Genomic DNA, 144,179 nt, shown 5'->3' with positions numbered 1-144,179 from the left:
AAAGAAGAATATCCACTGGCATTTGTTGATCTAGCTCGTATCGAATTGAGACACCTTTTAGAATCCTGCAAGTAATTATCCTCAGGATCAAATCCAAACTGCTGAGAGCAAACTTCCTTTTAAAACCGGCAACAACGCAGGTTGAATATGGAAAGGGCATAAGTCAGACTTCGCACTTCAGTTTTGCAAAATTCAACTCATTGGTTCATAGGTTGGATTCACAAAAGACAAAAGGGTTGAAATTCCTTGGAATGTGATCCCAGTAATTAGGCTGGGATCCTGCCCATTGATGCTTTCAGTGCTGCCCTTGCCAGGGTGTGTAGATTCAGTGTGAAGGCTTTTTGTTAGCATGGGGCCCACCTGGTGCCCACAAGCCCAGCACCTGCCTACGTCATTTGGTAGGAACTGCCATGGGGAGGGGTCACGAGGCTCTCACCCAGTCATGTTCCCCTCAGTTTCCTGAGCAGGGTGGTGGGATGGGGGGGAAGGGGTGCATTCTTGAGAAATTTACAAAAACACTCACTATTTTCAGGGGCTCAGGCCAGTTCCTAGGTCCACCAGATGGGGTCCTTATCTGCCCAGGTGGAAACTGATTTCCCTCACCTCACTTGGTGTGCCATTCCCCACTGAGCCACTGGAGTGGGGACTCCTAGTATAGAAAGCTTCCATCCCTGTTTCCTCCCCCTTGCTGTTATGTGCCTAGTAAGGGACAGACATAGGTTCTGCCTCTTACAAGGCAAACTGAAAGCTCCCAGGTATGGAGGAGAGACCTGCTACCTTTTCGGTCTTTGACCTGTGTTACATTAGGTGACTGGCGGAACTCTTATAGGTTTGCAACCTCTCAGAAATCTGAACATGGTAAATGAAAAGTGAGGAAAAATACACCAATGAAAAATAGGAATAGAATCAATTAAATGCTCAAAATATTCTTTCTCACCTATTTTTTCTTTACCCAGACAACGATCACAATAAAATTAAGGCTTATTTTATAAAACAGATCATTAAAAATTAACCTAATTAATAATAGTATGATTAAACTTACTACAAAATTGTCTTTTGTATCTGAGTACTTTTTTGTTAACATTTTTACCCAGAGACCTTGACCTATCAGAAAAGCTTAGTGTTTGATACTCCAGAACTACCACTCTTTCACCTGAAAGAAGTGACACCTGTGTTTGTAATTCCTAAAATGCTATAACCTTACCACATGAATCTGAAGAATCTTGTGGCATGTGTTACAGAGATGAGGGTGTTTAATTTAAAACAGCCCTAATTTCTCCTCTCGTCACCATCTATATTTAGAAAGGTGTCTTTGATTTTTGATTTCCCCAATTGGTATATTTTCCCCAACCCCTCATTTCTAAAGGGATCCAATCCTCTGTTAATAATCCCACAGAAAACTTGAGACAGAGTAAAATCAGAGGGTTAGTTTATTTTATACACACTCAAAAAAACACAGGAAGGGGGTTCGCATGTAATCTCCGGTACAGTCACACAATGAATGAGGGAGAAGGGAAAGAAAGAGGTACCGGGAAAGGACCACAGGCAAAATTAGAATTATTGTTTCATGTGAGTCCAGAATCAAAAGTCCAATGGTGTATTCCTTCAGAGAGGTTAGCAGGCTGAAACTGATACAGTGTGATTCACTTTTCCAGTAGCATTGACATCCATGATGGGAGAAACACGCACAGATGAATCAGTCTTACAGTAGGCATCATGGGTACATAAGTTCAGATGTTCCAGTGGAAAATAATGCAGATGAGGGCCAGGCAATTGAAACCTGGACAGAGCTCTGTTCCTGCTGCTGCTTTCATGGAAGATGGCAAACTGCCTGGATTCAGCTCCACGAGGCAATATTACAGGTTCTTGCAGCTGAGGGGAGGGTGGGACGCATGTGGCATAACTGCCACTTCTTCTCCTTGGTTTGGACAAAGCGTATATATTTCTGGTCTGGATTCTTGAGATGGTTCATGTTTCATCCATTAATAAGTTTAACAGAAATTCCAGGGCCTCTTTGTCCTTGGAGGCGTATCGTCTCCGTTGACCAGAGCTCTGCTTCAAAAATGTAAAGGGTCTTTGTGCATTTCCTTAGAATTTGTTTTCTGCAGTTACAGGGGGCATTAGCACCTCTTTAGAAATAACGAGATCCTTGCTGTTTTCTGAAGGCTAGAAATTCCTTTTATGTGAGTCATAGCTAGTCAGGCTTCAGTCAGGGTAAAGCTTTTGTCCATTTAAAGAAAAAGATAATTTTATAAAGTAGCCAGGATGTTACAGATATATATTTTCCTTCCTGTATTTTGGACTTGCACATGCATAAAATCTCCAAATATCGTTCTATGAGCTAACTTGCATTTTTAGAGCTATATTTAATGCTGCACAAAATGAGAAAAATGCCCATTTTATAATCAAATTGAACACACCAATGAAGAATCCTGCTTTGGACACCACAAAGAATGCCTCGCAGTCTTGAGCATATTAACAGTAAGCCTTTATTAACAACTCATAACTATATACATACATACAGTAGAGAGTACAGATATGGAGCTGACTCCACCCTTGGCCTTTACATTTTCTCTGTCCATCTTTAGACTGACCCAGGCTCTGGTTCATGTGCCTTCTTACATCACTGTATTCAGTCCCACATTAACTCTGCATGTACCAGACCCTACTACCACACCTCCCCCCATGTATTTATCCCATGGATATAGAGTTACTTTAGTTTACTTCAAGTCTTACATTGTTATAAGTCTTGTGCATTTTTATCTTATTGTTACAGCCTTAATGCTATTCCAACATTATTGCCATTACAGTTTTAACATTAATAACATTCTTACTACCCCGTCTCCCCATTTCAAGTCCTTGAAGTTAGAGATTCAGGGGGTCTGAAAGCCTTATTAACCTATGTCATTTGTCATTCTGTTGGGATAGTGGTAGGCTCCGGTGGTTCTGGTTCTTGTTGTTGGCTTGGAGGTTGGACTGGCATCATGGTATGGTTTTATCTGTTTCTCCCATTGCTTGAAGTTAAACCAAGCCTGATTGGTCTGGCTGGTTTGGCGGTGCATGTTTGCTATCACACTTGATCGTTTCTTGTAGGGTGGATGAAAATGGTATTTGTTTGCTTGGCGGTGCCTTTTCTTCGCTTTCTGTTTGGGCCACTGGGAAGCTCTCTGTGGCTGAGGAAGAGCATTCCTGTGGCAAGAAGAAGATTGAGCAGTATGCTCCCCTCTGTTTTTTGTTGTTTATAATGCGAGACTGCGATGAGGTTCCAGCATCCCTTGTGGTTCTGGCAAGCTGGTTGGAAGTTGCTGTGTGTGCACAGTGGCTGGTGTGTCTCCCAACTGTACCATCATTGTATTTGGAGGTAAAGGGTCCACAGATTGTTGATCCTTCTCTGGTACCACTTCCACCAGAGATGCTGTGATAAGCTATAGGTAAGTTGGTCTGGCCATTGGGGACTTTCCACAGCCTGGAATGATGATGGTCAAGCCTGCTCCACAAAAAGAGAAGAGAGATCACAAGTGAAATCAGAGTTTAAATACTCTTTAGTGTTTGTGGGCTCAGGACCGTGCCATTCTGGCTGGCCAATTATTGTGGTTGTCTTGACATCTTCTGCCATCTGGAGGAGATTTGGCGAAGTATAATTCCTCTATGCTATCTTTCAAGGTCACAATCTGTAAATGTGCTTTGACCAATTGTTTTTGAAAGACTTCTCACTCTTTAGTGAGAACTTCTACTTTTGCTTGTCATTCCATGTTCTGGATTTTCATCCCTTCATATACCTTTTTGGAAATGGAATATTTTTCCAAGGTTCCTTCCAAATGTGCAACTGTTTCCTTCAGCGTTGCCGTCTCAGTCTTATATCTCAGCTTCCGCCCAGAATAGTGAAAATTCCTGGCCTTCTCTGAAAATTGAGTCGTCAGTTTTTTCAGGATGGCATTAAATTCATTTTGTTTCACTCTGTAACGTTTCTGAAGGATGAACTCGGACCCAAGGGATCTTTGTAACAACATGTGAAGGTCCTTCAACTGGTTTTCCTTTTATGCTGTGAAGCTCAAGTACTTTGTCTTGAGTTTTCTTGTAATTTAGCAGAGTCTCATTGAATTTTTTCTGTTGTTCTGCCATTCTGCTGCTCAAGGTATTCTTTATTCCACGTTGCTGAAGTGCAATGGATTGTTTTTTGAATCCGATCCTGAAGGACGCTTAACTGCTCTTCAAAGTGTTTATTTTCTTGTTCATCTCTTGTCTTCTGAATCTGTGTTGCTGTATAACTTTGTCATTGCTGATGGCTCCAATGCAGCTTCTCCTGAAGTAGCATTCATCATCTTTTCCAACTCTTCACATTTTTCCAGCAGCATGTATTGATTTGTCAAAGAGTCTTTCAAGGTAATAAGCTCTGAGTGCCTTTCTTGTTGGCTATCATGCCTGGTTATACTTGAAGCTGAGTTCGTCCAACTCTGCTTTGAAGCGAACGTTTTCTGAGCGAATCTCTGATTGTTCTTGGTCTGCCTCACGCAGCGCTTTTTCCTTGTCAATTACTGTCTGTCGCTAGTACAGTTCTGGAAAGGTGTCCACATCTTTGAAAAGAAAATCATTTGGGACTTCTCTCTTGGGCTCCCCATAAAGATATATCAATGGGGCTTCTGGAAAGTTCTGTGTCTCTCTGGCACCCTCGTATGGTTTGTTCAGGTGCTGTCTTTTGCCTTTCCATCATTTTGATGGGGGTTTCCTATGCATTTTTTTAAGCTCCGAACTCTCCTCAGCTGGAAGGTTAAATTATTCATCAAAGGCTGGTAACAGTTCCATGAGGCTGGTTTCAGATTCATCAATGCCTTGCATCAGGACAATGTGGCTCACAAGGTCACCAAACCAGTAAAAAAAAAGCATTAAACTGCTGTTCCTCTGATTTTTTTTTTACTGAGACCTGATGTAGTCAATTAATGTGAAAAATCGTTATCAAGGACGCCAAATGTCCTATTGGGTTTGGCCCTTGGGTTGGCCCAAATTGGTCCGGTGAGTTGGATTCATTTTGAAGGTTTTAAAAGTAGGGGGTACATCTTTAAGGGATTACAGGCTTCCAGGATGGCATTGCTGTTCACTGCTGAACAATGGATCTTCCCATGCTTGCAAGTTTTTGGTGGGATTTCCAAAACGTCGGCAGCACGCTTCTGCCTGAACAAGAAGGTTCCACAATGGCTGTGTGGGTTAGTCAGCGGCCAACTTAATTTAATCAGCGGTATAGTGTTGCGAGTTGAGATGAGTAGAAAAGAACCACAGGCTTGCCGTTTAGGAAATAGAATGATCGCAAGGTACCTGAAGTAGACAAAGTTAATTGTTAATTTTTTTTCCCTTTGCTGAACTCAGGACCCATATGATGAAACTCGGGCTTGGGATTGGTGATGGGTTTCTTTTTCAGACGGTACTTCTGACTGAATGAATGAAAAGAGCTTTCTTAGGACTGGCGGGCCTGGAATTTTAAAACTTTTATCTTACCTTTGCAAGCTATGAGCTCCGCTTGCTGAAGCTGGACTTCCAGGGGAAATTCAATGGAGTCTTATGATGGAGTAAAGCTTTTCACTTCCAGACTCTCTTCTCTCTGGAGCTTTTTCGCTCTAGTGAATTTTCTATCCGTCTGTAACTTTAGTTGGGAGATTGCTTCAGTTCAGAATCTGTTGAAGGTGTCCTTTTTCTTAGTTTTTCTGCATTCTTGTGAGGATAAGGGTTTCTGATCTGGATGCTGCCACCATGAAGAATCCTGTTTCAGACATCATGATGTAGGCTTCATAGTCTTGAGTATATTAACAGCAGGTTTTTATTAGCAACTCATAACCATATACATATATACAGTAGAGGGTACAGATATGGAGCTGACGCCATCCTAGGTCTTTGCATTTCTCTGTCCATCTCTAGACTGATCCTGGCTCTGTCATGTGCTGCCTTACATCACTGTGTGGGCAGTACTCATCCCACATTAATCCTGTATGTACCAGACCCTACTACTACACTTAACACAAGTAAATCACAACACAAAAACAAATATGTGAGCAAAGCTTATTAAACAGAGACATTTCTGGTATTGGAAAACTCAATCAGAATCAATTAACATTTAAAACATTTTGCAAAGTGACATCCTTTCATTGTGCAGAAAATAGATGTCAGAAGTTCGAAAGGATTTGATTCCTGAGATGTCCCCTGTCTGTTTCTGGAAAATCCACATGGCATAAAAGCCGAGTCAGTGGTTGTAGTTTTGATAAGCTGACTGCAATTGAAATCAGTCATGGCTTCTGTGCTGAACTCAAGTCACCTTCTGCATTCCTCTCTCATGCTTAAATAGCTGAATCTTCTGCCTGTTGCAAAATCATTCACAGAAGGTTCTGTGTATCATTCAGCCCTGTACTCACCATGCTGCATGTCTCACTTATGGCCAGGAAAACTGACTTCATGGGTGGAATCTTCTGGACTGGCTTTATTGAGGCTCTTTTCCAGATAATGGAATTAGCATCTTGCCGCCGGGTTCCCCAACCAATCAAGGAGGATGCGTGGGATGACATGTCCATTTTGCCCAGGGTAGAATTTTTAATGGAAAGAACCATGGCATGTTTCAGAAAAGCTCATCAGCACATGGATATTTTTTTGAGGCTGCAGCAACCACAGGAATGGAGAGGTGACCTGGGTAGGTTGCTCCTGGATGTCACAATCTCACTGGAGGCTCTGCTGTGGGAGCTGAGAGGCTGCAGTGAGTTGAGCTCTCCCAAGGAAGGAAAGAAGAGAACAACCTCTCCAACCAGCCAGGCCTGAATGGAAGTGAACAGCAAGATTGTGTCCCTCCATCCTGGTGACAGTGGACCAAGAGGATCCAGGACCCCAGGAGGGCAGTTAAGATGAATGACATAACACTTTCAGGTATCAGCTTGCACACTATGACTTGCCCATCATTTTCCTGTACAGCACCTTGCAGGTTAACATCTTGCAGCTCCACTTTTTCCCCCTCTAATGGTAACTCACATTCCCACTCACCCTCACCCTTTAGCTTATTGCCCTCTTGCATCCATTCCTCACAGCTACTATCCACAAATGCTGTCCTTGCTTCCTTAGTATACAGGCCACTACAAGCGCTCACACTTCTCTGCTTTCTCTCCTTACAGGTGAAGGGGGCACAGAACTTGGCAATAGGCAGAGACCCATGGGGTTGGGGTGGTCCTCCAGTAACAGACACCTTATAAGTCACTGTCGATGTGTTTGCTCCTTCTCCATTGGGAAGGAGATCTTGTTCCAGGAGGCTACAGATGTCAGCAGCGACCCTGTGGCATGAGCCAGATCTTCCTGAGGCACTGGCATTCAAACATGTCAAGAGGGCTGATCCTTTGCTTGTAGACCTTGTGTGGGGATCTTGCCTCCTTCCAACTGGATGTTTGCGACCATCCCCTCAGTCCTGAGGAGAAAGCAGCTAGTGCTGCTGCTAGTGTTGCTCCTACTGCTGCTGGAGCTGTTGGCAGTAGTGTGGCTTCTGCTCTTGCCCCGCATCAGAGTGCAAGGTGGAGCTACATAAGCTGCTTCCATGCTATGGTGAAGCAGGGATGTGAGGGTGAGTGAAGAGCTAGACAGGTGAAGTGCCTTCCAACAAGTTGTTGAAAAAAGCAGTGATAGCACTCTCCAAGAGAAGTGCCATGCACAGCGGCCTTGTTCAGTTTCGCTGATCAAAGCCTTCCCAGCTTGTCAGTTTCATCAAAGAAGCTCTTCCCATGGTGCATTCACCTTCTGCAACCTGGCGAGGTGCAGACACCACATGGAACCCATCTGCTGGGTGGGGAAGAAGGAATCCAGGGTTAAAGAGACTCTTATTTGCCTTTTTAATTGGCTTCCTGCCAGACCCAAGGGGCTCCCCATCTGGACTCTGAAATGATCCCAGGGAAAACTGGAAGTTGGCAAGGTCCTGACCCAATGTCAATTTCAGGGGATTTAACTCCCCACATACAATGAAACCCACCTCATCCTGGCTGGGAATTTTTTTTTTGTTATTTACTCTTTCATGGGATGTGGGTGTTGCTAGCAATGTCAGCATTTGTTGCCCATCCCGAATTGCCCTTGAACCGAGTGGATTGCTAAGCCATTTCAGAGGACAGTTAAGAGTCAACTGCATCGCTGTGGATCTGGAGTCACATGTAGGCCAGACCAGAGGATGGCAGACTTCCTTCCCTAAAAGAGCATTAATAAACCAGATAGACTTTTACAACAAAGGTTTCCATTACTGAGACCAGCTTTTAATTCCAGATTATTAATTGAATTTAAATTCCACCAGCTTCCGTGGTGTGATTTGAACCCATGACTGCAGAGCATTAGCCTGGGTCTCTGGATTACTAGCCCAGTGACATAACCACTATGTCACCGCCTTCCCAAATACTCCCAAGATCTTCATCCTCAAATCCTTTCACAGCCTCACCCACATTACTTGGGGAGTCCTTTCCAGTCATATACCCTAGCCTACATCAATCATTCTTTCAACTTTGCATCTGCTCCATAACTGTATAGTAATCTCTCAGCTTTTATACCTATTCCTTTGGAATTTCCACATGTTTATTACTGCTAATTGTATTAACCTTTGGCCCTCTGCCCTTTTTCTAGATCCATCTCACAAGCGGGGGCCCTCCTAACAAAGCAGTACTCTCACCTTCGGGAACAGCAGTCGGAAGGCAGAGCTGCAGGAGATACATGGAGCGGGGAGAGAATAAATATAGCCTGGGGAGCGCGGCCTACATCACTCACCTTCGGGAAGAGCGGTCTGAGAGGCGGACCTGTCAGCTGCTCGGAACCGGCCCGCGCTGAGTTCGAAAGGAGTGTGAAAAAATACATTGTGATATCACAGGGAAAAAGCAATTTGATTGGTTGAAGAAGAAGCTAGCTGTTTGGTGAGTATCTGGTGAGTATCTAGTACGTGTTTAAGGTTTATTCTATTCCTAAGCTTTAGAATAAAGTAGGAACTGTACTTTTTGGTAAGGTTTATTAAGTAGGATTTAAAAGTTTAAGTGTTTTAAAAGTTTAAGGTTAAGGCGTGGCAGGACAGCTCAGCCAAGTGGGATGCCCGTCCAGTGGCATGTGGGGAGTCATGGACACTTCTCGTGACCCAGGTGATCCCATGAGCAGGAAGTGTCACCGGCTGCACAAGCTTGAGCTCCACGTTTCAGAGCTTGAGCAGAGGGTAGAATCACTGAGGTGTATCCGTGAGGCAGAGAACTACATGGATAGCACGTTCAAAGAGGTGGTCACACTGCAACTTAGGGGCAAGCAACCAGATAGGGAATGAGTGACCGCCAGGCAGTCCAAGAGAAACAGGCAGGTAGTGCAGGAATCCCCAGAGGTCCTCCTCACCAACTGGTTTTCCATTCGGGATATTGGTAAGGATGACAGATACTTGGAGGAGTGTAGTGAGCCAAGCCCATGGCACCACAGGTGACACAGCTGTACAGGAGTGATGGAAGAAGAGTGGAAGGGCAGTACTGTTAGGGGATTCTTTAGCTAGGGTAGCAGACAGGTGTTTCTCTGGCCGTCAACGTGACTCCAGGATGGCTAGATGACTCCCTGGTGCGAGAGTTAAGGATGTCACAGAATGACTGCAGGATATTCCTGTGGGGGACAGCAAACAACCAGAGGTTGTGGTCCACATTGGTACTAGCAACATAAGTAGGAGAGGGGATGTTGGCCTGTAATCGGAATTTAGGGAGCTAGGTAGAAAATTATCAAGCAGGACCACTAAAGTAGTAATCGCCATGTTACTCCCAGTGCCACATGCAAGTGAGTACAGAAATATGAAGATAAGACAGATGAATGTGTGGCTGGAAAGATGGTGCAGGATGAAGAGCTTTAGATTCCTGAGACACTGGGACTGGCTCTAGGGGAGATGGCACCTTTACAGGCCGGACAGATTGCATCTGAACAGAGCTGGGACTGAGTTCCTTGTGGGTCGTTTTGCTGGTGCTGTTGGGGAGGGTTTAAACCAACTCAGCAGGGTTGTTGGAACCAGGAGAGAATATTAGAAAGTAATACTAGGATGAACAGAATGTTGGTAAAAGCAAAATACTGTGGATGCTGGAAATCTTGAAACAAAAATAGCTGGAAAAATTCAGCAGGCCTGACAGCATCTGTGGAGAGGAAGACAGATTTAATGTTTTGAGTCTGTATGATTCTTCATCAGAACTAAGGAAAAATAGAAATGAGATGAAATATAAGCTGTTAGAGGGGGTGGGACAGGTGGAGCTGGATAGAGGGCCAATGATAGGTGAAGGCAAAGAAGAGATTGCCAAAGATGTCATAGACAAAAGGTCAAAGGGGTGTTGACGGTGGTGATATTAGCTAAAGGATGTGCTAATGGTGATAGTAAGGGTAGAAAGCAGGATGAGCAAGGTTCAGATGCCCTAGTGGGGTGGGGTGGGGGGAAGAGATCGAAATAGGCTAAAAGGTGGAGATAAAACAATGGATGGAAATAAATTTTAAAATAATAATAGATATAGGTGGGAAAAGAAAAATATATTAAAAAATATATAAATTATTAGAAAAAAGGGGGATCGGAAAGGGGGTGGGGATGGAGGAAAGAGTTCATGATCTGAAGTTGTTGAACTCAATGTTAATTCTGGAAGGCTGTAAAGTGCCTAATCGGAATATGAGGTGCTGTTCCTCCAGTTTGCATTGAGTTTCACTGGAACATTGCAGCAGGCCAAGGACAGACATATGGGCATGAGAGCAGGGTGGTGTGTTGAAATGGCAAGCGACAGGGAGGTCTGGGTCATGCTTGCAGACAGACCGAAGGTGTTCTGCAAAGCAGTCACCCAGTCTGCATTTGGTCTCTCTAATGTAGAGGACACCGCATTGGGAGCAGTGAATGCAGTAGACTAAATTGAGGGAAGTGCAAGTGAAATACTGCTTCACTTGAAAGGAGTGTTTGGGCCCTTGGACGGTGAGGAGAGGGGAAGTAAAGGGGCAGGTGTTGCACCTTCTGCGGTTGCATGGGAAGGTGCCGTGGGAGGGGGTTGAGGTGTAGGGCGTGATGGAGGAGTGGACCAGGGTGTCCCGGAGAGAACGATCCCTACGGAATGCTGATGAGAGGTGAAGGGAATGTCCTCCTCACAGATTACTATTTTCCCAAGTTTTGTGTTGTCCACAAATTTTGAAATTGTCTCCTGCACACCAAGATCTAGATCGTTTATATATATATATGTATATATATATCAATACCAACGCCTGGGGAACTCCACTACAAACCTTCTTCCAGCCTGAAAAATACCCATTAACCATTACTCTGTTTCATATCCTTCAGTTTTGTATCCACATTGCTACTGCCCCTTTTATTCCATGACTTATAACTTTCCTCACAAGTCAATTGTGTGGCACTGTATCGAACACCTTTTTGAAGTCCATATACACCATATCAATGGCCTTGCCCTCATCAACATCTCTGATCTCTCTTCAAAAAACTCCAGCAAATTAATTAGACATGATTTTCCTTTAACAAATTCATGCTGACTCGTCTGAATCAATCCAAATTTTTCCATATGACTACTAATTCTATCCCGAATAATTGTTTCTAGAAGTTTCCCCACCAGTGAGCTAAACTGATTGCTTTTTGTAATTGGAGGGCAGATATTTACAACCTTTTTTGAACAAGGGCATAATATTTGCCATTCTCCAGTCCTCTGGCACCTCCCCCGAATCCAGGAACATTGAAAGATTATTGCCGGTGCCTCTGCAATTTCCACTTTCACTTCCTTCAATATTTTTGGATGCATCTCATCCAGTGCCAGTGCCTCATCAACTTTAAGTACTGACAGCTTATCCAATATCTCCTCCTTGTCAATTTTAAACTCTTCTACTGACTGAGTTTCCGCCTCTGTCACAATGGCCTGGGCAGCATCTACTTCGTAGGTAAAGACAGATGAAAAGTATTCATTTAACACCTCAGCCATGCCTCTTGCCTCTATGTGTAAATCTCCTTTTTGGTCCCTAATTAGCCCTACTCCTCCTTTTACTACCCTTTTACTATGGATGTACTTATAGAATACTTCGAGATTTCTTTTTATGTTAGCTGCCAGTCTTTTTTCATAATCCCTCTTTGCTTCTCATATTGGCTTTTTCACATCCCCTCTGAACCTTCTGTATTCAGCTTGGTTCTCAATTGTATTTGCTACCTGACACATGTTGTGAGCATATTTTTTCTTCTTCAACTTAATTTCTATCTCCTTTGTCATCCAGGGAGCTCTGGATTTGCTTGTCCTATCCTTCCCTTTTGAGGGAACATACCTTGACTGTGCCCAAACCATCTCCTCTTTGAAGGTAGCCCATTGTTCAGCTACTATTTTTCTCACCAGTCTATCCAGCCCAGCTCCGTTCTTGCCTCATTGAAGTCTGCTCTGTGCCAGTTGATCATTCCTACTCTGGATTGACCAATATCCTTTTCCACCGTAATCCTAAACCTTATGATACAATGGTCACTGTCCCCTCAATGATGCCCTACTGTCATGTGATCTACTTGGTCCACTTCATTCCCAAGAACCAGGTCTATCAGTGCCTCCTTTCTTGTTGGACTGGACACATACTGCTGTAGGAAATTTTTCTGAGCACAATCTTGGAACGTTTGTCCCTTACTACCCCTTACACTACCACTATCCCAGTCTATATACGGGTAATTAAAGTCCCCCATATAACTACTCTACGATGTTTACACCTTTCTGTAATTTCCTTGCAGATTTGTTCCTCCATATCCTTCTCACTAGCTGCTGGTGTATATAGCACACCAACTAATGTAATCGCATTCTTATTACTCCTTAGCTCAGCCAAATTGATTCTGTCCTTGAATCCTCTGACACATCCTTTTTCTCCAGTCCTGCAATACTCTCCTGAACCAAAAACGCCACACCACCTCCTCCTTTTCCCTTTCCTATCCTTTCTGAAAACCTTGTAACCAGGAATATTTAACACCCAGATCTGCCCTTCCTTAAATCAAGTCTCCATTATTGCCACAACATCATAATCCCACAAGGTAATCTGTGCCTGTAACTGCCCAATTTTATTACCTATACTCCGTGCATTCACATACATGCAGTGTAACCCTGATTTAGACTTCATTTCTTGCTCCTTTACACCGACTCCATCTATTAACTTACTTTTCTTTATTTTAATGCTATCTGCCTGTCCCGACATTCCATTCATCTCCGTTCATCTCATCTCCTCCGGAGATCTTCCCTGCACAGCTTCCAACCTCATAGTCTCCCAATCTCAGATGGCCTGCTTCTACCTCCTACCCAAAATCCACAAACAGGACTATCCCAGCAGACCGATTGGGTCAGCCTGTTCCTGCCCCACGGAACTCATTTCTTGCTATCTTGACTCCATTCTCTCTCCCTTATCCAGTCTCTTACCACCTACATCCGCGATTCCTCTGACGCCTACATCATATCAACAATTTCCAGTTCCCTGGCCCCAACCACCACCTCTTCACCATGGACGTCCAATCCCTCTACACCTCCATCCCTCAGGGGGATGGTCTCCGCCTCTTCCTTGAACAAAGGCCCGAACAATCCCCATCCACCACCACTCTCCTCCGTCTGGCTCAACTTGTTCTCTCGCTGAACAATTTGTCCTTAAACTTGTCTCATTTCCTCATTTCCTGGCTATGGGTACCTGCATGGGTCCCAGATATGCCTGTCTCTTTGTGGGGTATGTGGAACATTCCTTGTTCCAGTCCTACTCAGGCCCCCTGCCCCCAACAGCTCTTTTTTTCGGTACATTGATGACTGTTTCGGTGCCGCTCTAGTTCTTTTGCCACCCAGCTTAAATTTGTGCCCTTTGGTTATCGATTCTTCAGTCATTGGAAACACTTCCTCTTATTTTACTCCATCTAAACCATTCTTGACTTTGAACGTCTCCAACAAATTTCCCCTCAGCCTTATTTGCTCTAAGGAGAAAAACCCCAACTTTGCCAGTCTGCCCATGTAATTGTAATCACTCACCTCTGGGGCCATTCTAATTATTCTCTTCATCACCCTCGCCAAAGCCTGTATATTCTTCCTAAAGTTTGATTCCCAGAATTTGATTCAATACTCCAGCTGGGCCAAACTAATGTTTTATTTAGGTTTAGCACCACTTCTTTTGTTCTCGATGGGCTGTATTTTGATTGCCCCCCCCATCGGGTGTGTTTTGGGCAAGGGGCACACAAAATAGAGAAGGTGCTCACCTTCCTGCCGACCTCTAAGATTATCCCCATAATACGGGGGGGAGGAGGTGTGGGGTCAGAATTGGCACTATATTCAAATAAGTAATAAGGGCCAATTAGGCTTTATTATAATATGCTGCCCATGCCATAAGACGTTTGGTGTGAGCAGTTGGGTGGGAGTGGGCAGCCTGAATTTAAAGTTCTTCAAAGCGCAAGAAGGAAGGGGGGTTCATTATTTGGGGGCTGCCCTTTGCCAATTAGTGGGCAGCCCCTCTAAGATCGAAACCCTCCCCCCTTCCTAACCGCCTGTTGCCTTAAACTCATCCCCTCACCTGCCCACTGCCCTCCTCCCTGACCTAGCCAAACCCTCCCTGCCCAAGATCCTAGACTTGCCTGCTCCGGGATTCCATGTGCCTTCTTCCTTCTTCCCCTGCAGTCCCGGCAGTGACCACTGATGTGCTCTTGGCGCTGCTGGGACTGATGGAGTTGTTGGCCAATCAGATTGGCTAATAGCTCCAGGGGTGGGGTACTTCCTCCCCAGTGAGGGGCAGATCCTCATTTAGCTGCCCCATGGCAATTTATGGCTGTGGGGCGGTTCAGCATTAAGCGTGTCACCTCCACACCGGCTTTGCTTCCAGGGTGGTGAGTTGCTCTCACCATCCCCAATCCCATGTGTTATCCAGCCCTATGTCTCTACTTATATAGATCAGGATCCCATATGCTTCATGAACTGTTTTGTTAACCAGTCCTACCACGTTCAAAGATTTGTGCACAAATATCCTCTGGTCTCATTCTCCCCGTGCCTCCTTTAAAATTGTACCATTTAACGTATATTGTCTTTCCTCAATCTTCTTACCAAAATGTTCCACCTCACGATTTTCTGTGTTGAATTTCAAGCCTGTTGTAGGTAACAGCTGGGCCCTCTCTTGTCTGGAGGTACATTAAGCCATACAAAATTTCCATAACAGTGAGCAGATGCACAACATCATTACAATATTGTATTTTATTGTGGAGTTTGCTTGGACGCAGCAGGCATAGAAGGTTATTCCATTCAATACACTCCTGACAAATAAAAGTCCTCCCTGCAGCTACAGGATGCAGCTAGAGTTCCCTTGAGCCCATGATAGGAAAGTCTGCGGGGATTATGAGACAAACTGCAGTTTTTGTTTGTAGCTACAGCACCAGCAATCAGGACAGGATCCTATGAAAAATCCTTCAAGGAGTTTCCATAATGTAAGGCGAAAAATAATGTTGTTGGTATTAACGCAGAAATATGACATTCCTCTCTTTGCTATTTTAACTTGTGCTGCAACATGTTTGCTTTAAATGGGCTAATTCTTTGAGTGAAATAGTGGACAGAGTGTAATGAACAGAATTATCATGTTTGCCCACCATATCCAGCTGAACTGCTTACTATAATGCAACACTGTCATGATGTAGTGTATCTGCTCTGCATTATGGAAATTTTATATGACTTCATGCGCATTGTCCTATTGCCATACATTCTTGCTGTGCTGTATGAATTATTAACTCCCTGTTATCTAAAATAATCATATCATTAAGAAATGTCATTGATACATAAACTATAGATGTGCAGATTAAGTCTTTGTTCAATAATATTAACAATAGCAATGTCAAGGCTTTAGTCTTTTGCTGAACATCTGTCTGTTAGAAATCTGATTGCTGCTTGTATAGAGTTACTGGTTTAAATCATCCAGTTTAGCAGGAAGGCCAACCAGAGAAACAGCTTGTTGGAGTAACTGAGAATAAAGGCAAGCTCTAGAGATCAATTTAGTCTTCTCAATAATCCCCAGTTAGGTGCACCAGCTGAAAGACAAACCAATTAACATTGCTTCAAAACAGTATTCCCACAGATGGAACCTAAAACTGCCATGAAAATGTTTGTTGTACTGTTAGCTAGATAGTTCAGTACATGATCTAATAGCCATCCTAACATTTCCATGGGACTCTGTCTATCCAATAGATGATTGATTTACACTATATCACATATTTAAACAGAAACTATCTGGTTTCTGCACATTCAGTCAATACTTAATAATCTAGCCTTGGTTTTCTTGGACTCTGCACAGGTCATGGAGCCTCGCAGTAGCAGTGGTGAAAGTTAAAAAAACAAGGGCCTATATAACTTCACTCACCACTGTGGTCCTGCAATTTTTTTTGATGAGCATTTTTACAGGCAGAAGTGGGACTCCATGTGGGTCTGCAAAAGCCTTTGTTTGCTCTATTACATAACTCAGGTCCCACATTATTGCTGTTCCAACAGTGAGCTGTGAGCTGCTTGCCTGTGTAGAATGGGTACACCTTTTTTAAAAGGGAGCTTCTCTTGAACTTGTCTGAAAGCTGACTTACTGCAGTTTCACTTTCCAACATTATCATGGTGATTTCTGCCTGAACATTTTTGCCGACCTGTTTTTTTTTGCAACTGAAGGGAGAAATGCTGCAAGTAGGGTTGTCAACTGTGATTAAATGTATTCCTGGAGGTTTCATGACATGACTTTTCCCCAAGCCTCTGCCATTAATTGTCCAATGCAACCATCCTTGTGACACACTACACCAATTGGAAAGCAGAAAGATTCATTACCCAATTGGATGATGCTTGACTGTCAGCCAAAACCACATTTTTTAACCCATTTTCAATATTTTTGTATATCAGTAAAGAGAAATGTTCAAAGAAAATGACAAAAGACCCAATCTTTTTAATGTCCTGATGATTTTTCTGAAGGGTTGCACACAGCATTGTTCAGGAGATTGACTTTTAATTCCTGGAAACTCCAGGCCAATGCTGGAGATTTGACAACCCTAGTTGCAAGTCACTTGAAGTTACTTGAAGTCCTTGTTAATATTGAAAACCAAGAAAATGGGAGATTGGAAACCATCTGACAATTCAATTTGAGTTTCATGACCTGCGTGAAGACTGCAAATTTATGAAGGCTTACCAACTTCAGTTCAGTCTTGCAAATATTATGGGAACCATACAGACCAGAGCAGTAATACCTAGGTATTTCTGAGCACACCTGTTTTCAGTTCTTCCAATTTACCAGAGAGCTTGTGACTGAGTTGGATCACCTCCTGCAGTCTTCTCTGCAGATCATCTCCAGTGCTACGACATTGCCCTTTGTGAAGATGGCATAAATTTAATACCACAAGATTCTTTCAGGCCACAGTGGGAAACTTCAGCTGGTCAGTCATGTAAAGATTCACCAAACAAATCACAGGTGTCAATATTTGCCAGGATGATCTTTCTCATTATTTTCTACGGGAAAAAGACAAACATCTTGAAAAGGCTCAGAAGTTTGCAGACTGGAAGGGTTTCCACGAGCACACGTTACCATCGATGGAATACACGTGCATTGAGAGAATTGAATGAAAACCTTGAAAAGTTATTCAAAAGGATGACTTCCAGCTTAAAATATGCAGCTGTTTAATCCTTCACACCTAAACCTGTTTCTGAGGAGTACCTATGATCTACAAGTACTTATTCTGCAGGAGTCCATTGTGCTGTAAATATTTGATTGTTGAGATCCTGCTGGCTGCTCATTTTTCCTAACAGTTGCCAACCAGCCCAAGCCCCATGTCAATTCCTTCTGGCAGACGTAGCATAACTTGCCTTCTGTCCACCTGATTTATGCTATAGATTAAAATAATTCCCCGCTTATTGGAAAAAAGTGTTGACAGAAACCCAGACAGCCTCTATATCCATGTGAAATAGAAATTGGGGCACAAAGGAAATAAAGCATGTTACAGAACACTCCAGAAACTCAAAGTTGGACGAAGTGCCATCTCAGGTCATTTTAATTTCTTGCTAATTCCAAAGTGGCACTGATTGCAAGCATTATTACCTGTCACTTTGAAGATCTAAGTCTTAAACAGGTTTGCACACATGTATACTTTCTCAAATGTGTTGTTAACACCATGATACTTGAATCATTTAGATTTTCAATTCAATTTTCACTTCATCCCAAGAAGGAACGATTCGAAGGTATTGTGCATCGTTTTCTCACCAGGAGTGAACTGACCTTGTCCTGTACTGTGAACTCAGCTCATTGTAATATTTCAATGTTTCTCCCAATGTATTGTTAGGGATGTGTTGGCAGGTGTGTAGAGGGAGAACTTCTGGAGTCAGCAAATTTGCAAATTTTTGAAACGCAGGCCCACGAAAGGACAAGCAAACCAAATAAGCTGGAAGAGAAAATTAATCATGTTCTTTGGGGTGCCTCAGATTTCCAAAAATATTTGGCCTTAATGAGCCATCTGCACAGTTTGTACACAGGCTATGAGCAGGCTGTGTGCTGGCTAACTGCATTTTAAGTATGACACTTGTCTCAGATGCTTAAAGGTCTGTGCCCAATGCCCTACATGATGATGAGGGGATGGCGCTGTAGCCAATGTCCAGCAACTAGTAAATCTGTGAAGGTTAAAAAATATTGCCTGTTGTAGAGTGTTGGATACTGTTCAGTAAGTCTTAATGAAGTCTCCATAGTCTTAAGTAGGTTAACTGTATGTATTAATTAAGTACAAGAACTACGTGCAAAGTACATTAAAGGGTTCAAGCTAGGATCTGTCTCCATGCTTGCTTGAGCACACAGCTCTGTCCAACAGTAGACTGACCCCCAGGTGCAAGTCATGTGTTCTTTTACATCGCTGTGTGAGGGGGTACTGTACTCAGTCCTATCTTAACCCTATATGTGCCAGACCCTTATAATATACCTCCCCCAAGTCTTTATCCAATGTATTTCAAGTAATTCTGGTTTACCCCTTTTTATTTACATTGTTATTACTACCCCATCTCCCCCTTTCAAGTCTCTGAATTCATAGGTTCAGGTGGTCTCAAGGCTTTATAACTCTTCCAAGTCTTGTTCGGACTGCCATTGGAGGAGTGGTAGGCTCTATTGTTGCAGGTAAATTCTGTTGATTTGGAGGTTGTTCTGGCATCTAGGTATCTCTTCATCCTCTTTTTCCATTCCTTGGCTTGCACTGCTCTTTGTTAGTTCGGCAGTTGCGGTGATAGGTGGTTGTTGTTGATTTATCCCATTTTTACCAGGGTGGATGAACACTGTGCTCACCCCCATAGCATTTTTTCCCTTTTCTTTCATCATGTGGGTTGTTGCAATGCCCTCTCTGATGGAAGATGGCCTTTCCTATTATGAGGATGTTGTTTTTAAGTAAGCTCACCTTTGTGTTTGGCTGTGTGGTGTGCAGTCTGACGACTGCTACTTGGCTCCAGCAGCGCCTATGGCGCTGTAATGCTGCTTGGGAGTTATAGTGTTTGCTCTGTGGCCGCAGTGATGATCTCATCATCTGAGCCAGAGGTTGAGGCTCTTCTGATTGTTGGTTGTTCTCTTGACTATCCTCCTCTGGAAGTGTCATGGTAACCATCTGAGTGGTCAGCTGGTCTGACCACTGAGAACTTTCTGGCACCTGTAACAAAAATGGGCAAACCCGCTCTGTGAAGAGAAGACAGTTCAGATCTGAAGTCTCAGTTAGGATACTCTTTCATGTTGGGGCTCTCAGGCAGTTGCAGTTCTGTATAATTTACGGCTGTGGTTGTCTTGACATTTTCTGCTGTTTTAATTCAGACTACACTGAAATCTCTGTTCAAGAGAGAAAATAACTGATTATGGATGATGTACATCAGGTTGAAGATTTGTTTGCCACCATACCTTATTGGCTCCAGAATCATGTCTATGACCGGAAGTCAGATTTCTCTGGGCCTATAATGGTGTGTCTGCTGTTCAAAGTCAGATGGGTCTCAATCACAGTTCTTTGTCCAATAGGAACGTAGCACTGTCTTCCATGTCCAATTTAAAGTTTGTGATGGCCGTTAACTGAAAATATCCGGAGTCCAGTATGGAAATCGAAGATCTTTGACCTCACCCAAGAAGCATCACTGTGTGTCCTTTTGGTGTGCAGTCTCGACCTTATGAATCGTCATTGGGTCTTCTGTGTGTTTAGATGTGTTGCTCTTGCACAGTTTGCTGAACTGTCCAATTCTGTTACATTGAAAGCATTTGGCTGAAATTGCAGGATATTGATCCTGCCTTTTGGGCCGCTCTGCTGGTCAGTTAGGATATTACTTCCTTTGGCATGGAGTGTCCTTGTTTCTGTTTTAACTAACTGGACTCTGGGGTTTTCTTTGTACCGCAGTTTATTTTCTCCTCTTAAAATGGACCTAAGCTGCACATGGAGTTCAGACTGCTTAACAATCTGGATAGCTTCCTCTATGGTTTGATCTTCCTTTGCTTGCAGTATGTCTGAGAGTACATTGTCCACTACTCCTACAACTATTCTATCCCTAATAGGTTCAGATTTTAGGTTACCGTATTCGTAGCCTTCAGCCATCCTGTACAGATCATTAGAGAATGAGTCAATAGGTTCTCCTGCCTTCTGGAAATGCTTTTTAAATTTAGCCCTTTTGAGGATTTTTTTTTTTACTTCTTAGGTTAAAATAAACATGAATGATTTTAGGACTTCAAGTTTAGCAGATGATTCATTGTTTCCTTGTCTAGCAATAATATCATCCACTTTTGGGCCTACTGAATAAAGCAGTGTGTTAACTTGTTCAGCTTCTGTCTTTTTATCCAGACCTGAAGCAATTATATATCTAAGGATTTTTTTTCTCCAAGGTCCCCAATTATGCAATTGATCTGGGTTTTGTGTTGATCTGAAAGAATGGATTTCTGATTCATGGTTGAAAAATTTTAAACTGTAGGTTCGGCTTTAAGAAGTTGCTGAAATTCAAAATAGTGCCACCATTAGATTGAAGGCAAAGGGTTTACCTATGCTTGCTGGTTTTGGTGAGCTCCCGCTGCAATGGGGCTTGTGCTCAGCTTTGAAAAAATTTTAAACATTGGCTGGTTGTATCAACTAGCTGTAGACTTCTCCATTTCCGCGCTATGCTTTAGGTTCACAAAAGCGGGCGTCGGCTCCGGATTCTGGTTTCTCTGACAGAGTTTTTTAAATGGCAGTTCCTGGTTACAACTTTTTAAAAGTTTCTCAGGACATGCTTTATCCTGGAATGTAAAACTTTTAGCTAACCCCTGCTAGGTCCACTGACTCAGCACTCTGGGCATCGAAGCTGTACTTTTAAGAAATTCCAAGGAGTCTTCTGCAGCAGTGAGGAATTTTAAACACCTGCCTTCAGCTTCCAAGGCTTTCTTTGACAATTTTTCTGACGATATTCCTTTGCACACATGCTTCTCGAGCTTTTCTTCAGGTCAGAATGCTGCTTTGAATTTTTCTTTAGTCTTGCTGGATTTTAGTTTTTCTCTGGATTTTTTGTGACATTTTGAAATTTTCCATTTGCTGCTGCCATGCTGTAGGGTGTTGGATACCATTTGGTAAGTCTTAATGAAGTCTTTGTAGTCATAAGTAGGTTAACTGCATGTACTTATTAAATACAAGAACTGTGTACATATATACAATAAATGGTTCATGTTTGCTTGTGCACACGGCTCTGTCCAAGACTATTCTGACCGTTAGGTGCAGGTCGTGTTCTCTTACATCACTTTGTTAGCGGTACTGTACTCAGTCCCATGTTAGCCCTATATGTGCCAGACCCTTATATTACAGTGCTCACATGAGGCAGCAATGGCAGATTTTATGACTATATGTTCCCAAACAAGCCCTGTGCCAGCAGCCCTAATCTATAAAATTATTCTAACCCATTGTTTTCCATATGCTAGTAGCAGTAAAATGGCTACTTCAAGCCTCAGAGAAAGAACCCAATTACCAAGATGGCAGTGAGGGTAACATGGTGAGTTTTAATGACCCGTTGTCCCATTCCCTCTTGTTGCTATAAGCAATGTCAGAAAAAGATAGAGGAGATTGAATCTGGTCTTAATCTCCATGTCGCTCAACCACTCTCTCTTCATGCGCCCGCCCCCCCTCCCCCCCAACTTCCCTAGGTTCCAACAACAATTGCTATCATCAGGAGATGTCGGCTAAGTTATCAAGGACTTTAGATAAGGATATATAAAATTAGTTCTTCATTCAGACTGTCAAATATAATTTTGAGGCATATCTTTAGATCAATGCAAGTTTTCTCAGTATTGGCTAACAACTTTGGTTTCTGCACCACTAATACTCTACTGACAGGACATTAACAGTCTAATTTGCTAAAAATGGGCTCCAATCATTCTAAGAGTCTCGACATCTCTAACTTAATATGACCTTTAGAACCAAGCTATCTCAAAGTCCTATCTTGGCGTTGTTACGGTCCTTATGTCAACAGGACACTGAATGCTTAGTAAAACAGTCAAAGAAATAAAATGTGGAGTGGCAATATTAACTTACCCTTTAATTTACTTTCAATACTTTTATCAATTAAGCAATGATATTTTGTGTTAAGATTTTAGTTTGCTTCATCTGTAATTATTTAAAATATTGCATTGATGAAGTTAATTCAAATGGAAAATAGATTATTAGAAGTCAACATCATAAAATACTTAGCTCATAAGTTAACATTATTTTAGCACAAGCATCAATTTTTGCGATCAGCAGTTACCTAAACGTTTGGCTCAAAAGAAATTGTTTTGGCTAGAAATCATGAAACTGGACATTGTCTTGCTCATTTTACAGGTACAAAACAAAGGCAAAGGTCTAATTTTGTGAATCTCTGTCCTGAAGGGCACCTTATGACTGATTTAAGATGGAGATGAGGAAAATTTTTTTTCTCTCTCAGGTGGCCATGAGTCTGTGGAACTCTCATCCATAGAATAGTAGAGGCAGAGCCATTGAATATTTTTAAGGCAGAGGTTGATTCACTCCCTTGTTAGTTAAGAATCTAAGGATATTATGTATAGGCAGAAAAGTGTTGCTGAGGCCACAGTCAGATCAGCCATGATCTTATTGAATGACTGAGCAGGCTTGAGGGGCTAAATGGTCTACTCCTGCTCCTAATTCATATGTTCATATGTTAAATACATCCATCACTATATTGGCTTGAAAAAATTCAGGCCTCCTTGCTGGTCACTTGAAATAGGCACTAGACCCTGGGTTTATGCTAATGAGGAGCTTAACTCCTGCTTAATGACCCCCTCTTCAATATTGGTCTGAAATTGAGTGGAGCATGCATCAAGCATGCTCTGCTCAGTTTTTTCCCAATTTTGTTCTGAACACTGACCAAAGATCTTAAGGGCCAATACAAAAGCAAAATCCTGAATGCTGGAAATCTGAAATAAAAAGATAAGGTGCTGGTGATAGTCATCAGGTCTACCAGCATCATGGAGAGAAACAGAGTTAAAGTTTCAGGTCCACGATTTATCATCAGTGGCATTGAGGGCTCCATTTTCAAATAAATTATCTAAATCTTGCATTCTTACAGAAATATAAATGCTTTGTACTTTTTGTTAAATTGATTTCATTCAACTTAAATGATTAATCTTATCTTTGTCATTCTTTGCAAAATGCATAGTAACAAAACCCAGGGCAATATTTTCCTCCCGTTGGGGGGATGTGCGGGAATGGGCGCGGGTGGGTGGGTTCCCGCTTGGCGCCCCCGATTGGGGGCGCGCCGCCATTTTATGTGGGCGGGCCAATTAAAGCCTGCCCAAAATGACATCAGCTACGAAGTGCTATGTTCCCCCTGTGTGGGTGGGGGGGTGGTGATTCCCTGTGCTGGGCGCACACTCTTTCGCGCATGCATGCAGAAGTGTGCGCTGATCTCCGTGAGGCAAAGTGCTGCCTCAGGGAGATCGGCTCCGGTTTGAATAAAGATGAGAAAAGATTTTCACTGCCATGTCCCCTCATGTGACACTGTCACATGAGTTGGGACATGGCCATAACTTTTATTTTAAAATATTCTGAAATTTTTAAATCCCTCATGAAACCTCATCCCACCTGTGGAAGAGGTTTCATGTTTTTTCAGAAGCCTGCCAGGGCTCCTGGCCTGCCCACCAACCTTAAAGTTGGACGGGCAAATCCATTAATGATTTCAATTACTTTTTTAATGGCCGTTGACAGGTCGGCTGCAAACCTGCTGAACTGAGAATGTAAATGACGCTGGGTGACCTTGGGATGCCCGCCCGACCTCACCCCGCGTCTTTTTAAGCATCGGCGAGTGGGCCCTGCCTCCCGCTCGCCGGCTGGAAGATGCAGCCACCAAACATATTTCCCATGTATTACTCTCATCTTAATTCATAGCTTCACCTTGGGTCTCAGGAACAACTACCATTGTTTGGAGTTTGTTTTGCCAGAGGAATCTGGAAGCACTAGTGAATCAAATTACTGATTGCATTGTAAAAGCATAGATTCAGCAATGTTGACCCACAATTTTTTGTCTGGGGTTACTTGGTGATGACATTTATTGGTGTACTGATGCATTGCGCCCCCATGTGTTAGGACTCTGCTTTACCACCACACTTGTGTTCACAAATCTTGATCAGGCTCAGCTTGCAGAGGAACACATTTCAAATAGTGCAGTGGGATCTAAAATGTAAGGGAAGAAATTAAAAATGAAATAAACAATGGGAAATAAAAAATGTAATCTCAAAGCTAAGTAATTCATTATATTGGGGGAAAGTGTTGTAAAATAACACTTTTATTTAGAAAATTAACTTGGATTTCCCTCTTCCAACTCATTTTTAGTTTTCATTAAGATGGAAGAGATGGAACAGGGTTATGCCAGATCTTTGCCTACCTTTTTCTGATTGTATTCAAATGAGATGGCGATGATGGGGTGGCTATTTTCTGTCATTTCCATCTCATTTGGACTCTGAGATCATCATAACAAGGGTTGCTAAGGCACAGGGGAATTGGTGGAAGTTAAAGAACTAAGCACAGATGTTTAAAAGCTTTGCAGAATCTTTTGCCTACCACACAATTTAGCAATGTCATGTATGAATTTCAGTGCCAGTGCAATGCCAGGTACATAGGCTGTGAGTCCTAAAAGTTGGCTGATTGAATCAAACGTGTTCCTTCAAACGTGTGCATACCCAAATTATTCAAATATTTCATGACTGCTTTCTTATGGTCAATTGAGGATTCACCCACAGTACTCTCCTCACCTATTTTAAAATGGATGCCTCTCTGGAAAATAGGCATCTGAACTTTTCTTAAAGCTAGGTTGTTAGATTTGCATCGATGATTGACAATCGATTGTGCCCTGTTCTGAAGAGCAGTGGGGTGGGGTGGGTGTTTACATTTCTTATTTCCTATTTTTGTTTCATGTTCATAATAAGCAGAATACAGACCATATTCAACTAGTCTGTATTTGCAAAATCCAAAACAAAATGTCTAGTGCTTGATGTGATTTCACAATTAGGCAGCACTTGCTGAACAATCCTGAGTATGCTAATAGCTAAACAAATAACCAACTTAAGTTAATCAGTCCAACTCATACCATGGCTCATTTAAGCTTGCTAGATGTGACAGACATTCATACGCTGGGACTCACACTCTGCAAGCAAAAATATGTTCAAGCCTTGCAACTTTTTTGAATTATCCAAAGCTTGGGGAGCCTATTCTCCCTGTACTTTTCCATGGCAATGTCTCGGACAATCAGAGCTGATTTGCCAAACCATCAGTACCCCTTTGGAGTAGAAATTGCTATGATCGTTTGAAATGCGGCATTTTTGTGTTTGTCCCGATGAGTGTAAGACGAAAAGCTTCAGAAATGTGTCTCTCTTTTCAGCAATATTCAAGTTGTTCTTCTGTTTGTTTTGCTCCTGAAAATTGCTTTAGAGCTGCCTTTTCACCTTTTGCTGTGGGGGTTACTTCCCCCCACCCCACCCTGCTCCTCTTCAGAATGAGGCACAACAGATTTTCATTCATCAATGCAAATCTAACAACCTAACTTTAAGAAAAAGAAGAGGAACCCATTTTAAATAGATGAGGAGAGCACTGTGGGTGAAGCCTCAAATGACCATAAGAAATTTGTTTTGCGGCATTGAACAATTTGTGTACGTAAAGCATGGTTTCCCATAGCTACAGCAAGGCCTACATTTAAACAGCATTGGGAGATAAGGTGATGTGTGAATGTACCAAGATCAGAGACCTGATTTCCTGACATGTAATCCCACCAGATCAATGGTGAACAACCAGACCTACTCCAGCCAAATGTTGGCCAGACTAAAGAATGCTCAAGCTTGATTTTTAGAAAACGTTGGTCACAATTGATGATTTTAAAAGGGGCAGGCACATCACCTGAGGAGAACGATATATTTACAATGTCAGATAGCACGGGGGAAAAAAGGAACTTGAGTGATCAACATGGGCAATAAATATCCAGATAAAATAATGGAGGCAAAAACCCTGAAAGCATTCAGAGAAAAAAACTGGACAGTACACTGTGGGGATTTAGGGATCCCACTGGAGGGATGGACTAATTAAGAGAGGTATTATCTGTATTAATGTTGCGATCTGGATGCTAACATGGTACCAATGGGAAAACCTTTTTTTCGCACCACTTAGAACTCCTGATGAGAGGAAAGGATCATGGTGCAGCTGCCAAGCAAACTGCAGCTGTCCACTCCAATGGCAGTTCAGTTTACAAAGGCCTGGCCATAGATCAGCAGAATAAAGGTGCAGTGAGAGAGCGCCTCCCATCAATCAGCCTGTACTAGCTCAACAGCCCGCACCGCGCGCCATAAACACTGCACAAAATGTATCAGTTTTCTGACAGCTGCCACGCGCCGCCTTGATCTCCTCTCCTGATTGGCTGCTCGCTGAGCCGTGCGACACGTTGGGGGAGGTGGGGGGGGCAGGGCTAAGGTCGGCGTCGGCCCCCAGCTTTGTGAGTGACGGCCGCTGGCGAGTGTCGCGCCTGCGCGCCCGTGGTGAGGAAAGGGGCGGGGCCGCTGGCGGGTGCCGCGCCTGCGCGCCGCTGTATGGGCCTGGACTGGTCTGGCGTGGAATCCGAAGCCCCGCCTCTTAAACCGGGGGAGGGGGGGGGGGGGTGAATATAGCGTGAGGCGCGCATGCGCGCGGACGGTGCAGCTTCTCCGGCGGCGGCGGCTTTTCCCTGTCGGTCGCCCCCTTCCCCCCCATCCCCCTCCCCCCCTCGATGTTGGTCGTCGCCCTCCGGCTGTAGGCAGGAACTGTGGAAACCAGGACAACAGAAAAAAAAGGTAAAGCAAAAATAAAAATGAAACACAAGGGAGCAGGAATTGCATCTTTCAGTTAGTCAGGAGAACTCCTGCGGCTGGGCCCTGCTGCTCAGGAGCCGCATGTTTCTGGGGCTTTCTTAGCTCGGTAACCTGCAAGTATAATTTCAGCTGGAATACGGGGCATGGGCACGAATGACTCCTGTAATCTCTCTCTCCCATAAAATATTTATTTCTCGACTCACATCTTTCCTGGGGGAAGGTACGGGGGTAGGATTGAGGCCTACAGCTGTTGATCGTGGATGACAGATCCATAACTCATTCCTCCATTGCATGAATTCCTTTGTTTTCACTATTTTATATGTGCCTGATTTATCTGGTAAGTTTTGATTTTTTAAAATTTGTGAGTCGTTATTTTTAAATATAAAGTCTGCAAATCAAATATTTTTCTTTGTAGGGGACAGTGCAGCTGGGCAAACTTTTTTTTCTCCCCTAAAGATCACAATTGTTAAGGAAACGAATGAGCAGATCTGTCAACTTGGCTTTTATAAACCAAGTATTATTGGTATAGGAGGCCTGTTCATGCATGGTGCAATCTTGGATGCAGAGTTACAGTTCGATTCGAGAGGAGATGTACAGGCATTTTTTAAATATATCCTGAAATGTGTAAGTAGTGTAAAAGTAGATCATTATAGGCATAAAATAAATGTCCTTTCAAACAAAACAGTTGATCAGCTTGTTTTTGTCACTAAATATCAGCATCAGGCGGGATTAATTGAATTATTTGCTTGTGGGTTTTGAACAAATTATTTGTTTTTTAATTTTAACTTTTAAAGTGATCTGCTTGCGGACAGCATAGCAATGTTAGTTTCTTGCAAATTGTGATGAACACTGATTATTTTTGACCTCATCAAATATGACTGGTTAAGAAGTGCCTCTTTTTACAATAGGAATTCCTGTTGTGTGTAAAACTATTTGCTTATTCTTTAGTACACAGTACTGTTGTCCAGTAGGTGTGGTCAAAGCAAGTCTCCTTAGCTGATGACAAATCAATAGCTAACCAATTGGCACCATTCTGTAAAATTATGGCAATAGGAGTATAGTGTTCTCTATCATACTAATAGTTTTACCTCCCTTTAGCAGGAATAGGTATCATATTACTATTCAAAATTTTGTTAATTGAAAACTTTTTGGCATAACACAACCCAGATGCAAAGCAGAGTTTGCTCCAACAGTCTACCGATCCATTACTACACCAGAATTTTTAGTTTCTACAGCAGCTATGCTTGTGGGCTGTCTGGAAAAAGTGCTAATTTGTGGCTCTTTACCTGTGGCCTCACTGTGTTGAGTCTGCTAAGTTTGTTTTATGTAGGACCTTTTCAGCTGGTAGAAGAGACATTCATCCTATTGATCTAAGGTGAATGTGAACCCGAGTCGTGGCAGCAGATTTGGATCTTAACGAAGCGTGTATTAAAGTCACCAATACAGTTAGCAACTTTGATCTTCAAGTCAGCAAGTACCAGAATGAAGCATTTATAATTGTCATTCTTTGTGAATTAACCTGCAACAGTTTTGGAATTTGTGAAATAAAACAGAATGGCAATTGAAGAGCACATTGTATTCAGGATAGAGTTGGCATGTAGTGTAAATTATAAATGTAGTGCATTTTATAAATATAATTATATCATGGTTAAACAGAAGTTTATAGCTGTGTGAAGTGTGGTCACACATGTATTGTTTGTGTTTCCATGCTTTGGTCTTATGAATTGTACATGGGCATGATTTATTAAGGAAAGAAATTACATTTATAAAACATCTTCCCCATCTTCAAAACATCCTAAAGTCCTTCACGGTCAATGATTTTTTTTGAAGTGCGGTTGCCATTGTTATATAGGCAACTAAGCTAGTTTAGCCAACTTGAATACAATGTGTCACAATTCATACAACACCAAAAACATGATCTGAATGCATAGTTAAGATTGCTGGCAAAATAAAAACCTTACAGACGTATTTTCTTATGAGACTGCACCAGACTTCACAGAGTAGGTATCCTATTGATTCACTTGGGCTTCTGACCCCGTACTACCTCCTTCCACCTCTATAACATTGCTTATCTTCCTCCTTGCTTCAGCTCATCTGCTGAAACCTTCAACCATGCCTTTATTACCTCAGGATATCCTCTTCCAACTCCTCTCTGTTGTCTAGATAGGTGGGAATGCCTTTGCCTTATTCCATTCTTAATTATCCAGCCATAGCTAGAGAATCACCTGCAGTGACTACTCTTTCCGCTTCCACACCATTCCCTCTGGAGTCTCCGAAGGATCTATCATTGGCCTATTGTACATCTATGTGTGCCCCTCACGACATCATCTGAAAACATGTCAGGTTCTACATGTATACTGTTGATACCCAGCTCTACCTCACCGTCACTGCTGTCAATCTCTCTATTATCTCTGATTTGCCAAGCTGCTTGCCTAGCGTCCAGTCCTGAATGAGTGGAAAATTCTTCCAATTAAATATTGGAAAGACCAAAGCCGTTGTATTTGGTCCTGTCCTGAACTCTGTTTACTAGCCACCAAAGCCATTCCTTTCCCTGGCAACTGTGTGAGGCTGAACCAGACAGTTTGCAACCTTGGAACCCTATTTAACCCTGAGATGAGTTTCTGACCACATATTGGCTCTATCATCAAGGCGGCCTTCTTGCACTTTGATAATGTGCCTTGTCTCTGATCCTACCTCAGTTTATCTTTTGCTGAAACCCTTGACCATGCATATGTTACCTCTGTATTTGGCAATTCAATATTCTTCCATTTTTTACCTCCATAAACTTTGCTGTACCAGGTCTCCATTCACCCATCACTCCTCTGCTTGCTGGCGTACATCAACTCCCGCTTTGGCAAAGCCTTGATTTTAAAATTCTTCTCCTTGTTTTCAGATCGCTCAATGGCCTTTGTCCCTTCCCAACTCTGTAATCACCAGTCCTACAGCCCTGTAAGATCTCTGTGTTCATCCAATTCTAGCCTCTTGCACATCCTCAGTTTTAATATCTCTAAACTTGTTAGCCGTACCTACAGCTGGAAGTGATTCCACGCGCATGCTGCCCTTGAACTTCTAGGTGGCAGAAGCCGTAGGTTTGGAAGGTGCCTTTGAAGGAGGCTTGATGAGTTGCTGCAGTGCATCTTATATATGGTACACATTGCTGCCACTGTGTGTGGTGGTGGAGGGAGTGAATGTTTAAGTTGATGAATGGTGTGCCAATTAAGTTTCTTTTGTTCTGGATAGTGTTGAGCTTTTTGAGTGTTGTTACAGCTGTACTCATCCAGGTTGTGGAGCTGTCTGGAAGCTTGCAACATCTTTCTCCCAATCTATTTCCACCACCATTATATAGAAAATACATATGCAAAGAAGTGTGATGCATTATAATTGGATTTAAAACCTTCTTTCACACACAAACTAAAATCCACTGAGCACTGCATGCAGGTTCTGTTTCCCTCATCGTGGAAGCCAGCTGTCAGGATGTACTTGTATTTGCTGTCGAGCAATATTGGTTGACACTGTGAACAACACCCATTTCCCTATAGTTTGTTCAAGATCAAGAGAATTGGGAGAAGATGGAAAATTCACAAATCACCCCTCCCCACATCAAATAAATTTCAAATTTATTTATTAGTGATGTTCCAATTTAAGACAAACATATATCGTTTATAATTAAAGCATTTCTTTTTCACCAAACGAATTTTACAATTGTAAAATGTATTTTCAGCTTTCACACTTTTAAGCTAAAAGCTGAGGCTATTTTGAAAAGGCACAAAATCTTTAGGTGGGGGGGACAAGTAGAGCTGAATAAAGGCCCAGTGATAGGTGGAGATAACCAAAAGATGTCACAGACAAAAGGACAAAGAGGTGTTGAAGGTGGTGATATTATCTAAGGACCGTGCTAACTAAGGGTAGAAAGCAGGACAAGCAAGGTACAGATAGCCCTAGTGGGGGTGGGGTGAAGGAATCAAAAAAGTCCAAAAGGTAGAGATAAAACAATGGATGGAAATACATTTAAAAATAATGGAAATAGGTGGGAAAAAAGATCTGTATGTTTTCTACCACCTTCAACACCTCTTTGCCCTTTTGTCTGTGACATCTTTTGGTTATCTCCACCTATCACTGGCCCTCTATCCAGCTATAATTGTGTGGGGCCCCCCCCCCCACCATCTTATATTTCACCTCTTTTCTATTTTTACTTAGTTCTGTTGAAGCATCATTCGGACTTGAAACGTTAACTGTGCTCCTCTCTGCAGATGCTGCCAGACCTGCTGAGTATTTCCAAGTATTTTTGTTTTTGTTTTGGATTTCCAGCATCCGCAGTTTTTTGCTTTTATCAGATTGGATGGACTCGAAATGCATAGTTAGCTGGCATGGTGTCTTTAAAGACCTGGGGTTGGGGGGGGTGGGTGGGGTTAAGAAATTGAGAGTGTTTGTTTTTGGGAAAGAATGAATATCTGAAGATGTTGAGAAGTTGATAGCTTAAGTGAACATGGGCCCAAAGAAGAGAAGTTGGGCGGTCAGGGCCTGAGTTTGAATGGATTGGAGGAAATAAGTTTAAAGGCTTTTCATGGGAGAAGGAAGATCAGAGGCAGGGAATTCTGTAGAGAGTAACTCACCTGACTCCCCAAAGCCTGTCCATCATCTACAAAGCACAAGTCAGAAATGTGATGGAATACTGTCCAGTTACCTTGATGAGTGCATCTCCAACAGCACTCAAGAAGCTTGACACCATCCAGGACAAAGCAGCCTGATTGATTGGCAGCCCTTCCACCACCTTCAACATCAATCCCCTCCACCACTGATACACAGTGGCAGCAGTGTGCACCATCTACAAGATACATTGCAGCAACTCATCAAGGTTCCTTCAACAGCACCTTCCAAACCTTTGACTTCAACCACCTAGAAGGATGAGGGCAGCAGATGCATGGGAACACCATCACCTGCAAGTTCCCCTCAAAGCCACACACCACCTGACTTGGAACTATATTGCCGTTCCTTCACTGTCGCTGGAACAAGATCCTGGAGAGCACTTTGGATGTACCTATACCACATAGACTGCAGCAGTCCAAGAAGATAGCTCACCACCACCTTCTCAAAGGCAATAAAGGATGGGCAATAAATGCTGGTCTAGCCAGCATTTTTGTTCTCTGAAAGAATAAAGAAAACTGTCAGTGGGTGGTGGGGGCTATTTTTCTTTGTTGATACTGCTTCTTCCTTAGAGTTGCAGTGAATTAATCCTCTTCAGATGTTGACATTGGACTCTGCCATGTCATCTATCTGAGCTCCTCCGGAGGTGACCCTCACGCGTTTCCATATGAGTGTGATGCTCATTCAGTATCCTTTTAAGAGCAAGAAAGCAAGATCTCTGAGATCTTATCTATAGACTCTGGGGCTAGGGGCTAACTTCAGCAGTGTTTCTGATACCCACTGAGACCCCACTTTCACCTCTGATTCAACAGCAACTTTCATTTATTTAATGCATTTAACATGGAAAAAGCCAAGTACTCCACAGATTCAGAAAATTGTTACTGAACCAAATAAGGTATTAGGAGGGATGCCCAAAACTTGGTCAAAAAGCAGTTTTGAAGGAGGACTATGAAGGAGAAGAGTTTAGGGAGGGAGTTCAGAAGTGTGGGGCATTGGTGGTTGAAGCATGACTGTTATTGGTGGGATAGGATTAAAGAACGATTCACATGAGGCTACAGTTGGAGCAATAGAAAATTTGTGGTTGAGGTTCTAGGGCTGGAGGAGGTTAGAGATTGGGAAGATTGCGGCTATGAAGAGGTATAAATACAAAGAGAATTTTAAATTTGTGTTGCGGGATCAGGAGGCTTTTTGGGTCTGTGGGCCCTGAAATTTGGTGTGGGATAAGACAGCAGTATTAGTTGTATAAGTTGAAGTTTACAGACATAGAGAATGGGTAGCTGATCAGGCGAACACTAAAGTAGTTAATCTGGAGATGGCAAATGCATGCGTTTAGCAGGAGATGGGGTAATATAGGGTGGCAGTGGTGGTAGGTTCTCTTTGTAATGTAGACAACATGGGGTCAGAAACTTAGGTTGGGACGAAAAATGACATAATTTGGTTCAACATGAAATGATGGCCAGGGAGCCGATGGAATCAGTGACAAGGATATGGAGTTTATGTACATGATGGATCCGACCTGAAGTTTGAAGATGGTGTTGCGAAGGGTGAGTGTGGAGATGAGGAAGGTGGGGGCCATAGATAGAGTATTTGGGGATTCTAGAGGTATTGCAGTGGGACAGGGAATCAAAGCCTATCTGGTTGATTCTCTGGCTTCAATCAGATAGACAAGAGTGGTTGAGCAAATCAATGGCTGCAAAAGTATTGTGGCTAATGGATGTCCAAAGGAAGGAATTTCAAGTGTGGTTTTAAGTGACAGTGCAGAGTTCTTTTCTGGGTTGGGGAAAGATGATAGGTTTGGAAGGCATTGGGTGATGTGGGACACAAGGAAGTAGCCAGAGATGATCTTGTCAGTAACTGATTATTAAGTAGCCATTATGCTATGACGATAAAGAGTTTTAGTCTGATCAGACTTTTGTGTTTTCCCCCCAAACCCCATCACTGACTTCACCCATCATTGGCGATCTTCAGCAGTCTAAGGCTCAGACTTTGGAGCTCCTCATCTCCTCTGCCTGCCCACCTCCCTGTCCTCCTTTAACCCAAGCTTTTGGTCACCCCTCTTAATATTTCCTCCTCTGTCTTGTCATGTGGTTTTGTTTTGACACCTCCTTGGGGCTGGATTTTAAGTTGGAGGCTATACAAATACATGTATTTTTTGTGTTTCTGTGTCTTGAGAATTTGTTTGCAATTTTTAAACGCTGTCTTATGACAGTCCATTCAAACAATTCATTGTTGAATATTGTTTGTGCATTGTCTTATGATTTTAAGTGTAAGTAACCAAAAAAGTGCAATATCTCTTAACAAAAACAGAATTACCTGGAAAAACTCAGCAGGTCTGGCAGCATCGGCGGAGAAGAAAAGATTGAAGTTTCGAGTCCTCATGACCCTTCAACAGAAGTTCTGTTGAAGGGTCATGAGGACTCGAAATGTCAACTCTTTTCTTCTCCGCCGATGCTGCCAGACCTGCTGAGTTTTTCCAGGTAATCCTATCTTTGTTTTGGATTTCCAGCATCTGCAGTTTTTTGTTTTTATCAATATCTCTTAAAGTTATGTGAGAAGGTACTGATCTCTTACCTTCTTAATTCCACTTATTTTAAATCCAGTGGCTAAAGGTGAGTTATAGTGTCATACTGCCACGGCCACCCCATTTTACCCCATGTTACTGTTATAGTGTCAGCTATTTAAACTTTGATTCTGTAAAATTATTAGGAAAATAAAATACCTTAATCCTATGTAGACCTAATGGTAGAGTTCCTGCTTCTTTGCATTGGTAAAGTCAGTGAATTCTAACACGATATGGCAGAACCAGTGCAAAAAATTGGGAAATTTGAAACATGAGTTAAACCCGAAATCCATGCGTTTCTTTTTCCATGATTTTTGATACTGTTTCACACAAACCAGCTGATGCAGCTATCTCTCCCCACCTCCTCTCTCCTCCTCCTTTCCACCCCCCCCCCCCCCAACACCCCCAGTCAAGATTGAGATTTTGCCGATCACGTTGCAATGGCAAAGCTCTTCAAATTGCACTTGTTTTCTTTGGCACATGGGCATCTGTAGGCATGTTTGAAAAGTTTTTTTCACAAATATTTTTTAAGAAATTGACTAGTGTGCTGCACCACTTAAATTATTAAATAATTCAGTGTAATTTTGTAAATATAATTTTTAGTGATTATTTTAAATCTGGTTACTTACAAGTAGAGGACCTTATTAAGGATACTTATTTTTATTGATAAGCCCATCTTGAGCTATATTAATAAAAATGCACCAGATTACCACGTCGAGGAACGCTCCTTAATGAAAGGAAACAGTTGCATTCTATGACGATGCCCAGTTTCCCAGAAGATTTTACCTTTGTGATTATGCAAGTTGATTTTAGTGGAATCTTAGACTGTAACATAACCAGTGCTGTCTCATGCAATCAGGTAGTTTCCTATTGCACCCACAGTGAAAATTCCACTCTCTTCTCTTCAGATTCTTTACTGTCCTTAACGTGCTGTATGTTCGAAGAAACATCTAATGTCAATGCTTTGGCTGAACAACAAAGAAACTAGTTTAATGAAATACTAAGTTTTGTGCCTTCAGGAACAAAACTCCATTATTCAAAATTAATTGTGTGTAGGAAATATTAATTTGGGTTTTGTATCCAAAGTTAAAAATTTTATGAAAAATCTTTGACTGGAAGTAGTTGTAACATTAAAGTGACTTGGGTGATGGATCAGTCAACCATTAATATGCAACATGGTACTATTAAGTGTGAATTTCCACCAGGTTTAACATCACTAGAAAGTAATTTTCACTTTGGATAGATGTTGACTTGCACTGTAAACTGATCTGGAAGTGCTAGTTTGGCATTACTTTAATTTGGACATCAAATGGATGCAAATTCAATGTGATATCATAACTGGTATGCAAAGAGCTTCGTGGGGGCCATTGGTTAGTACTCAGATGGATACTTTTTAAACCTACTTCTTAAATCTTGAAATGTTTAAAGATTAGGAATCCTTTTGTTGAAAGCAAAATACTGCAGATGCTGTAAATCTGAAATAAAAACAAAAAATGCTTTAAAAACTCAGCAGGTCTGGCAGCATCTGTGGAGAGAGAAACAGTTATCGGGACTCGTTAACTCTGTTTCTCTCCACCAATGCTGCCAGATCTGCTGAGTTTTTCCAGCATTTTCTGTTTTTATGTAGGAATTCTGTCCCTGGTTCTTTAGAAATGTAAAAGTCTAATTATTGGGCCATAGTTTTCCACATGAGTGTGCCTAGGTATACACAGAATTCTTCCGTTAGGGAAGTTAGTCAGGATTCCAGTAGGCAAGAGCTAAACAAAGTAAATTATGTTTTGCCTGGCCGGAATCTGAACAGCAGTTACTTGTCTCGGAACAGCAGCTGAGGTGTAAATGCACCTTAATTGTAGGAAATCAAGGGCATGACACGACACACCACTTACTATTGTACTAAGTTAATTTAGTTGATATTTGCTCCAGGGCTGTAATGTTGGCAAAACAAAGGCTTCTTATGGCTTTCACAGGGACTTGGCTGCCTCTGGTGCTGATTCCAATGGAACTCCATAGTTGCAAACTCAGGCTAAGACTGGCCGTGCATAGTTCCCTTCAACCTTGTATGTACTCTCTTTCTATGTCTATGTCCATGTCCAGTCTGTTGCAGAGATTGGCTTCTTCCAACTCCAGAGCATTACCTGTTTATACTCACTACTCTAGAAACCCCGCCTATACCCACCTTATATCATGGATCTATTTCTCCAATGTTGGTCAGCCTTCCTGCATCCAACGTTCACAAATATCAGATAATCTAGAAAACTACAGCCTAAGTTCCCTCCCTTGTAAAGTCAGGTACATCCAATACTTTTGGCCTTATGAGCTTCAGTGCCCCTTTGTCCCACTGTGAATCAACTTCAGGATCATTTACAAGCCTTGTCCTGCCTTGTATGGGAAATCTCCGATAGAATGCCTATTCCTTTGCCGCTGGATCAATAACTGCACTTTTTCCATTTTTTTGTCATGTTGTGATCTTACAACCATTAAGTCTTTGTGACTCTCCTTCAAAACCCCGAACTCTGGATCTCTTCTGGAACAGTTTTGTGGCTATTTCTTGCACTATAGCCAGCACTCTAATGTCTCCCTTGTGCCTCTGACTAGAATGAGATGCAGTTTGATTATGACTTATTTCGACTTGTGCCTTGGCTGTATAGCTCAGCATTCTATTGGCTTTGCTGCTCTACATTAGTTGGACATATTCAGAGTTGAGTCTAAGACTCCTCGATCTCATTCCAATTTGTGCATGTGTTGTCTGTTTTTCCTTAACTACGCACATTTTGTCCTTTTGTATTAATTTGTATCTGCCATTGTTCTCCTTTAAAGCAGATGTCTTAATAAGATTATTTTGATTTGGAACTTAATTTTTACAATGTAGCTACTTTAAAATGAAAAATTGTTCTTGCTTAATATTTCTCTAATGCACTTTTCTTTTTTAGTTGCCCAAGATGAATCATTCATTGGAGAATTCAATTCCCTATGAGGAATATTTACGAATGAAAGCACGGACAATACCACAGCATCGTATGAAGGAATTTTTGGATTCCATGAATGGTAAAGGGTCTGAAGAAGTCCAGCAGTTCGTTCAAACTCCTGTTACAATGTACCAACAAAGAGGACACTACATATACATGGACAGTGCTGATGTTGCTGGATCATTGCTTGAGTTAGCTAGACCTATTAGTTCTCCAATTCAGCAACATACGTCCCAGGGGTCACCACTAGGACAGCAGCAGATGCAGACGCACCATGTACAGGCACAACAGGTCCACCAGTTGGAAATTCAAACAAATCACCAGTCCTTGCAAGCAAAGCAGATGCAAGCCCAACTGCAGTCGCAGACTTCTGAGGAACCACAATCTGGCAGTCAAGCTGTCAACTCTATAGCACAAGAAAGAAGGCCAAGCTCTTCAGGTGTTCCACAGCCTGTGAAGAAAAGGAAAGTTGATTTACCAACTGAAGAAAGTTATACCATGAGCCAACCTTCAGTGCAAAATACAGTGACCACTGTGCTTACTCTGTCTTCTCAGGCCCAACAGCAAGGTTACATTCCTGTTCGTCAGGAACTGCTTACAGTGGACAGCAGTCAGTTGTATGGTGTTGTTCCAGCTACCACCTCAGCTACTGGCCCATTATCCAATACTGAATCATGGACAATATATACTACCCCTGCACCTTGCTCAGAAGGTCAAACTGTACTCCATTCTGCCATTCCCCATGATAGTTGTAATTTAGTCCAAATTGATGAAATCCCAATGAGTATGACTGGGATTAAAATAGAAGAGGACAAGGATAAGACTCAAGTCCTATCAGATGGGGGTAAAAACCTACAGGATAAAATGATGCATCCATCTGTGACAGCTGCGTTCTCAACACAGTTTGTGAATCTGAATGGAAATCTTCATATTCCTGTTACAATACAAGCTGGTGGGAGAGCCTATCAGTCTCTGAAATACTGGGATCCACAGCAAATACAGGTATTCCATATACTGTAACCTTTTATGCACATGGTTGTTTTGGGAATTAATTTTCAATTCAAGTGTTCCTGAATTGGTTGTAAATTAAATCAATGAGGGAACATCATTGAGGTCTTTCATTCTCTGCCTGTTATCTTGAACAACAGAATGATTATTTGAAACTTAGGCCCTGCTCTACACTTATACATTGTGGGATTGGGGTAAACTTCCTCAGTTTAAGAAATTAGATTTGTATCAGGGCGGAGTAGCTATCTCAGCTGTGGAAAACCTTCAATTAAATCTTTAGTTTCAAATGCCATTCAAATGACAAAGGATTTGCAAAGCTCCAGGCATTCCAGCACCCTGAGTAAATGACATGAAAGCTAAAATATTACAAAGAATTTCAGTGCATGTAAATACCCTAATTGCCATTTACCTGGTGCACCAGGCCAATTTGTTTTGACTGTTTAGTATATGAACAACTCTGGAGCACAGTGCAAGAGCTAGAGAGTGAGTTTTTGTGCTTCTAGATTCTTTGGTACAGCCACAAGAAACAATGGCAAAAAAACACTCGATTAAAAATTTTGCCATCACCAACTTTCTCGCTAACTTGCACTTTGATGCCAAGGACATTATCACATTGGAGGAAAGAAAGTGAACTTTCTAAAAATCAATTTAAGAAAGCACAATACTTTTTGAGCCACAAACTGTAGAGTATTCTTTGGTCGTGGCAGTCAGGTGTTACTTGGGTCAATGGATACAGCTCCTGTCTGTGAAATTGGTTTGGCCTTTGGTACAAAGTTTCTCAGGGGATTCAGTGATGCCAAACAAGAGTATTCTTCAGCCTTGAATTATTTTCACTTTCTGTTAGATCTTTGTATCTGCACCTCAATATACTTTCCTTGATACTCTTAACCAACAAAATTGTTTGGGTCTCAGACTTGAAAACATCAGTTGACCCAACATGTATAGTCTTTTGGAGGAGCAAGTTCCAGATTTCCAATACCCTTTCTGTGCAGAAAGACTTCCTGATTTCACTCCTAAATGGTCTAGCTCGCATTTCAAAATTATGCCCCCTTTTGTGGATTCCCCCATTGGAAAAAATAGTTATTTTGCATTTACTCTATCAAATTCCTTTATCAATTTAAATACTTCAATTAGACCAACCTTCAACCATCTAAACTTAAGGGAATACAAGCCAAGTTCATGCAATCTGTCCTCATAATTTAATCTTTTGAACCTTGGTATGGTTCCATGAATCTGCATTGTACTCCAAGGCAAATATATCTTTCCTGAGATTTAGTGCCCAAAACAGAGCACAGTACTCCAAATGAGGACTAGCAATCTGAATCATCACCATCTAATTTTTGAATTCTATCTCCCTTGAAATAAAGGCTGACAGAGAAGAGGAAGTAAATTGTGAAGTAATGATGTAAGTGTTATGATTTAGTTAGGAACCAGTAACTTTTTGCCTAAAGTAGACAATGTTTGAAGTCCCAGTTACTCACTAAGCAAATAAAGCCATAAGATTCCACAATTTTGAACAAACAAAATAAACTTAACTTTACAAAGTCAGAAAAGTGAAACAATCTACGATATCTATCTTGTACTCTAACATTCAGAACTAACATGAGGTAAATATGAATGAACAGGCACACTGTGGTCATACTGCACATTAAACGGCAGATGCGACCGAGACAGATCCCACGGATTCTTGGCAACCCACCCGATTTCAGTGACCAGAGTCAAAATATCTCATTAAAATTCTGTCTCCCTCATGAGGGATTCAGCCCTTAACTTTTGAAGATTCAGCCCTCGAATTCTCTCAAAAGCCATTCTGACTCAGGCTGCCTCTACGACTGCTCACCTCCCAATGGTTCAATCTCTCCTCCTGAAACTGTGTTCCATGAGATTCACAAAGCTGCCTCTCGCCTCTAATTACTGGCACACTTTCAACTCTTTCACAAACTGCTAGCTTCACTAAGTTGGCATTGCCCCTAGGTTTCTCCAAACTCCAGTTTCCTGGCTGCACTGAGCTCTAAGTGGCTCCATGGCTTCTTTGAGCCCTAACTGCCTGGCACAGAACTAATGACCCACAGCTGCCTTTTGAGCTCCCCAGGACTACTTCAGAGCCCTATCTTCACTGAACAGCTCCCAGGGCTTCTCTGTGAGCAGCAGACTGCACGAGGTCCAAACTGCCTCTAACCTCCTCTCCTTGCAGACACACACATAAATTGAAACCAGAGAACCTGCTGAAGCTCCACCCATCTTCATGACATTGTAGCCTTTCAGGGTTTACTGAATGCTTTTAAGCTAATTTAGCTCTAACTCAAGAAACAAAACATCTCTCTGGACTGCACTTTGCAAGCATTGTAGACATCACCTCTCCAGTTCTCCAACTAAGTAAGCCCACTTGCTGTTTTATGGCTCCATTTCTTCCACTCTGACTCTATTAAAACATACGGTAACCTTCTGAACTACCATTTTCTTTTACGTGTTCTGGCAATATCTGAAGCTCAACGTTTTAGTTACCTTACCTTCACAACAATAATCTTCCCAGAACTAAACATTACCTCGAAAATATTGACATGAACTATATATTCTTAACGTAAGTGATACTCAACTTACATATTCAGAAAATTTAGATGGTAGAATAAGGATTTCTGCAGTATGAAAGCTTGAGAAAGAATGAATTGGAGTGACAGGAACATAGCTACTTTGAGGAAAAAGTATATTTGGACACTCTATTTAAAGACATTTAAGATTGTGAAGGAAGTTCAGAGGAGCAATGCTCATTGGTATTAACGTAAATAGATCAGGATCATTGCAGTGGAGAGAAAAGATTGAAGGCTACGGTGAACAGGATCCTCTCCATGATCCGTGTTCTCTTGCAAAGTAAGCTGTATGATGTAACCTCAGTTACTATTGCCATAGAAAATTTGTTTTTGAGAGTTGGGCTAGCAGAAGTTACATTTATTTAGTATTGCATTTCAGGGCTGTCCTTTTAACCAAGGGTCAAGAACACAAGAAATATGAGCAGGAGTAGACTATACAGCCACTTGAGGCTGCTCTGCCATTCAGTATGATCATGGCTGCTTGTGGGTTTCAGCTTTACTTTTCCGCCCACTCCCCGTACTCCTTGATCCTCTTAAGACACCAAAAACCTGTCTATGATATCCTTAAATGTATTCAGCGATGGAGTTTTTAAAAAAAAAAGTGAGACTTTAAAATGTGCCTGAAAGTTACACAGTTATGTTACAAAGACTGGATACATGGGGATGAATATGTGTTACTATTTCTCACTTCTTTCACTGCTGAAATATATCAGGCTGCGGGGAAGCTAAGAACATATCATTTTAGGCACTGATGCATTGGAGAAAGCACAAAAGTGGAAGAAGTAATCCCAGGACATGTTAAGTCATGCAAAATTAAGTATTGAAAAATTGAATAGAGACAAGAGTTTTTAAAATTCTAAGAGTGGATAACGTGGATGCAGACAGGCTATTGATCTTCCACTGACATGAGTGCTTATACAAAAAAGACATTGAGATTCTGAAAATTTAACTTTTCTCCCTCAGATAGGGTCACCCACGGTTGCATGAATTGCAGAGAACAATGACCAGCTGCAAATCTTATATTGGCTTATGCAGTGAATTTACACACATACTCTGCTGTATCTTCACTTCAGTAAACTATTGCAGTGTCCAGCGTGTGTTGCTCAGCGTGTGTTGCTCATTGTGCGCCTAGTGGAAACACCATGCCTCAATATGTAAGCATTTGAGTTATAATCACTGGGTAATGCTAACTCCACTTAGTCCAAGATCCCGGGCTTAATCTTTGTTGACAGCTTGCTGCTGGCCTTTCACACATCCCAGTCCTATCTAGCTGTAGATCTTTCTAGCTTTTTCTTGGTCAAAGTCTCATGGACACCGTTGCTGATGGCCCACTAAGTAATTCACCGTTGCTTCTCTTTTTCCCTACCCCTGACCACCGCCCCACTCCCCTCCATGGTTACAACATAGAAGGAGGCCGTTTGGCCAGCTGTGTCTGTGTTGGTTCTCTTTAAGAGCAACTCAGCTAGTCCCATTCCCCTGCCCCTTCCTTATAACCCTGCAATTTTTTTTTCTCTTCAGGTGCTTACCCAGTTCCCTTTTGAAAGCCGCAATTGAATCTGCCTCCGGCACACTCGGGCAGTGCCTTCCAAATCCAAACACTTGTTGCATTAAAGTTTTCCCTCATGTCACTGATGGTTTTTTTTTGTCATTCACCTTAAATTGGTGTACCCTGGTTCTTTACCCTTCTGTCAACGGGAACAATTTCTTCCTATCTACCCTGCCTAGACCTCTCATGAAATAGAACAGCTCCACCAAATCTCCTCTCAACCTCCGCTTCTCTAAGGAGAGGTTGCCTCTCATCCACACAGCCATTCTCATAAACTTTCTGCACCCTCTCTAAAGACTTCACATCCTCCCTAAAGTATAGTATCCATAATTGGACACAATACTGCAGTTGAGTTTGAATCGGTGTTTCATAAAGGTTCATCATAACTTCCTTGTTTTTGTACTCTATGTCTCTATTGATAAAGCCCAGGATTCTGCATGCCTTTTTAACTACTTTCTCAACCTGCTGTGGTGTCTTCAATGATTTGTGTACATAAACCCCAGGTCACTTTGTTCCTGCGCCCTTTTTAGAATTAAACCCTTTATTTTATATTGCCTCTCCACATTCTTCTTACCAAAATAAATCACTTCTCATTTCTCTGTGCTAAATTTCATCCACTACGTGTCTGCCTATTCCATCCATCAGCTTGTTGATGTCCCCTTGAGGTCTATCACCTCACAGTTCACAATATTTCCAGGTTTTGTGTCATCTGCAAATTTTGAAACTGTGCCCTGTACACCAAAGTCTAGGTCTTTACTATATATCAAGAAAAGCAGCTATCGTAATACTGACCCATGGGGAACCCTGCAGTACCTTTCTGTAATCTGAAAAACAACTGTTCACCACTAATCTTTTTGAAGATGAATGATGACACTTCATCAAATGCCTTTTGCAAGTCCATGTACATTTCAACAACCTCATAGCCCTCAGCAAAATACTCAATCAGGGTTGTTAAATATGTTTTGTCTTTAACAAATCTGTAGTGGCTTCCCTTAATTAATCCACGTTTGTCCAAGTGGCTGTTAATTTGTCCTCGATTATCATTTCTGAAAGATTTCTCAGCACTGAGGTTAAACTGATTGCCTGTAGTTGCTGTGTTTACCCTTGCACTTTTTTTTTGAACAAGGGTGCAACATTTGCAATCCTTCAGTCCTCTGGCACCACCTGGTATCTAAAGAGGATTGGAAGATTATGGCCAGTTCCTTTGCAATTTGCACTCTTTCTTCCAACCGTATCCTGTGATGCATCTGCCCCCGGTGGCCTATCAATAAGCCTTTCTAATACCTCCTCTGTATCAATTCTTAGCCTATTCGATGTCTTAACTACCTTTTCTTCTATTATAACTTGGGCAGCCTCTTCTTGGTAAAGACGGATGCAAAGAACTCATTTACTATCTCAGCCATGTCCTTTGCCTCCAGTTGTAGATTCTCTTTTTGGTTCCTAATCAGCTCCACCTCTCCTACTATTTATATGTCTATCAAAAACTTTTGGACTCTTTTTATGTTATCTGCCAGTCTCTTCTCATACTCTCTCTTTGCCACTCTTATTTCCCTTTTTATTTCTCCTCTGAACTTGAATGTGCAAACTGGTCACTTAATCAAGGTACCAAGGGTAACAGCTGAGCAAACAGTCAATGTCTTGAAGAGTGCAGAAAACTGACTAGAGTAGTGTGGGTGGGGGGCTAAATGTGTCAGCAGAAATTGAATTGGGGCTTATTCACTTCTACGGTTATTCTTGCACTGTGTGTTAAATAGCACATCAACTTGGAAAATCTGCACAGAATTTATTAGGATGCATGGATAAATCGGTGAGATCTCAGAATATTTGGCGAGGGTAAGCTGTTCATTTGCTATAATATGATGCCACTAAAGGCTAACAATTTGTACAGTATGCAAGCAAATGTTGATTTTTTTTTTGGTGTACTGTGCCTGTTCTGTGACTTAAAGTTCAATGTCCTCCAATGCTATAGAAATGTTACCTATTTTAAATGTGAGAGGAAGCCTTTTGAAATAAATTATTTACTATTCAAAAATAATTAAAGTTTATATTCACCAAATGCCCAAGAAAATAAATGTATGGATTTGTATACCATGTATTTGCACAAATATTGTGTTTTTTGTTTTGCTTGTAGGTCCAAGCTATGCAGACGCATTCAGCGGAACAGCAAATTGAGGTGCAGGCTGATTTAATGCTTCCCGAGTCTCTAAAACCAGAAGAAGGAGCTAGTGTCTGGCAAAACTGGGCTCAAGTTAAGAATGCAGAAATAATGAAGGAAGCTGAAAATAAACCACCTTTGCCAGGAAGTAATGATTTGCTTTGTATCTTAAAACAATTTTTACAAGGAGAATAATTTTCCTATTTTGCATATTGCTCTTTATAACTTTTAAGAAATACTTTGTTCAATTATAAAGGCAAAATTTACCAGTTTATTAGCATAAATTTAAACTTTTGGGTTATAAAGCTGTTTGACTTTAAATAAAAAACCCAACTGGGAAAAGGAGGATTTGAAAAGGAGAAAATGGAACAATTTGATACAGGAGGCAAAGATTTATCTTGTAACAATATTAGTGAAACACTGAGCTATTTAAACAAAAAAACATGACAAACATAGCAGCAACTCGCAAATACCTAATCCTCTGCCATGTGAATTTTAGTTTACACTAATAAAAATGCTTAATAGAACAGTTTTTTTTAATCTGCCAGCTTAATAAGGTATAGAATTGATTGATCAATGACCTTACCCATCTGCAGGTCGCTGTAAATGGACAGCTGTATGAAAGCTGGCTGAGCAGTACTAGACTTCAACTTTTAACAGGGCTGGTGTTAAGGTTGGGCATGTGTCAACTTAATGTTCCTTTGTGTTTGTGTTAAATTTTTTGTGAAACCTACAAGGCAAACTCTAATTCAAATGTTTTTCCTATAACTGCATTTTTTGACACTAATTATGTAACAGCAGTTCAGCAGATTGGCTAGTTGTAGAATATGTACTGTGGTTCTGAGTTTTGAGCAGTTTTATGAAGCTGCTTTATGACTTTGAAATCAAAACCTATTAATGTAGTCCAACAGGTGAATATCTTTGTCCTAAAGCTGACAGTTGAAACTTTACTGACAAGGATTTTAATAAAGCCTTTGACAAAGTACCACATAAGAGGCTGCTTAACAAAACTGAAGCTCCTTGGAATAGAAGGGTTTGTGTCCATATTGGCTTAAAGATAGAAAACAGCAAAATGAGAAAACAGCAAGATGTGGTAAATGATTTTTTTTCCCAGACTGGAGGATGATAGACCAAGGGTCAGTGTGAGGGCCACTGCTTTTTTGATATATAAATGACTATGTAATATAAATGACTAGGATAATGGGATACAGTAAATTTCACTGTTTGTTTTTCACTGTTTAAAAATAAGGGGTTGCCCATTTAAGAGATTAAGAGAATTTTTTTTAAGGGTCTTGAGTCTTTGGAACTCTCTTCCTCAAGGTGGTGGAAGCAGAGTTTTTGAATATTTTTAAAGCAGAGCTAGATAGATTCTTGAAAAGCAAGGGGTTGGAAGGCTATTGGGGGTAGGTGAGAATGTGGGGTTGAGGTTACAATCAGATCAGCCATGATCTTATTGAAAGGCGGAGCAGGCTCGAGGTGCCGAATGGTCTACTCCTACTCCTGATTCGTAAAACAGATGAAAAGAAGTAATTGGGTTCCTGAGTCAACTTTTTGATTAATTATTATTCAATTCCTTTGCACCATCAGACTCTGTGACTTCATCAAGTCAGTATCCTTGGCGTGATCAGTACTGATCAGATATCTTGTAAGAAGATTTAAAATTAAACAAAAATTTTAAATACGATTTGTCAAAATGGTGATATTTATAAAAACTGGAGAATCTCCTGAATCATGAGATTTTTGACAATTGTACTTTCTATATTCACCTTGTCTAGACTCTTTTGCAATGTTTTAATATTCCCTTTTCTCATTTAATATTGGCTCAAAACTCAGAGTAAAATATGAGCTAGTGTGGATGAATGAACAAAACTCTTGCGTTTTTTAGTTACTATAATAGGCTTTCTTTTCTTTTTAAATGTTAGGACGGCAGCCAATGAAATTTAGAGAAGATGCTCTTTGTGCAACATTAGTAGAACTCAATTATGGACTTTGTTTGATGACCAAAGAAGCAAGATATTCTGATGGTTCCCCCTATGAAGCAGACTTGCTGTATTATTTCTTTCTTTGTATTCAGAAGGTAGTCTTTGCATTTTTTCCTTTTGGGTGGTGGGGGAACATACTTATGCTCATACTTCCATGTTTCTTTTAAATGTTTTTGTAATTAAATGAATGGAATTTTGTTGCTGGATGAGCATGATTTTTTCACTTTTCTGTCTGTTTCATATGTTTTACAGTATATGTTTGAAAATGGAAGAATAGATAATATTTTTGCAGATCTCTACTATTCTAAATTTACTGAAAGATTACATGAAGTGCTAAAAGAATGGCATCCTAAAATAAGCCCACTTGGTGAGTTGTAATTTATTTCTATCCTAACCACAGTGTTTACTTTGAGGTTTATGGGGCTGGAAACAGTTCATAAGAGTTTGTTGTGATGTCAATCTTTTATAATTTCAAGGTTGTCGCCTTTAAACTTTCGGTCTTAGATGGATGCCTCGGTGCATAATGTTCGGTTTGGCACCTGTATGATTGTTCCAGAATGATCAAATCACAACACTGCACCTTGGTCTCTTCCCTGTACTCATCTGGCATTACCTCCTTTGAGTACCTCACCTTGTTCCAACTACCTAGCCTCCTTTTAAAATCTTTGTTCTTTACCAGGGATGAGAATGGCCGAAGACAAAAAGGTCTGAAATTTTTAGTGACAAGGAATCATGGAATCATAGCACTTTTTATAGTCTGTAATGCAAATGCTTCTAGGACATTTCAAAGGGGTGGAATTATTAGACTTTAGACTTATAGAAATATTAGTTTTCTCTTTGTTTGCCTTCTATCACCATCAATACTGTGGACCAATGCTTTTATATCAAATCATCAAAGTGACCTCAGCATTTCAGCATTCAGTACAGTTAGTACATGTAATACAGGATCAAATCCATACTATCAACAGAACATGACCTTGCTGGATTATATACATGCAAAGCTAAGTAAAGGGCTATGGAAGTGCTTTGCAAACTATTTTCCAATGTGAACCCATTTTAATTTACTAGCACTTTCTCAAGGGCCGTTAGGGAAGGGCAACAAATGCTGGCCTTGCCAGCAATACCTACGTCCCATGAAAGAATACATCTTTAAAAAAAAATCTCTTGAGAATTAACACGCTCCCGGATGCCAGAAAAGACAAAACAGCAATAAACCAGCATAGTAACATTCAGTATATAATTAACTTTTTTTTACATTAAAAATCAACATATAATAATACATCACATAAATATGAAAATCTGTGTTTTTAAAGTTTTTGTAAAAGTGTTATTTTATATACTCGTCAGTTTCAGCAAGTTCCCCATATTCTCTGGTGACAGAAGACTAAGTGAAGTCCCTCTCTTTGTTCCCCCATTACTCACATTGTAATCGGCCCTTCACCACCACACATGCCCCTCTTCCCAACCCCCTGTTCTCCCTGTAAGTTTTAGGGCTCAGGAGTCACTGATTATCCAGAATAGGCATTCGACAACCCATAAGCGATTTGAAGGTAGTTTATTAGGAAGCAACAATTTATACAGGATGTATAAACTAAATATAGACAAGTCTGTGACCCTGACACATGAGAGCAGTTTACCGATCCCAAAGAGCAAATGGGCAAATGGCGCAGAATGAGCGTTGGTCTCTGTAGCTTCTGCCCTATCCTTGAACTCACATCTTTCTTTAGCTTCTCTCCTATCTCCATACATGCCCTCCAAGCCCATTTTGTCTGTGAAACCCACCCCCTGCTCTCCATACACCCAACATCCATTCCTGGCACTTAGGGTTAGCTGACATTGTAAATGGTTCCCTTTCTTCAAGTATTGCCCTTTTCTGCTACTATCACAAAAGCCTACCCCTGAACTTTTATGCCCTTACACCTATTGACGTAACCTCTAAACTTTTTATCTCCAAAGTCCTTGATCAAGTTTCCTCCCAAATCCATGTCCATCTTTCTAGCGGCTGTTATGTTTGAACCTCCCCAGTCAGGTTTCCACTCTTGCTACAGTTCTCATTGAAGTCACTAAAAACATCCTATATAACTGACCAGGGTGCACTATTCCTCTTCATTCTTTGTGACCTGTCGGCGTCTTTTGACATGTTCAACTACACCATTCTTCCCTAATGTCTCTCCTCCATTGCACAGTTGTTTTACTGTCCCTCGCCTGATTTCACTTTTAACTAACCAGTCTTGAGAATCTCCTGCAGTTGCTTCTCTTCCTGCCCCTTGCACTGTTACCTCTGGAGTTCTAGACAACTTTTCATTTCTTACCTACATGCTGCTCCTCGCTGGCATCATCTGAAACTATGGTATCAAGTAATGCTAACAATACCCAGTTCTACCTCATCACCACCCCTTGACCGCCTCCACTGTCTCTATCGTTGCCAGCCTGCTTGCTGAATTGCAGTCTTGGACAAACTGCAGTTTCCTTCAACTATAGATTGGGCACCAAGTTTGTTCACCCATCATAACCTGTGCTTCATAATCTGCTACCATGGTCATGGTTCATCAAGGCCTTAAATTTAAAATTGCCATTCCTATCTCTATAACTTCCTACAACCTTGTAGGCAACTATGCTTTCTCCAACTTTGGCCTATTGCGCAATCTCCATTCCCTATGCCTCCCCATTGGAGGCCATGCCATCGTTCTAAACTTAAACTGTGGAATTACCTCCCTAAATCTGCCCGCTTCACCACCTCTCTTTTCCCCTTTTAAGACCCTCCTTAAAACCTGGCTGTTTGGACAAGCTTTTTGTTATCTTCCTAACTTCTTTGATTCAATGTTGATTTTTGTCCAATTATGCTTCCACCAAGTGCTTACGTTAAAGATGCAAGCTATTGTTTAGTTGCTGTCTTTAGGAGAGGCAGACTATTGGGAGAAAACTGTCAGAGAGAAGGTATTTTGATTATATACTGAATGATTTAGTGGTTACAATACTGCCTTTTCTCATCTTGCAAGCTGGATTTTGATTTATTTGAAATGAGTATGTTAAAAGGAGATTCACGAGAATGATTCCAGGGGTGGAGAGCTGTAGCTATGAAGATAGATTAGAGAGCAGTTGACTGTTTTCCTTGCAAAAAGAAGGCTGAGAGGAGACTTCATAAAGGTATTCAAGATCCTGAGGGGTATGTACAGAGTAAATAGTGAGAAACTGTTCCCACTTGAGGGACATAAAGAATTAGAGGGCAGATTCAAAATAATTGGCAGAAGGAGTAAAAGTGATGTGAGGAAATTTTTTTCACCCAGAGGGTGGTTGGAGTCTGGAATGAACTTCCTGAGAGGGTTGTGGAAGCAGGTTCGATCAAGGTATTCAAAAGGGAATTGGATTGCTATCTGAAAAGAATGAATGTGCAAGGTTACAGGGAAGTGGGACTCGATGGGCTGAACAGCCTCTTGATCTGTAAATATTCTGTGATTTTACAGGGTGCATGCTAAAACTTGAATGATTTTGGGTTGTTCCTGGTGGGTATATACATACCTTCAGCAGAAATTGTTTGTAACTTGCTGCAAATTGGCTATTTCTCTCATACATCAAATTTTTAAAAATTCACTAATTAGAAAGTGCTTTTTTCTGAAATTGAGAATGATGTATATTATTAGGACAGTGACTCTGGGTGGTGTTTGAGTGAGTGGCTTTATTTTTGTTGCACACCTTGTTAAAGCATTGACTCACTTTTAGGAGATATTGGGGCTGTCATACAAATCTGAAGTTTCCCTACAATATTGAGGACTTTTGAGGCTCATAAGTGAAGTGACTGCACTTTGCTAACAAGGCAAGGGAATTTGGTGGGACTTAGCTGCCTCCTACCACTGGTATGTTTTGGGACTGTATTCTGATTGATGCCAACTGCAAAATAATCTGAAAACATCCTGTTAATGGTAAACCGATGTGAACAATGGGGGTTTCCTTAATTGATGCAATTTGAGCACTCTTGATTTGCAGCTTCACTGAGCAGGTGGATTATGATGGCTTCATGGAGGAGCACTTAATTTGTGAGGGAACGTATCTCCCCATCTGTATAGAAAGATAGTGAGCCACTTATAATTTAAAATAAACATTCCACTGTATTTTTGAACAAGTGGATTATATCTAAGGATTCTGCTTCAGTGTTTACTGGAAGCCAACATGCCAGTCTGCCTTGGAATTATTTATGAATTCAATGTGTTCAACATGTCAAAATTGTATATAAGATGTAAATGAGATTTGGCCTTTACATATTGGTTTTCTATCCATTTAACTATTAATTCTTTTAAAGATGGCTTGATGTGATTTAATAATGTTGTATGACTTAGCTTAAGGACACCAATCTTTACATGTCTCGAACTCTTATATATTTATATAACAAAATCTTAGGTTTCTACTTCAAATTTGTTTCAGCTAATTGGAATACAGTAGCAGTGTAACATTTACTCCCCTGCATACAGAGTTTGTACGTGCAATTCTATAAAACTTTTCAAAATGTGTTATTACAGGTTTACATTTTCCATTTTTTTTAATAGTAGGCCACTCAAACAAGCTTTGTATTTTTTTAAATTGTGAAAACGAGTTGTTTTAAAAAAATCTTTTCTTTTTTGACAGGTTATGTCATTCCTAGTCGTATTACTGAGGAGATGTTATGGGATTGTAAGCAACTGGGAGCACACTCTCCAGCTACTCTTTTGTACACGCTGATGTACTTCAACACCAAGTATGACTTGCTATTATATTATTAATCTGAAAATACTCATTTAAGGATTAATGAGGAATAATTAACTTGTGCATTTGATGGACTAGATCAGGAGTCGCTAATCTTTTTTATGAGAGCTACTTCTGATTAATGAAAAATATCCCGACCTATTAAAACATATATTAAAAATATACGGATTGGTAAGGGTACATATTAAGCCAGTGATCTCCAGCTCTGCTCCTGGAGAGTCCCAGTCCAACAAGTTTTATAGGTCACCATTAAATCACCAATTTAAGACTTGGATCAATTTCATTGTGATCAATTAAGCAGATGATTTGTTAAATTAAGTAATTTAATGAGCATTTGGGACCAAATCTGATTGGGGACTCCAGTAAGTTCAGCCATCAAGGACCAGTTCTCTTAATTGAATAGACTACATGCTTCATTGGTCAATAACTGAAAGGTGTTCATGGTCTTTAGAAATAGGTGGCCAATAAGACTAACTGGATTGGGGCTATGGGGATTTAGACCAGAGTTGGAGACCCCTGCATTAAGCTATTGCAGTCAAATTACAAAAATAAATATTTAAAATGAAGAAGATTGATTCTTTATTTCAATGTGAAATTTGACTGCATGGTGTCCGCCAATGCTGTGTAATCTGGTGTGTATCCTGAGAGAGCAACTCTGATAGAGTCATTCAGATGCTCGTCAGTCAGACATGTTCGAAATTTGGATTTGGTGAAGTTCATGTCGGAAAAGGTAGATTCGAAAAGATAGGAACCAAACAGGAAAACCACTTTCATTGCTGCTGTGCAGATGTTGCTGTACTTCAGTATCCATGACACTCCAGAAATTAGTGGCAGATTGCCTTGATTTCAACTGTGTCATTTTGAAGGCTGACAATCTCCATTTCCATAGTGACACAATCAAGGTTAAACAGCACACAGATTCGTTCAGAAATGTCACTTACATCTACTTCCATGAAGGGGTTTGAAGGAAACATCACGCAGGGCTCCAGCTGCTCAAAATCATTAAATCTGTCATTGAACTCTTGGCCAAGCCTGGTCAGGAGATCACTGTACTCGTCAATGTCCAGGAGCCCAGCAGCAGCTTCATTTTCTGCCAGCATTTGGGGCACAGAAGGAAAATGTTGTATTTTCTTCTTCTGCATTTGCTGTACCAAAAGGTTACGTTTTGACTTGAAAGCTTTCACTGCTCTAATCATGTTGGCAGTTGTCTTCTCTTTCCCTTGCAATTCACAGTTCAGGGTGTTCAATTTCTCTGTCACATCTGTTAGAAATGCCAAATCAAGCAGCCATGCAATGTTTGATAACTGGACGGTCATTTTGTTTCTTGACTCCATGAAAGCTTTGATTTCTGGCAAAAGTGAAAGAAATCGATGTGGTATTTTTCCTCTGCTAAGCCACTGGATTTCAATGTGCAGCAAAAGATTGCCATACTCGGCTGACAGTTTGTCGAGAAATGACTTGAATCTTTGGTACTGTTTGGCCTTTGCACAAACCGGTTTAATAATTCTAACAACAGGAGACATAACGTGATTAAATTCCATTACTATGGCACAAATTGCCTGTTGGTGGATCATGCAGTGGTAGTTCAAGAAACGAGGGAAATCAGGATCTGCTTTACAACTTGCAATGAAATCGGCATGACGCCCAGTCATTGCTGGCGCGTCATAGGTTGTTATTGCCACTAACTTCTCCAATGGCACATTTTTTTGGGAAATAATACTTGACCTCATTGTAGATATCAATTCTCCTGGTTGTGGATTTCAGAGGCAACAATGTCAAGAATTCCTGTTTAATGGTGAAGTCTTCAAACACCATTCGAATGAATACTGCCAATTAGCAGTATTGCTAATTTCAGCCAATTCATCACATTGAATCGAAAACCACTTGCACGTACTTAAATCCCTCTCTAGCTGCTCCATCAGTTGGCTGATAATGCAGATACCCTTCTTGCCATGGTGTTTGCTCCGAACTGCACGTCTGAAATGGCAGACATAATTTCAGGGCTGTTTTTGAAATCTTTGAATAAGGACTCGATCATCAGTCATCGCGCCCTTCACAATTGCACCGTCTGTAAATGTTGCCTTGTTCTTGGTCAAAATGAGCAATTTTGAAAGATGCCTCTATTGCTGCATTAGCATTCTTGGTTGGTTTTGTTAAAGAAAAGATTGCTGTCTCTGCACTGCAGCTTTTAGTTCACCTACTTCTTGTGACCACAGACTGCTTCCTGTAGGAAAATCCCTCAAAATGCTTGTGCATTATTGCAAAATGCCCCTCGACTTTGCTCTTTTTTCCTACTGCAACTCTGACATCCTAGATTAAACAGACGCACTTGTCTTTAATGCTTCAAAACAAAAAATCGTTCTCCCATTCTTGATGGAAATAGTGTCTTTTGCCTTTTTCGGATGGACCTGCCTCTGCATCCGTGATGTCAACAAGGGTAGATTATTTTTCCTGCCACTTGTTAGCTAGCAGAGTTGTGCCAGTACTGATGGTCCTTGATCTATGTCTTTCCTTACTTATGGCAGGTTGTAAATGCCACCCATGTTATTACTTACAGCATGACGCTGACTCAGGCACAGGTGTCATTTGCAAAAGTTGGCAAACTAGTTAGCTTGCGGTGGAAAAATAATTATATGACTTGAATCCTGTAATACTATTGGTTATTTTTTCCAAATCTTAATGCGAGCTACTCATTGGCAAACTGCGAGCTACCAGTCGCTTACAATCGACATGTTGGTGACCCCTGAATTTGATGTACTGTAGAAATTGCTGTTTGTACAACAAGTGGCTGGTTGTTTTGTGTATTGCATTTTATTTTAATACAGCTTAAGAAAATAAGCAAAGTAAAGCTATATTTTCTATTAGCCCCTTAATATGGAATAATTCTACAGATTATTTAACTAGGAGGTAAATTTGAAAGGAACAAGATTTTTAGTTCAGTGAGATTATGTTTAAACTTTGACTGTGAAATGTTTTCACAGGTATTTTATGCTGAAAACGGTTGAACAACACTCTAAGTTAGCTTTCTCCAAAGTATTAAAGCAGATGAAGAAGAATCCAGGCAATTCAAAGGATAAGTGCTCTAGTATACGATATTTACGATTATATGGACAACTTCAAGCTGGGCAGAAAGGTACTACACGTTTTAAAGAACTTATTTTGAACATAGCAGTTTGCACGCAAATTGGCTGCCGTTTCCTACATTACAATCGTGACTACACAAAGTACTTTGGGATGTCAGTGGTCATAAAAGTTGCTATATAAATGCAAGTCTTTATTATATTTACAATAAAAGACTGTGGCAAGAAGGCTTATTTATAGCAGCAGATAAATAGCATTGGTTTTGATACCCAATATGTAAGTCCATGTTCAAATGCAGCAAGACCTGGACAATATCCAGGCTTGGGCTGACAAGTGGCAAGGAACATTCGTGCCACACAAGTGACAGAGTGACAGGTAATGACCATATCCAACAAGAGAGAATCTAACCATCACCCCATCACATTCAATGGCATTACCATTGCTGAATTCCCCACTATCAACATCCTGGGTGTTACCATTAACCAGAAACTGAAATAGACTAGCCATATAAATACTGAGGCTGCAAGAGCAGGTCCACCATCTACAAGGCACCATCAGGAGTGTGATGGATACTCCCCACTTGCCTGGATGAGTGCAGCTCCAACAACACTTAAGAAGCTTGACACCATCCAGGACAAAGCAGTCCTCCTGATTGGCACCCCTTCCACAAAAATTCACTCCCACCACCACCAACGAACAGTGGCAGCAGTTTGTACCATTTACAAGATGCATTGCAGAAACTCACCAAGGCTCCTTAGGCAGCACCTTCCAAACCCATGACCACTAACATCTCGAAGGACAAGAGCAGCAGACTCATGGGAACACCATCACCGGGGAGTTCCCTTCCAAGCCACACATCATCCTGACTTGGAAATATATTGCCGTTCCTTTGCTGTTGCTGGGTCAAAATTCTGGAACTCCCTCCATAACAGCACTGTTGGTGTGCCTACATCACAGGGACTGCAGTGGTTCAAGAAGGCAGCTGACTGCCATCCTCTTGAGCAATTAGGGATGGGCAATGAATGCTGGCCTAGCCACATCTCGTAAATGAATAAAAATAAATAGAGAATATTGATATACTTTCATGCCCAAAAATGAAGTTTCGAGTTGATTTCCAAGCTTGTTACCAATAAGGAAATGCTTAAACTTTCAGTGGTCATTGTCCGTTATCTGACTTTATTTGTAAGATAAGCTTGAAGTTTTTGGTTTGAAACATTATATGTAGGTATTCAGTACTCTCCTCTTTCATGACCATGCCTCTGTTGGTGTTGCATATAACTTACCAGTAATAGATTAACTTAGCAAATTTAAGTACCTATGTCGGTCGGTTATAGAATTTGTTACATATAAATTAAATCTTTCTCCTTCCTCAAATCTCCCACTGGCAAATCTTGATTGAGCCTGGATTTTGGTCCATGAGTTAGGTATGCAGAAAATTCCCAGCTCCATGAACTCTACTTTAAAAATTGCTGATGGGACATCAGATTTTCAGTCCGGGCTTGTGGGCTTTATTAGAAGTCAGGGTGGATGACCCTGGAAGTAGTGAGGAGGTTGCCAGCTGCAGAGGTGGGCTGGGTGGAAAGCCTGCCTCTTTGTTCTCTGGCACTGTGTCCAAAATTTAAAAAGTATAAAAGATGAAACATCGCTTCAACCCTCAACCCCCCTCCCCCGCCCCCACACACACAATCCTCATGCCCTATTCCCACCTTCCATAACCCTTCACACTGTCCATGCCATCCTGTGCCCCTGTACCCTCTCTTCATGGCCCTTTAGAGCCCATATGCCAACTTAGTGCCAATTCATGTTAATCCATGCCCCCCCCCCCACCCACTATCCTTTGTCGTTATACCTACCATGCCAATTCACCCAGCATACATAATGGGCAGACCTCTGAACCCATGCAGAGATAAAATAAAGTTCTACATGTCTATTGCAGTCTTCACAATACTGAGAAAAACACCCACTCATAATAACCCATTTACTACATTTACGTTCCTTCAATGATATAAAGCCGTACAATAAAAAATATTTCATTTATGTGCATGGTTCCTTTTTCATCAAGCACTGGAATTCATAGACCCACTTCAAAGAGTCTATAACCACTTGTAGCTGTTATTCAAACTGTGAAATGAGAGGCACCCTACTATGATAATAGATGGTTATGAAGTTAGTCATGCAGCGCCAATCCAGAAATGGAAACACTCAAGCTTATGTCAACAGATGGAGTGAAATAGCAAGCAATGATTTTTTATTAACACTCCAGACATTTTTTTCAAAGATTTAAAGGATAGGACTTTTAAATGCCTTGACAACTCCCTTTGACAGGTCTGTTGACAGTTCCAATGAGCTTGACACTTAATACATTTTTTATGCACATTTATGTCTACTTTTAACAATTCCAAAGGTCACCTTACCTCCCCCAATGGGTAGCTCTTGCTCTCCCAAAGAAATGCACAAAGTTCAGACCTGATTTTACCAATTATACTCTGCACACTTTGGTTTCACATTCCTGGGCTGACAAAATCCAACTTGGCCAGTTGTCTCAGTGAAGTCGTGGCAAAAAACCGGGCTACTGTGTAATGAGGGTGATAATTGCGTTAAGCATCCTTGTGGTCTGTCATGAATGAGACTGTCTGTGTTTAAGTGCAGTATTTGGAAACCTTATGCTTTAGGCTCCTGCCTGCTCTGCTGTAAATTGAAGAGTGACTATGTGAAATAATTTCAGCTGGTACCCTTGTAAGGTGGAATGGATTTGGATTCAAGCCCGAGTTGGAAGGGGCACATTTGAAGATACTGCATCAATTCATCAGGACTTGCTGTTTTTAACTTTGTTTCGAAGCTTGTCATTACCATTTAGTTTAAAAGCTCAAGTATAATTTTTGTTGAATCAGTCATTAGAGGCAAGTTATGGATTTAATGCTTGATGTTTCTCATTTTTGTTTTAGTCACAGAAGATATGTATGTTGAACAACTTGAAAATTCAGAGAATCCCTTGAGGTGTCCCATAAAACTCTATGACTTCTACCTCTTCAAATGGTAAGGCATACCAGATTTCTTCTGTCCAGTTTTCAGTAATTGTGATATTACATTGCACAGTTCACTACTCTTGAAGTTTCTTATTACAGCATCATCTTAAAGGTTTTATTTTCATCCAGATACCATACCAGTAAATCCAGAATGATGACGGGAATAAGTTATGCAGATAGTCTTAAGTTAAATGTTCATGTGACTTTTTACTTTATGCTGTGAAAGCATCTTCCCATGGTAAAAGACCAGAGAATGCACATAATACAAAATATCCAGATGGAACTCACCAGCACTAAATGCACATTGCCTGCTTTGCTCAGTGTTGATTGTATACCACCAATAAGTTGCATTTTTTTAAAAAAACTTCCTTTAGTTGATTAGATCTCTCATTTGTCAACAAGCTGGCTGCTTTCCAGTTAACCTTGCATTTCAAAAACATCCAAACTCTTTTCTACCAGCTTGTTTGAAAGCTTGACTTTTTTGCCTTTTTCTTGTGGTATTTTTAGTAGAGCCATTTAAAATCAGTTAAATTAAACATAAAATGAGGCATGGTCATTCAACCCATTATCCATATTACAATTTGTTTGATCATGGTTTTACTGAACCTAAGAAAAGACTCTGCAATGTTTTGACCTACAATTCCTCCTCTCTTTCTCTCTCCTCCCCCCGCCGAAGTACAAAAGCAAATCAAGCAAGATTGTTTTAAAACCACGTGTGATCCTGGCTTGTGCTCAGAGTATTCATTACTCTTAATTCTTTGCATATGCTCACCAGTAATCATATATTTGCATGTAATCATTACTTTTCTATGTTTTATAAACTTTTACATAAAACATGCAAATGATTTTAAGCCTCTTACACAGTGAATGGCGTTGAGAAAAAATGTAACCTGTATAACATGGATGATCAGATAAGCTAATGGCTTTCAAACCTGTATATATGATTCAGCTACTACAGATGCACACACACCCAAGTCTAAAACTGGATCTTTTTGCATATTATTTATTTTATGTTGGTGCAAAATTCAGTGAGTAGCTGGCAGGAGAATACAAAATTGATGCTTTTATGTACATGGTCTTTAATTCCATCTAATTGATGGAATTAAAGCCTACTGCTCAACTCTATGAGACAATTTGAATTCCAGGTCTCTTATTGGTGCTATTAGATCTTGCTTGTAAACCTTAGGAATTGCTTCATTTAATTTTTCTGTATCACCATATGAATAACAAAGTAATAATGGCATTTTTTTCTAGTCCACAGAGTGCTAAAGGGCGTAATGATGCCTTCTACTTGAATGCTGAACCAGTGGTTGCGCCAAATAGCCCAATCTGGTATTCAACACAACCAGTCAGTAATGAGGCAATGGAACAAATGTTGACCAGAATCCTTATGATAAGGGAGGTTCAAGAAGCTTATGTAACTACGCAGATTCCTCCCTTCTAGTGAGAAGTTCCCCAAACAGGGTGCTGGTGGGGGAACTGCCAGTCTATAGCAAGTCATAGGAAGATTATTTTGTGGAAGAGGAGCATCTTTCTCTCTTCCTGCTCCCTCAGACAATGTTCATGCACAGTGTGCTTGAGGACTTGTGTATTATAAATATGGATGTTAATTTGTAAACCCCGTGAATTTGTGGGTGATTTGTATTCCAGTTCTAAAAGCCTGACCGGTTCTATTCTTTCCTTAAACTATACTGAAAAATGTAACTGTCTAACTGAACAAACTGTAAATAAGAGGAAAGTTTAAAAACTATTTCTTCCAGTTGGTAGTAAAGTTTGCTACTTCATCTATAAATTCTTTAATGGAGCTTTGAAATTAAATATAAATTATGTGCATTCCAATTTGTGGCAACACAGATCATTGTGATCATTGTATAACTTAACTTCATATTTGAATCTAGACTCCAGTTCTGTCTCTACCTTTATTACAGATGCTTCCATGAACAGTCTTTTTAGCAGACTGACATGTTCTTTAAGTGTCTTTTTTTTGTATGTAATGTACCTGGTGTACTTCTGTGCCTAATGTGGATATTCCACTACTGATTTTGAGAAGAAACTTTATAAAAATATAAAAATTGCATTTGCATGAACAGAAATTAAATTGGGTTAAAAAAATGTTGGCTTTAGGTTTTAAACCGGATCAACTTTACCTCACAGACCTGTGATATTGTGCCTTGGTATTAGACAGGCACAGGATAATTTCTTATGGACTATAGTGTACTAGAAAGCTTTTTGAATAGTTAGGTTTGGTGGTTTTTACTTTTATGGGGACAATTATATATTTTTTTCACTTTAATTTGTTTTGAATCACTGATTAAAATAAAATCAATACTGTTATACTCATGTAGTGCATACCAGGGATATCATGTTATCTTTGTAATTTTTTTATACAAATCATTCACTAATTTCATTCGTCTAGGTAGAAACAATAAATTTTGCCTATGAAAGTAAAACGCACCATTAGTTTGTTTTGTACTTGGAAGCTTTCTTTTAAAATCTTTAAGGAAATCCTCCCAAATTAGTATAAATATATGCCCATCATTAAATTTGAAAAAAACACAAACTGACTGAAATCAGTTTGGCTAAAGTTCATTCAAACATATGCATTTAGAATACAAGTGGAAGGAGTTAGAAATGTATATTTGATCAATCTCCCCAAATCATGCATTTTTTCCCTAAAATTTCCCCTTCTGGTTGTTTTGTATCAAAAGTATTCTTAATTCAGAATGGGTAAGTCCATCTGATTGCAGAAAGCTGTAATTTAACTACGTATCAAAACGACTCAAAATAGTTTGGGATACCATATTGTGCCATTGGTGCAACATGCTCCTAATAATGATTTGTTTTGCCTTACCTCCAATCCTATGCTGCTGCTTATGGCTGTAAATTTAATAATTTTAACTTGTTTTTATTATATTGTAGGCTCTTAATTTAAGCAAGATGGCACAGATCTTATCACTTCTATTGGCCACCTGTTTTAAGATGCATATGGGTATGTCTCTCAAGCTGTTAGCTTCCAAACTCCAAGCCATGACCAATTTCACAGAAGCATCCCACTTTAATATAGAACCCTTTAGTACCTTTGCAATTATATTTTTTTCTTTAAAAAGGGAATTGGCCCATCCATTTACTGAGGGTAATTTTCTTTTCAAAGTATGTACAGCAAAAGAGAAACCTTACCCATGTAGCCATACTTGGTTCAGTTTTTTATCTGTTCATTTATTGTGTGTCATGATCTTGTGCTTTAGAATCCTTGATCAGAAGCATTTTGGAACCAGTTATTTTGTGCAGTGCTGTTTGGTGTAATGAATGAAAATACCACATACCATCCTCATAAATTAAGTCTCTTTAAGTGTAATTTTATAATGTCTTATTGTGAATGCTGCGCATTTTGCCTCTTCATAGCTGCCTCTTGACCAGGCATTCAAAGCATAAAGAACAATAATCAGGGAAATAAGATCTGCTGGTAAGTGTAGTTATTTTGTTTTGCCTGAAGATAAGTTTTTAAAAAATGTATTTGGGTTGCCTTTTCACAGTTCTGATCACAAAGGGTATGAAAACTCTATTACAGGTTTTTCAGAGGGAAAATTATGTTCGGTCCATAAAGAGGAATAATGTCTACTTAAGAGTCAGTTTTGAGGCTATATGACAGACTGAGTTCAGTAGTTCTAAGCTCTGATAGAACAGTTTTCTCTGTTACAATTATACATAAAATGGTTACTGAAAAAATTCTAGATTGAAAATTACCAAATGTAATGCCACTATTCAAGAGGGAGAGAAAACATGGAACTATAGACTAATTAGCCTGACATCGGTTTTTGGGAAAATACTGGAATCAATAAGTCTTAACATTGCATTTAGAAAATCACAGTGATCAAACAAAGTCAAGATTGTTTTCTGAAAAAGTAGTGTTTGACAAATGAGTATTTTTAAGTGTGTAGGTAGGGTAAATAAATAGGAACGAGCACACTTGGGTTTTCAAAAAACTCTTAATAAGGTGCTTGACTAAAGGTTAATATGCCAGCTATGGGCTCATGAAGGTGGGAGTAATATATCAGCATGGATAGAGGATTGGTTAATGGACAGGAAGTAGAGATCAGGGATAAATGGAGCATTTACAAGTTAACAGGCTAAAGTGCAGCTCTTTGTTTTGCCTGATTTCTAAAGACCATGATGGGACTGGAGGGACATGGGTGGTGAAGGATGGCCGCGCAGCTTTAATCAACATTCTGCAAGTAGAGAGGGATGCCAGATTGAAGGTATATCTAAATCTAGGTTAGAGTGTTCATATGGAGGAAGGGGGGGGGTGAAAAAGAGAAGCTGAAATGGAGACTGAAATCAGAGGATCAGGAGTTGATCAACATAAAGGTCGAGGAGAGAAGACCGTCTTAGAGATTCAGAAAAAGGAATATATGCCATGAGGATTTTAAAGTAGCAGTGAGAAATCTGGAACAAGGTGAGATGTTCAGAGGAGAAAAGTGCTTAGACTGGAAAATAGTTGTAGGGAGGGAGTGGATGCGAGGATAAAAACAACTTGGTTCTGTTTTTCTCTCTTCATGATGCAGTCAGACCTGTTGTGAGTATTTTTAGAATTTTGCTTTTGTGTTAATGAATTCAGGAGCTGTTTAGGGCACAAAGTTTGTGTGCACATATTGAGATAGGCATCCAGTGGAATAACAGCCAGGACAAGTGGAGAGTGAGGCAGTAGAATTGTTCTTAGTGCATGCTGACCTGGGATGTTAGGAGTGTACACTGAAAAAAAAATTCTAACTCTCTCTTTTGACAACCTTTAATTTATAGTTTGACTGATTCATGTATGGAAATGGTATTCACTTTAACAAATCATATTCATACTCCAGCTGAGATAACACAAACACATTGCAGAAGTTTAATATTTGTGCCTTTTTAAAATAAAACTTCACGGGTGGCACACTGTACATTTTGATAAGCTCCAGGTCATACACAAACCTTAAATTCTGATTTTCCTGAACGACTTATAAAGTTCGAACAAAATACTGTTGCTTCCTTTCATCATTTACACAAACTAAGGTGGCAATAATTACCTGAATTTTCAAATCTTATTGGTCCACAAGTATTAACAAAAAAAAATGTCCTTTTTAAGAATTATAAAGAGGTCAGGGTGCAATAATAATTGTACAATGAAAAAAAGTAATGGGAGAACAGTAGTTTATTGTAGTTTCTGGATGTTGCACTCGTTAAGGATAACTCTAGATTACACCAGGTGAGATTTCGATTAAGGAATAAAACAGACTGTTTCCCATTAGCTTGCAATAATGTATACACGTTTGACTGTTTTGACCATTCAAGATATATTTTAGAATGTATCTGTACAGATATTTTTGATCCGTTGTTAAAGGGGAGCAGATCAGCTAAGAGCCACCGCATCAGATTGATGATGAACAATCATGTATTGAGCATTTCCATCCATTGTCGATGGAGCACACCTGATTCATTAAAAAGGTTTGCAAGTTGCAGGTTTCCTCATAACTACTGTCAATATAGCTGCAGGACTAGTTGGTGATACAGTTGTAGTGTATTTTGCACTCCCACATTTCTCCTATCCTTCCCCTTAGCAATGAGATATAGCATTCTGACTTGCATTAGTACTCCACCTTGTGGCCCAGTTTTGAGTTAAGAAACAGCTTTGTGAAGAAAATGTGCATGAGTCTTCAGATGTACCCATGATAGAAACCTCAACCAGAGCAATGTTGCTGCAGACAGTTCATGAACAATTAACCCATTGCTGAATATATTCATTTATACACACCTCTGATGTAAAACTAATTTGAGTTAACCAAATTCAAATTTTAATATTCTTCTAGAAATGGGTTAAAGGACCATTAGCTTCAACCGATCAGTTTAAAACTTTAGAAACAGCAAAAAAAGTGATGGCAACACATTCCTCTGAAGAGGTATTTCTCTTTTAAAAAATGAAGCAACTTCCAAAACAAAACAATATTTTAGCAGGTCTTCCTGGATACAGATGCATCAGATCTGCAAATAACAAAAAAGAAAAAATGAGAAAAAGCTTAATTGATATTTAAGCAATTTTTGCATGTACATTCTATAATTGGAACTCTTTCAATAACCTGGCACAGGGACAATGGGTTTTGTCTGTGGTACGATTCCATATTTCAATGAAGTTGAGATTAAGTGATAACTAAATGCTTAAAAAATTGAGACAGTTAATACACAAATTGGCCCCACAATTTGTTCAATGACTATGCATAGAGTCAATGACTGGCTCAGACCCCAGTGTTTCTTGAATTATCAAAATCCCTGCAGATGCTGTTCAAGTGATGCTGCTCTGCTGTTAGTTTGGTACAAATACCATTTAGCTGTCTGTGTTATACTGATATGATGTGAAGTTGCTGGGAGATAAAAGTAATAGCCCCTGAAAAAGAGCACAGGGATTACAATGCAAACTACATACTGCCTGCTATTTGGCATGATTGCTGCCTGCGGCCAGGGATAAATTCATTTAGTGGCAGAGGAGGAAAATCTCTGAAGTTAGCCCCATTTAAAACCAGTCTGCACCCCAAAGGGAGATGCTTTCTGGCTGGAGCAGGAGCTGGAAATGTTTATGGAAGAGAGTCTATGCAGGAAGAGGAGTGAATTATGGTGCAAAAGGGGAGTGTGTGTGCTCTAAGATTTTCTTATCTGTACTGGGTGCCTTAGAGGTGGTGCTGGACAAAAGGGAGAGAGACCATCCATGCAGAGGGGACCAGGAGCAGATAGCCATGGCAGTCAAAGCTAGTAGTCAAGCCCCAAGGACCTGGATACAGTGCTGAAGAAATCCAATGACCTCATGAATGGTCAGGGTCAGTGAATTAATCTTCAAATACCATATCCAACCAACTGGAAGACTAGGCTCAAACACTGTTCAATGCACTTCAATCCATCACTCATCCACCAATCTATTAATCACAGCTCATGCCCATTCCTATTTGCTGAGAAAGTGGTAGTGTGCCTTCTTGTGGTAATGGTGCAGGCAGGGAATTCTGGGTACTTAGTGACAACGGCACAACAGCAATACATCTCAAAGGGAGGATGACTTGGGACCTGAAGGGGAGCATGGAGTTGACACAGTTTTTGTCTATGGTGGTAGAAAATAGAAGAGGAGAGGGAGATGTTGCTGAAATAACATTGGTGAATTGAAGTACATTCTATAGTCAATACTACAGCCACAAGTACAGTAGTGGCCAAAGACATTGACGTAATTATCACCGAGCTGATCAAGTGAACTGCTTTGTCCTGGTGCGGATGCTAAGTGTTGTTGCAGCCGCACCAATTTAGAGAGAGGTGAATATTTCATCATGCTCTTGATTGAGCCTTTGGAAACGCTTTGAGGGTTCAGGTGGTGAGTCACTTGCCAATGTGTACCTGGCCTCTGCTTTTCTGGTGACAGTGTAGATAATTAAGTTCCTGGTCAATCATGACCCACGAGATGTTGATGGTAGCAATTCTGCAATGGTGGCACTGTTGGTTATGGCTGGGCTCTTGCTTGTTCAAACTGGCAATTACTTATCACCCCAAGCCTGAATGTTATCCATATTCTGTGAAACCTGGCATAGCTGCTTTAGCAGAGGAGTCATGAATGGAGATGAACAAGGTGACATCAGCAGACTTCCCCACTCCTAACTGGATAATGACAGGAAGCTCATTGACAAATGGAGCTGAAGATGGTTGGGCTAAGAGCACTTTCCCGAGCAACCCTGTAATATGTCTGGGTTGTAATGATTGACCACCATAATCAGAAACATATTTTTTGATCAATATGACTTCAACAACAGGTTTGGCCTCAGTTTTGACCAATTGCCTTGATGGTGAGGAAAATAAACTCCCAATTGTCTGACATTGAACTCTTGTATCTACTTTTGGGCCAAGGCTGTGAAAAGTGCTGGAAAAGAATAGTTCTAGCAGAACCTGAACTGAGCACTGATAAGCAGGCTATTGGCAAGTGGGTGCCCTTTAGTGGGTTCCTTTCCACCTTTTCACTGAAGATTGGGAGAATAGTGATGGTGCTGTAATTGGCTGGATTAAATTTATCCTTTTTTTTGTTGGAAAAGACATAACTCTGCACATTGTTAGATTGATGCCAACATCATAGCTATACTGGAATAGCTTGGCTATGGGATTGTCTGGCTTTAGTGTAGTGTCAGTTTGATATTGTCAAAATCCCTTGGCCATTACTGTATATAGGTCATCCAGCCACTTTTGAGTGTCGAGTGCACCAAATTGCTGGACGTTGGCATCTATGATGGTGGGAACCTCGGGGGAAGTAGAGTATGGATTGTCCATTTAACACTTGGCTGAAGGCCTGCAAACATTTTGGGTCTTGCACCCACCCACATTAGTGAAAGGGAATCTGCAGGAGCAAGTCTGTCTTGATTAATGCCCGAGTTGTTTACAATGGCTCCATCTGACTTTTTTTCTTTGTAGTGATTTGTTAGGTCACTTCAGAGGATAAGAAGTGTTTACCAGTGGCCAACGTGTGATCATCCAAAGGGATCTGGACAGACTAGTCAATGGATGGAGAGGTAACAAGAGAGTTCAATACAGAGAAGTGAAAATTTATTAAATTAAGCAGAAGCATCAAGAATGTGAACTGTATGCTGAATGACAACATGCTTAAGAAAACAACTAGAAGTTTTGGTTCCTAGATTATTCAAATTCAAGTGGTGTGAGAAGCAAAAATGAAACTGTATCTTGCCTTGTGAGGTCAAATCTAAAGCAGTGTGTTCGGTCTTAGTCGCCACATTACAAGAAGGGTGTAGAAATATTTGAGAGAGTGCAGAGAAGGGCTGAACCATGAGACACTTTATACTTCAGAGGAGGAGGATGATGAAGGACTTAATGCTTTTGAAAATCTTCAAATAAATTAAGAATTTGGAGTTAAAAGAAAACATTTGAGGCATCAGTGCTTATAAATTTGAATGGTGGGAAGAACATTGGGGTGATTGTAGGATTTGGAATAGATCCGGGAAGGGCAGACGAAGAGAAAAACATACCTCTTCTATGGCACATCTGAATCAATTGAAAAACTACATAACCAACTGCAACACAAAGAACATAGGAACAGGAGAAGTCTGTTCAGTGCGTTGTGCCTACTCTGCCATTCAATACGATCATGGCTGATCAAACACGCCTTTTACCCACACTATCCCCATAACTCTTTACGTTATTGTTAATCAGAAAACTATCAATCTCTACCTTAAACATATTTAATGACCTGAGCTTCCACAGCCATCTGGGATAGAGAATTCCAAAGATTCACAACCCTTTCCTTTATCAATTTTCTTAGTAACATCCTCAAAAAAACTCCAAGTTCATCAAACATTCGCAAATCCATGCTGACTATGCCCAATCAGATCATGATTATCAAGTATCTGAATAAAGAAATTTCTCCTCATCTCAGTCCTAAGTGGCTTTCCCCTTATTTTGAAATTGTGTTCCCTGGTTCTAGACTCCCCAGCCAGGGGAAACATCTTACCTGCATCTACCCTGTCTATTCCTTTAAGTATTTTGTAGGTTTCAATGAGACCATCCCTCATTCTTTGAAACTCGAGAATACAGGCCCAATTTCCCCAATCTCTCTTCGTATGACGGTCCCATCATCCCCGAAACAAGTATGGTGAACCTTTGTTGCACTCCCTCTATGGCAACAATATCCTTTGAGATAAAGAGACCAAAACTGCACACTATTCCAGGTGCAGTCTAACCAAGTTCTATACAATTGAAATATGACTTCACTACTCCTGCACGCAAATCCTCTTGCGATAAAGGCTAATATTCCATTAGCCTTCCTAATTGCCTGCTGCACCCGCATGTTAGCTTTCAGTGACTTATGGACAAGGACACCCAGGTCCCTTTGTAAATCTACACTTTCTAATCTCTTACTATTTAGGAAATACTCTGGTAGAAGGGACAGATGTGCAAAGTGGATAACTTCACATTTTTCCACATTATATTCCATCTGCCTTGTTCTTGCCCACTCAATAAGTTTATCCAAATCTTCCTGTAGCTGCTTTACATCTTCCTCACAACACATATTCCCGCCTGGCTTTGTCTCATCCGCAAACTTGGAAACATTACATTTGGTCCCCACATCCAAATCATTGATAAATATTGTGAACAGCTGGGGTCCAAGTAATGATCCTTGCTGTACCCCACTAGTCACAGCCTGCCAAGCAATCCGTTTATTCCTACTCTCTGTTTTCTGCCTGATAGCCAATCCTTAATCCATGCCAGTATACTGCCTCCTATCCCATGTGCTTTTATTTTGCTAATCAACCTGCTGTGAGGGACTTTTTCAAAAGCCTTCTGAAAATCCAAGTGTACCACGTACATTGACTCTCCTTTATCAATTTTCTTAATGTCCTCAAAAAACTCCAACAAATTCATCAAACATTTGCAAATCCATGCTATGTCCAGTCAGATCATGATTATCCAAGTATCTATTTATCAAATCCTTTATAATAGATTCTAATATTTTCCCCACTCCTGATGCAAGACTAATAGATCTGTAGTTCCCGGTTTTCTCTCTCCCTTCTTCAATAATGGGGTGACATTTGCTACCTTCCAATCTTCAGTCCTTACACTCCTCAATCGATCATTTTCAGTTTCTGCCTTGTATCCTGTCAAAGTGCAGGATGGACTTGTTTCAGAATAGCAATTGTCGTAGGTGATGCCAGGTCACACAAACACAAAGTAAAGAATACAAACCATACAGCATAGGAAGCAGCCATTCAGCACATTGTGCCTCTGCTGGCTCTTTGAAAGAGCTTTGCAATTTCCTGCTCTTTCCCCATAAGCTCAGTAAATATTTTCTTTTTAAGCAGATTCATTACTATCCAACGGCTGTTGAGAAGCAGTCAGATACGGAGCTGGGGTTTCCAGATGGCAGGATTTCACAGTCTTGCGTGTGTTTCTTCACACACAACTGTTATCTTAATGAATCATAAAAAATACCACTCTATCAATGTCCCAATGGTGTGATGATCCTGTACTTCTGTGTCTGCCTTCCTAGCAGCTGCCATGACACCTCTATATTACATCAGTTAAGCATTCCCATACTGTTTGCCTTCTACACCAAGTTAAAAACTAGCTGCTTGTTTGTAACCTGCAAATATGGTCCATAGCACCTCTTTGGAACCCATGCTCAGCAGTAGAACTCAACTAAAAATAGATCCATGTCAACTGAAGCCCTCACTGTGTAGACCATTGGAATCCTGAAATAATGTTTCAGACATCTGGACAGGTCAGGAGACTTCCACCAAAACAGCCTACAGAGTGCATTTTGCAATTCTGCATAACTTATTTTACAGCATGGACCACACATACAGCCACCATTGAAGCACAGCTTTCAGATGAGTGGGGGCACCAATGACATGGAGGACAGCAACAAAATGCAACGAGTTCAGTGGTCCACTGACAAGACTGTTTAGCAACACCGAATGGAAGAGAATGTCACCTGCACAATCTGTGCTTCTTTGAATTAATAGTCACGTCAACATCTGTCTCAGTTTTTCCCCATACAATCAGCAGCAGCTGCCCAAATACCAAAAGTACTATTTATGTTACTTAATACTGCAAGATCCCAGGCCATTACAGAAACACACTGCAGACAAGTAACTCCAATAGTGTTCTTGTTCGTAGCTAATGTGGATAAGACCACAGAATTATCTGGTAGAATACTGAGTTTTTGCAAAAGGAATAACATATAAAGAGGACACAGCTGAGAAGACAACTGTGTGCATTTACACAGAACCCTTGACATCGAGACAGGTCACAAGGCACTTCAAAGATGTAATATTAAAAAAATGGATGCTGAGCCCAGGAAGAATAGCAGGAGAGGGAACTAAAAGCTTGGTCAAAAAAGGTATTGAAGATCTTAAAAGGAGGAAAAAGTGAAGAGGTTTGGGCAGGCAATGTCACAGCAGGAGGCCTCAGTGACTGAAGGCCTGGTTGTCAACAGTGGGTAAAGGGAAACGATGGATAAGATGCCAGAGAAATGGAGAGTTTTTTGCGGAGGATGCAGGGAGGCATTAGAGCTGGAGGGGGTTACAGAAACAGGGAGGAGTGAGACCAAAAATGAATTTAAACAAAAAGGATGAGAATTTAAGAGAGACATATTGGTGATTGGCAACCAAAGTAGGTTGTTTTTCTTCTACCAGCGTCTTGGGTTACTGGAACCTGCTCTATTTTGCCTCCTATATACCTACCCATCACATACTTAGTTATCCCCTTTCGCTATTTACCCAAATTGTCAACTCTTATTCTCTTCACAGATGCTGCCTGAGCTTCCTGTTTTAGCTTAACTATTAACTTAGGTTAGCCCACCTCACTGAAGAGGAGCTGGGACAGTGGATTGACAGCAATTTGAAAACAAACTTACCCCTGCTGAACTAAGAATTCGTGTGGGAGATTGCAACCAACATATGCATCATTTACAACACAGTATTCCAGAAATGCACCCCAACATGGATCCTGTAATGAGTAGACATTTTTAAGCAGTCTTATTATAATCTATGTCCCAATATTTTCACTGTGGTACCATTTAATCGAAAAATGATATTCCTTCATTGAGATAATTTTAATAAATTATTACAACCAATTTTCATGCACTATTCTGTTTTTATGGCAGTTTAAAGTTAACCTGCTAAGACATACACAGATCTTTTTACAAATAACAACTTTTTACAAATCAAGTAAACCAAGATGTTAAAGCACAATCAAGACTCAAAGACAGAAATTCTATTTAAGGAAGAATTTCACCCACCTTGAGGAGAATATGTGGATTTCCAACCACAATCAATAATGCCTTTGCTCTTGTGATGGCCACATTAAATCTTTTGGGGTTGGAAAGGAACCCTAAAACATAACGAGTATCCTCACACAGATTTTCTTCACTGGACCGCACCTGAACAAAAGGTTGGTAAAGCCATTTCAACATTATTTTCTTATTTTGTTTGTCAGTTTTCACACAAAGAAGTAAATAAAAAAATGCACCAAACAACATATAACTATAAAGCAACAGCTTAAAACTATGTATGTTTTTATTTGCTGTACACTTAATATTCTGCCTGAAAATCTGCTGTGAAATACTTTAAGAAAAGGAGCTTACAATATTACAGAACAAGAGTGAAAAATAGTGAATAGGAGCAGGATTACTACTTGTGGTTTGATTCATCTCTAATTAGGATTTGTACATAGGTATTAAACTATATTGCTGGTTTACAATTTAACCAGTATCAGAACTTTTAAAACACATCTCACATGATCAATGAAGGAATGATTTTATCTTGTAACCTTCCTGTTCCAAAAGGTGTAGCTTTTTAACACATTTAAGAATAGATGCTTAGAAAAATAGCACTTTCTACTAAAATTTTGCTTCAAAACATCTTCAACAATTCTTGAAGAGTACAACCTGTCACATAACAAGTCTGGCAAGTCTTCTTTGAAAGATGACCACAATTTAAATAATTTGGTGCTCAAAGAGAGTGAAGGGAAGATTTTTCTAAAAGCAAAACAGAATATTCTTCAGGAGGCAAACAGTAAACGTCTCGTGCCACAACCTATCCAATGATTCATGTCCGAGATTCTGGCACTTCTTTACTTGGCGTTTCCATGGCATTTGCCTGATCTACTGTCGACTTTGGTGGAAGATTGACAGAAACCCAAAGAAATGGTTCAAATGTCTAACGACAGTTCCCACCACTTCTCCAGCAGTTTTACTCATCTCCTGCTAAAGTTACAGCAGAGGATTGGGAAAACCTGGCAGAAAGTCTCCCTTCCATGTTACTAACATTTTCTTTTAACCAGCCACCACTTTGGAATCATCCACTATTTACTAAATTTGTTTTATGATCAAAATTTTATTTTAAAGGAAAGCAGACACACAAGCTATTTAGGTTTCTGTTTCATTTGTGGGCCTAATGTTGCCAAGCATACCGCTCCTCCCCTTAAACATTACAACTTAAGTTCTAGCTTTAAACAATTATCATTTAAAAATGTATTTTCTGTTCTTGGAAGTAGAAAAGCCTCTAGTTTATCACGCATTTTCCTGCACAACTGTTATTTTATCTAAATGTTATCCACCAATACCAGTATTAATACCTATATAAAGTTTATAAATTACAAGTCAAACATTTGTGTTCGCCATTTTAGAAAAAGTAGATTTGCAAATGTACCTTTTAAATATGAATAGAGAATATAGATGGGTGGAAAAGACAAAAAAAAATTAAAAGCACGTTGTAAACCACAACAGTGATTTACAATCGAGAAAAATAAAATATGAATAGGTGCTTTTGGTCCGAAATAAAATTAGTAAATGCTGGAAACTCAGAGCAGGTTGGTCACTATTAGAGCGAAAGTATGAGGGATTTTACCTGAATATTGGCTCCTCTTTATTCAGGCACGGTCTGATCTGTTCATATTTTGCTTTTTAATTTTTATAAGTATTATTGATTAATTTAGTCTGCCGATTGCAGGGTGAATAATCCTGTAAATTTTGTGTTACATTATGAATGCTGCAATAATTGCATAATTATGCAATTTTTAGTGCTAGCAGTAAAAATACAATGTATGCATTACCATATTTAAATTAATATCCATTGTGAGAACCCTGACTGTGCAACTCTTTTCTATTGTAACTGCATATATTATTGAGTATAACATTTATCAAGTGGTCAAACATTAGATCAAATTTGCCTGATATCTAGGGACAACAAAGTTATATGGATAAAAAATTTCATTTAATAAAGTTAAACAAGGATAGAAGTGTAGACTGCAGTGTTCTGGCTGTAATGTTAACCTTAAATGTTAACTCTTTTTCTCCGCAGATGTTGCCTGGCCTGCAGCATTTTGTGTTTTTAATGCACAGGACAGTTTCTATATTAACACTATCCCCAAATGCAACTGAACTATTATAAGTGACTTAAAGGTTTCAAATTAATGCAAGTGGTAATGCAGCTTACTGTTGACACAATTATGACTAGTTTCTCCTGGCCTTGAAATTCTTCAACAGATCCAACCTTTATGTCAGAGAGGTAACCACTTCGGAGAAGAATTCTGATTTTTTGTACCTGTATGCACAAAACAAAAACACATTCACTTGTATATTTGTGCATACTATGATCAAGGTCTGGGGAAACTGATCATATTTTTAACCTATACCTTTATGCTTCCATCTCACAGGGCTATCTCATCATATTTTCTCATGCCAATTATTTCTATGGACTTTACAACATATAGAAAAAAACAAACAATATCCAACTTAACCCCCTCAGTGTTTTGAATCCTTGTCTTGCTATAGTATAGCATACTATACTAGTATACATAGTATGCTCTCTGTAGGAGCAAGTCAGCTAGTCCGCCTTTCCCACTCTTTTCTCACAGCACTTCATATTCTCTCTGCAGGTACTTATCCAATTTCCTTTTGAAAACCACAATTAAATCTGCCTCCACCATGATCTCAGGCAGTGCATTCCAGATCCTAACCACTTGCTGCATTAAAGGTTTAATAGGGCAACAAGTTGAAAGTGGGCAACAAACATGATTGCAAGTTGGGAGTGTGCAGGTTAACGAGTACCCGAAATGTCACCTACTTCCACTTTGAGTGGAAATGGAAGAACAGTAGTTAGTGAAGAGGCCCTACAACCGGGAAGGGTTATAATGGATATCTCTATGTACCTACTTGTTTTTGGTAAGGTGTAATGACCCCAATGTCAGAAGGCTGTACTGGGTTCGTGCAGTGTTTTGCCAGGAGACAGCAATAACGCATTACTTGAACTGCCTCTTTAGGGTTGAACCATGATGGATTGCTACCTTCCCTCATTTCATTTCCCTGAAATTTTAGCAAATTAATTTCAATTAACAATGATTACAAAATTAGAATCAGATATGGCTACAAGAATGAATTGTTGTACAGCTTTTCCTGTAAATGTTTCTCTCAATTATTAGTGATCAAAGTGACCATTTGTAAAAAACATTTGAAAGTGAATGAAAATGCACATGGTGCACCGCGTTAACCAGATGTAATGTACCTTTAATAAATCTAGAGTTTATTTTACTTCTCGTGTCGTTCCATTCAAGGGAAATAGGTTGTATTTCACAACGCAAGTAACAATTACAAGGTATATGAATTACTAATTACCATACACACATGATTTCATAGAATCAGAAATGGAGGAGGCTATTCAGCCCATTGCACCTGTGCCGACTCTCTGTAGGAGCAAGTCAGCTAGTCCGCCTTTCCCACTCTTTTCCCACAGTCCTTCATATTCTCTCTGCAGGTACTTATTCAATTTCCTTTTGGAACCACAGTTAAATCTGCCTCCACCATGATCTCAAGCAGTGCATTCCAGATCCTAACCAGTTGCTGCATTAAAAGGTTTTTTCTCTCGTCACCATTGCTTCTTTTGCCAAACACCTTAAATCGGTGTCCTCTGGTTCTCATTAATCAAGGACAGTCAGCATGATTTTGTTAAGGGGAGGTCATGTCTGACCATGTTAATTGAATTTTTCAAAGAGGTGACCAGGTGTGTAGATGAGGGCAATGCATTTGGCGTAGTCTACTTGGACTTCAGCAAGGCTTTTGATAAGGCCTCCCGCATGGAGACTGATAACGAAGGTAAGGGCCCATGGGATCCAAGGCAATTTGGCAAATTGGATCCAGAATTGGCTGAGTGGCAGGAAGCAGAAGGTGATGGTCGAGGGGTGTTTTTGTCACTGGATAACTGTGTCCAGTGGCGTTCCATAGGGATCAGTGTTGGGTCCCTTGCTGTTTGTGGTATACATAAACGATTTAAACTTGAATTTAGGAGGGTTGATCAGTAAGTTCATGGATGACATGAAAATTGGTGGGGTGGTAAATAGTGAGGAGGATAGCCTTAGATTACAGGAGGATATAGATGGGCTGATCAGTGGCAAATGGAATTTAATCCGGATAAGTGTGAGGTGATGCACTTGGGCAGGACAAACAAGGCACGGGAATACACAATAAATGGTAGGACCTTGGGAAGCACCGAGGATCCGAGGGACCATGGTGTGCATGTCCACCAGTCCCTTAAGGTAGCGGGACAGGTAGGTAAGGTGGTTAAAAAGGCATATGGGATACTTGCCTTTATTAGCCGAGGCATAGGATATAAGATCAGGGAGGTTATATTGGAACTGTATAAAACGTTGGTTAGGCCACAGCTACAGAATTGCGTGCAGTTCTGGAATCCATACTTTAGGAAGGATGTGATTGCACTAGAGAGTGAGTGCAGAGGAGATTTACCAGGATGTTGCCTGAAGAGTTTTAATCATGAGGAGAGATTGGATAGACTGGGGTTATTTTCCCTGGAGCAGAGGAGATTGAGGGAGGACATAATTAAGGTGTATAAAATTGAGGGGCATAGATAGGGTAGACAGGTAGGAACTTTTCCCCTTGGTGGAGGGATCAATAACCAGGGAGCATAGATTTAAGGTAAAGGTTTAGAGGGGATGTGAGGAAGAATTTTTTCTCCCAGAGGGTGGTGGGAACCTGGAACTCACTGCCTGAAAGGGTAGTAGAGGCAGAAACCCTCATAACATTTAAGAAGTATTTGGATGTGCATTTGTGATGCCATGGCATACAAGGCTATGGGCCTCGTACTGGAAAAAGGGATTAGAATAGTCAGGTATTTGTTTGACTGGTGCAGACTTGATGGGCCGATGGACCTTTTTCTGGGTTGTAGACCTCTATGACTCTTCCGCCAATGGGAACAATTTCTCCCTATCTACTCTGTTGAGACCTCCATGATTTGAAACACTTCTGTCAAATCTCCTCTCAATCTTCAAGGAAAATAACCCCAGCTTCTCCAATCTATCCACATCATAACTGAACTCCCTCATCTCTGGAAACATTCTCATTAATCTTTTGAGTACCCCCTCTAAAGCCTTCACACTCTCCTAAAGCGCAGTTGCCAGAATTGGGCACCGTACTCCAGGCAGAACCACTTTTTTTTTAAAATAAAAGTTCCTCAAAACTTCCTTGCTTTTGTACTCTATGCTCCTTTCTATAAAGCCCTACAATCCCATACTTCTTTTTAACCATTTTCTCAATCTGACTGGTCCCTTCACCCTGACAAAATGCATCCCTTCACTGTATTGAATTTCATCTGTCACATGTTCGATTCCATCAGCCTGTCGTCTTGAAATCTATCACTATCCTCTTCTTCATTCACAATGCTTCCAAGCTTTATGTCATCTGCAAATTTTGAAATTGTGCCCTGTGCAACCAATTTTGGGTTATTAATATACCTCCAGAAAAATCAGTGGTCCTAGTACCAACCCCTGAGGAACTCCATTGCATACCATCCTCCAGTCTGATATACTCAGCCAACTTTGCATCCATGCTACCACTTTCCCGTTTATACCAGGAGCTTGAACTTTGCTGGCAAATCTGGTAAGTGGCACTTCATCAGATGCCTTTTGGAAGTCCACATGCACATCAACCACATTAACCTCACCAACCCTCTCTGTTACTTTAATCAAAAAAACTCAAGTTATTTGAACAGTATTTGTCTTTAACAAATCTGTGCTGGGCTTCTTTAATTACTCCACACTGGTCCGTGTCACTTAATTTTGTCCCAGATTATCCTTTCTAAAAGCTTTCCCACCATCAAGGTCAATCTGACTGGCCTGTAGCTACTGGGTTTGCCCTTGCATCTTTTTTTGAACAAAGGTGCAACAATTGTAATTCTTCTTTTTGAAGGAGGATTGGAAGATTATGGCCAGTGCCTCTAAAATTTCCATGCTTACTTCCCTTCAGCATCCTTCGATGCATCCCATCTGGTCCTGGTGACTTACCAATGTTAAATACAGTCAGCCTTTCTAATACTTCCCCTTTTATCAATTTTTAGCCCATCCAGTATCTCAGCAATCTCCTTTCTCACTCTGACTTTGGTAACATTTTATTCCCTATTAAAGACGAAAGCAAAATACCCATTTAGTTTCTCAGCTATGCCCTCTGCATTGATCCCTTTTTGGTTCCTAATCAGCCCCATCCCTCCTATTACTAGCCTTTTGCTATTTATATACTATAGAAGACTTTTGGATTTGTAAAAGGATTAATATCATTAACATCCTCACAGGGTCAATAGTTACTTGCAACGTCACCAATCCCGAGCAAGGTTTAAGGATTCAACATTTCACACAGTTATATTTGAATAAAGACAAATGAAGTTGTAGACAAAACACTTCTTAATTGCTATGGCAATTTGATTTTTGCAATTCATGACAATTTCTCCCACTTAACTGGCTGCTTAGCATAAAATACATCCTACTGAAAATCATTGCTTGAATAATTCTAACTTAAATGTTAATCGGGCATTTTACAAGTCAGTGTGTTTTCTAGTATGTTGTGAATTAAGGGTCAGATCTATCCACATGAGGAAGGATATAATTAAACAATTAAAGGTGTACTCAACATTTCCTTCCCTGTTGAAGACCAGCCTGAAGATCCACAGGTCAACTGTATGACACTACCGTGTTTACTGAGATTAGCTGGCTCAGCACAGACAGATATCAAAACTGGAACATTTAACAGTTAACTGAACTAAGTGGCAATCTCACCACTGAGCCACAGAGTCATCAATTCAAGCCCAACTCCAGGACTTATGCACCTAATCTAGGCTGACACCACAGGCCGAATTTTTGCACTCTATTCGAGAGCACAGAATCAGTAAACTTCCCAATTCTGCAAATCCAACTCGGGAGGAAGTGCCCCTGATATTCTAATTTTTGGTCCGGGGTGGGGGTGGTGAGGGGAGAGGTGGGGGAAGATGGCTGTTAAGAGGAGTCAGGCCCGCCACCCCTGGAAAGAGTTCAGAGGGACCCACAAGGGCTCCCAGGTGTGAAAGGAGGCTGTGTGAAAAGCCCACCATGGCACTCTGGGACTTGTAAGAAAAATAATGAAACAAAAAGCAGCCCTCTAGCCCTCATCCCTCACACATTCCCCGTGCTCCATCCATGCCAACGTATGCCTCTGCCCAAGTCTTATCACCCTTCGTACCCTTATGCCCCTCTATCCACTCCCCCATGGACCTTTATACCCAGGCCAACTTAGCACAAACCCATGCCACCCTACCCACCACCCTTTGCCCTTACCCCCTCCATGCTAACTCATCCAGCATCCACTATTGAACGACCTCAAGAGCCATGTTGAGATGAAATAAAATAAAGTTCCAAATGTTGATTGCAGACTTTATTTTTAAAAAAATCATAAACCCATTCAATACATTTAAATCCCTTCAACAACTAAATCCTTTATAAAAGTAAACATTTCATTTAAGTACTTAACTCCTTATGAAAACACACATTTGTATTCATAGCCCCACATCAAAGATTTTATAAGCACTCGGAGCTGTCAATTAAACTGTGATGACAGGTTGTGGAATCTTATTCCATATAACTCTGTTCAAATTAAAATCATACAATCTACAATGCTTTAATTGTGAAAAAATATACTGAAGTCTTTAGAAATGTATTATATCCAACAACGTACCCTCAATCCATGAAAAATTATTGGAAAGCCTTTCCTGGGCAATTTTTCCCAGTTACAAAACTTGTTGACCACAGACTGATCTGAACACATCTTTAGCTCTTGATGATAGAACAGTTTAGAGGGCAGGTCAAGTAAAGATGAATGTGACCGATAACTGTTCACTAGTTTTGTCACCTAAAAAGAGAGAGGGGGGTTAAATATGTCACACATCTGAATCAAAATGATATATTTATAGTTTTCTGTGCAGCTACCTAGCTGTCTTTCCTCTGCTATATTATTTGCAATTTAGAGCACCTGCAAATTATCTCAAACTAAATTAAAACCAACCTACCAATTAATGTTACTTTGTTGAAAGCAGTATGATTAGCTAGAACTCAAAGTTCTGGCCTTTAGAATTGATTAGGTTTGCAAAAGATATTGGCAGATTCCTGTACAAATTAAAAATTGACCTGATCCGCAAATTACTTTATTGGAATTCACAGGTTCTTACAGCCTTATGACTCCTGGGTCAATTTTTTATAATAACTCGCGACTTTTACTCAGCTTTTGATATGGTCTAGGCTCTATCCTCCTGAAAGATACAGGGTGTGATAGGAAATATTAAAAAGTGGGTAATTAGCAACAGGACAATTACAGGAAGAAAGTGAGAAATACAATTTATCAGTGAGTCACATCACCGGAAATTAACTATATCGTATATAGTACATTTTATGGCTGAATGACCCTGGCCTCCACTTGTCTGACAAGTGCCTTCAGGATGGTGTCACTGGAGTGGGGAGCACTTTCCCTGACATGGCATGACATCCTCTTTGACCTGGAGTTCCCCAAAGAGATTATTGATCAGCTTGCAACACAGAGAACAGCTTCACTTTAAGATTGTGCTTTCAAAAACGGAAGGTTGCCTGCAGCACGTGCTTTGTTCAAAATGTCACTAGGCCCCTTGTGGTGCACAGAGCCGCAATAGTGCGACAGACAGCGGTGCAGCATGAGATCCACTCGGGACCATGTTACAACCATGGGAATGAGGTTGGTGCACCAATTTTATGTGCTGCCCATCTCATTTGAATTGGGGCATGCTGGTTACCCAAAAAACACAGGAGTATCCAAGTTATAGCCCAACATGTTCGGACTTGCCATAGGAGATGTAACTATGTACTGTATATTCTGATTATGTCATGTGCTTACGCCAGAGTGTAATCCAACCTACACACTGATGTTTTATTTCTCCAATTATTAATCAATGCAAAAGATGATCTGTTTGTAAGTCAAATTTTGTACAAGTAGCTTTCAGCTACATTGAAATAGCACACAGTGATTCCACATTTTATAAAACAATGCAGTGGTGATCTTGAAGCTCACCATTGTTTTGTGTCTTTCCTCTCATCCCTCTGGGTACATCTGTCATTTGCTTGTGAGCAAACAGAATCAAATAAATGTGAAACTCTGCCCAAAGCTGCCCTAAAATACAGTGTCTTGCAGAAAGGAAGATGACCCTCATTTAACTGACGTAATTACCTCAGCCAGAGATCTCACCCCCCTTTATACCAGAATAGCAAGATTATCAAGGTGGCTCTGAGCGTGTCGAGCTTCCAGTGAGGTCATTCTCAAGACACAGATCACATTGCAATGCCCTGACTGTCCAACCTTCAGCAATCCTGGGGAGAGACCCAAACTGATAAGGGCCTTGCTTTGCTCTAATACAGTACAAATTGATGAACTGACTCCATTGCTGCACCACTGTAGTACTGCAGTGAAGCAGGGACTATTTTAACGAGTCACTAAAATTGAACTATAAATACATTCTTAATACTTGAAATAATTAGTCTGTACACACACCAACTGAAAACATAATCTTTACTTCCTCTATCGGAAGTGAATAAACAGGACGAAGATGAAAATAAGCACATTCCCATTAATGTCATCTGGCCTTAGTTGTTAGACTATTCTGTCAGAGAGCTCCAGATAACCTACACTCTCAAGTAGCATTTTTCCAACACGCAGTTCCTAAATCTGTATGCATTAATATTAGTTCAGTGTAAACAGTGTAAAACAGTGTAAAAAGAAACTCCTAAAGCCTTAATTTAATCACTGTGTAAATTTATATTTACCAAGATATGAACATGGAGCAGCTGTACAAAATGACAAAGTACAAATCATCTTATATTGTGTGTAGACATGACTACAGTATTTGGTTACTGCAAACAAGGGCTAAGCTCACCAAGAGAGGATTGTAGGATCCAAATGCACCAAAAGTTTCATCTCTAGAGTACGAAGGCCGTGTCATTAATCGTTCCAGAAGTGAAATAGGTAGACCATAAGCTGTAGCAATTCTAGACTTTATTATTGGCCCCAACTGCATTGGGTCACCAGCAAGCACAATCTGTAGGTTTAATAATAAACAACTGATCATGTTGCAAATTACAGAAGCCTTCTCTCATCCCTTCACTACTCCCGCACACCTGGGAGAGAAATTTCAAAATATCAGAATCTCCTCAGTGCAACCTTCTTTTGCATCGTTGCATTCATCCCCAGCCCCGAATTATAGGTTATAAATGCAAAATATCCATAATGCACAATCTGATAGCATACAAAATATACATATTTACTGCTAGTTCACAAAAGGGTCACCCCTAGCCCTAAAATGTTCCATGTACATGAAATGAGAAGGGCTAAAACAAAACTAGAAAACCTTATTTTGTGTTGATCAAAGAAAAAAGAAATCCCAATTCTAAATACTTCAGCAAATCAAATACAATTAAATCAGCAGGAAAACATTATACTCAACCACACTCCATTTACTACATCACAACTCTAAGGATTTGGGCTACAAGCCTATGGGTGAACAAAGTAAATTGCTACCGAACCCTGTTTAATAGAGGCTGGGATGGGAAAAGGAAAAAAAATATAGAAATTAACGTGCGAGATTGTTGAACTATTCTTTAGGTAACAGTTACAACAACAATCCTTTTTCATTACCTGGAAAAACTCAGCAGGTCTGGAAACATCGGCGGAGAAGAAGAGTTGACGTTTCGAGTCCTCATGACCCTTCAACAGAACTGAGTGAATATTAGGAGAGGGGTGAAATATGAGCTGGTTTAAGGTGGGGGAGGGGGGTGGTTGTAGGGACAAGCAAGCAGTGATAGCAGCAGATAATCAAAAAATGTCACAGACAAAGGAACAAAGAGGTGTTGAAGGTGGTGATATTATCTAAATGAATGTGCTAATTAAGAACGGATGGTAGGGCTCTCAAGGTACAGCTCTAGTGGGGGTGGGGTGGAAAGACTAGCAGGGCATACAAGATTTAAAAATAATGGAAATAGGTGGGAAAAGAAAAATCTATATAAATTATTGGAAAAAACAAAAGGAAGGGGGAAGAAACAGTAAGGGGGTGGGGATGGAGGAGGGAGTTCAAGATCTAAAGTTGTTGAATTCAATATTCAGTCCGGAAGGCTGTAAAATGCCTAGTCGGAAAATGAGGTGCTGTCCCTCCAGTTTGTGTTGGGCTTCACTGGAACAATGCAGCAAGCCAAGGACAGACATGTGGGCAAGAGAGCAGGGTGGAGTGTTAAAATGGCAAACAACAGGGAGTTTTCGGTCTTTCCTGCGGACAGACCGCAGGTGTTCTGCAAAGCGGTCGTCCAGTTTATGTTTGGTCTCTCCAATGTAGAGGAGACTGCATAGGAAGCAACGAATGCAGTAGACTAAGTTGGGGGAAATGCAAGTGAAAGGCTGCTTCACTTGAAAGGAGTGTTTGGGCCCTTGGACGGTGAGGAGAGAGGAAGTGAAGGGGCAGGTGTTGCATCTATTGCGTGGGCATGGGGAGGTGCCATAGGTAGGGGTTGAGGAGTAGGGCATGATGGAGGAGTGGACCAGGGTGTCCCGGAGGGAACAATCCCTACGGAATGCCGCCGGGGGTGGGTGAAGGGATGATTTGTTTGGTGGTGGCATCATGCTGGAGTTGGCGGAAATGGTGGAGAATGGTCCTTTGAATGCAAAGGCTGGTGGGGTGATAAATGAGGACAAGGGGGACCCTATCATGTTTCTGGGAGGGAGGAGAAGGCGTGAGGGCGGATGTGCGGGAGATGGGCCAGACACAGTTGAGGGCCCTGTCAATGACCGTGGGTGGGAAACCTCGGTTAAGGAAGGAGGAGGACATGTCAGAGGAACTGTTTAGATAATATCACCACCTTCAACACCTCTTTGTTCCTTTGTCTGTGACATCTTTTGATTATCTGCTCCTATCACTGCTTGCTTGTCCCTACAATCACACCATTACCCCCCCACCCCCCAACCTTAAACCATCTTATATTTCACCTCTCTGCTAATATTCACTCAGTTCTGTTGAAGGGTCATGAGGACTCGAAACGTCAACTCTTTTCTTCTCCGCCGATGCTGCCAGACCTGCTGAGTTTTTCCAGGTAATTCTGTTTTTGTTTTGGATTTCCAGCATCCACAGTTTTTTGTTTTTATCTCTGTGTTTAGTTGATTGCCACTCCTCTTCAAGGAATGCCTACCTTGAGGAAGTTTTGCTCCTCTCTGCGACAAGATTTCCATATCTCTCTTTTGCCTTGTTCCTTGTTCACTTTCATTGCTTTCCATTTCTCTCCTGGTGTTGGACAAGGTGTTTACTAAAACCCAATTTCACAGCCATTTCTCCTTTTTCAATAAACTGTCTCAGTCTCCGACTTACCCCACGTGGATTTCAACTGAAATTCCATCCCTCTTGTTTTGAACCCACCCAGGATTACAGGTATCTCCGGGACATAAAACGTTTTTCGGACTGGTGTTCCTGTCACAGTCTGAGATCCACACTCAGTGCCATGCGCCGCCATATGAACACACTCTATCTCTCCCTCCAGCACCCTTTTTCAAAGCTGCGTGTGCCCCCAGTTTCATTTTATTCTTCGTCTCATCCGACACCTCAACAAGAAACTTTTTCTCTTTCAAGTGCTAAGGAATGCAAGCTCCAACAACTCATTGACACCAACACCCATCTAGGACCCTCCACCCCTGCCTGTCCCTCCATCCCCACCCCATCTTCCAATCCCAACCCCGGCCGTGTATTCACTATACCCCCTGACATTCCCCTCTCCGACGCTGAACGTTCAGTGCTCAGCAAAGGACTTAGTTTCATACCCTTACGCCCTCATCTCAATGAATTTCGGGCTTGGCACGATGCTGAACTCTTCTTCCGCCGTCTTCGTCTCCGTGCTCACTTCTTTGGGCAGGAGTCCTCTCCCTGTTCAATGGATCCTTTTACCCACCTCCAATATTCTCCCTCCACCTGGACCCCTCCCTCTGGATTGTTACCTTCTCTTGATCTTTTCATTGAGAACTGTCGGCGTGACATTAGTCGTCTCAATTTCTCTGCTCCTCTCACCCATTCTAATCTGTCTCTCTCTGAACTTACTGCATTCTGTTCTCTCAGGTCCAACCCCAACATTGTCATCAACCCACAAACAGGACTGTCTGGCAGACCGATTGTGTCAGCCTGTTCCTGCCCCACGGAACTCATTTCTCATTATCTTGACTCCCTTCTCTCTCCCCTTGTCCAGTCCCTTCCCACCTATATCCGTGATTCCTCTGACACCTTACGTCACATCAACAATTTCCAGTTCCCTGGCCCCAACCGCCTCCTCTTCACCATGGACGTCCAATCCCTCTACACCTCCATCCCCCACCAGGATGGTCTGAGGGCCCTTAGCTTCTTCCTCGAACAGAGGCCCAAACAATCCCGATCCACCACTACTCTCCTCCGTCTGGCTGAACTTGTTCTCACACTGAACAATTTCTCCTTTAACTCCTCTCACTTCCTCCAAATAAAAGGTGTGGCTATGGGTACCCGCATGGGCCCCAGCTATGCCTGTCTCTTTATGGGGTACGTGGAACATTCCTTGTTCCAGTCCTACTCCAGCCCCCTCCCACAACTCGTTCTCCAGTACATTGATGATTACTTCGGTGCTGCTTCATGCTCTCATTGGGACTTGGAGACATTTATTAATTTTACACGCACACGCACACCCCGCGCGGCATACCAGGACACCCTGGTCCACTCCTCCATCATCCCCTACTTATCAACCCCTACCTATGGCGCCTCCCCATGCCCACGCAAAAGATGCAACACCTGCCCCTTCACTTCCTCTCTCCTCACCGTCCAAGGGCCCAAACACTCTTTTCAAGTGAAGCAGCATTTCACTTGCATTTCCCCCAACTTAGTCTACTGCATTCGTTGCTCCTAATGCGGTCTCCTCTACATTGGAGAGACCAAACGTAAACTGGGCGACCGCTTTGCAGAACACCTGTGGTCTGTCCGCAAGAAAGACCCAAACCTCCCTGTCGCTTGCCATTTTAACACTCCACCCTGCTCTCTTGCCCACATGTCTGTCCTTGGCTTGCTGCATTGTTCCAGTGAAGCCCAACGCAAACTAGAGGAACAGCACCTCATCTTCTGACTAGGCACTTTACAGCCAACGGACTGAATATTGAATTCAACAACTTTAGATCTTGAACCCCCTCCTCCATCCCCACCCCCTTACTGTTTCTTCCCCCTTCCTTTTGTTTTTTCCAATAATTTATATAGATTTTTCTTTTCCCACCTATTTCCATTATTTTTAAATCTTGTATGCCCTGCTAGTCTTTCCACCCCACCCCCATTAGAGCTGTACCTTGAGTGCTCTGCCATCCATTCTTAATTAGCACATTCGTTTAGTTAATATCACCACCTTCAACATCTGTTTGTTCCTTTGTCTGTGACATCTTTTGATTATCTGCTCCTATCACTGCTTGCTTGTCCCTACAACCACACCACCACCCCCCCCAACTTCTCTCCCCCACCTTAAACCAGATTATATTTCACCCCTCTCGTAATATTCACTCAGTTCTGTTGAAGGGTCATGAGGACTCGAAACGTCAACTCTTTTCTTCTCCGCCGATGCTGCCAGACCTGCTGAGTTTTTCCAGGTAATTCTGTTTTTGTTCTGGATTTCTAGCATCCACAGTTTTTTGTTTTAATCCTTTTTCATTTTTGGCGAGTGGCCAATACAAAACTCTACACTAACATTTTCCAAGTTATTCAAGGTAATTTCATTAATTTTAATACAGCAATCCATCAAAAACACTATTACTCTTAACATACGAGCAGGAGTAGGACATTTAGCCCCTTGAGCCTGTTCTGCAATTCAACAAGATCGTGGTTAATCTGCAAATCTAACAATTTACCTGCCTTTACCTCATATCTCTTAATACCTTTGGATAATAAAAATCTATCAATTGCAAACTTTAAATTTACAATTGACCTAGCATTAATTGCTGTTTGCAGAAGAGAGTTCCAAACTTCTACAATCCTTTGTATGTAAATTTTTTGTTTCCTAATTTCACTTTTAAAAGGTCTGGCTCTAATTTTAAGACTATGCCCCCCTGGGTCCTAGACTCCACAACCAACGGGAATAGTTTCTATCTATCCTATCTGTCCACTTTAATAACTTGGATCAAATCACCTCATATTCTCCTAAATTCCAGGAAATACAATCCTAGTTTGTATAATATCTCATCATTTAACCTTTGGATTCCAGTTATTCAAGCCTTTGGCAGAGCTACATATAAATGATATAAATAATCTAGCATTCTACATAATGTAGGCACCTTTTCTAGCTTACTTCCCATTGTCTGCAACTTGGGACAAGATTTTCAGTGCCACCTGAGAGCAGAATTTGCATGTGGAGATAAAGCTAGGTTAGGGAAATACTCATTATGAGCTCAAGGGCGAACATGTTAATGACTCAATATAAAACAAATCAAATCTATTTTATCTGCTCTCACATCATACCTGTCCATCTTCCTCAGATACTAGCAGCAGAGGAATGAGACACTCAGGTTCACTAGCTTGACCAGCTTCATCAACAAAAACATGAGTAAAGTGTCCAGTCCTTTAATTAAAGAAAACAAAAAGTGAATGATTACTGCTATCTAGTTTTGGAAGAGACATTCTGCTTTCTTTTCATCAATATTTTGAAATAAAACAAAGATCCTAAACTGAAACTAGCTTCCCCAGATCATTTTAGCTATCTAGCATTATAAAGCTGGCATTAGTAAATCTGGTAAGTTCCATTGGTTCTCATAACCTTCCATGAACAGACATCTTCAGAGATAATCAACTTTGACTTCTTTTATTGAAAGAATGTTTTCAAATATTTGATGCTGCCACAATGCCTTTGGGTGATGAAGAATCTGAAGTCAATGCTAGTCATGTCATAGTCATGCAGTTTTAAAATCTCTCTCATGCTTTTTCATGCCCAATTCTGGATATTGGGTATTTTCAACTCAAGCTTGGGATTCAACAATACATCTACATTACCAGTTCATGCAGACGCCATTTTATACATTTTCTGTCTTGAATCGGTGCCTCTCAATTACATGATGTGGACAATATTCTTTGTGTTTCTGGGATTACATTTTCCTGTCTGTAATGTGCAAGGTTCTCAAGTACAGAAACAATAGGAGTAATTTTGATCAATAGCATGTATCAGATAGCTGAATCGATATTACCTGTTTTATATTATTAACCAAAGCCAAAGTTACCTTGAATATAAAAATAATCAATGCTTTATAGGACAGGTGGCTCCAGTGGAAAGAGAAGTAGAGTTATTGTTTCAGGTCAACGACCTTTTGTCGAGAAAGTTAGAGACGTAACAGGTTTAAAACAAAGGGGTTGGGAGGAAAGGGCAAAAGGCAATTTCTGTGATAGGGTGGAGAACAGAGGAAATTACACAAAAAAAGGGATGATGGTGCAAGGCAAAAGGAAATGGTAGTTAAAAAAATGGGTCCAGGAGGGGTGCCAATGAGAAAAGCATAATTATTACCAACAGTTGCTGTTCAAAAGTAATTTAAAAAGAGGGGTGGGGGCAAGCGAAAGAAGAAGTTGCAATCAATTTTCAAAATTAATTTTATACTTTTCTTGTCTTGCAATGATTACAAGGCAGTTGTTTCTATACAGCAAAAGTAAAAAAGTAATTTTCCACACTGTCTGTCACACTATTGCCTTTACTTATGCAATAGGACAATGTATTTGGATCTCAATTTATCTGCCACATAAGCGATTGGTTTGTTTAAAAAAGGCAGTAGTAGTGGATCACCTTCAGTAAGGGAAATGAAAATATATGTTCCAGGATACATCATTTGGATATCCCAATGGCTGTCTGTGAGAACACATGGTGCCAACTGCATATCAGGAACAAATAGACTAATGACTAGTGACAATTATTCATTTGGTGTTCCATACCAATTGCTGCAGAGACAGGTATTTGATATATAAACAACAGCCAAAGGTACTCTGAACGAAGGTAACGTTAGTATCAAAGTTTAAACATAATTGTCTAGCATTTTCAGTGGATGAAATCAAGGCGAGGTGGGGGCCAACCCTTTAAGGGGCTTATGAATGAAGAAAATCTGAGAAGAGACAGAAAAGGTAGCTGCAAATCAAGGAATGACAACCAGCATCAATCTGGAAGAAATCAGAATAGTGCTGAAAGAAATGATAAACGGCCAAGCAGTGGGACCAGATGAGATACCAGAAGAATAGACCTGCCCATGTGAATAGGGGGTCCAAGTCCTAAACAAGTTACTCAATTGTGTCATGGTAAGACTGAAAACCCCAAGGACATGGAGGGAAAGCATTTGGTACCAATATTCAAAGGCAAGGGAGACATTCAAGACTGCAAAAGCTACAAAGAAATTAAACTCTTACCATGTACCTTGAAGATATGGGAGAGTGTCACGGACTAGAGATCTAGAAAAATTGTGGAAATCCACGAAGGCCAGTTCAGATTCATGCCCCGAAGAAGCCATTTTTACTTTGAGACAAATGATGGAGAAATATCAGGAAAGCTAATGCAACATGAAGATTGTATTCATTGACCTAGCTTATGACTGCGTGCCAAGGGACAAGGTCTGGAGATGTGCTAGAATTCACGGGGTCCCCGAGAAGTACATATGACCATTACTGGGCATGTAAAGGAGTGCCAGACAAGAGTAAAAAGCAATGTGTCAGAGTCAGAGTTTCCAAGCCAAAGTTGGATTGCACCAAGGATCAGCACAGAGCCCCTTCCTGATCCTGATTGTACTAACTGAGCAAGTGAGATGGGAAGTGATATGGTCAATGATGTTTGCTGATGACATTGAGTTGTTAGGTGGGGATGATGAGAATATGACAAATATCTGGAGAACTGGAGAAAAGCGCTGGAAGAGAGGGATATGAAGATCAGTCAACCAAATACCAATTTATGAACTCTCAGTTTAAGCCTAAGGAAGAGGGTCAGAGTGAAAACAAAGATTATGGATGGAGACTTAGAGAAAATAAGTAGTTTCAAGTACCTGGGGTCAGTGGTGGCACAGGACTGAAGTACAGCAAAGAAAGTGAAGCAACAGATTAGCTCTGGTTAGAGTAATTGGAAGAAGTGCAGTGGAGTGTTATGTGATAGAAACGCATCACTGAAACTGAAAGGAAGAATCTACAAGACAATTGAGAGACTGGTCTTGTTATATAGTGCAGAAACTTGGGCAACATCAAGAAGGGAGGAATAACGACTGAATACTAATGAAATATGGATGCAGAGATGGATGTGTGGAGTAATGAAAAAGGGCAAAATCAGAAACCAGCACATCAGGGGGTCAGTGAAGATTGTGGGAGCATCAAAGAAAGTAGTCAAGAGGAGACTGAAATGGTATGGTCATCTGTTGTGGAAAGACAGAGGAAATGTGGTGAGGTGAATAAAGAAGATGGGACTGCCAGGAAGAGGAGAAAGGCCTAGGACCAGATGGAAGATCCAGTGGGGAGAGACTTAAATCCAGCAGGATTGGAAGAAGAATGGGTGACTTACATGAATTGATGGAGAAGGGTGATCAACCAGCATTGTGGTGACCCCAGGTAAAATGGGAGAAGCTGAAAGTAGTAGTAGTCAAGCACTTTCTCTCTGTGATACACACTAAGAGAAGCACTGACTAAGAGATGCAGACTATCACAAGAAATTGATGATTGACTGGATGGAGAGTAGAAAAAGTGTTGTAGAAGTGAAACTATTACATGAGCACTGGCCAAGAAGTCTTTAAAAAGACAAGAAACTTATTTTCACAAATTCAAAATTATAATGTGTAAGAAGAATATTCACAAGGAGCAAAGTTTCTAAGTGCAGATAATCAATTCTTTTCTGTTGATTTTTTTGCAATATGCTATAATGAAGACAAGTGGTCAAGCACAAGTCCAAATGAAGTCACTTTATTCTCCAGCAAGATGTTAAATTATTGCAGCACTAGCTTTCATATATGTTTTCAAGTTCTTTACTATAGCTTGCACCTTGACAAATCTATAATTTTATATAAGAAATTCAATCCAGTTTAATGTTGCAAACACATGAGAGTTCATACAACACGCATTTCCAAAAATGCAAAACCCTAACTGGAGTAAATTATATTTGTTCTTACAATGAATTATAGCTGCCACCCTAGAGAAAGGATGCATTACATAGAAACCCTTCATCTAAGTATGATACAATAGAAATCCAATACAGAATATTTAATAATGCATGCTTCATTATACCTTAATCCAATCTGGTAGAATAATCCGGCTGTACTACATGTGCTGATGATGATCCTGTAGCGTGCTGCATCCCAGAGATCTTCTCCATCTTTGCTGTACAGTTGTACAATTTCGGGTATGTACTGGCAGGAAAATAAAAATAGGCAGCATCAGAAAGCAAATTGCCAATTCTGATAAATAACTTCACAAAAGAGATGTTATGACAAAACATGGGTCCTCCAGATTCAACTGATTAATCCAGTGAATTTCATGGAAAAATACAGTGCAAAGCTCCATTCAGATTTCTGTGCTTTATAAGCATAAAAAATATTAAAACATTCTATGTTCTTCGTTCTGGGCCTCTCTCTCTCTCCATTGGGCAAAGCTATTTTACTGTGGTCATAGCATTTTGTGTGTTTGCTATTTTGAAGATAGATGGGGTTGGGGCTAAGGACGTGAATGTGGATCTCATTTTTTTTTAAGAAGTATAGATATTGATTAAATGATCAGCATTAGAATGAGTAAACTGGTGTAGTTTAAGGAAAAAGTAACAAACATTCTAGTGTGTAAAAATGTTGCAAAATGAAAAGGGCAAAATTGAAGCAGAGGAAAATAATCTCAATATAAACTAATAGTTTAAAAAGCTCAAATCCACAAAGTGAAATGAAAATTATGCACAAGTACAATCATTCAAAGACTAGCTATCCAACAAGCAATTGATTTACTAAATATGCCCATAAAATAGCATTTTACAGCAGTCATAATTCAGTGCTTCTGTAAATGCAATTTCTCTTCCTGCACTTTTCTCCCCATCTCTTCTAACACAGACACCTATTGGACTAAGATGCGAGACGAGCCAGCAACTTTACTCATGTGGCCATTCTTCATGTGTGAAGAGAACTCTGATAACGAAGTTAAGTCCAATCCCATTGTTACTGGTAATTTACACAAGTGCTATGAGCAGGTGACTCTGTAAACTACTATACTCACTATGATTCAGAGATCAAACCTAGAACTTTCCTGGTAGGTAAGCCCTCAATACCACCTGAAATATTGCACTTATCATCTGTTACACTGCAGGAAATGGCATCAAAAAAGTGCCTGCAACTCACGTGTATCTTTGTTCAAAAAAACTAATAGAATGTTTTATATTTGTTTTTTTGAACAAAGATACACTTGTGAGTGAGATGGGGCTTTTCTGTTGCCATTTCCTACATTGTAACAGATGTTAAATGCAATATTTTGCACAAAGATACACTTCTAAAAGATTATCAGCCCCCACGTTAAGAATAACTGAATTTATTTTACCCCCCTGCCAACCAAAAAATGTTTGTGTCATAAACATGACCCAAAGTTTTAGCTGATTGGCTCATTTATCTTAATCATTTCCTGATGCAGAAATAATTTTATTAGTTTTTTAAAACCACATACGTTTACTAAATACACAATGGAATTACCTGGCCCCAATTTCAAAAGAAGTGTCATACCAACACCTGATACAGAAAGCTCCTATACAAGCAAATGAAACGCTTTAATACTGGTTGTCCAGGCAGGGTCTTGACATCAAGGGATAGGTTTCCAACTTGCAGCTTGAGTGTGATAATGGTGTTGTGGATTAATTAATCCACAATACTAATTTTCCACAAGTTGAAAAGCTGCTCTCAATATTCTGAGTACTGGGCTTTAAAGTATTTTGGCTGACATATACTCTTATCTGTACCAAAAGGAACAGAAGTTTTGGGGATAAGTGTGTGCATTTTGGATGCACAGATGTTACCTGAATTCAGAATATAGCTTATACATATAACAATCTTTGAAACGGTTTACATGTCAAAATTAAAAAAACCACATCTAATAAAAGCTGCATTAATAACTCAAAGACCATTAGTTTTAATATTTATCTCATGGACCAGTATTTAAAATGTATCCTTGGGTTGATCATCACCCTATAATGGTGATTATTCTGTACATACTACTTCAGACATTGGAGTCTTTTGTGGGAGGGAAAATGCAATCTTCAATTTTTATTTTTCCTACAACTGAATTGAGATATGATCAAAAGATTCCTATTGGCTAGTCCACACTAAACTGCTTCCTGCAACTACAATTTTAAGTAAGATGATTTAATTTTACTAATACAGATGTTGCAAAATAATTATACACAAGGAGCTGAATATTACTGCTGCCAGAACAAGCTGCAGGAAAATATAATTAAATTACAAATGCTTTGGTTTGGAACATGGAAAGGGGTGTTTAAGGTTAATACATAAGCAACAATTCTGAGGGTGTTGATAGCTGGACGCCAATGAAGACTCAGCCTGAGGGTGTGGGTGGCTTTGAGGGGAGGATATTGGGAGCGTACAGTGGCAATGCTAAAGTAATGAAAAGGACTGTCCAGTATGTAGTGCACAGAATGGGGAGATGATCAAGTGTGAGAAAAGGTACATTGATTTAAAGATCAAGGAAGGCCAAAGAGAGTTAGTGTATAATTGCATACAGGATGATATGAAGAGTTGCAACTGTTGTTAGATGGGAGAGCACCTTTGTTGACAAGCACTAAGGATAGCTATAGATTATTGCTTTTTACAATTTAAGGACGGGTTTGGTCTCATTAAAACTGGAAAATTTTAAGGACAGGCAATTTTCCCTGCCCTGCAAAAATGTTTCCTAATGATTTTATCCAAAGTGAAATATCATACCTCTCCAGGTCTGCATGTGGCATTAACTCGCACCATGTCTCCTTTCTTCAGCAAATTGCTTTCATGTAAACGTAAACACAGTAGGTCAGCAGCACTGTTGGATGGAGCGGAAGCCAATATCCGACTGTCTGGCAAAGTAAAGTGAATCTAAACAGAAGCAAAAGTCATTTTACAATTCGAGCACTGAGCTCTCCATACCTCAGACAAACAAATAAAATTTTAAAAACGCACAGAAAATTAGCATGTAGCAACTCTTCCCAAAACTTCATGTGGAGCCATTTTCAGATTTGTTTACTGATGTCCAAAATTAAGGAATGCTTGGAGAGAATGTTATTGCAATTGGTTAATCTGCAAGTGAACTCTTTTAAATAAAACTTGGGCATATTTGATTTTCTCACTTCATAAAGTATACTTGATTTAACAAAGACTTCTTAGAATGTTATCAATTAATGGATACTTTAACAATTCAGTTTAAATAATAGCATTAAATTAGAACTGGTACGATAGCACAGCATATTCATTGCTTCATAGAGTGGCAGGACATGCGTTTGTGCACATGGCTCCTGTGAAGGTGATGTCAGCTGTAGGATGTGATGAGAGCTGAACCGAGGTCAGGCACTGCTCTACAAGATGATGAAGAATAAAGTAAGGGAAAGTCACTTCCTGGTACTGAATTCAATGAAGGCCAAATAGGAAATGGCAGGTCAACCAAAGAAAGTGGATTGGGAAAATATATAAGTGCCCTCCCCCCCCACCCCCACAACTGGAACAGGCTTGCTTTAAATCCAGAGGGCAAATCCATCCACACTTATAGGATGCAAGTCACCATAGGCTGTGGCCAATCACATGTAAAATACATTGATTCCTATAACTAACAACATATAAAATACCTGCAGGATGGCTTCGAGGATAGTGACCGTTTTTCCAGTGCCAGGAGGTCCAAAGAGAATATATGGTGTTGGTCTACATTCACCACGGAGGATCCTCTTGACTGCAGACCTTTGATATTCATTCAGCAGCGAGTTGAAAAAGTTAAATTCTTGCCCACTGGATCGTTCACCTACACGATTTCCTCCTACAATATTTTTGGTGAAATTGGAAGCAATTATGATTTAAATATTTTACTATATAGAAACTGTTAAAATGGTTTAGCATAATTCACTAACACACAATCCATCAATAACTAAAAGGCAGGAAGGTAATTAAAGAATTAATTTTAGGTCAGCAGGGGATTAGTTTCTTAAAAACATAATTCCTGGTCCAGACTGAGTTAGCTAATTTCAAAGAAGTCTCTTTACACCTGACTTACACCATCTATATGCAGGGGACCCAGAGAGCTTCTCTGCTTATTTTCTGCTGTTTGGAAATGTAATGCAATGATTACAACACAGGGGGGCTGGGAACAGCGAAAGCACAATCCTCACACATGGAGCAAACTACTGTACGATTTGCCAAAGTTTGGAGGAAAATAGATGTTGACCTCCAGTGTTAGAGTCATGTGGGCTAGTTTAGAGGGAGTCTCAAAGATCACACTGATTTCCAATTTTCTATCTGAATAGGCTAACATTATCTGCTGCAGCAACTGTGATAAAGCCATCTTGGCTAGGAACACAGTAACTTTTGATCTGAACTAAGTTAAATTGCAAAGGTTTCCCCCCCGTGCTGAAAATAAGTGGAATTTGCAATTAGAACATTAAAGGCCAGAATTTTTGGGTTGGCAGGCAGGGATGGGGCTCGCTTGTCGATGTGTAAAATGGTGCACGGTGATGTTGGGTGTGCGTCCCGACGTCATTCAGATTTTCAGTTTGGCGGGTGTGCAGCTAAGTCGGCTGCACGCCCACCAAACTGTCAAAGGCCTATTAAGGCCATTTAAATATCAATTAAAACAATAAACTAAACTGAGCATGTGTGAAAGAGCGCACTCCCCGACTCGGGGAAGACTCCGCGATCGCACAGGTAACGCTCAGGGCTTCCAGGCATGCATCACGTTGGGGCGGGCCTTAATTGGCCCACCCACGTAAAATCGTGGCGCCCACCCGCGCCTGCCCAAACCCCCCGACGGGGAGAAAATTCTCCCCAAAGCGTCTAATTTGTACTCACCATTTCCAGCCTGTGCAGTAAGTGACAATCCTTCAGACACTTGCATCATTTCAGTTGTTCTCTCCTTCATAACTTTGTTCCCACTGTCATGGCAGGAGCCCTTCTTACCTGTACAGGAACAACTTAATTTTGCATCCACATCCTTTTCCTGAAACAGTGTAGGGATATAATTATACAGTGAGTGAATAGATGATGTGTTAGGAGGCAGTTTTACAGACTACACAGTATTTACATCATCTATTACACCATTTAATACAAGGTATCAGGACACTTAAAAATATTGAATGGTATTCCAATTATAAAAGCAGCATGAAATAGGGCGCTTTCCATTCTGCTGTAAACTGTGAACACGTCACACTCTATTAGATAATCATGTTCAATATTTCATGCTAAAGCCAGAGTCCTTCCATCACTTTGCATTGAAACAAAAAAGTGAATATTTGACGTCCACAATCCTTCCTGAACATATTACTTAAATATTCAGTGTTAACAAAAACATTGGACAACTGGTTAGGTGGAGTTCCTGTCTGTTGTGTATTAGTTTAGCTTCTTCAAACCATCAAGTTCAGTGATTCTCTAAGCAATTTTTATCCAGAGTACAATGTTGTTTATTCATATAAAAAACTCAACTTCTTGTGCGGGGGGGGAGGTGGAATATGAAATTCACCCTTCGACAATGAAAATCTGAAGTGGTTAGTGCTCACAAAAGTGGTTTTCATTCAAATTAGGACCAGTTAGCTAATTAAGACCAATGATAAATTCAGCTCAAGCCAAAACGCAAAACCCCGAACCTGAAAAAGGATTTCAACTGATTGTCTTCTCTACACTGCCAGTGATTGCTAAGATACTGCACTAAACCAGTGCTTCTCAAACTGGAGTCTGTAAAACTGTGAATGAGTGGCAGCCTGAGGTGGGCTTAGTGTGGCCAAGGGGCGAGGGTGGAGTGGGGCTGCACACGTACAGTGCAGAGTGGGCTGGCTGTCTCATCTTGGAGGGAAACCGTACATGGAGGAGTGCTGACAGCAGTAGGGAGACCATCATGCAGACCTGCAGCTACCAAGGCTAGATGACGGTTAACATTTGAAAAGGAACCCTCCACCAAAAGGTTTGAGAAGCACTGCATGCTACCCCTAATGACAGAAATCAAACAATATTGAATTCACTGCTCTCCTCTACTTGGGCTTAAGTTAACCCTAATAGGAAAGAGGGAAAGAAAGGCAATGTAATTTCTTAGTTCAAAGGAACAGGAAACATGCAAGCATAGCAAACACAAGTATTTGTGATACAACTGAAGATTTCTTTATCACATTCAATGCAAGTATTTTTTAACATTTTTTTTTAAATCCCAAAGATATTCTTACTGTCTTAGTCTGGTCTTGTGACCTGCAGCAACTCTTTCTGTTTGACACAATCGTGTCAATATCATCCCATGTAGTAACAGTCTGTGGAGTTTTTGCCACAATATTCTCCGGGAACAAAACTGGGGTTGGGATGGGTAAAAAGAAAGGGAAGTTACTGGCTGAATTAAGAGACAATTTAAAACTTCATCATTGGAATAAATTTGTCCCATTACAAAACAATCTTCCAAGGGATAAAATTACTCCCCAGCCTCAAAAGTGCTTAAGTGAAGCGCCATGGTTATCAACCCAACCCTTTGCCCTCCAGGTTCAACTTGACCACCCTTTTTCCTGAAGTCCCAACACAAGAGTTATCACACTCAAACACTCACTCAACTATCTGTAACATTCTTAAATTTCATTCATTTTAAACCAAACAGGGCATAATTTTGCCCTTGACGCGCAGGCTCAGCGGGTCACCCACAATCGGCGTGGCAATGCGATTTCATGCTGGCGGGCCAATTAAGGCTTGCACAGCGTGAAAGACGGCTGGGGTAGCTCCGAGAAGAGGTGGGGGGGGGTGGGTGCATACTGTCCGCCGGGTCCAATGGTGAACCAGCGACCCAGGCACTCTCTGAAGGCTGCCGCGGAAGGGCACTGAAGTCTTGATGGATTCCAGTGCGGCTGGACATGGCAGGCGGGAGGGCAGGTCGGCGGAGCCGTTGGCCCCACGTTTCTCCGATGATTGCCTCACAGCCCTCCTGGAGGAGGTGGCAGCCAGGGGGAGAAACCCTTGTCCCCAGAGACGGGAGGAAGCGGCCCCCCACACCTCACCAAAAAGGCCTGAGAGCAGGTGGCATCCAGGGCGAGCAGCCACAACGTAGTGAGGCACACATGGGCGAAGTGCTAGAAGCGTTTCAACGATCTGTTGTGATCGGGGAGGGTGAGTACCGTGTTGGCATGGATCAGTGTGCACAACAGTTAAGGGCTGGCTCCCTCACCCCCCCCGTGGACCTGAGGGGTGTTACCGAGTGTGAGTGGCAACTGTCAATGATGCCAGAGCTGACCAAGAGGGTGAGCCCTGGCTGCGTGGACTGAGTGCCTTGCGGCTCAACAGCCACAAATCGGCTGAGCCCTGCCAGGTGTTCCCCAGGTGGGATGAGCCATGCTGCAATGGTGCTGCAGGTAGAGAGTGGACTAATCAATGCTCCTCTGTCCTTTCAGGAAAAGGCATCCCATAACAACATTGAGAGGTAGTGGGCTGGCAGGGGACCCCTGCATTCCTTAATCCTGGCACGCTATGAGCAGGAGACACTAGAGCTCAAGAGGTGACATGCACCTCGGTCAATCTGCCACGGTGAGGTTGGGGTGCCAGACAAAGGTGAGAATGTCAGCTATTGCAACCATTGTAGTATTCCCTCTATATTGATGTGAGCCTCAGATAAAGGTGAGAATGTCAGCTATTGCAACCATTGTAGTATTCTCTCTATAGTATTCTCTCTATATTGATGTGAGCCTCAAAACTGGAGACACTATTGATGGTCGAAAGACGGGGGCACCATGATGCAGATATCTGTTGTCTCGTCAGGGTCCCAGGCATACACAATGACAGTGTCATGACCGAAACTAATGACATGTCCTTCTTCTTCCTTTTAGGCTCACCAGCAGGCGCTCGCAATGAGGAGCGTGAAGGCCCACCCCGGCTCCAGAGGACCACCATGCTCAGCACACACCTGCATCACACCCTCTTTGTCAAGCAGGCACCAGTGCAGATACCAGCACCTTGGTGGGCTTTAGATTGCCGTCTAGTATCTCGGTGCACATTGGCGAGGGCACTTCACACTCACTCGAGTGTGGAAGCAGGAAGTGCCTAGGGTGGGAGCAACAGTTGGAGGACAACTGGAGACCAGGACAATGCTCAGTCGACGGCTGATGATGGGCCTCTGGAGTTGTCCATTAGGCAGCAGATGCTGGGAGTTCAGGGGCTGTGCATGTGCATCTGGCTGAGATACATGAGGGAATGCATATCATGGTCTTCATTGTGGAGGAGTCCCGGTGGAGCATGACCACTGTGTTGACCCTCATGGCCGAAAGCTATGTCTCCTCCATGGATAGTGTGGTCGCTCTCATGGAGAGGCTCCTCCAGGGACTCAATCAGGGATCTCTGGGGATGAACACGGACCTGCAAGCCCACACACTGGCAATGACCTCAGCTGGTCAGTGTCAGTGTGGGAAATGGATTGGGCACCTTGTATCCCAGCTAGGTGCCCATCCCTCTATGATGAACAGGGAAGTCCAAAGTGACCACAGGTGGGCGCATGAGCTGCCTGTTGTCTCTGCAGGCTCCTCTCAGGGCTCTCCGGATGATGCCAGCAGCTCCTCCGCCCTCTGCCAGTGACCATGGCATCTGATGAGGCTGCGATGGCTGGGGAGATGCCAGCCGTGGCACTGGCCGCTCCCTCCCAGACGGGGCCAGCACAGGCTCCATGGGCCAGAGGATGGCCGCCAAGGTCATCAAGACCAACAAGGCAGCAGAGTCAGCAGGCTGTCTCCAATGCTGGTGCCAGTGAGGCTGAGCACCTAGACATAGCACCTGCAAACGTAAAGTACCTTAAGCACAAGATGGCCTTATCACGGGTGATATTTTGTTCCCCCATTTTGCTTCAACTTTTTTAACGGTGCGATTAGGAACACTGGTTTATGTTCATTTTAGCTCTGTTTCACATGCACAATTAAATGAGATTTTATTTTGTGCTATTGGCCTCTGTATGCTTCATTTGTTCTGTGGGTGCAGGGTAGGCCATTGTGTAATGACGGACCTGTGTCTCCTGAAACTTTATTGCGCAGGCACAGAGTGTATGTTGGTGGCCAATGAAATGGTCCTGTCAGGGATCGAGTATGGAGCCTGCCACCCTCGCACATGGTGGTGGTTCTTATTTGGTAGGCTAGCTGAAGGAGCATTGGATCAAAGCGTCTCGGGTATCCCTGCCTCCCTGGAGGTTACCCAGGTCAGCGTCCATGCCCTTAGCCTTCTCCTCATTGTGCTCAACCTCGGACTCGCTACTGGACTCATCATCTGTGACCTGCACAGCTGCGTCAAAATCATCATCCTCCACTGGGTCCCCCCTTGCCAGTGCCAGATTGTGGAGAGCACAACATGCAACCACTATCAATGACAAGCGCTCTGGGGGGTATTGCAGTATGCCCCCTGAACGGTCCAGGCATCAGAAACGCATCTTGAGAAGACTCATGGTATCTCTAACACACTCTTGCGGAGGCGTGGCTCCTGTTGTACTGCTGCTCGGCCCCTGTTCTTGGGTGGCAGAGGGGCGTCATGAGCCACTTTTTGAGGGGATAGCCCTCATCACCCAGCAGCCATCCATCCAGTTGGGCTGGAGCACTGAAAACCCTCGGGACTTGAGAGTGTCTCAGGTATAAGCATCATGGGAGTTGCCAGGGTACCTTGCACAGGCTTGCAGAATCATAGGTCTTCTCGAGATGCGCTTCCGATGCCTGGACCGTTCAGGGGGCACACTGCAACACCCCCCAAAGCACGTGTCACGGATAGTGGCCTATAGTTGTTTTATCTATCCTCCCCTTTCTTGTGTAATAGAATTACATTTGCTAACTTCCAATCTGCCTTGCCCATTCTAGAAACTAGACAATTGTGAAAAATCATAACCAGCATATCCATGATCTCTGCAGCTACCTCTTTTAGAACCCTCGATCCTGGAAATTTGGTAGATTTTAGTCCCTTAAGTTTCTATATTACCTTTTCCCTGCAGATATTAATTAGCTCAAATTCATCACTCTTTTTAGTAGCTTGGTTACCCTCTATTTCAGATATGTAATCTGTGTCTTCTGTTGTGAAGGCAAACAAAATACTTGTTCAATGTCTCTGCCATTTCCTTTAGCTACTCTCCTCCTTTCTATATACTTGTAAAGGCTCTTATATTTTTCCTATTCCTGGCTAGTTTACTCAGAATTCTATTTTCTCCCCTTTTAATCAACCTTTTGTGGCCCTTTGCTAGTTTCTAAAACACTTCCAATTCTCAACCTTATTATTATTCTGTCATATGATGAGCCTCTTCTTTTAATCTAACACAATCCTTATTGTTCTCAGTAAGCCCAGATGGATCATTTTTGCTGAGTTTATGTTTTTCAGTGGCATTTATTTTATTGAACCTTTTTAATTGTTTCTTTAAACGTTTCCCACTATTTATTTATCACCATATCTTTTAGTCTATTTCCCCATAAACCTTTGTCAACTCTCCTCTTAAACTTCAAGCCAATTAGATAGGTATAAGATTCTTGTTTATGATTATGTCACTTTCAGACTTAATATGGAATTCAATTATGGTATGATCACTGTTTCCTTGAAGCTCTTTTACTACGAGATTACCAATTAACCCTGCCATATTGCACAATACTACATCAAAATTAGCTTTATCCCTAGTCAGTTTCACAACTTATTCTTCCAAGAACCTATTACCAAAGCATTTTACAAACTCATCATCCAAAACACCTTTGCCAATTTGATTAGTCTAGTCCATATGAGGATTAATGCCCCCAACAATTATTACAATGCCTTTGTTACAGGTTCCATTTTATTAATGCTCTGTCCAACAGTAGGTATTCTTCCTTCAATAAATTAGTTATCTGCCCAAAAAGACTCCACAATATAAAATATCACAGATATATAGCAGTGGGTGCAATCTGAATCCTGGGAAATGACTGAGAAACCAAGACTACTTTCCTTTCTCAGCATAACAACATTCATGATACAGATAAGAAATAGAGATAACCGAAACAACAAATTAGCTTTCTGTAGGATGTCAGTTTTGATTGATTTAAGTGCAATCTTTATCATGTTTAACAGTCTTTCAAACTTCAAATAGAAACCACCTTCAATTACAAGTTACTCCTAGAGAGGTGAAAAGCCCCAAAATTTCTTCCAATTTGACATTTGTCAGAAAACAGCAACATGCAGATTCCTTCACCCCATCCCAACTAGGCAATCTATACCTTGCTTGTCCTGCTTTCTACCCTTAATTAGCACATTCCTTAGATAAAAATCACCACCTTCAACACCTCTTTGTCCTTTTGTCTGTGACATCTTTTGGTTATCTCTACCTATCACTGACCCTCTATCCAGCTCTACTTGTCCCACCACCCCCTCCACCTTAAACCAGCTTATATTTCACCTCTCTTCTATTTTTACTTAGTTCTGTTGAAGGGTCATTCGGACTCGAAACGTTAACTATGCTCCTCTCCGCAGATACTGCCAGACATGCTGAGTTTTTCCAGGTATTTTTGTTTTTGTTTCAGAAGTCATTAATACCTGCTTCACCAAGATGAAAAGCTTGTTCCACAGCAAACTGACATCTCCTGGTTGAGATTCTAAAAACATAAACATTCCAAATAGATACAGATCAATTCACAAGTTGTACCAACTAATTTTGTAAAGTGAATTCCTGTGCCCTGAATTTCTACTTTATTGTATGCTTGCGTTGGTTTTTTAAAATGCAACTACTGTGCATCCTGGTTTTACCTGTTATACGTAAACTCCACATCCACAGGTTCCCCTCCATAGGACTGGTGAAATGAAGAATTAATCTTCAGCATGAGCTCATCTTCATACACCTATATCAAGAAAGGGGAGGAAAAACTAGTTACCTTTCTGACAGCAGCAAGGCCAGCTCTATATATCTAAACCAGAGAAGGCAAAATTACCAATAAAAACTTCAAGAACAAATGGGATATGGTGACGGAACTCAAATGCTTATATCAACCTGAAGTTGGAGGTTGGGAACTCCAGTTCCCGACGAGCCTCAGACCTCTTGAACGTGCACTGACTGGGAAATGGCCATATATGTGCAGTTCATTTATTTTACATTCTTCAGGCAGGGAACCAGTCTTGCATGCCAACATAGAAACAAGGAAGTGAAAATGGCGTGAAAAGCAGGTCAGATGACTTGAACTTGAGTGCTATTACCAAGTAGCTGTCCTAGGGAGCAGGACATGGGAGGGGGACAGGGAGAAGGTTCCAAATCAGGGAGAGGTCCCTGGGGAAGTCCCAGGGGCGGGACAAAGACATGGATCATGAATAGGTCCTGTTAAGTTAAGTTAAAAGAAAGGAGCAGAGAAATAGGCTCCGAGTTAAAGAAAGAGCTGCAGTGAACAAACTTGAAGTGAAGCTGGCCTGAGAGAAGCCCTGAAGATCCGAGAAGGCAGCTGAAAGTTGCTGACTCTGTGCCGTGTGTCACTGGTTAAAGGTACCCCTTTGAAGCAGTGGTGTTTTGCTTGGCATGGCCGAAGATCTGAAAGTATGCTTGAAAAGGGAGGTAGACAGAAAACAGGGAATTATAGACCAGTCAGCCTAACGTCAGGGGTGGGGAAAATTCTAGAGTCCATAATAAAAGATTTAACAGCTAAGCACTTGGAAAACAGTGGCAGAATCAGACAGAGTCAACATGGATTTATGAAAGGGAAATTGTGCTTCACAAATCTATTGGAATTTTGAGGATGTAACCAGTAGAGTTGATGAGGGGAGCAATTGGATGTGGTTTATTTGGACCTACAAAAGACTTTCAACAAAGTCCCACAAAAGAGATTAGTGTGTAAAATTAAAGTGCATGGGGTTGGGGGGTAGTGTATTGAGATGGATAGAAAACTGATTGGCAGACATGAAACAAAGAGTAGGAATAAACAGGTCTTTTTCCGAATGACAGGCAGTGATTAATGGGGCACCGCAGGGATTGGTGCTGGGACCCCAGCTATTCACAATATATATTAATGATTTAGATGAGGGAACTAAATGCAATATCTCCAAATTTGCAGATGAGACAAAGCTGGGTGGGAGGGTGAGCTGTGAGGAGGATGCAGAGATGTTTCAGTGTGATTTGGACAAACTGAGTGAGTGGGAAAATGCATGGCAGATGCAGTATAATATGGATAAATATTTTGTTATCCACTTTGGTAGCAAAAACAGGAAAGCAGGTTATTATCTGAATGGCTATAAATTGAGAGAGGGTAATGTGCAACAAGATCTGGGTGTCCTTGTACACTGGTCACTTAAGGTAAGCATGCAGGTGCAGCAGGCGGTAAAGAAGGCAAATGGTATGTTGGCCTTCATAGTGAGAGGATTCAAGTACAGGAGCAGGGATGTTTTGCTGAAATTATACAGGGCCTTGGTGTGACCACACCTGGAATACTGTGTGCAGTTTTGGTCTCCTTATCTGATGAAAGATGTTCTTGCTATACAGGGAGTGCAGCAAAGGTTTACCAGACTGACTCCTGGGATGGAGGAACTGACAGAGGAGGAGAGATTGAGTTGGTTAGGATTATATTCGCTGGAGTTCAGAAGAATGAGGGGGGGATCTCATAGAAACCTATAAAATTCTAACAGGACTAGACAGGGAAGAGGCAGGAAGGATGTTCCCAATGGTGGGGGAGTCCAGAACCAGGGGTCACAGTCTGAGGATATTGGGTAGACCATATAGAACTGAGATGAGGAGAAATTTCTTCACCCAGAGAGTGGCGAGCCTGTGGAATTTGCTACCACAGAAAGTAGTTGAGGCCAAAACATTGTATGTTTTCAAGGAGTTAGATACAGTTCTTGGAGTGAAAAGGATCAAAGGATATGGGGAGAAAGCAGGAGCAGGCTATTGAGTTGGAGGATCAGCCATGATCATAATGAATAGCAGAGCAGGCCCGAAGGGCCGAATGGCCTATTCCTGCTCCTATTTTCTATGTTTCTATGAAAGGTGATACTTTAACGTACTTGGAAATCCAGGGGAAAGGAATCTTGGAAGACGGGATTGAAACCCTGCGAGATGGGCCATTGTTGAAGGTGACTGAGTGGGAGTGACTTTTGGAAAGAATTCTACGGTGTGATCTTCATATATGGAAATTGGAAACCCTCATGAAAAAGATGAAGTTTCAACAAAATTGGGTTGGCTCACAATGTGACAAACATTTGGGTGGCTTATTGAGAAATCCATGGAATCTGATCTGGTTGCATCTATCATTTGCTGTTCAATGCGTGTCAGAGAGAGAAGACAGGGATTTTAACTGCTCAGAGAAGAAAAACTATGAAGCAATTCGGATAGTGGTTAATTATAATCAGTTTAGCAGGGGTGCTACTGGAAGGCTACTGAAAGTTTAGGGAACTCATTTGTTTGCTCTGCAGTTGAAGGAACAGTGAGTTTAGAGTGCAGTTTTTGAGTGTCTTGGGGAAAGATACCAGTTAGGTGAGAAGGATCAAGTAAATGCTCAGGAATTCACCACAGAAAACCATTTGCAATTGTGTCAGTCCTAAGTGTGAAGTCTGTGTGTCAAACTAGTGGTAATGCTTCACTGGTTTGTGTGTCTGTAAAGATATTGCTGGGATAAAGGAATAGTGGGAATTTGAATCGTCTTGTATTTGTATCGAGATCTTTCCAACCTTTTTGTCTGGTGTAATATAGTTCACTTTTCTTGTTATAATAAATATTTTAATCTTTGTAGTAAAATTTCAATAGCAGACTCCTGTGAATTTGTTCAGTAACTTGCCTCCAAGGTTTCTAACGAAAATAAGTTAGGGTCAGTCAAGCCAGGTTTCACACTGGGATCTGACATGTCCAGTATTAACATCAGCTGGGATCGTAACAATGTAGAGTCAGAAGATACCAGAACAGCCCATATCGAATTAGAGAGCCTCAATTAAAGCAGTGATGTAGTTTCAGTATCCTCTGTAATTCAAGGATGGATATGGCCCAGGGGTTACTCTGACTGCCTACGTCTCTTTCATTGTCTTGTCCATGCCCAGCTGGCTCTGGAGAGGGAGCAAGCAGTGCACGCAAGAGGTCAGTTGACACCACAAGGACTGGAATGCTTTGCGGACGACAGGAATAATATCATTTAGTTTTGTAAGTTACCCTTCATTTTGTAGAAAGTTATCAAAAGGAACAAAAAGGGTAAGTTGCTAATCCTGTCAAGTGACCAATACTGGAAAGTACGCAAGTGGCAGCAGAATCAGGCTCGACTCCAGCATGAATTTGCAAGAGATCCATCATGTCTGACAAACCCAATTGATTTTTTATGAAGAGGTGACTAAAATAGTGGACAGGGAAACGTCTATGGATGTTATTTATATGGATTTCCAGAAAGCATCTAATAAAAGATTCTCAGAAAAGACTGTTATTAAAAGTTGAAGCCATGAAATTGAAAGCAAATTATTGACCTGGTTAGGGAATTGGCTGAGCAGGAGATAGAAAGTAGGGATAAATTGGCAGGTACTCTAATTGGCAGGATGTGACGAGAGCTGTCCCACAGGAATCTGTGTTCGGGCCTCTACTATTCACCATATCTATTAATGATTTGAAAGATGGGCTGGAAAATCACATAACCACATTTGTCAATGACAAAAAGATATGCAGCATTATAAGCAGTGTTAATGGAAGCATAAAATTACAAAAAGATATTGATAGATTAAGTGAATAAGCAAAACTGACGAGTGGATTTCAGTCTAGGCAAATGTAAGGTCATTCACTTTGCAATTAAAAGGTTAGAAAGGATACTTTGGGGAAAATGGGGAAAACTAGAAACAGTGGAGGTCTAAAGATACTTGAGGGTTCAGCTACATGCATAATTAAAATGTCATGAACAGGTACAGAAAATAATCAAAAGGGCTAAAGGAATGTTAGCCTTTTTGCCTGGGGTACTAAAAGTCATTCTTCACCTATAAAAGCTCTGGTTAGACCAGACCTAGGGTATGGAGAGCAGTTCCAACCACCAGATCTGAGGAAGGATATATTACTACTGGATTGACTGCAGTCTAGATTTACTAATGTGGTACTTCAGCTCCAAGGGTTAAATTGAGAGGGGAGGTGATATAAACTAGGGTTGTATTCCCTGAAATTTAGAAGGTTATGGGTTGATTTGATTGAAGTTTTCAAATTATTCTTTCCCCTTCAGGTACATGCCCTAAAAGACATCATGATGGTGAAGCTCTGAAGAGTCAAAACCTTAGCTGCTTTTTTTTCTCTCCACAGATGCTGTTAGGCCTGCTGAGTTTTTCCATCATTTTCTGTTTTTGTTTCATGATGGTGACCATGGACTTCCATTGGATTGGTCCATGACTATGTTTGGCAAAGTACTGCAGTGGTTTGCCATTGCCTTCTGCAATATGGCTGACCAGGAAACTCTCCCACTCTTATGCCTGCCACCAGGCATATTGGAAGGATTTGCAGGCTTATAATCAATCTGTTTGGCCATGTTATGAAACACACCTTCTGTGGCCATAAAATCCTGAAGTGGGATTTGAACCCAGAGCTTCTAGCGCAGAGGTAGGGATGCTACCATTGCACCACAAGACCCCCTTCAAGGTATTAAGGGGAACAAATAGATTAGATACAGGGAAGCTATTCACACTTCTTGAAGTGTCTAGGACTAGGGAACAGAGTCTAAAATTCAAGCCAGACCTTTCAAGAGTGAAATTAGTGAACACGTCTACACAGAAAGTGTGTAGCAGTTTGAAGCTCTCTTCCGCAATTGGTAATTGCTAGATCAACTGTAAATTTTAAATTAGAGATTGATTTATTTTTGTTATGGAAAGGTATTAAGGGCAAAGGCAGATAAATGGAGTTAGATTGCAGATCAGTCAAGATCTCATTGAATGGTGGCTAAAAAGCTCAAGGGCTAAATGGCCTACTACTGTTCTTATGAATGTAATGTTCTCTACAATCAAACGGACTTACTTACCAAGAATGACCACCTAAGTGCAATACTTAGAACATAAGGCACATTTAAAACAGTACCTTTAGAATATGTCACCAAGCTGACAGAGAAAGAGAGATGAGGCAAGAATACTGGGGGAGCAAGCACAATAATCATGACATCATTCAGATTAATTAAAAGAGGTCCCCTTTAAGTCAGAGAAGTTTGTTTCCTCACAAACAACTGGAAAAAACAGCATCTGCCCTCTAAAACATTCTAAGTTTACCTCAGATACAAAGCCAGAATATCGCACTTCAGCTTCTGTATAACAAGAATTCTTTAATATTATTCGGTCACCTAATGACAAAGAAAATACATTTTAATACTTCAAAACTACAAGAATATTGAGGCATTTGGTCAAATAACATCATTTAAAAATGCACCCTTTATCCTAATCATTTGCTGCACCTTTCACATCTAGATTCGGAAAGAAATAATGTTCCGTTGGTCCTAAAAGATTTGCCTAAAGGAAAGCATGTAACCTCGAACATTAAATGCAGAATTGTGTGTAAATTAACTTGAAAATTACAGCCTATGCTTAATTCAAAATAGCTTAATTCAAGCTACTTCGATTTTGACACTTAGGGAGAATCTAACCATCTCCCCTTGTCTTTCAATTGCATTGTCATTGCTGAATTCCCCACTATCAACATCCTGGCAGGGGTGTTACCATTGACCAAAAACTTAACTGGGCTAACCATATAAATACTGTGGCTACAAGAGTAGGTCAGAGGCTGGAAATTCTCTAGCAAGTAACTCACTTCCTGATTCTCCAAAGCCTGTCCACCATCTACAAGGCACGAGTCAGGACTGTGATGGAATACTTTCCACTTGCCTGGATGAGCGCAGCTCCAACAACACTCAAGAAGCTCAACATATCCAGGACAAAGCAGCCTGCTTGATTGGCATCCCATCCACCACCGGCACACATTGGCAACAGTGTGCCCAACTACAAGATGCACTGCACCAACTCACCAAAGCTCCTTCAGCAGCACCTTCCAAACCCTATGACCTCTACCACCTCAAAGGACAAGGGCAACAGATGCATGGGAACACCACCACCTGCAAGTTCCCCTCTAAGTCACTCACCATCCTGACTTCAAGCTATTAATGATGGACAATAAATGTTGGCCTTGCCAGCAACACCCACACCCCATGAAAGAATAAATTAAAAAATCTTGCTTTACTGTGTTTTGTATATTGCTTCATTCAAAATATTGGTTAATTAAACAGTTCAAGTGCAAAAACACCCACAAATAATTAGATTATCCCTTATATTATCTGTATGTTATCAGCAGTGAGATACAATACAGTATTGTAATTGAAACAGTAATTCTGGGGCATTCCTCATAGCTTAGTAGATACATGCATATATCAATACTGGATCAGGCAGACAAGTGGCGTTCCAACATTAATCTCTCGTCTATATCAATACGAGGCCTCACCCATCAATTTCAGGCAACAAATCTGTTTTAAGTTCTTTTCCTAAAACTCACTAATAACATAATTCCCTAACTGAGGCTGGCACACTCTCCTGACAGAATGCTGTACTGATGGAGGTGCCATCATTCAAATAAGATGTTCCAACGGGCCCTTTTTGCCCCCGCAGGTGAACGTAAAAAATCCTGCAGCACTTTTTGAATAAGAATAGCTGAGCGCTCTCAGTGTTCTGGCTGTTCATGGGAACTTGCTGTGTGCAAATTGGCTGTCATTTCTTACTTGAAAAATAGTGACCATACTTCAAAAGTACTTCATGGTTGTAAAGCACTTCAGGACAATCAGAGGTGGTAATAGGCACTATATAAATGCAAGCTTTCTTTTTCTTCTTTCACTGGCTCCCTCAATGATATTTAGTGCCTCAAAAATCTCAGCACTTTGGGATAAATACCATGTAACCCTGGAGCATTACTAGTTTTAACCCTGGACCATTACTAGTTTTAAATCCTTTCAGTTTGTTGAGGACTTCCATCCCTTATATCAAAGCCTGAACTTTGCCTTGATAATTTTTGGAGAGGTTATGTTGTGGATGCATTTTCTCTTTCTCTTATAAGATTGATCAACATAGTTATCACATCTCGTCGCCCTTTTAATGTGCCTGGCTTTCTCACTTGTGCATATTCCACATCAAATTCATCACAAACTCCATTTTAATTTTACTTCTCACATGTTGCCCAACTTCGTTTGCCCTATTTGCACACTCAGTTTTATTTTATTATCTCTGGTGTTCCTTTTTTGATTTTACTGCTATTGGTATTCCTTCTCAATTCCCATTTCCTTTGAATATCCTTTTTAATATCGCCTTGCTTCAAGCGGGCAGCTTTATTAGCAGTTGCACACAGGTGCATTCTTACAGCATAGCTCATCTCCTTTATTAACATTCATTTACTTTTAGTTTTTAAATATTGAATCTGTATTCATATTTCTTGAGCAGAATACCTGCATCCTGTCTCTAATACTTTAGGGTGAAGCTCTCTTACAGTGAGACATTTTGTTCCTTTGCCAACAATCATGCTTTAATTTCATTTTGATAGCTCCATAGAGACGATTTGATACTTAGACTTAGCATGCCACAGCTGTTGTGCTAGATGCTGTTACATTATTTTTGCAGCCACACCACAAAATAAGCTGGCTCAAATTTTAGTTGTCTACAGAGTTTGTAAATGTCCAACTAACCAATAGATACAGATGGGCGGCCTTCTACCAACCCTGGCACCTCCAGAATTAGGAAGTCTCCTTGCTTTTTCAAAGCTACTGCGATCATGTTAAATTCCCTTATCTCCATCTCAGCTTTGATCTCTTCCAGCCAGAGAAGAGTTGAAAAATGGTCTTTATATTTTGCCATGCTCAGAGCCTAAGAAGATTCAAAACAAATATTCACTTTAAGCAGAGTTAATTTTTCTTTTAAAATGGGAAAAGTACTGACTGCAAATAAGTTAAATTACTAACCTCTGACAAATTTGGCTGAATAGTCAGGACATCCGCACCTTTTTCAATGCACTCCTTCAATCTCTCAGGTATAGCATACTGTGGAAGAAAGCTAGGTATGTGTCTTCTGGCCAGTCTAGGCAGAACATTCACAAAGTTATTCAAAGTTAGATGAGCTGTTGCTCAAACCTCTGAAAGTACTTTTCACTCACTACACAATAAGTTATGTCGTCCTGAAGAGGGATCAAGCAGATATCAGCTGCTTTCATTAAATTCCTCATTGGAGAATCTGGCCATTGCCCAATCAAAAACAGCTTTTAATCTCATTTGCAAGCTTGTGCTTCCGAGTACAATGATCAACTATGCTCTAAAAGCCACAGACCTGTTTTAATCGTTAAAAAGTATGCTCCCGCAGACAAAAATTTGTAAATCATATTTCCTAACTACAGCTATATTCTTAATTGTGTTTGACTTAAGTCTCTGAAAACAGTGACAAATAACATTTTACTTTTTCTGTGCCACTCCTCATTTCCATGAGATGGTATCTCAATAGGATTTCCCAGTATGCACTGGACAGTTACTTGGTGTCACAGGCACACACCTGTAGCTAAACACTTCCACCTCTTGATAGAACTTCATAAGATCCCATTCTCCAGCTTTCTGCAATTTTTCCAGACGGACCTGTATCATATTTTCTCTTCTGATTTGTTAAAAGTTAAGGTTAAACTTAATTCCTCCTCTTTTTAAGCACTTACTTACTATCTTTCAGATTATTTGCCATTTAATCATAGCATTTAAATTTAAAAATGATCTTCTCTACCATCTCTGGGTTCAGCTTTGTTCCACCCAACAAACTTTGGATTAAATTTAATTAATTGATCCCTTCACTTCAGTTAAATTTATTTCACCTCCCACCTCAGCCCACCTGTATTCTGACCTCTCTTCCAGGAGGATCCTGCAGTCGCTAATCCTGCAACTTTCCAAAATCCTCCTTCCCGCAAAAGTTCCAATCCAATTCCTTTGATGGGCTGATTCAGGCATCTGATCCTCAAGTAAATGTCTTGCTCCTGGCTGCCATTACCCCCCTCGACTCGGGAGTCCCATCTGGGAAGTTGCTCACTCCTTTAACCCACTGGTATCTATTTTAGCCCAAGTTCAATATTATCCCCCTGCCTTTCATTGGCAAAAACCTTTTCAGAAAGCTATGATTATATAATTTTAGTAACTTTTATATGCAACACAAGTGGGTCGGACCAGGATTCTGATCAGTCCCCTCAGTAGACGAGACCCACCCAGCTGCTGGTCTGGAATGTGTAATTCAATCCTGTCAGCAGTAAAGTAATTCAATTTCCAATCTGATCCAATCGTCGCCAGACAAGCAAACAGGCTTCCAAGCACACAGTGCTGCTGTGATTGTACAGTATTACTAGGAAGGTGATTTGGCAGAATGCATAAGTGGAGTTGTAGCTTCTATTTCAATTTTCCATCTCAAATGCTCCTTACTATCCTAAAATCTATTTAAATTTATTACTGAAGATTCATTACATTAATGCATTACCCCAAAGGCAAGAATGCAATTTTCTTTTAATTTACTAATTAAATAAACACAGCTTGTTTGAAAGTAATGTATTTATACACATATGTCATTAAATCTGTTACAGGGTAGAACCAATTCCCCACCTGATTATGTAATTTAATCATATTTCTAACCAATATGCACAGGACTCATTTTAAAATAATATGTCTGGATGACCACTGTGCAATGTCATAGTACACCGTCCATAGGAGCACAGTGCCTCTGAGTTCACACTTTGTTCATCATTCCCTTGTTATAACGCATTGAATCTTCTGATTAAGACATGAACAATGCCACTGGAGATATGCTAGCATAACATTTCAAAAACTTTGTGGTACCTTGCAGGATTTTTCACGCTCACAACCATGAAGTTGGTTTCCTTTTGATCTGTTTGAAGGGATTTGGGTTGCATGGGATGATATCGGGATCTCGGCTCAAGGAGAGACTCCTCATCACTCTTCACATCCACCTCAACATAACATCCCATCACAAAATCATTAAAATAAAGTAAGAGAAGATCTTTACAACGACCAGGATTTCTGTTAAAAAGTCAGAATTACATTTAATAGCTAATCATGTGAAAGAAAACAAGTGAATTATTGGAATTGTTTCAAGCAATGTGCATTGCAAGTAAAATAAATATTAATACAAAAATCCAATGTACTCTCTAACCATCACAGAAAAAATTGGTTCCGTCAGCAGAAGGGTAGGTCACATATAATTAAGATCACAGGCAAAAATGCCAAAGGGTAGATGAGGGGAATTTTTAAAAACACAGCAAGTTATGATTATCTAGAATATATGGCCTTGAAGGGTGGCAGAAGCAAATTTATTAGCGTAGAGGGAAGCGTGTACGAACTTAAAAAGGAGGCCTATGAGGAAAGGGCAGGGTAGTGGAACCAACTGGATAGCTTAAGGGGAGCTCCACAGGCACAGGGAGCCAATTGGACTCTGTGTTGTATGATTCTACAATACACTAGCTAACCTGGGACAAGCAGGAGCATGAGAGAGTGGTGGTAAAGAGGGAACCAGCATGAGGGAGGCAGTGGAGAAGAAGGGAGGTCAACCATAATCTAACTGGAAAGTAGGAATTCCTTGATCTACTTTCAGGTGGCTGAGCAGGCTTTTAAAAGCAGAAAAGGAACAAGGATATTTTAAACATTCAGCCAAAATTAGCTAAGGCTTTCACTTTCTGTGCCATCATTTTTGATCATATCTAATACTTAAACCTCAATAAATTTATTAAAGTTAGCGCTAGTTATCTTTTAAAAAAAGTCAGTTCTTTGCATAAATATTCTATTTGACAATAAATTTTCAAAACCAAGATTCTTACTTTGCTTCACACACTACGTTAATGTAGGCTTTTCCACCAGGTAGTATTTGCAGTACTGTTTCACCAATTTCTGCATTTGTACTGAGTTCCTGTTTCACTTTTTCACATTTTCCATCCGCATCATCACAAGTTTGCAGACAATTTAGCTGATTTGCTGAACTTGAAGAGACTGATGGCAGGTTGCTTAGCAATTTCTCTCGAGTGCTTTGTGGACTGTGTGAAACATCTGGTTGATGTGAGGTTATCTCACAAGGTGTAGGTACATTAGTGTGATCGAGTGTCACGTAGGGGTACTTAGAATCTGGCTGACCCAATGCCTTGGGAAGAGAACAACCGAGGACCATATGTAATGACTGGGATTGAGTCATTCTACAGTTAGGTTCAAATTTAATGGGACTCTGTTGTTGTATGGCTTTATTTTCAGAGATGGTAACTAAATGTGGTGATGCCAGAAAGAACTGATTTCCTCTCTCCCACCCTGCCAGCTTGTAGTTCAGAAGGCTATAGATCTCTTTCCCTTTGTTCCTGAAAACAAAAATCACAGATGAAGTAAAATAAACAAAATGTCCATCAAATCTACTCAAAACTTATATCATCCCTTTTATTACATTGAGAGCTAGAGAACCACAAATATTTAACCATGTGTCCAGAGACTTTCAGACAAGTCATATTATGTCCAAAATCCAATGTCATTTAACTCAGTTTGGCCAAGTTCTTCTTGCTTGCTTTTGCGCTATTGTTTTTCTAAAAACTGCTGAAATGCTCTATGCCATAACATACTAGAGGAGCAGGAATAGACCATTTAGCCTATTGAGCTTGTTCTGCCATTCAACAAAATCATGATTGATTTGCAACCTAATTTCATATGCTTGTCTTTGCCACATATCCCTTAATAAGTCTGGTTAAAAAATAATTACTCTCAGGTTTAAAAAATTAACAATTGATTTGGCACCAAAAAATGGTCATATTTTGATGCCTGTACCCTTAAAAGCATATTCCCTTCCTAACAGCACTGTGGGTGTACCTGTACCAAATTGACTGCAGTGATTCAAGAAGGCAGTTCACCACCTCCTTCCCAAGGGACATTAGGGATAGACAATGAATGCTGGCCTAGCCAACATTTAGTCAACCCGTAAACGAAAAATAAAATTACATCATTGTGGTTGGTGGCTGTACCTCAACAACTCTATTCAATTGATTAAACGATGCACTTGCAGTGGAGACCAGAGCTAAAGGAACATAACCCGGGCAGCTCGATGGTTACTGAATATTCCAGTTCAGAAAGATGAGGGTTGAAACAGAAAATGCAAGATCTTGTACTCGACCGAATCCTATTCACAGGTAATAATGAATAGCATTGTCACGAGGAAGATTGGAAAGTCAGAAAGAAAGTGAAGCATGTTCAAAATTAATGCATTTAAGGTATTGGTTCCAAATTCATCTATTGGTTAGGTTTGCACCAGCCCATTAACTGTGGTCCTTAAAGAGAACTGACACTCAAGCTCACATTCATGCACATCTAGTGGCACTCAGAATTTTGGTAAACATTGGATCCTGGTCTTTCTTCTTGAAAAACCCAGAGGAACCCATCATCATAAAAAAGGTTCCAATATTGTAACTTCTTTTACCAGCATCAGAAAGATCAGCGCATTGTTTTCTTTAAATAGAGATAATGATTCTGGGCGATACCTCCTGATGAAGTACCTACTGAGTTAGTATTTCATAGTTCTGCTCATGAACATAACATAAGAACATAAGAAATTGGAGCAGGAGAAGACCATACAGGCCATTAAGCCTGCTCTGCCATTCAGCATGATCATGCCTGATCTTGGGCTTCAATTACACCTTTCCTGAGAAGCAAATACATTTTTTTGCTTACCCTGCTAATTGTTGAGTTAAAGAACACATTTTATCTCCTATTACGTTGATCACTCTTCAATGCAATACAATTATGCAACTTGGGCTAGTTTCTGCACTGAAGTGTCAATAATGTATTTGCTTAGTGGGCTTGGAAGCTTCCATTCAATCCAATTTTGCCTCTGAAGGCCTTCAATGTCAACTAGGTAACATGGGAACTTATTTAAACCTTTAGGAGATTAGTATTATTTTAGTCACAAAGTATAATGCCAATGTATGGAATCCGTATGCCAACTAAAGTGTAATTCAACAGCATAAATACAAACTGTAATATTGAGAGTCTTACATTTCTCCTTCAGAGACTGAAAATTGTACTTGACATAAACTTACTCAATCCACACCATCAAGTCTTTCTTCTCTCCTTGCTTGATGGTACCAAAGTTGATCTCCCTGGCAACTTCCAATCCTTCTTTGTTAGAGAACTCCAAGTTAATTTGTTCAAACTCCATGTTTGTCACTGAAGGAACTGATAAACTGAAAAACAGACAGATTTCAAAATGCTGCATTCTTGGAAATTGCAATTTTCCCCCTCCTTTACAACAACTGGAATTTTATATCATAACACAAAAAAGCAATATTATGCACCAGCAAGGCGAAGATGGCTGGGGCACGAGCCAGGGTGAGGGAAAGAGTGAAGGGGACTCACATGGTCTCTAGTGCCTGTGATTCTCTGTCTCCTGCGATGTGCTGCAGGAACTTTCTGTTATATATAAAATTTCAGCGGTTTGTGGAGCCCAAAGTAATTTGAGCAATAAATTTGAGACTGTGGATTTTAAAAAAAATTTCAAATAATGATGCTTGGGAAGGTTGCAGTATGGTTAATGCATATAAGATGACAGCCATCTCACTGAGGCATCTATCCAGCTAATTGCTTCAATAATGGCCTCTATATACACAACCTTGGATTCTACTGCATTGTCATGCAATACTCCCTGAATTATTGAAGATAGCAGATACAGTCTAAGAATATTACTAAATGCCCCTTAGATGCTGATCCCACACCACAGAACACTGCTGACTACAAAAGTACCTTTGTTTGCCATTAATTTAGTCTTGATAATTGGAATACTATTTAAATGAAAACTAAGTTTAACCTCCTGCTATGTCATTAATTGAACTGGTATTAAAAATAGGAAGTGATATACAAAATTACTTTAAGGGTACTGAATATCCCAGCACACCAAAAAACACACTACTGTTCTGTAACCAATGATGATAAAATGTAGGTTAAACACAATGTTAAAAGCTAAATACTGTGGATGCTGGAAATCTGAAACAAAAACAGAAAATACTGGAAAAACTCAGCAGGACTAACGGCATCTGTGGAGAGAAAAACAGAGTTAACGTTTTGAGTCCATATGTCTCTTCTTCAGAGCTAAAGAGAACTAAAAATGTGATGAAACTTATACTGTTTAAGGGGGGTGGGGTGGAGCAGGTGAAGCTGGATGGAAGGCCAGCGAGAGGTGGGGGCAAAGGAAAGATTGACAAAGATGTCATGCACAAAAGGACAAAGGGGGTGTTAGTGGTAGTGGTAAGAGCTAAAGGAGGTGCTGATAGTGGCATTAAAATCAAAAAGCAGGATGTGATAATAGCAGAACAAAGGTAAGCACTCTTGAAAAGAGCAACATGAACAAGTGACAGATGGCCCTTGTGGGGGTGGGGTAGGGGGAGGGGAAGGTGGTGGGGAAAAAAGATCAAAAATAGGATAAAAGGTGGGGATAAAGCAATGAATAAATGAATAAAAATGAAAATAAATTAAAAAAGTGGCTAAAAAGTAAACAAATAAAAATACGCAATGTTAATTTGCACAGAGATAAAAAGAAACATACAGATCCACACATCCTTTCTCCTAAACAAAAGAGAAAAAGCTGAGGAAGTGGAAACAAGAAAGACAAAGTAATGGCTTCCACATCTCCAACAGACCAGATGGGGAAGAATATTTGGTATCATTTAAAACACACTGTTAACTTCATAGTTGTTCTGCAGAATTCTGCGACAGGTTCTGTATTTCATTCCAGTTTAGTTTAACCCAAATCTCTCGATTTGAAATACTCTTTACTAAAGGCTTTTTGTTTCTTCTTAAACTTAATCTGAGCGGATTTCAATTTGAATGTTACCCTTTTTCATTGTACATGTCCTGTAGACACTTTCCACAAAAGCTGAATAACATAGAAACAGGAACTGTTGCACAGGAGACGACCATATGACAAAGACAGGTTTAGGCTTGATTGCAATTCACAATGTGGTCAAATCATCTGCCAAGATTCACTATCCAAGTCAAAGCTCATACAATGGCCATTTCAGCAAGGCACTCGGGAGCGACAAGGAGGAGGAAACATTGGCAGGAGACGAAACAAGATAGCTCAGGAAAGAACGACAAGAATAATGCTATGATTTTATATCTCATGATGAGGTACAAAACTAAATTGGGAGGGGGAAGGGAAAGAAAGGAGATAGGAGACAATTTTCTCAGAGGCTTTGAACTGCAACAGGAAAGATGTCCTACTAAACCATGTTCTATACACCATATTTCCCTACAAGAAAGGGACAAATAGAGCTCCATAGGAATAATTTGTACACATCATCATAGACCATGTTTGTAAGAACTTGGGAGGAGCTGCAACAACTACAGGTATTTATTTTTTAAACAATCAACCCAGTTTGTGTCAGTGTGCTCAACAGCATCCTGTCAATCTTTCTGCTTCTATATTGTGGGTATTAAATTCAGCTTGTATGTAGCACTCTAGTGGTGCAGCAAAACATCCACATTATTTCTGAGCAAGTGATTTATCTTCATTTGGATTAATTTTAAACTCGGCCCATACTAACTCACAGCTGACACATTCTGGTCAGCTGAAGAAGGGTGATAAAGACTCGAATCGTTAACTCTGTTTCTCTCTCCACAGATGCTGTCAGACCTGCTGAGTTTTTCTAGCATTTTCCATTTTTATTTATGACACATAGTGGTACTAATCTGCTAATGGGATAATCAAAACAAGCAGGAAAAAGGTATCAAGGAAAAAGACAAATCTGTAAGGTATAGTATTTTCAACATCTCCGCATTTAATGCTATATCTCTGTTAATTCGCAGTAGGAAGTTACTCCAGAACCACAAAGGTTAAATTGTTATCTCTACTTTTGAATCATTTGTGGTATAAGGTACATATACTGATTACTGACCGGATACTTGGGCCATATTTCGCTGTCCCACGTTGGGCAAATCCACCTGGGGTGGCTGAGAATGGAGGCAGGAGAGACCGTAAATTTAAACTTCCCAGATGATTCCCACCAGCCGCCTGTATGAGAAACGTGGTGGGTCGCAACCAGATGGCCACAAGAGTGATGTCGGATTCAGTCTTTTAAGTGCCTACCAAAATTTTGAATTTCCCCGAGTTCCCCTACAGTGAGGCAGCTAGGCTCCCAAAGCCTGTGTTAAACATATCAGATCAATCAGTTTGTGAATCTTGGGGGAAGACCGTTGTGGAGTCAGGAACCTTTTGACAGGTAAGTTTAAAGGGTCTTGCCAACTTCAAATGTTATAACTAGATGCTGGATGATAAACTAAATATGTTTTTAATGCAGTGATTAGTCATAGGGCTCTTGCTTTAAAAAGGCAAGCAATCATTACATTGATCAGTATTGTGCATGTGTTCAGATGTATTAGAGTACTTTCTCCAGTGAATAAAGTGTTCATCTGCATTCAACAATATTGGGAATCAGATATTAATGCACCAGCTGAACCCTATGCTTTGATTTTATATTGATTTTAAATCCCAGACATCTGTTGAGCCTTTGAAATGGTTGAACAGATGCCTGACCTCTGATTGGAAATCCATCTGTTCAGCCTTTGATAAAAATGAACCAAAGTCCATCTGTTTAGGCAACTTCAGACACCATTCTATTGAGTTCTGGAGGGTTTGTTTATACAGCTGCGCCAATGGAATCTGATCATCAATGCTTGGCTGAGCTCTAAGCCCCACTAATGGATTTAGCTCAGCAGCAGTTGTTTGCATAGCTATGATGGGGGACTGTGAATTTTGTTCGACAGTTTTATGAGCAGATAATAGGATTAAAGTATTTTGAAGAGGTTTTTGAATGGCTGTTTAATTTGACAGATTTATAAGCACTCAGGAGAGAGTGTTTTTCACGGGAGTTTGAATGGCTGTGTTTTACTGACAATTTCATGAGCATCGAAGAGAAGCGATTTTTGACAAGTGGAGTTTGAATGGACTATGGTTTATTTATTTATCATTTCATGAGTATTTGAAAAGCATTCCGGTGTTCTTACAGGACTCATGAGTTCTGTCCATTGAAAATACTGGATGAGCGCATATGAAGGATATATATGGATGGCAGAGAGAGATGAGGGGGCATGGAGAGGGCAATAGATGCAGGCTAGGGGGTGCTAATACTCATCCACAGAACTGGGCTGATGTCCCAGTGAACAGAGGTGGACTCTCTATCTCGTCAACCTTGGCATCCACCTGCATCCATTCCCACAACAGTCATGCTCCGGGAGGTGGCGACCCCGACTTCAGCCAGACCCAGACTCCCTGGGAGGGAAGCAACACATGCAATGCAATTTCAGTCAGAACTTGGGAACACAACTTTGGGAAATGGCCCAACTCTTGATTCCAGAGCCTATCATGAAAATCTGACCCATAAAATCTGGTAGAAATTTGAGTACCCTTTCAAATTAATTCTGGAATATTTTGCACTGCTACTGGCCATGAAATTACAGTATACACAGCAATGAGTGACTCAAAATGTAAACATTTGTGAAAACAGAATCATACAACTTTACAAAGCAGTAGGGCAGCCAACTCGGGCAACTCTTTGCAACATCTATCCACTTATTTCCATTCTTCTGTCCTATTTCTATAGCTTTTAATTACTTGTTTTCAATTATTTATCCACTTTCCCTTTAGATGCAACTATAGATTCTATTTCCACTGCCATTTTTATTAGGGTATTCCATGTTTTAGCAACCGCTTAAAGAGTAAAAAAACCCTTCTGTTCTTTTGGTGGCAAAGTAATCAACAACTAGTTTTGAGAAGTTTGTTTGTGTATTGTTGTTTTACATTAAAACACAAAGACTAAAAGCTTTGGGTGTAAATGAGGAACCATAAATCAGCATTATTTTACAGCAGAAGCCTCAAACAGAAAAATAGTCCACAGAGCGATTTCTCCCTTTTCCAGAAATATTGAAGAAAGGAAAGCAATGATGAATAAATCTGTATTTTGAGCTATCAACCTGGTGAAGTTACAAGACAGGACTACAGTATATCAAACAGTGGAAGCAACAAGCAATAGACAGAGCTAAGCGATCCCACCACCAACAGATCACATCAAAACTCTGCAGTCCTGCCATATCCAATAGTGAATGGTGGTGAACAATTGAACAACTAACCACAAATATCCCCAACCTCTATGATGGGGGAGCCTAGTGTCAGTGCAAAAGTGAAGGCTGAGGCACTTGCAGCCATCTTCAGCCAGAAGTGCCAAGCAGATGATAGATCTCAGCCTCCTCCTAAGGTCCCCCAGAATCACAGATGCCAGTCTTCAACCAATTTGATGAGCTCACATGATATAAAGAAATGGCTGAAGGCAGTGGACAGAGATAAAGCTATAGGCCCTGACAACATCCCAGTAATACTGAAGACCTGTGCTCCAGAACTAGCTGCACCTCTAGCCAAGCTGTTCCAGTACAGCTACAACATTGGGATCAACCTGACAATGTAGAAGGTTGCCCAGGTATGTCTATCCACAACAAGCAGAATAAATCCAATCCAGCCAATTACACTCCATCAGTCTATTCTCAATCCTTGATAAAGTGATGGAAGGTGTTGTTGACAGTGCTAACAAGCGGCATTCGCTTAACAATAACCTGATTACCCAAGTATCCAGCCTGGGGTTGTTGGAGGCCATCTCAGTCCCAGGACATCACTGCAAGAGTTCTTCATGATAATGTCCTATGCCCAATCATCTTCAGCTTTATCAATGACGTTCTCCCCATTATGAGGTCAGAAGTGGGGATGTTTGCTGATAATTGAAGTGTTCAATATCATTAGCGACTCTTTGAAATTCTGGAGCTGTGTCCATATGCAGCATGACCTGGACAACATTCAGGTTTTGGGTGATGAGTGGCAAGTAACATTAACACTACAAAAGTCCCAAGCAACAACCATCTCGAAACTAACCATCTCCCCTTGACATTTAATGGGATTACCATCGCTGAATCCACCCCTAACCATAAACACCCTGGGGAATGCCATTGACCAAAAACTTAACTGGATTAGACATATAAACACTGTAGCTACAAGAGCAGGCCAGAGGCTGGGAATTTCACAGCAAGTAACTCAGCTCTTGACTCCCCATAGCCTGTCCGCTATCTACAAGGCACAAGTCAGGAGTGTGATGGAATATTCTCCACTTGCCCGGATAGGTGCAGCTTCAATAACACTCAAGAAGCTTGACACAATCTAGGACAAAGTAGCCTGCCTTAAACAACCATTCACTCCCTCCACCACCAACATACAGTGGCAGTACTGTGCATCATAGGCAAAATGCACTACACTGCAGCAACTCACAAAACCTCTTTCAACAGCACCTCCCAAACCCATGACCTCTACCACCTAGACGGACAAGGGCAGCAGACGCATGGGAACACCACCACCTGCAAGTTCCTTTCAAGCTACACATCTTTCTGATTTGGAATGATATCGCCGTTCCTTCGCTGTCACTGTATCAAAATCCTGGAACTCCCTCCCTAACAGTACTGTGGGTGTACCTACACCACATGGACTGCAGTGGTTCAAGAAGGCAGCTCACCACCACCTTCCTAGGGCATTTAGGGATGAACAACAAATGCTGGCCTAGCCAGTGATGCTGATATCCCATCCCATGAAAACATAAAAAGACAAGGAGCCCGGTGGCCCTGGCAACAACCCAAACTGAATACTGGTGAGCAGATTATTGCTGTGTAAGTGCTGCTTTATAGCTCTGACAATGACACCTTCCAGCACTTTACCGATGATCGAGAGTAGACTGATGGGGCGGTAACTGGCCGGATCGATTCCCTTTAAAAGATTATCAATTGACGGACCATTAATGGACTATTTTAACTTGAAAAGACTGTACACGAATTGGTTCTGAAGGCAAAAATTTAAAACTGATCGAGCGAAACTAGAGCACATAGCAAAGTATTCAGTGGGCAGGATTTTCCGGTCGTTGGGCGAGCGCAGGGGACAGGCCCCGGGAATGGCTGTGAAACGGTCTGCTGCCCACCATTTCACGCTGGCCTGCTGATTAATGGCCAGCCAGCGTGAAAAGCGGGCTGAGGAGCTCAGCGCTGCCAGGGTACGGGCAGGAGGGGTGCGAGCAGAGGAACATGATCTGAAAGTTCCCCAAGGGCACAGAGCTGCCTCAGGGAGCTGAAGAATTGTTGGACACAAAAATAAATATTTTAAAAATGAGAGAAACATGTTCCCACATGTGGCTCAGTCACATGAAGAGGAACATGTTTACAATTTTCTTTTTTTTTAAGAATTACTTCTGGAAACCTCATCCCACCCACGGATGTAGGTTTCATAAAAAATCCAAAGGCCGCCTGGCCGATTCGCCCGCCCGCCAACCGAATGATTAGACGGGCAGAGAAAAACAAATTAATTACCTGCTTAAGGGCCTTACTAGGCCTTTTAAGTGTCAGCGGACATGCTGCCAACTCTCGTGCGTGTCCGCCAACTGAAAGATTGCACGATGACGTTGGGACGTTCACCCGACATCAACGCACATGATGTTACACCCAATCGGGTGGGGTGCACACCCGCCCGCAGGATGTAAAATTCTGCTAAGTACAATTGCAAAGCTGATTAAATCATACCTTTCTTTCTCTGCAGGTGCGATGCATAAAGCTCTCCATTGATATAAAGACTGATTACTTTCAATAATCACAAGATTGACCAAATCATCCTTTTTGGGTACATAATAGCGTGGTAGCTGGAGAGAATCAAGTGTGAAAAATACAACGTCATCCACTACACCACTGCGATGAAGAATTCTGGTTATTGGTACCTTCAAACAAGAAACATAGCAATAAGTTTGAATAGTTTATAATAAATTCTGCCCTGCTATACAAGAGGTTAAGATTTACAAGAGAAAATGTTATATTAACACAAATGTGGACATCCAGGTTATGCAGAATGGAATTACATTCACATTGATCAGTAACTTTCCTTGCAATCTAGCAGCAACCATTTTGGTTAGACCATATTGTATACAGTTCTGGTGCCATATATACAAAGGATATAGAAGCATTGGAGAGGATGCAAAAAAAAAACGCAAAACATTTACAAGGCTGATACCAGAACTGCGAGCATATACCTTTTGGAGGATGAACAGGTTGGGTCTCTTTTGAGGGATGATCTAATAAAGGTATTTAAATTTGAAAGGTTTTGATGGAGAGAGAGCGCGTGTAAGAGGGACAGATGTTTTCACTTGTGGGTAAGAGCAAAACTAGACCCCATCAAAATAAGACAGTTACCATGAAATCAAATAAGAAATTCATGAGAAACATCTTCAGTCAGAGTGGCAAGAATGTGGAACTCACTGACACACGCTGGAACTGAGGCAAATTATATAGACTTATTTCAGGGGAAGCAAGATAACCATATGATAGAGAAGGGAATAGAGGATTATGCTGATAGAGATAAATGAGGAAGGATGGGTGGAGGCTGGGCCAGAATACAAATGCATGGACTGGCTGGCCATATAGCCTATTTCTGTATACCTCACTTCCGTCACTATTTCCTGCAATGCAGAAATAAATTCAGGACTTCATTCGTCATCGAAGTTGCTTTGCAGGAGTCTATTGCGTATCCTCACTCGATCACCATACCACACCCTCTTTTCTTCTCCTTCATTTCCTTTTACTTTCTTTTTAATCTCCTTGCATTTCTGTTTAAAGCTTTCTCTTTATTTAAAAAAAAGGAAGGCTTCCCTCACATTTTTTTTCCTACTGTGTGGGAAAGGTAGCAGTCCAAAAAGAAACCACAGAGTTCAGGAAGGGATTCAAACCTTAACAAGTCATGGACAGGGTCATGGTCCTGTTGGGGATACTGCGAACTATTGTCCTGGGCATCTGGGTCAGGAGTTAATGAACCGACCCAAGCAAATTGTTGCTATGCATGCTTGGAGAGGGAGGGGTGCTGACTATAAAGCGACCCCCTGTAGTTTCTACACTAGAGAGAAAAACACCTGCAATTAGACTCTGCATATTCATCAAATCTTACACCACAAAACACCACCAATTCATTTTTAAAGAGCTATCTAATAATCAGTTCCACACTCCAGCTCTTTCCCCATAACCCTGCAAATTTTTCCTTTTCAAGTATTTATCCAATTCCTTTTTGAAAGTTACTTTTGTTTCCACAATCCTATTAGATCATAGTAACACAAACTGCATTTAAAAAAATCTTCTTTTGTCTGTTATTCTGGGCAGAGCAGGCAGAAGAGATAGACACGCAGTGATTTCTGGGGATTCCTGCGTTATACAAAATCATAGCAGTTCTATGATTGCCAGGCAAACCATGTACACATTTTGACTGTTACTATTATTTTTTTTTTGCCAGGGAGAGGGTGCAGGCTGTTTAGGGGCCTGGCTGAGTAAACTGTACTGTTTGTTAAATGGGAAAGGTTTAAAAGAGGGACATTTTTAAAGTGAAAGCTGCAGGTATACTTATGTTTAAAAATATATATAAATCCAAGCATACGGAGTGTGTCCAGAGCATGTAAAATAGACCTGCTATAAATCCAACAGGTATTTAATTGCATTTATTTGCAGATGCAACTTATGCTGAGTGTGCCCAGGATATATGGAAATACTCTTACTATAAACATAATGGGTATTTACATATCGGCAGAAATATTTTGCTGAATGCTCTAGCAGGAAGGAAAGCAATTCAAGGGCATGAAATATAAATGACCCTTTAGTCTCTAGTATTGAATCAATTTATATTTTGAAATTACAAAATTCTGCAGTTTATTTTTTAAAGAGTCACTACATCTTTAATGAGCACTTACTTTATCTACTCTTTTATACCTAAGGGGCTTCACACCGTAGGCTTGACTTTTCCAAGTTGTTTGTTCAATAGAATATTGTGCCTGTACCCAGTCACCTTTATAGGGCTGGAAACCTGCAAAACAAGTAAGTAGCACTTTTGGCACACACACCTAAACACTGAGTGTCCAAATAGATGTAAACAAAATCCCCAATGAATAAAACACAAGAGCTCAGTGCAAGCCTTCACATTTTAATTATGGATAATTTTCAGCTGTGGACTGGTGCACAGTACATAGTATTTTCAGATCGCACCAAATTATTTACTTAGCACCCCCAGCATCATCAAAAAAGAGACTGCTTATCAGCCTGGACAGTCACAGCCTAGAGCTGACAGAACATATTGTTGTTGACTAGCTGTGCCATCCTATGCCTCGAGTGCCACATTTGTTAAACCTTGAATTAGAAGTCTGTCAGAGGTCTGGGTGCAGCACAGAAAGGAGCACATTTGGTAGACCCTAGTTTCCTATCTGGGTAGCAGGAATCTGACAGCAGGAAAGGACTGAAATTGGGGCTCATCTGGTCTCTGTGGCCAGTACCACATGAAGAGATTTATTTTTCCACCAGGTCATTATGAAAGCTATGCATTAGGATTTACTGATAGCTTTAACAAGTTTTATTTTTGTGTTGCAACTTCTATTTCTAGTATGTACATACATACGTACATATGAATAGTGCTAATCGTTTGCTAATGATGTTCCCCACACAAATCGACCATGTCAGACGACCACTGAATTGGAGTCATTCTACACAGATATTCTTTTGAGCAGGGGTTATAACATCCAATCAGGAAAAGCAACCCTAGAAAATCATCCCCGCTTCTTACCCAAAGGGGAGATGGATATCAGTGTGCAAACACAAAGCTTACTGGGTGAACACAATCAAGGAGTTATGCATTTTAGAAAATATTTTTACTTCAGTAATGCAGTACTTAATGACAAAAATGAACAAAATTAATTTATAACGTTTGGACATTCCCTATATTCAATACATTCATCTTTCAACATAAAATATGTAATGCACCTTCAATTGGTACAGCTAACACTGAAGGAATTTGGAAAGCTAATTATATGTGACTTTGCAAAAAAAATTGCTGCACTTTTACCTTCACATACATCCGCCATGGAGAAATAAGTAGTTTCATTAATGTAGCCACCATCCTTGGTGCATGAAGTTACAATGCCCATCAGATTGAGAGTCTCTCTTTCTGCTGGAGGATTTGAGCACATACCACAAGTACCGTCATCCCACTGACTAGTTACAGGTTCCACCTGCAATTAAAATGTACCATAGGTGTAAGAAAATTCCATTCTGTTGGGTATTTGTAGAATTTACATCAAACACACACTTATTTTTTAGAATTAGCAACAGCAATTAAAAGTCAAATTTTCAAGAATTGCCTGTTTTTGTACATTTGCAATTTAAATCCATGTCAGCGATAGTAACACTTCGAACACAATTTGCGCAAGTGACCTACAAAGCATGTGCTTGTATGTAGTTGTACAGTACTTAAAAAAAAAAATTCAGAAAATAGTTGTTTCCCAAATTGGTTGTACAAACTTAGGCAGTTACCCAATTTACCTCAGTTTCAAACCAATATTACCAGATTTTCATTTCAAATTGAAGCAAATTACAGACAATTTCCGAAAATCAAAGGTAAATAACCCAGAAGAGGGGGCAGAAATGAACTGGACTTAACATGAGAGGGTGGGTGTTGACACATTCTTTCTTCTGGAACCAGATGTTTAAGCCTGCCCAGTCAGATGGGGAGATGATGGCAACTGTAAGAATTTTACCACAAACTAGCAAGTTCAAAGCAGCAGGTCCTCTGTGGAAAATGAAAAATAAAACCACATACAGGTTGGACAACCAAAATCTGGCTGTCTGAAACCCAGAAAATGGACATTTTTGGAAATATTCCATTTGATACTCAGTTAAATGAAATTCAAACTTATCATCCAAATATTGGGACAATTTGGCAAGGCACTAGTTCTCGGTAGTGCAGCAGACTAGTTATTGGCTTCACCGTTTTGTTTACAGTGGCGTGGTGGACTAGTTCCCCGCTCAAGTCAACCTGAAAGTTTCTCAACCGCCATCCAACCCGACCAACCTTCTGACCCGAACCACTTTCAGCAAGCAGTTAAGACAGCAAATGGTATGTTGGGCTTCATTGGGATGTAAATGCATTTGAAGTGGTTCAAAGGAGGTTTACTAGGTTGATACCTGGAATGAGTGGGTTATCTTACAAGGAAAGGTTGGACAGACTGGGCTTGTTTCCACTGGAATTTAGAAGAGTGACCAGTGATTTGATTGAAGTATACAAGATCTTGAATGGTCTTGACAAGGTAGACATTGAAAGGATGTTTTCTCTTGAGGGTGAGTCCAGAACTAAGAAGCACTGTTTTAAAATTAGGGTCGCCCTTTTAGGAAGAGATGAGGAGAATTTTTTTCTCTGAGAGTTGTGCGGCTTTGGAATTCTCTGCCTTAGAAGGTGGTAGAGGCGGGATCATTGAATATTTCTAAGGCAGAGGTACATAGGTTCTTGTTAGGGAATCAAAGGTTATCGGGGTTAGATGGGAATGTGGACATCGACACACAAGATCATCAGGCATGATCTTATTGAATGGCAGAGCAGGCTCGAGAGGCTGAATGGTCCACTCCTGTTCCTATTTCTTATTACCTACAGTCATATAGGCAGCTGGATGTAATGGAGAATTAATCTGGTTGAAAAATTCAACACCAGTTCTAACAATAAAGCAATTGCATAAAACCATCTCACTTAACATCTTATATTGGATAAACATTCTTGATAATCAATATTCTAAGCATCAACTTTGTACATTGGTTACCAATTTTTGTGTGGAAAACTCATTCCGAGATACTTTCATACAACAACAAATTGCTCTTAGAGAGCTTCTTTAACCTTAAAAACACCATCTCAAGGCTCTTCATAGATACAATCAGTGATAGATAATTGAGTGAATGTCAAAGCTGATGGTGCAGTAATGGGAAGAGAAACCAGCAAAAGATGCTACAGCTATACTTGTTTAGATAAGTGTGGAATCAAGCAAGGGCAGTTCTGAAGGGCACTGGAGCGCAGGCACTGGAGGAGGATTGTGTGGCCAACCAAGCTAAAGGTAGCAGAGAAGTTAGAGAGTGAGCGGTAATAACGCACCATGCTTCAACTCAGAGAATGTTTTTTGTAACTTTGGTTAGAGCTGTTTTGGTGCTGTGGGACACATGGGTAAAAATTTGGGAGATGGAGTGGTAGCTTGCAGCACAGACAGAGGTGTCGAGGGTGGGGCATTTTGAGGGGAGGGATGATGATAGTGGTCTTGAAAGCAATTCAAGATGGCTTCACTCCAGCACTATAAAGTCGGGAGCAGGGAATGTGCAAGAACCCTACCCCAAACAGGTAAGCACAATCTGATGAAGGTACATACTTGACAGATCATAACATGTCTTTTCTCTTTACAGAGGCAGAATGAGCAGTATGTATTTCCAGCATTTTCTGTTTTTATTTCTGATTTCCAGCATTCGTAGATTTTCCTATTAATTTGAGGAGGAGAGAATGGTGACCTTTCTGTATGGAAGCAAACTCTGGGCATTCTCTAATCACTATGCTGAAACAAAGATGTTGTTCATTTCTATTTTACACTAGTTTTGCAATTCAAGAATTATATCCAGCGTGAACTAACGCACATAATATTTGTTAGAAATTTTAAACTCTACGTTTCAAAGTTCATTCTTTCATCAGGAGAGTAAGTGACCATTTGTATCACATCTCACCTTGACTGCTTTCCAACCTCCCGAAGTCTCATTCTTTTGGGCTACTATGTTCACCCTCTGGCCAACTTGCAAAGGCATACCTCCCAGCACATCATTAGAAGTGAAGTAGATGGAGTCATCAACTAAACCATATTTACCACAAAACCTGGTCACAGTAGCTCCAAGTACATTTTTATACTCTGTACAATCTAAAAAAAACATTTGGAAAGTTAGTTATACTGCTGGTACCAGTCAACCATTGGTACCAGTCAACCATTTATACACATTAATACTAACAACATGACAGGATCAGAAAATCCGCTTTTTTATCATTAAAGTTAACTCTGCTTATTTCATTTCATGCTTAAAATCCTGATCTCACCTGATAGTTTACTGGCTACAATCACCAACTGCCCTGTTTAACATTAAACCATATTAGATCAAAACATTCAGAGTTCAATTCCTGCTTTGTATTGAGTTAGCTGATCTCAGCTGGGATAGCATTTGGACTTCTGCACCAACTTTAGTGTCTATTAGCTAAAGAAAATTAAAAACAACCAAGGCTTTCACTCCTGATTGACATTGTCCATTGTCCCTTGCTGGAATGTAAACACACACATGCAAATAAGCCAGTGTACACATCAAGTGGGAACAGGATGGCTGAGTTACCTTCACTGTTGAATAATTTACCTGCAGCAGATCACACAAGGTCAAGCAATTTATCATCTGCTGATGAAAATCATACAGCTTTGTGGCTGTAAGAAGGCAGCAGCTAATGGACAGTGCACTGGCAATGGTTATTTATTAAAAAACAATGGTTCCTTTTTGTGTGAGCATCAAGTTGAATAAACAATCAGTTGATGGAGAGTGAGGAGGAGGAGAGCAGCTGGATGCAGCTGAATGGGGCAGTGAATGGTTACCATAGGAATGACCATGCAGAAGAGGAGGGGGGAGAAAATGAATATAGGCTACCAGATCAGATAAGAACTGACCATCTGCAACCCAAAACCTATCAAAACGCACTAGTTTGAGTAATTTGCCATTAATTTTGTCCTTGGCCACTCTAATTCTGCCACAGGTGGTTCCAAAATATTCTTGTCCAAATTGTGCATCTAGCCTAAGATTATTATTGTGTTTTATGACAATTATTTTACATTCTCTTAGAAATACTAGAGTATTGAGCCATTCAAGGTAAATACAACCATGGGCAAATGTTGCATGATCAAAACTTCAAGAATAGATTCAACCAGAGTTGGAAGACTAAAAGTTAGCGCCTTTTAGGAGAGGAAAAAATAATAATGCACCTTCAAGTAGAAGCTTTTGCACTGGTTTGTGACAAACATGTTAAATATGATAGAAATTCTAATATAATCTCAAACTCTTATGGTGTTATGATCCCGGACCAGACCCCCAAATTTATGTTACGATCTGGCTATGGACCAGTAACGTTTTATTTAAAGTAGGCAATGTTTGAGATCCCAGATATTTGCTAAGAGTATGAAGCCATAAGATTTGTTTTTGAATAAAATAACTTTTGTGACTGTACAGTAAAGCTAAAATAATTTACAATATCTATACTCTAACATTCAGAATTACCATGAGGTAAATGTGAATTATCAGGCAAACTTTAATCAAACACACCACACTGCACAATAATTGGCAGATGCGACCAAGATAGATCTCACGGTTTTCTCAGCAACTCAGCCAGACATCAGTATCCACTGAGTTACACAATCTCGTAAAATTCAGTCTCCCTCTGAGGGATTCCAAATTTTTCACTTTCCAAGATCAAGTCTCTTAATTCCCTCAAAGTTGTTCCAACTTAGACTGCCTCAATGACCACTCACCTCCCAGGGTCTCAATCTGGATTCCCGTGTGCACTCCAGCACCACTCTCAGGCACAACTCCAGCTCCTCAGCCATACTGAGCGGAACATCACCACTCCAAAGAGTTACCTTTAACCCAATGGTTGGCAGCACAAAGTCAACAACCTTCCACTGCCGTTTTCGCTCTCCAGGGCTTCTTCTGAGCCTGCACTATCTGGATTGTCAAAACCCCTAACAACACTTTCACTGCTTGGAGCCTCTTTCTTTGCTCCAGTTCCTGGTGGTTATATCCTCCTGGTGACTCCTTCCCTGGTCCTCCCCTCTCTCTGGGACCTCACCCTGGGTTACCTTTACCTCTCTGGGACTCCTCCCTGTCCCGGGACTCCTCTGTATCATGAAGCATCACTCCTGGGTCCCATGTTATGGCTTCTGTGCCTTTTTCTCACACATACACCCTTGGCACTTGTCTCTAGCCTGAAGATCTCACAATGCTGAACAGTGCATGCTCAGCCCACTCCCACTTTCCGCATATGTGAAAACCCCCAAGGTATGTTGGGATGTGTAGCTCCCGACCTCAAGTTCCTATGTCTTGAAATAGTGTTCATAAATGTTCTTGAAACATATTTCATGCCCTACACAATTTGTGCATAGGAGTTACTGACATGAGGAATGCAAACAATTGAAAGATTTTATAAATTCAAAAGATTGAATGGGGAGAACACCAATCAAAACTAGAAGTAGAACTGCTTGAAGAACCCACTGCCTTCCATTTCCTTTATACACTGCAGTGTTAGTATGAATTTTTAAATATTTCAGACTAATACTACATAGGTTACCAAATTTCTTTGTTCTTATGCATGCTCACTTATAAAGAATATAAATCATTCACAATTTGTTTCCCCCCCCAGACTACAGTTAGAAATTATACCTGTAATCACTGCCCACTTTTATTTACCGTACATTATCTATGAAGTAAAAATTGATAAAACATGCACAAGCAGCAAATTAATTAAACTGAAGTATGCTTCTCACTTACTATTGACAATGGTATGCAATAAATGCAGAGAATGCTTGTTGAGTATGTGAGATGATATCATTTAGTTGAAAGCAACCATATTTCAATAATACTGATATGTGTGATTAATACTAGTGAGAGATTATATACACATTGTTGTTATTCATTAAAAGTAAAGACAATTTTTCACTTTTAACAATATTGAGCAAAATTCAGTACCTGCAGTTTCATATTTATCCTGCTCCAAATCATCATCAGCTTTCCTCCAGAAGAAGGCCGCAGCTTTCATTAAGAGGGAGAGCATTGCCAGTGTTTTTTCAAAGCTTTTTTCAATATATCTAGATTGGAGAGAAAATCTTAATACTGACAAAATACCTCCCTAGCTGAGCTTAAATCATGAAAGAAATACTTGACTGACCTTTAAATATACAAATTTCTGCATATGAAGATAATTTATTACTGTGCAAACAGAATGCTTCAGAGTGACATAGTCGCAGCCAAGGTATTTGGCCAGTTGGTTGATGGCAGGAGTATTACGAAAGTCAGGTAACTCATTTCTGTCACAGCGCCATTATGTGTTACTGTTGTTACAACTACATGAGGTGTTGGGGGAGGAGTGGGGGGGGGAAGGAGGGGCGGTGAAATGGCTCCCCTATTCTCCTAAGCCAGATTTGACTCTAATAGGGTTTGTGATTTTATAGAAAATGTGCTTCACCAATTCTGTAAGAGTCCCGGTCTTATGCTTTGAGGTTGTAAAGAATTATTCAGGTAGTTTTTTTTCTTAGGTTAAACAAAGATTAAGAAAAGTATATTGAAACTATCTCATGAGCTAAAAGAAACCAGGTAAATCGGGACCACCATTCAACTAGGCACACACACACACATACACAAATGGCGGAGAATATGCGAAAGAAATTCTATTAGTTCATGTCTGCTGCAGTTATTGTTTCAGAACAATTGATTACATTTTGATGTCCATCTCAGAAACATTTGAAAAGTCTCAGGATGGTGTGAATCATCAGGGGATGGGTTCTTTCACGCTCCCCAGGGGGTCGAGTGTCTGTTTTCATCCTGCTTGGTGGAATGCGAAAATGTGTGTATTGCAGCAGTCTGGGCAGCTTTGTCATTGTCTGCAGGGGGTTCCAGTTTTTTTTTAAATACAGCTAAAAAATAATTTAGAAATAATTTTAAAAAGCACATCCTTGTTACACCGCGCTTTGATGGTAGAGACCCTGTTCTCATGTGGGCACAGCCATTTTGTATTGTTCATTGTACTGTTCGATTCTGTGGTTGCACTTAAGCTCAATGTTTTTACCTAAATACTTGACCTTGTGATCCAATTTACGTGCCAGTCTAAAGGTAAATACATGCTACTGGCATCGTAGTAGTATTGGAACATTCTTACACCTTTCACAGAAAAATGGTGAGTTTACGCAGCAGACACATATCAACATTGATCTCTTAGTCCACAGTGTTGTGGCACAGGAACAACGGAAACTATAGCAACCATGGATTGGGCATCGAAGCTTGGGGAAAAAAAATTGAGCCAGTCATTCATTTGATCATTAGGTTCTGATGCCAATCTACAATTTGACATTCGATCCTAACTTTGCCCCCTTCCTCATTGATGGTTTCACCTGGGAGAAGAAAACAAAGACTGACTCTCTTCATAGAATCAGAGACACAGGTGATGATGGGATGTCTCCAGGACTCTTTGCTCAAATGCATACTTATTGGATGCTGACGCTAGGGCGGATAGTGAATTGCTGCCTTATGGTATCACACAGCCCTATAGTTAAAGCTTCAATGTTACTTGTTTCAATATGGCAGACCATCTGCTTGCATTATGGTTCCCAGGCCAGGGGTGCCCATCACTTCAACCTAGCTGATTTCAGAAAGCAGTCAAATGAAAGGCATGACGATCTGTATCAACATTTAATGGCCTTATCTGACAAATACCTGTTGCTGAAATGGGTGCTCAATCATCACGGTCTACCTCTTGACGTGGGTGAAGCGATGTCACCCTCAGCGGAAAGCACAGTGGTTCTATGTTGGTTACAACTCATTCATCTTCGCCTACCACGTCTAGCAAAGCAGAGGCATGACACTGAGCTCAGGTCATGCACCCTGGCATCCATCAAGCCAAAGATCTCCCTAGCCTTGGATTCAATGTTAGATGAGATTCATGAAACCCCTGATGCCAGAGCAGTCCGTGCTGCAGCCTCTTCCTTCCAGAGGCACCAGTTTCACCTTGGCCTAACAAGATCAAGCTCTAACTCCGTTCCCTCACTTACACGATACGTGTCTTGCCTACTATGTAAGTAAGCAGTTCCACTCAGATAAATGTTTCCTCAGCAAGCGTAATTGGATGATTGATGACAACATCACTGCAGATGCTTGTTTAGATAAAAGGGATGAGAAACTTGACGTTTTGCTGGAATCAGCTACACTCCCGTGTACAGATGTTAGTCACCCTACTTAGACACATTCTTCAAGCACCATGCCATTCCAGTACCATCCTATTCCAATGATGTGATCAGTGCTTCTATAGCTATGAGATCAGTGTCCCAGTCAAGAGTTCATCCCAATCTGCTCACCAGGTTGATGGTTCGTCGCCTTTACATGCTGTTGGTGAAACAAACTTCTCTCCGCCGAGCCCATCACAACCTTGCCTTTGAAAGCCTGGTCATGGAGAATCTTGATGTCGAGGTACTCTCAGGCACACTATTCATGGAAACTAACGTGGTGTCAATTCGACTGGCCAAATGCCTAGTGCTAGTTGGTGACTCCGGCACATATGTTTATGGATCTCATGCTTCCTCCAGCCTGTGCAGAGTGAGAAGAGGCCATGTACTTCACACTCCCTCAAGGCCAATGACAAATGGGTCAGGGGATTTCATCGGGACGACCCTCTTGGATGATCTTGCAGATCTCACGACATTTGCAGTTGAACCGTCCTCTCTACTTTCAGGACCAAAGCGTACCAAACCGTCCAATATTTGGCCTCCACCACATATTTCGACCAGTGTTGTTGACAAGATTCGCACTGCGAACCCTCTTCCGTGAACTGTAAGTCCAGTCTTGGAATGAACATTTTGCTCAGATATGACCTGTCTTCATCCCCAGCAACCAAAATTCTCAGCCCTCTCAGGACGACATGGCACAGCCGCTTACCAAGCAGCGCAAACATGAGTGTCATCACCTGCTCTTGTATATAGGGATCACACCCTGCCTCAGCATGTTTTCAGTTCCACACACTCCTTCAGGAGTATGATGAATCTTCGATCCAGCAATCCCAGGCTACAAATGCAAACCTAAGCCTTTCAAAGCTAATGTCAACACAGGAGCAGTACAACATCTACAATGTAAGTTTACCTTCCCCAATATGCCAGAGATAAACTTGCGAATTTGCAGCAAAGATTTGATGACCTTGAAATCTTTGCTCAACCTGAAGATGTCGGGGTCTCTGTGGAGTTGGTTAACTCATCGTTTCTCGTGAAGAAGTCAACTGGAGGAAGTTTCAACTTGTTACAGCATTCAATGTTTGGTGCTACAGTAAGCCACAACCTTCACTCATGTCAGATGTTGATTCAACTTTACACAAGATTGCCCGATGGAAACACATCATTGCAACAGGTCTGACCAACATGATCTGCACTTATCTGCCCCTACATCTGTTAACCGCCTTAAGATTTACAACTATTCGGAGATGGATTTGGTTCCAGGGCACCTTGCAAGCTAGCCCACACCGTGTGGCCACTGTCTCTACTGGAGAAGGTTGCTGGCAGGAGATCTTTTACTGGAGCCTACAAGATGCTTTTGAGAGCCTTCCTCAGCGTGCCTCATACACAACCACCTTGGACACTGGTACTGCCGGACATCAGTCCTACGAAAGGATCAGATGACCTCCACACAAACTTCCAAAAGACACAATTTGCTCTTTCGTTAAAACTATTATCCTTCCTCATCCAGATGATCAACTCTGGAGCTGTCACAGACAGTGCTATCAAGAAGCATGGCATCACATCCACCCTGTATGTGACCCAAGGCAACAGGCTCAAACTTGCTGGTTTTTTCAGTGGCAAACTGCGAGGCCGTCAAATCTCCTGACTGCCTTATGAACCTGAAGCTCTGTCCATTGCAGCTTCTACCAAGCATTTCAGCCCATGTATCGTATAGTCCAAGCACCATCCTGGAGTCCTCACAGGCTGCAAACCTTGTGTGCAGGCCTCTGAAAAACTGTGCAGGGAAGAATTTTATGCCAGTTCCTGTGTCACTAGCTTTCTTTCCATAGTCACTACCATGCCTCTGACAAACACCTAGCTAGATGTGTGAATATCCCATCAGATTTTGCAAGCAGCAATGAGCCTGACTGAGAGGGCCCAACATGCCAAGTCTGTTCCTTCATACACCAGACCTCAGGTTCCACTATTTACCTGGTATCCATTGATGACTGTGTCAGGCTCAACCAAGCTCCCTTTCATGCCACCTGCTTCAACACACACATGCCCACCTGATGCAAGGCGCCCATCCTTAAAGAAGCTTACCAACATTCACAGTGTCAAATGCTACCTCCAGGTTTTTACCATTACACAGGATGATTTACTCATCATTCAGCGCAATGAGCCCCAGAGAATGTATCATCATTCTGCATAATGTTCTGGGAGGCCTTATCGCCGCTCTCCACCTAAGTCTTGGTTACCCATCATGTCAAACTCAAAATTGGTCACTCACTGACATTTCGATGCGCTTGCCATGAATGCCTCCATTGAGCGGTTTACAGCTGGCTACCATACTTGCACTGCTCTCCAGGCCATCCCACACGCTGACCCCCCCCACCCCACCCAGTCTTTGAGTGACCCTGGTAAAAGTGGTTAGCATCTCATTTACTACTTATGTTATCAAGTGCAAAGAACAACTCATTTTAGTTGTATGACAATGTTTCACTTCTTACACAGCTGCCTGCACCATTGCCAATGAATGCCAAGATACCTTGAGGAATACTCTCTCTTAGTTATGCATTGGGTTTGATTGATTAGATGGTACCCAAGCTGTCATTCAAACTGATTCTGTCCCTGGGTTTCCCAACCTGTTCGGAGACAAGCTGCTTCAGGGAGACCAGATTGTGATTGAGCTTGGGAGATCAAAGATCCCCAACAAGAGCCCAGTAGCAGAGAAGGAAGCATGGGAACTGGAGGGGAGCTTTTATGGCATGAACCACAGAGGCCCTATCACATCTTTGGCCCTGTCTCTGTTTTTGGTCTCAAGGCCTTTCTGTAAGAGAATCATGGACACAAGAGACCAGTCCACCAATGTTCAGATCCCCCTGTCCTTGACAAGGGTTATCAAGACTTATTGAGACTCAACATCAGCTCGGCCAGGTCAATCACCTGTATTATCAGAAATCCAGGTCCCCTCCCCAGAAGTGTAACCAACATTCACCTCAGTTGATGTTGGTGATTTGGTCTATCTTCATGCCAATCATAACAAGTCATAGGTCTGTCAACACTACTTGGTTACCTCTGTTGACAGCTGGTGTCATATTCGCAAGTTCATCATTTCCCAGCTAATTAGCACAACTCATCGAGCCAAGAGATCTGAATACTACCGACTCTGCGATCTGCTCCACTTCAATCTATGCTTCTACCAGCCATGGTGAACACTCCCCATCTGCCTGGCCTGTTCCTGCAAGCCCTAACATATTGACTGAACTATCTACACCTTCCACAGCTCCAGTGCTGTCAACTATGGAGTAAACCATGCAAATAAATCCTACAATGGTTCCCCCAGTTCTGTCCCAAACACCAACTTCGGGACAGATCCCGGAGCAGCTTCCCACCCCCTGATGTAAAGACTCAGATACCTGATCCAGAGCCATGGTTTTTAATCGCTTAGTCCAGAATTGCAGGCCACTGATCCTGTAGCCCGGGCTTTTAGCACATCTAGCCAGCTGTCTATGTGTACCACCAGCCCTGCTCCCTCGGTGCCTGCTTTGGGTTGCTCAACTCGTCAGAGACATCTCCTGAAACATCTAGCAAATCTCATACTTCAGAATTAATGCTAATATTGAAGGGCAGAATAAATGGCTGGAGGGTAGTCCACCCCTGTGAAATATGTTTGTATGCCTGAATGCACATCATTTGTTGAGATTTGTGTTTGGACTGCCTTTTGCAAAGACATTTTTGTTTATGTTTGTGGTGTTGCATTCTTTGGGCAGCAATATTCACTTGAGAGTTCGTTTTGATGTGAAGAAGCAATTTACATATATTTATCTTGGTCATTTCTGGCATAGTTAGTGAGTACAAGAAGGGAATTTGAAGTGCAGGGAAGAGAAAAAGAAAGAGGTGTGCCATTACATGTCATCATCCTTTGGTGGTTGGGAGCCCATTCCCACACGGATGCAGCCATTTGTATTACTTAGAGTTTGATTTTGTGGTTGCATTAAAGCTTGATGTTTTCATCTAAACTGGATTACAATATCAACAGCGTTTATGTACCAATCTAAAGGTAAATACACGTTACTGGCATTGCACAAATAGATTTGGGATTTATAGCAGGTCAACTAAGTAACAACTTAAACATAATGGAAAAGTCAAAAGCAAAAATGTGCCCCATGATTTAAGCAGCAACACATTTAATAATGTTTATTAAAAGCAAGTTCCGACAGCCACAGCAAGCAACTTCTAATAATGCAGTCACACCATAATATCCCACATTGCTGCAGTGTAGGTTCCCTGGTATAAAGCTGAATCAGATTTAATTTGAAACTTTTTAAATCAGGCGAGAAAACAATCTGGAGGAAGTAGTCTAATGCTACTTCAGCTTCACAACTAATTTGTAGGTTTTTTTTTAAACACAAGTTTAAAACAAATTAGGGCAATCAATCCATTTAAATAGCTTTAAGTTTAACTTCCCTCTTATAAATTTCATTGCTAGTCAGACACGAGTGAGCACAGTTTTGCTTTGCCGAAGAGTGTTGCAAACAGGCAAAATAACTGTGTTGTGGCCACTCCATAACTATAAATATTCTATGGTTATTGCAATTTGGGCAATGTCTTATCTAGTGAAACAGGCCAATCCTTAAGAACCAAAGCACGACCTGAAGTGCAATGTATCTGATTCATAGTTTGCCATTGTGAGATTTGAACTCTTGATCTTGGGGTTACAAACCCAGTATCATAACCACTTGGCTATTTAGGCCAAGCCCAAAGCCTATTGCACCTGGTATTCCCAGGTAGTCTCCCATCCAAGCACTAACCAGGACTGAGTCTGCTTAGCTTCCGAGATCAGACGAGATCAGGCATTTTCAGACTAGTATGGCCATAGGCCAATGTATCTGATAATGCAGTATGCATTAAGTGCATACTAAGTGCTAGTTTGCATACCATCCAGCAGCATTGATCCCAATAATGAGCTACAGATGGCTTCCCCAGCAAGCAGTCAGAGTAAACAAATTAAAAAGTAGCTACAACACAGATGCAGCTACAAAATCCAATAAAGAAATATTAAAATTGAGTCCGTTATAATGAGACAGGACAACACATCAATCATCTGGTGTAACCTCATTAATGAAAAAGAGAATTCTAACAAACTTGATTTGATCTCTGCATATGGTACCAATTTACAGCTGCTGGTCTTCAGCATAGTATTACTCAAGGATCAGATTGACTCTGTGGTACCATATGAACATATGAAATAGGAGCAGAAGGCGGCCATTGAGCCCCTCAACCCTGTTCCACCATTCAACAAGATCATGGCTGATCTGTTGGTTTCAAATTCTACATTCCATCTACCCCCAATAAGTTTTGATTCCCTTGCCTAACAAGGATCTACCTACCTCCGCCTTACAAATATTCAATGACCCCGCTTCCACTGCCTTCTGAGGCAATGAGTTCCAAAGTCACACAGCCCTCAGAAAAAAATTTCCATCTCTGTCCAAAAGGGTGACCACTAATTTTAAAACAGTGCCTCCCACTCCCCCTTAGTTCTGCACTCACCCACAAGTGGAAACATCCTTTCCAAGTCCACCTTGTTGAGACCATTCAGGATCTTACATACTTCAATCAAGTCACCCCTCAGTCATCTAAACTACAGTGCAAACAAACCCAGTCTGTCCAACCTATCCTCATAAGGCAACCTGCTCATTCCAGGTATCAATCTAGTAAACCTCCTCTCAACTGCCTCCAACGTATTTATTTCCTTCCTTAAATAAGGAAATCAAATCTGCATACAGTATTCAAGATGTAGTCTCAACAATGACCTGTATAACTGAAGCATAACATCCCTATTTTTATGTTCAATTCCTCTCATCATAAAGGATAGCATTCCATTAGCCTTCTTGATTACACGCTGCACATGCATACTAACTTCTTGTGACTCATGCACAAGAACACCTAGATCCCTCTGTACCTCAGAATTCTGCAGTTGTTCTCCATTTAAGTAATACTCTGCTCTTTTATTCTTCCTGCCAAAGCGAACTTCAAATTTTCCCACATTGTACTCCATCTGCCAGATTTTTATCCGCTCCCTCAACTTATCTATATCTGTCTGCAAACTCTTTGTCTTCTTCACAACATAATTTCTTACTCATCTTTGAGTCATCTGCAAATTTTCTCCCCTCATGCAAGTCATTGATGTAAATTGTAAAAAGTTGAGGCCCCAGACCCCTGTAGGATTCCACTAGTCACATCCTGGCAAAGACCCATTTATGCATGCTCTGTTTACTGCCAGCCAACCAATCCTCTATTCAAGCTAATATGTAACACCATGAGCTTTTATTTTCTGCAATAACCTTTGGTGTGGTACCTTATCAATTGCCTTCTGAAAATCCAAGTACAGTACATCCACTAGCTCCCCTTTATTCACAGGACATGTTACTCCTTTAAGGAACTCCAATAAATTTGTTAAACATGATTTCCCTTTCACAAAACCATGCTGACTCTTCTTGATTACCCTGTTTTTCTAAGTGCCCAGTTATAACCTCTTCAATGATCGACTCTAACATGTTCCCTGTGACAAACGTCAAGCCAACTGGCCTATAGTTTCCTGCCCCTTCCCTTCTTGAATAGAGGAGTTACATTTTCTACTTTCCAGTTTGATTGAGCCTTTCCAGAATCTAGGGAATTTTGGAAAATTAACACCTATACACCTACTACCTCATTGGCCACCACTTTTAAGATCCAAGGATGAAGTCCATCTGGACCCTGAGACTTGCCAGCTGACAACTCCATAGTTTGCTCAGTACTGCTTCCCTAGTGATTGTAATTTCACCAAGTTCCCCTCTCCTCTTCACCTCCTGATTTACAGCTATTACTGGAAATGTTTTTTATGCCCTCTATCATGAAGACAGAAGGAAAATATTTGTTCATTTCATTCGCCGTTTCTTTATTATCTATTAACTCCCCACTGTCACTGTGGGGACCAACACTCACTTTACCTACTCTTTTCCTGTTTAAATACCTGTAGAAACTGTTGCTGTTTTTACATTTCTAGCTAGTTTTCTCTCATTCTCTAATTTCTTCCTCCTGATTAACCTTTTAGTCATTCTCTGCCATTCTTTCTATTCTGACCAATTGTCTGACCTGCCATTCATCATTGCGCAGTTACATGCCTTTTCCTCAAGTTTGATGCTTTCCCTAACTTCTTTAGTTCATCAAGGATGGTGGGTCCTCCCTTCAGAATTTTTCTTAATAGTAGGAATATACTTATTCTGAAAAATCCCCTTAAATGTCAGCAACTGCTTCTCTATTGACCTATCTCCTAGCCTAATATCCCAGTTCACATCAGCTAGCTCAGCTTTCATGCCCACATAGTTGTCCTTATTTAAGATTAAAATACTAGTCTTGGACCCACTCTTTCAATCATATTGTGGTCACTGCTACCTAGGGGTGCCTTTACCCAGAGGTCATTAATTAATCCTGTCAAATTACACAATACCAAGTCTAACAAAACCTGGCTTTTAGCAGCTGGAGACTGAGCCTGAAGAGAAACATGTCTGGGAACAAAGGACAAATCTTCATTGCTGTGAAGCCAGATGGAGTCCAACGAGGCATCATGGGTGAAGTCATCAGACACTTTGAACAGAAAAGTTTTAAACTGGTCGCCATGAAATTCCTTCAAGCTCCTGTGGCTCTGCTTGAAAAACATTACTGTGAACTTTTCAGACAATCATTTCAAAGTACATGAGTTCGGGCCCAGCTGTTGCCATGGTGTGGGAAGGTCTAAATGTGGTGAAGACTGGTAGAGTAATGCTTGGTGAAACCTCAATCCAGCTGACTCCAACCCCAGCACCATTCATAGTGATTTCTGTATTCAGGTTGACAGGAACATTATCCATGACAGGGATTCCGGAGCAAGTGCATAGAAGGAGATTAACCTTTGGTTCAAACCTGAGGTGATGGTGGAATACCAGTACTGTGCCCAGGACTGGATCTATGAGTAAATCATTCCACAGCTGCATGGCTCAAGTCTACCTGAATCATTACAACTTGTCATCAGAAGTTTTATTTTTTAACTGGTTTCACATCATGTCTTAGTCCTGAATGCTGAAGCAAATAACCGTGCAATAAATGAACTGAAAAATAATAAACTGCAGTCAGATTTTTATAAGCTCAAACGCCAGTCCACAACTCGAGCAGGCAGCAAACTAAGCCAGCACTTCGTGCCCTACTGAGGGAATACTGAACTGTTGGAACTGTCTGTTGGGTGCAATGTTAAATGTGTTCAGTTGCAAGATGATCCCACAGAAATACTCAAAAGAGGAGAATTCTTCCCGGATCTTGAAGAACAATGTCCCTTCAGATGACACCACAAAACTGGTTAGCCAGTTCATGAGGTTCAGAAGGTTGAGCTTCAAATCCCATTTCCAATATTGAGCTGATACTTCGGTTCAGCTGTGGGAAAGTGCTACTGTTGCAGCTGCTGTCTTTCAGATAAGCCATTAAATCAAGGCCTTGAATGCCAACTGAAACACCACTGGGGCAAAAAGAGTAGGGGAGGGAAAGAATAGTTGGGATCCAGCATGTAACAGCACCAGGAAGGAATGGGAGAAATTGGAGTCCAGGAATGTGGAAGCATGGAGGTAGATTCATTATTCATGTAGTACCCAATCTCTGCAACTAGATGGTGCATTGTTTTAGTCCTCTATGTTTACGAGAGTTCAGTTCACATTGCCTCGATAAATATAAACTTGTACGCATTTAGGTTACTAGGTCAAAACGTTGAGCAATTTTGTTCCCTTCTCTCTTCTCACCCCAATTAACAAGTAGTAATAGAAGTAAATCACATTTATTAACCAGAATCTAGTAAAAATGCATGCATAAATTTTAATAAAATGAAGCACTCCTTAAAAAGAACAAGTACATTCAGAGTAATTGTGCAGATATCACATCATTAATGTCCAACACACTGTCATCCGACTAAAGCACACACTAAAAAATTGAACTGACTTTTGAAAAAATCTGTAAATAAAAAGATAGTATCAGCAAAAATGACTATGAAGCTGTCGGATTACTGTAAACACCGAGCTCATTCAGTCATGGCCGTTAGAGAAGGAAATCTGCCCTCCTCAACTGGCCTTTCTGTGGCTCTAGTCTCATAACAATGTGGTTAACTCTTCGCTTCATTCCAAGCAAACTACTCAATTCAGCAAGATGGCCCAACAGCACCTTCTCAGAGTAACTAGAGTGGGCAATAAATGATGGACTTAGCAACAACGCCCATACCCCAAGAGAAATGGAGACCCTGAGAAAGGGGGAAGAGGGAGAGTTTGAGTGCATTGCAGCTTGGTGAGTTACCACGGGACATACTCCATCACCATCATTTCTTGCACGGCTAGTTACAACTATCATCAAGAAAAAGAGAAGGGGTTTCCAGTCACCTGAACTGAATCCGTCAACCCAGGCCAGTAGTTGGAGCCACCTGTTCACACAGGCTGCCTGAGAACTGCAACAAACTCACTCTCTGCCCTCTTAGGACTCCGCTACCTCCTGACCGCTTCTGCGCAGGCGCTGGCCGCCGCTGACATCACAATGGCAATGGGACGTAGGCCGGGGCGTTTTTGGGTTCCCGGACAGCCGTGTGTTGAGTGGAAATCTGTGGACGTTTGGTGTTAGTGTCCCTTATTTGCCATGATCTGCTTATATTCCCTTGGAAGTTGGAATATCCATTTTTTAAAAATCAGTCTTTCAGTTGTCCATGCTGTAGAAACACAAGCCCAATGTAATTATCATGGCCATGGTCATGCTTTTTACTTAAGATGCCAGCATCTGCAGTGTGAATGCACAGTGTTCCTTTGGCAAAACAGTAAAAAAAAATTTTTCTTTTTCCCTAACAGATTTCTAATACAGGTGAAACAAAAATAGAAAATGCTGAAAATACTTTGCAGATCTGGCAGCATCTATGGAGGGAGAAACAGAATTAACATTCCAGGTACTTTCTTTGGAAAAAGGCCTGAGCAGTATTTCCAATATTTTCTGTTTTTATTTCAGATTTACAGCATCCAGCATTCTGCTGTTCTAATACCAGGCCTTGCTCTCTTCAGAATTGCTAGTTGCAGTTGTTCAGTTTTTAACATTTTTACTGTTTGTATGTAAGGACAACTGAACAAATATGGAACACACAACAGATTTTTTTAATTTAGGAAAGCAACATCTTTCTGCATAGGTTTTCTGCATCCTTTTTTATTCTACGATCTAACTATAGTCCTTTATTCTCTATTTGCTACAGGAGATCCCAGGGTAATTGCCCTATTTTGGGCAGGACAATAAGAGCATGATTGCTTTTGAATGATCTAGTTTAAACAGGTTTTTATTTCATAGCAAGTCCTAAATCACCAGCTGTCAAACAACTATGTGAGGCAAATGAACAATGTACTATTGTGCAAAATTGCTGCGATTAGAGAAGAAACCAGTCACAATAATAATGAGTGAGTAAAACAAATTCTTCACTAGTCAAGGTGCAAAGTAAACTGCCCTAAAATATACATATATAAAACCAATGGTTTCAATAAGGTAATACACTGGGACAACACTGCATAATGACCTTATGTTCAAAAATTTTTGTTTGTTTTAGTTTAAAAAAATGCTTAATTCATCATGG

The 144,179-nt window shown here is 40.8% G+C and overlaps 2 protein-coding genes and 2 pseudogenes across 3 annotated transcripts; 2 read left to right on the top strand and 2 right to left on the bottom strand.

The window, feature by feature from the left end:
* Positions 1-27,117: 27,117 nt before the first annotated feature.
* LOC121286464 (glutamine-rich protein 1-like) lies at positions 27,118-60,948 on the top strand. 2 transcript variants are annotated; one of them, XM_041203591.1, is made up of 10 exons: positions 27,223-27,281; positions 28,629-28,675; positions 37,435-38,472; positions 44,744-44,915; positions 46,690-46,844; positions 47,002-47,116; positions 51,370-51,478; positions 54,468-54,619; positions 57,513-57,603; positions 58,848-60,948. In XM_041203591.1, the coding sequence occupies exons 3-10, from the start codon at positions 37,444-37,446 to the stop codon at positions 59,035-59,037; spliced, it is 2,013 nt and encodes a 670-aa protein (XP_041059525.1). In that variant the 5' UTR covers positions 27,223-27,281; positions 28,629-28,675; positions 37,435-37,443; the 3' UTR covers positions 59,038-60,948. The 2 variants fall into 2 exon arrangements, with proteins under 2 accessions (XP_041059524.1, XP_041059525.1); XM_041203590.1 differs by lacking the exon at positions 28,629-28,675 and having other exon boundaries at positions 27,118-27,282.
* A 2,016-nt stretch (positions 60,949-62,964) lies between these two features.
* mov10l1 (Mov10 like RISC complex RNA helicase 1) lies at positions 62,965-131,385 on the bottom strand. Its single transcript, XM_041203116.1, has 26 exons — positions 131,301-131,385; positions 128,262-128,449; positions 125,578-125,743; positions 124,436-124,548; positions 122,238-122,428; positions 114,686-114,829; positions 112,439-112,963; positions 111,444-111,644; positions 109,551-109,665; positions 109,278-109,455; positions 106,831-106,901; positions 101,398-101,489; positions 101,188-101,246; positions 95,871-95,989; positions 94,510-94,657; positions 93,300-93,484; positions 92,410-92,556; positions 89,732-89,853; positions 85,967-86,066; positions 80,360-80,521; positions 78,142-78,315; positions 73,309-73,458; positions 72,590-72,697; positions 70,393-70,533; positions 70,009-70,100; positions 62,965-63,605 (listed from the first exon to the last, which is right to left on the bottom strand). The coding sequence occupies exons 1-26, from the start codon at positions 131,383-131,385 to the stop codon at positions 63,572-63,574; spliced, it is 3,810 nt and encodes a 1,269-aa protein (XP_041059050.1). The 3' UTR covers positions 62,965-63,571.
* A 6,905-nt stretch (positions 131,386-138,290) lies between these two features.
* LOC121286602 lies at positions 138,291-138,409 on the bottom strand (annotated as a pseudogene).
* Positions 138,410-141,071: 2,662 nt separating this feature from the next.
* Positions 141,072-141,522, top strand: LOC121286483 (annotated as a pseudogene).
* Positions 141,523-144,179: the final 2,657 nt, after the last annotated feature.

The sequence above is a fragment of the Carcharodon carcharias genome, chromosome 13 (assembly GCF_017639515.1).
Source record: "Carcharodon carcharias isolate sCarCar2 chromosome 13, sCarCar2.pri, whole genome shotgun sequence".
Classification (NCBI taxonomy): domain Eukaryota; kingdom Metazoa; phylum Chordata; class Chondrichthyes; order Lamniformes; family Lamnidae; genus Carcharodon; species Carcharodon carcharias.
The sequence above is the reverse complement of the archived record's forward strand: the minus strand, read 5'-3'. Positions and strand labels throughout refer to the sequence as shown.

Bases quoted from the DNA above. Each gene is read 5' to 3' on its own strand.
- LOC121286464 (XM_041203590.1), top strand. From the start codon at position 27,133: ATGCGCGCGGACGGTGCAGCTTCTCCGGCGGCGGCGGCTTTTCCCTGT. The intron at 46,845-47,001 runs GTAGTCTTTGCA...TATGTTTTACAG, and splicing joins TCTTTCTTTGTATTCAGAAG to TATATGTTTGAAAATGGAAG. The intron at 57,604-58,847 runs GTAAGGCATACC...ATTTTTTTCTAG, and splicing joins GACTTCTACCTCTTCAAATG to TCCACAGAGTGCTAAAGGGC.
- mov10l1 (XM_041203116.1), bottom strand. From the start codon at position 131,385: ATGCTCTCCCTCTTAATGAAAGCTGCGGCCTTCTTCTGGAGGAAAGCT. The intron at 125,744-128,261 runs GTGAGATGTGAT...TTTTAATTGCAG, and splicing joins GAGGTTGGAAAGCAGTCAAG to GTGGAACCTGTAACTAGTCA. The intron at 114,830-122,237 runs GTATGATTTAAT...TCTGTTTTTCAG, and splicing joins GCACCTGCAGAGAAAGAAAG to TTTATCAGTTCCTTCAGTGA.